Genomic DNA, 144,179 nt, shown 5'->3' with positions numbered 1-144,179 from the left:
GATGCTGTTTGGGGGTGGATTTCAGCATCATAGCAGCCACCAATGGGGTGTGTGTGTGTGCAAACCTCAGGTTTTGCACCAGGCTCCATTTTCCCTAGCTACCCCTCTTCCTGGAGGGGAGGGAGAAGGGACTGCCACTACCAGCTGGGAGCCCAGCCGGTGTGGGCGAGCGGGGCGGGGCGGGGCGGGGCAGGGCAGGCAGGGCAGGGGAGTCTGCCATCTCTGGCCTCAGATAGCTGCTTTTATAAGCTCTGAGGCCAGGGGCGGGGCTTGGGGAGGTGTGGTCACGCCCCAGGAGTGGGTGGGGGCGTGGCCTTGCCCCCCCGAACCCCCCTATAAAAAATCTATACCTACGTCACTGATCCCATGGATCCTTTTTTGTACATTTCAGGCCCAGCCATAGAGACACAAAATCCCACTGAGAATTTACACCCCTCCCCGCAGTTTCCAAGTTCTGCTGAAAAACTAAAATGTTCAAATCAGATATAAGTAAGAAAACTGGAAACACTGAATATATGCCAGGAGTAACATCCATAATATTCTATAGTTGATCTGAAAAATAGCTTCGACTGACCCTTTTCTTGGCCTTTCTCCTGTGTGTTTAACTTCAGCCTTGGGTGTAGAAATTAAGCAAATAGGGTTACCAACTTGCGGGTGGGAGTGGACATCCTATAGAATTAATACTGATCTCCAGATGACAGAGGCCCTTTCCGCATAACACAAATAAAACATCGTGAGTCTGGAATATAAAACATTTAATGCAAAAAATTCCGCATAGCTTTTCAGCCAAAACTTTTTCTTTCAGCCCAAAATGGTTTTATTTGGAAATACTAAACTAGCAATCTTTTTTCCTGAAATATTTTCAAAATGTTTCCTGCTTGCAGTGTGCAGATCAGGAAATGTTTTACTTCTCCCTCTCTGTTTTGAAGCTTCCACTTTCATTTCTCTACCACCTGCCATTTTCTGCCCTTAGTGATTCTCCGCCCTATCTGCCATTTGCAGAAGTTTCCTACGGACATTTCATCATCTAGTATTGCAGCTGCCCTCCATTTCCATCATTGCTGTGCACTAATAAACCCAGTATGGCCTGCCAGTTATGCCAAATGTTGTTTTTCCTTTTTTTGTTTTGTTTTGTGTGAGGTTGATTCAAAGCTACATAGAAACGAAGTCCAAACTGGCAAAGCTTTGGATTTCAAGTCTCAGTATCTTTGAAGATACAACAGCTTTTGTTTTTTAAAGGAAAGAATAATTTTCTCTAGAAATACTTTTTTGTGTGCTGTGCAGACAAAAGACCCAAAAATGGGTCTTATCAAAATATTTGCAAAACATTTTAAATGATCTGTGTGGAAAAAAACAGAAATCAATCCCTCTGGAGAAATTGGGTGCTTTGGCAGACAATATGGCATTATGCCCTCTTGAAGCCTGTGGCAGGACTGGGTGCTTCTCAGGTGACCTGTGCTACTGTAGCCCATAGTCAGCTGGGTAAGGGTGTAGAGTCTCTTGGGTCCCTTCCACACATGTAGAACAATGCACTTTCAATCCACTTTGAAGCTGCATTTTTACTGTGTGGAATAGCAAGATCCACTTTCAAACAATTGTGAAAGTGGATTAAATGTGTGTTATTCTGCATGTGCGGAAGGTGCCTTGGATAGATTTCTACAGTTGCCAGCCTCCAGGTGGTGACTGGAGGTCTCTCAGTGGCATCTACCTCACAAGGTGTCTATTGTGGGGAGGGGAAGGGAGGACTATGGTAAACCACTTTGAAACTCCTTGAAGGTAGAGAAAAGCAGGGTTCAAGCCCCACTCAGCCAGGAGGTCTACTATCTTGGGCCAATCACTTGCTTCTCTACCTCAGAGGGTTGTTGGGAGGACAGAATGAGGAAGAGCCCTGTGTGCTATTTCAGTCAGTGTCTGATACCTTTTTAAACCTGTCCTTTAAACCTATCCTTCAAACCAAGTCCAGATTGGGAAACTCCTAGGATGACGCCTTGGGAAGGTGGGGTTGGGACCTCAGCAGGGTATAATGTTAGCGTCCACACTTCAGGGGGACTGATCTCTTCTGTCTGGAAATCAGTTCTAATTCTGGGAGATGGCCATGCTCCTCCTGCAGGTTGGCAACCCAGCCTTTTACCAAGGAACTCAAGGCTGCACACCAGATTCCTTTTACCTTCACAGTTGGGTGATATGAATGGTCTAACCCCAAGCAGGGGAAAAGGATGACGATTTGTCCATAGTAGATACAAGTGGATATTTGTGGGTAAAAGTGGTGGTGGGGTGGGGAGAGATATTTGGTCTGAGATGAGCTGGAGAAACTCAAAGGATATTTGAATCACCCTGATGGTCCAAACAGATTTAAAACATGTTATTGGAGGGGTGGGAGGGCGGGGTGGGGAGATATCATCAGATAACACTTGATAGGCCATTAGATTCAGAACAGGTGAGACAACGGAAGCACACCTTTGCACAAAGCAGAATGAACATACAGAGTGCACTGCCATTGTGGCTTTTAAAGAAGATGAGACCAATTCAGGGAGCTATGACAGCTAAATAAAACTTTCACATTTGGAGATGTGTATCTGTCCATAATAACTGAGGGGGACAATAGGGGCAGGGTGTTATTTTCTAGCGGGCTTCCCAGAAGCTTCTAGGTGACTGTAAAATCTGAACCTCTGTTGGGATCCAAAGAACTTTATTTGTATTATCTTTTTTAGCATTGAAGGTCAGGGGCAAGAACTGAAATTGTGTGTGCAACTCCCCCCCCCCCCCCCCGCCCCACACACACACGCAAGCATCCCACACCCATCAGTTTCCCATTTAGAGTCACAACCTTCACCAGGCCATTAAGAGGACAGATCTGGAGGACAAAGAATATGACTTCAAAGGTAATCACATAGCTACACTCCCCCCAACCCTCATGGTGCTACAATCTAATCCAATGTGCTCCAGATCACTGAACCTATAAGGGCTGGGAGTGCGAGGGATGGCAGGGCACAGCAGTGAGCCTTGCTGCTGCTGCAGATTTTAGCAATTAGGCCAGAGGCGTGCCTCTGAGCATACTGTCCACACATCTTCCCCTGCTTAGATTTCTGCTGCTGCTGCCTGCCTACTTGCCTCTCCATTGAACTTGGAGGCTGGGCATACAGGTGAGGCCAGGATGCAGTAATGAATTGGGCTGCTGCTGCTGTGGACCTTAACAGCTAGGCAGGGGCACAGAGTGCCTCTCAGGGAAGAACTGACTGACTGGCAGAGGCAAGTGGCAGGTTGACAGAAGCATGAGGTGATGGGCGGCAGAGGCTCAGACTGGTAAATGGAAAAGAGGCAGATGGGCAGCTGACAGTGGCTAGCAGAGGCAGGCAGTAGGGCAGCAGAAAGTCAGGGTCTTTCCTGGAGTACCTTCCCTATGAGGAGAGGCTGCAGCGTTTGGGACTCTTTAGTTTGGAGAGGAGGCGGCTGAGGGGGGATATGATTGAAGTCTACAAAATTATGCCTGGGGTAGAAAATGTTGACAGAGAGAAATTTTTCTCTCTTTCTCACAATACTAGAACCAGGGGGCATTCATTGAAAATGCTGGGGGGAAGAATTAGGACTAATAAAAGGAAACACTTCTTCACGCAACGTGTGATTGGTGTTTGGAATATGCTGCCACAGGAGGTGGTGATGGCCACTAACCTGGATAGCTTTAAAAGGGGCTTGGACAGATTTATGGAGGAGAAGTCGATTTATGGCTACCAATCTTGATCCTCCATTATCTGAGATTGCAAATGCCTTAACAGACCAGGTGATCGGGAGCAACAGCCGCAGAAGGCCATTGCGTTCACATCCTACATGTGAGCTCCCAAAGGCACCTGGTGGGCCACTGCGAGTAGCAGAGAGCTGGACTAGATGGACTTTGGTCTGATCCAGCTGGCTTGTTCTTATGTTCTTATGTTCTTAGGGTCGTGGGCAGCGGAGGTTTAGACTGGTGGGTGAGAGCACAGGAAGAGGAGATGGCACCGGTATGGCAGTCCGTCCAATGCTGTTTCTTGCTCCTGGAGGTCGGGGAGAGTGCAGCTGAATGCAAGCCCCCCACATGTCACATGCAAGTTGTGCCTGGGGCTTCAACCCCTCTGTTCCCCCTACAAATACACCATTGTTGAAGGTGAAGACAGTGGGCAATTTTAAATGGGTACAAATGCAAAAAAAAAGAATTCAAATGGTTAGGCATTTACAGTTTTCACTAGGGAGAAACACTGAGTATCAATGAAGTAAATAAATGTGTTTTTATATTTCTTTTCTCAAAATGATTGGTAACCATGGTGGTCACGAATGCATAGTCTGCAGGGCTGCCCCAAGAGAAATGTGCCTGTTCATCAGTCTGGGGTCCAGAATATAGAATTCCATCATCAGGCAGGTGTGTTCAGGCAAGAGAGTTGCACTGTACTCAATGATTTCCAACGTTACTTGAATAAATCATTAGGGACTGAAGTCTATACTGCTGTATTTAGCTTGCTGAAACTAGAATCCCACCATGTAAATTTTGTGATGGTCAGAGCAACATTGTTTATCAAGCCTGGCTACATTGTCTATTGACAGTGGTGTGACAAATAACACTAATTATGACAACGTTGAGAGAATTTTTGAAGAAAAAAAGTAAGAAAGGTTCAGTTGTAATGTATACTCTACCACATTTCTGTTTTACTGGAATGCTGACAGCTTGAGCCTGCAAGAGCTCATTTTTCAGGACAACCACCCTTCACTTGTTCCTCTCCCTTCCAGTATTCTTGCCATGGAATGACTCTCATCATGCCTCCCAGTTCATTAATGCCTGTCTTCCTGAAATCTAGCAAGCAAGTCTGGCTGTGAACTCCCTGGGCTCCCAACACCAAATGGAATTCTTGGAGGGCAAGGTCAGTTCCCTCTGAAGGCCCCACCACCTTCACCCCATCTACTGACTCTGGCCTGTTGGTTACTATCAAGTCACCCATTCTCATGAGAGAAGTAATCCACTCCATTGTCGCCCTGGCTGGTCTCCCCAACCCTATGCAGGGTCTCATGATGGCTGTTAATAAAATTCTCTCTACCCTTGATCTCATGGAGCAATCCAGTCCTCCAGGCTCTGAACCTCTATGAACCCTATCATTGTCAGAAGTGTAATTATTCATAGAAAATAGATTAAATAATGTAAAAATGTAATTACCTATTAACAATTCATAGCGGTCAACACAATTTATTCTATTGTTTGAAAGAGTTGATTATATGTGTATATTATATACGTTGATTTTATCTATATCTATATATAATATTGGGGGCAACTTTTTGTATTTTTGCCCCCTTAATAAAAAAAGGATGACGCAGAGGGAAGTCAATCTCGATAGAACTTTGTGAAACATATATAGTTTTAATGATTTAGTTTTTGTTGTTTGTGTATTTGTATATTCTTTTTTGTATGTCAGTATTGTAGTAGGTTTCATTATTTATTTGTTAAAATTAATAAAGATTAATTTTAACCAGAAAAAAAAGTAGACCCCTGCCCTGGTGTAGCTTCCAGTAGGACCAACAGTGGTTCACTAGGGCTCTTTCTGCTCAGGAAAACAGTACAGGAAAAGAAGACTTAAGCCTGTTCTCCCTACTCCAGTGGTGGTGAACCTATGGCACGGGTGCCAGAGGTGGCACTCAGAGCCCTCTCTGTGGGCCACACAGAGGTCATCATGTGGGGGGGGGAATTGCCCCCCCCCCCACATCTAGGCTGGCCTGGGCCACTGGGCTCGATTATTAGCCTTAAACGTAAGACCTAGTTTTGGGGAAGCAGTGTAGGTAACCCTGTTAAGCGCTGTTAAACCCCACTGATTTTCATGCAAAGAACTAAAGCGCAATCCTTTACCTAGGAGTAAGCTCGGTTGCTGGCAATGGGGCTTGCTTCTGAGTAAACCCTTCTAGGGTCGTGATTCACCCGCTCAAAGAGTGGCATGGTTGCTTCAAAGCAAAGCCACCTTTTACCACCAAGCTTACTCTCGAGTAACGCACGCCTCAGAGCCAACCGTTTTGTCTAAACTAAAACCTCAGTATTCAGGTTAAATTGCCATGTTGGCACTTTGCGATAAATAAGTGGGTTTGGGGCTGCAGTTTGGGCACTTGGTCTCGAAAAGGTTCACCATCACTGCCCTACGCCATTGTCCAGAACCCAAACCAAGTCTGGAAACTGATTTCTGAGTTTGGAGCTCCAAGAGCATGACTGGTTTCCAGAACCCAGGGCAGGCATGTCAGGGAGAGGACCTTGTACCATGTGAATCAGCCCTCAGTATAACTCTTCAAATTGTAAGTTTATATAAGTAACCCATTCAAGTTGTATATACATTTGGATATAGATTAAACCCATTGCTTTTTAAATTGTTGTGTTGTATATGAAAGTGCTTTTGGTTGTGAATGACTGAAAGAATCTATTTATTTGTTTTTATGGTTTTCCTGAAAGAGTTTGTTTGCTTGAAATATGTGTATGTCAGATTCGGAGAACAATATATTTTATCCTACTTTGCTGCTGGGCAGTGTTTTCTCTCTTTGGTATACTTGCACAACCTCAAAACAATTCATTCAGTACCAGAACAAGAGAAATTCCACCTCTGACATAGTAAGAGAAGAAGCTAAGGAACAAGTAGATTGGAGAGGAAAATTTAATGGCATACTTAATAGTGGCCCACAACCAGTTGCTCTGCTACTGGACCATAGCCTCTTTCCCAGTTTTCAGTATCTCAAGCAGAAATGGCTTTGCTATCAAGATCACACAATCTGTTAGTAGGTGTGTATTTGGGAAGGGGTGAAATTGCCCATTAAGTGTGGGAAGTGTGGGAAGGGGTGAAATTGCCCATTATTCTTCTGGCAGTGGAGCTGTGCTTGCAGAAGAGGAAAGAAGGGCAATTTCACCCTTTCCTGTTCCTCACTGCATCTTCCTCAACCCGCATGGTTGTTAATGCACATGGGTCCCACACTCCCAGAAATCAACTTTCCTGTGCTCAAAAGGGACTACTACAGGAAAGGGAATGCAGCAAGCCTCCGTGCTCCTTCTTCTGACAACTCTGGCTGATTATGCACAGGCAATACTAACGGGTTAAATGATCCCATGTTGCCTGTGTCACTGTTTGCATGGCAAATGCAAAGGCCAGCTGGGATCACTGGGATCCTGGTGCCAGGAGGCAGTTTGGTTCACACGGGAAACATGGTGTTTCCCTATGAACTGTGCAACTGAGAATCCACCCCCACCCAAGAACCCCCCCCCCCACTTTACCAGCACAACATGGTGGCTGCCTAGAGAATCCACTCTAATCATGGCTGCCTGGGAAATCCACCAAAATGGTGAACAGAAGGGGATGGAAATAGAATGCTTCCTGCTTGCTGGAGTTCACAGAGGCAAGCAGGAAGCATCTGAAACCCGAGTTAAAAGAAAAAGGTCACTAATTTAATGACTTTCATTTAACCCGGGTTCAGGCAAATATAATCGGTTAGAATTGTTTGGGGTGTGGGTTCTGTGGGAACTCCCCCCCCTTCCATAATGCCCCCCAAAAGGGCCTGAACCCATTATATTTGGCCTGTGTAGGATCACCCTCTGATGGATTCATCCCTCCAATTGATGTACATATTTTACTAACTCATGTTAAGCCATTTATGGTGAAGGAGAGATTGTAGGATTTCCTTGCAATTTACAAAAGCTCCCCTGACCAGCATCCTAGAGGAGATGCAGAAGTTACCCAATGAGTGGCTATTTACACACCTGAACATATGCTCATTGCAATTTGATCAGACCAGAAGGGAAATTTATTTTTATTCAGATAAGTTGAATAGAGAGAAGTTCAGTTAGGGGTTTTTTGGTCAATAAAGGGAACCTGGCGATCCATCTTTTGTCATTGTTTATATTTGGAATGAAGTTGGCCTGATATTTAGGGTTTATACATACACATGGCTGCAACTGACAATGACTTCAGGTACCATTACCATTTTTCTGACTTTGTCTGTACATGATTTAACAATCCATAGAGCCCCCAGGCAGGAAGGAAGTGGTACAGAGAAAATGTTGAACGAGGACAAATCTGTGCCTCTCTCCCCTCTTCTCCCTCACAACCAAGGAATGAAGGGAATTCTTTACAGGCTAGAGCAGCGTTTGCAGCTAGGCAAAGTCCAACATGCAGCTGGCCGTTGAAGCTGATCTGCACCTCATCTCTCAACTGGAGCGTGAAAAGTAGGAATTATTTGATGAGCCAGCAGCTTCTTCTCAATCCCTGGTTAGGTGGAGGGGAAACCTCAGAGTTAATTGGCTTCAAAAATCTGACATGCATGAGGACACACAAGCACACCAATTGTAAAATAAAAGGTTTCTTCCAAGAAGAAGACATCAGCCAGACATACCAATTACTCCAAAAGCACACACTGCTGCCTCCGGCCCTTCAAGGCATCTTGTGACATTTGCCTCTGAAATACTTTAAGGAGATGGGACTTTATAGAAATATATATCACTGAATAGAGCATCAAACACATTGCTTTCCTTGCTAATCATAGTGCCTTGAGAGATTATCACTTAAGATAATCCATCCAGGGCCAATATTCCGCACTTTAAAAAAAATGCACCCCCATGCATGTTCTAAAGTACTGAGAAGAACATAGAAGAAATGTCTCCTGCAAGGGTCAGGGTATCTTTCCAGATAGTCTTTCCTCTCCAATCCCAATTAAATTATGTACTGGCCATACACTGCAACTGTGCATAACTGTGAATACAAATAGGGTTTTGGGAAGGAAGAAGGAAGCAAACACATTCTGTCAGATTGGCATGAGTCTTTCTTGTCAGCTAGACAAAACATTTCCCTCTTAGCAACCTGTTACTACCATGGGCTGAGCCTAGGCCATTTTTGTAATTAGCGGGCTTCAGTGCACCATTATAGTTAATGCACGTGCACCAAGTCATCACATGGCATGATAACTAGTTTTGTAATATGAAAGTATACATGGATAAACCATGAAAGTTTTGTGCTATGAATGCCAATGCAAACCCATGCACAAAATGCAGCTCCATAGACCTATGTCTCTCAGTGAGTGAACAGCTGACATCCTTCTATAGGGCATATTTGGCAACCCACTTTGAACATTTTATACAAAAGGGGACTATACATATTTTAACAAATACTTACCTAAATTTAATGAACAAAAAAATAAAAATGTATGCATTTATGTGTGTTGGTTGCCTAGATGTGGGCAAACACACACACAAGCCAAACTTCTCCATCTGTCTCACCAGACATGGTGACACATAGGATACCATATTCAACAATCTGCAGTCAGGTAAGGAAATATTTTATTAAGAGAAATGCACCCTATATATATTCAGGAACATTTTGCTTCAGACTTTAAAAATCCTTTCCCTTGATGGGAAAGAAACTCTGCATATTTTCAGAGGAGTTTAGTTTGATTTTCAACAAGGCAGTGCAAATGACATGGCCAGAAATCCAGGCTATTCCTTGATCTGAGATTGCAAATGCCTTAACAGACCAGGTGCTCAGGAGCAACAGCCGCAGAAGGCCATTGCTTTCACATCCTGCATGTGAGATCCCAAAGGCACCTGGTGGGCCACTGCGAGTAGCAGAGTGCTGGACTAGATGGACTCTGGTCTGATCCAGCTGGTTTGTTCTTATGTTCTTATGTACAGAGTCTATTGCATATGAACCAACATACCGTAGTACTCTCAACAGTTTCTGGGAGGATGGTAGTCTCATAGAAAGCAGCAATTTTTGCAGTTAACATCATTCTCTCTGTTGATACTCTGTTGATAAAAAATTACAGTTGCCAACAGCTGGGGGATGCTGTTCTATGAAAATAATATATATCTGCCACAGAAGTGAGGGAAATATTACAAGAAATATTCATCCCACTGTAAACTGATTGCTTGGCATGGCCCTATGATATCTCAGTGACCCTTAAACAACCTTGTCATATGGTGCCAAAAAATATGCACACTCCTGGTCTCAAGCCATTAGGCAAATAAAAGTTACCACCTTGACTGTTTTGATCTGCTTGTCTAAGAGGTTATCAGAATGAAAGTTGCTAAACATACAAGAAATTAGTCACCAAACTTGCCTGGATACATTTTTGTTTATTTACTGAGAATCAAAGGAGTAGCAGTGACATTCCAACACGTTACTTAAAATTGCCTTTCCCTTATAGCTGTCAGTGGTAAGTACTGAATTACAGAGATCAGTCCCTCAAGAAACGACAGCTTTGGAGGACAGCTTTGGAGGACAGACTGTATGGCATCATATCCTCGTTGAGGTTCCTCCCCTCCCCAAATTCCACCTTCCCTAAACGAGCCTACCCAAATCTTAAGATAGAATTGACAACTCTAATTTTATAAAGCAGTGGTCTTCAAACACTTTGCCTTCGCAGTATCCAGCCCACTTTGACCAACTGCCACACTGCAAGGAACATGTTACCCCAAAACATGTCCCCTCACTGTTCCTATGAGGCACCGCAATGGTCAGGCCTGTGATGCTGTACATGAATAGAGAATGCTGAGAACTAGTGAGTTCAGTTGTCCACTACTCACACTTTAAAAAAAGTTATTTACTAATGCATCTAGTACAGGGGTAGGGAACCTGCGGCTCTCCAGATGTTCAGGAACTACAATTCCCATCAGCCCCTACCAGCATGGCCAATTGTAGTTCCTGAACATCTGGAGAGCCGCAGGTTCCCTACCCCTGATCTAGTAAATTGCTGGCTATATTCATTGCTTAGAAATTACTGGGTGCCCTGAGGAGGGTGGAAGCCATTTTATCCAGTTGAAGGAGCTGGAAACATTTGAAATGTGGATTAGTTCAGGAGAAGCTGAGTCACAATCTCAGTTGTCTCTCTCTCTATAATTGTTAGGAATAGCTGCATGTGTGTCTGTAAAATACTGTCAAGTCACAGTAGACTTATAAGGGGCTTTCAGTGCACATGAGAAGCAGAGGTAGTTTGCCATTGCCTTCCTTTGCAGTCTTCTTTGGAGGTCTGCTTTCCAAGTATGGACCCTGCTCAGCTTCCAAGATCTGATGAGATTAGATTATGACATGCTGCTTTCCCTCATAACAGCTGCATAGGATCTGTTTTTTACTGCCATCTGAGTTGATCTTCCCCTTTCCATCTAGGTCCCCAAATAAATACTCAGCACTGACTGGATTTAAAACTAATAAAGAAGAAGCTTGTTAGAAGAAGCTACAATATAAATGCTCCAGTCTATGCTGTTGTGTATTTTTGTTTGTATTTATTTTTGTTTGTTTTATGCCCCACACTGTTAGGCTGGTACAGAGCAGCTTATAGTGGTGTTTCCAAATGTTTTCTGACCCCAATTTATAATAATTCAATGCAATGTAAATCTAGGGACTAGAGATCAACCCAAATGTAATGTGGGTCTCTTGACCTCTGCCCAAGAGGTAAATGACTCCTCTCCTAGGTCATGCGATGCCCTTTTGATCTTCCACCATGATTTGCCTTCAGCACCTGCTTATAGTAGAAGGCTGAAGCCTACTTTTATCTTGAAATGACATTAATATCCCAGTTCTAAATATATTTACTCAGTGGAAAAGTAAATATACCACTTACCAGGGAATCCCACTGAGCTCGGGAAATGGTCTGCAGTTTTATTGTTGAAGGTATTACTTCAGCATCTGATAAAGTAAGGTCTACCGTATGAAAGCTTATGATTCAATGAAAATATTTGTTTTAATTTTATTTATAAAAGTTTAACCCGCCTTTTTCTCCTGTAAAGGGTCTCCAAAGTGGCTGTTAGTCTTTAGGTGTCAAAAATACATTTTTCCTTTTTATTAAGCTATATAGGTATCTAAGCTATCTGAATGGGAGACCATGGCCCTTTATCCAGGCAGTACTTACCCCTAGGTTGTTTGCAAGGTGGTGGAGACTGTTTGCTCCCAGCATTTCTTAGTTTACATGTGAGGAAGTGCTCTGGTGATTCGTCTGAGCCTGGCTATCATTTTGCCTTCCCCCTGCTTCTGGGTTGAGAGGTTGTTTGCTACTTTCCTCTCTCTCTTTGGAGCCATTTTAACTACTTACCGGTATTTCTCCTGCAATAGACAGAAAGTGTTAGGGTTGTTTTTTTTTAAGAAACCCAGTGGACCTTCCGGAAATCCTAGCCAAAGAGTGGGAGGAACTGCTCCTATGTGGGTGGGGGAAGGCGTGAAGGAGGGAAATACCTGAAGGAAGGCAAATGCACACTGGTTTGCTTTGCTTTTCCTGTGCAGGCAGGGAAAAAGTCATACTTCACTCACTTTCACAAACTGTGGGAATTATCTGATCTGCAGCGCATTGAGTTGGGGAGAGGGGAAAATGTGTTGCCAACCGAAAATCTGACCCAAAGGAAATGTAGGACCACTGCGGGGCAGACCACATGTGCATAAATGACTCATATGGAAACCCACCTTGACTTAAATAGGCAGATATTCTGAAAGTGTATTTAGGATCTGATGGTAAGGATCAATAATAAACATGCCGGCCTGGAAGTATATCTAATTTAAATTATTTGATTTACTTTAAAACAAAATGCATTTTCAGAGTTTAAGGGATGATGTGTAAGGTTGCATTCTACCACCCTTTGACTGCAGATTTCACAGGCTGCAATGCAACACAGTGCAAGGGACACAAACCCATGAATTCAAATGGCTTTGAGGTCAGGTTGCCAACCAGCTGGGGATTTTTCTGGCCAGCAAAGATAATTGTATTGTTTTGCTCCAGACCACCAGTTGCCAGACCAAAGAGAGAAAAGCTGGGTTTTTTGCCCTTTTGGGTTTTCCCAATCCACTTAATTTATTTAATAAGCTTCTGCTTGCCCATGCTCAGCAACTGAGTGGTACCAATCATTCAGGCATAGTCAGCAAGTGTGTTGCAGGAAGAGCTGAGTCAGGCTTGCTCCCCTGGGATTTGTGTGTGAGGGGCCAAGGGTTTTGTTGTCCTGTGACAAGAAACTGAGCAAGAAATGTTTCCTATATGTTTGGTTCCTTGAGTGTATCTCTTATACACTCAAGTTGTATAACTTATACACTTATACACTCAGATTGTAGAACAGCCATGTTGTGAGCCGCCTCGAGCCCTTCGGGGATAAGGCGGCCTATAAGTTTAATAAATAAATAAATAAATAAATAAAAATTATGCTTGACTTATTAAGACAATGTGCTTCTCTTTCTTCCACTGACAATGTAACCTCTAACACCAGAATGAGAACTTCAACTCACTTTTTTGAAAATGTTCTCTCTTCTGTGTGTACTTTGAATGATCTCCCATAGAGTCACTTCACTGGGAACTTGTCTCAGCCTCAGCGTTCCTCACCTGTAAAATGTGCAGGCCACCCCCCAAAATTTACAATTCTGTTTCCCTCAATCATGTTTTATACCTGTAAAAGTCTTATTGTTGCCTAAAAATATGTGTGTAGTAACATATAGAGAGCATCTAGAAAATGGCGGAATTCAGCTGGCCAGATACAGACAAATGACTACCAATGACAGCTGGGAAGGCCAATTTGGCTGAACTTTCTCTCTTTTCCACTCAGTTTAGAGCAGTGACGGTGAACCCTTTTGGCTCAGCGTGTCAACATTTGGAAAATGCCCAACTTGACTCTGCTGCCATGTCACCCCTCCCCTTCAAACAAAAGAGAAACAATTTATAACATATTCATTTAAAAAATACAGTCCAATCATGTGTGGTGCTACGCATTATACAAATGAAACATCAAATTATTAAAAAATAACTCAAACTCAAATAGAGAGAATAGCTGTTGTTGGGTGTTGGTGAATGCTGGCATATTGCCCAAAACATCCTGGCATGTCACCTTTGACACATGTGTCATAGGTTTGTCATCACTGGTTTAGGAGACAGTTGGAGCCAGCCTGTTGGGATGATGCTATCTGGGCAAGTGCTCCCCCTGCCTTGCCCCCTTGTTGGCAGGAATTGTCTGGTCTTAATGGGTTTTGGCGTCCTTTTAGGCTCCAGTGCACACTCCTATTACTTCTGAGTTGTCTCATGCAAATTCCATTTAGTTATATAGCATTGTTCCCAAATAAGTTATCAGTGGGCTGCAGCCTCTGGTGCCAGAATACTTGAATTTTAACCATCTCCACAGATTTTAGTGCAACCAATTCACAGCATATGGACTTTGCAGCTGCAAAGCTCAACGGATTTTAATGGGGCACTGAAATCAATGGGGTAAGCAGACCAATTCTATGTATATTCGGCCCTGGATTTCCTCGCCGGTAAATCGTTCATAGATTACAGCCGCACTCTCAAGCAAATTTTTGCCGATGGGTTTTGACCCTTTTCTCTAGAGTAGACCCGCTGGGAGATGGCAACAGAAGAAGCAATTTCCACATATCCGTCTTGGTTTAGAGAAAGAGAAAAGCAAAACAATCTTGGCCTGGGTGGGTGGAGATTCCGAAGAGGGAGGAAAGGGGCGGATCAAATCTGATGGGAGTAGAGAGGGAAGCCAGGCGGTCGGGCGGTTTGCTAGCTGGAAGTGGCTCCGGCCTGGGAAGGGTTAACAACGGTGGCAGCAGCAGCACCAGCAGCAGCTCCTCTTCTTCGGTGCTCCCTGCAGAGCGTGTTGTGGCCTTCGAGGAGACACCGCTAATGCATCCAACAACAGCTCCCCCTCGCTCGCTTGCTGCTGCTGCTGCCGCCGCCTGCGCGACAGGCACCGAGTAGAGCACGGGAGCCCTCCTCGCCTCCTCCAGAGCGGCCGGCGGGCGCGGACCGACCGAGCCTGCCCGCCTCAGCCGCTGCCCGTTTTGCCACCTAGCCTCGCCGGCTGCTCAGGTGCTGCGCTTGGGCTTGCCGCGGAGCCTGCAGACAACAGGTACGGAGGGCTGCTGCCGCCGCCGCCGCGGCGGGGAAGGGGCGGGCTGAGCTCGCCGGCTTAATGAATGAGGCTGCGGGGGCGCGAGGAGGCGCGTGCAGGCCCCGCTGGAGCTCGAGCCCCGGATTCCACTTGGGCTGCGCTCTTGGCGGAGATGGGGGGCTGGGCGGGAATCGGGGGCGCGCGCCCAGCCGCGGGAGGCTAACCTGCCTGACACCGGGGTGCGGGGGTGGGAAGGGGACTGTGGACAAAGGAGGGGCGCTGCTGGCTCAGTGCGACCCAGAGAGTAAAGGGAGATGAAGAAAGGGCCTACAGGAGCAGAAGCCTCTTTCTCTGTGCTCCCCTCCGCCTTTCTCTTTCATTTGGGTCGTGGTCCTAGGCTGGAATTGTAAAAAAGCGGGGTGTGTAGGGGTGTGATAATAAACTAGCATACGAGGGAGCGGGAGGGGCGCCTTGGAAGCTACAGTTACTGGAGGGGATTTCGTTTTCTTTCCCTGGCCGTACCCCCTCCCCCATTCCTGAGAAGAGGCAAAACTTTTGTCTTCCGTAGTATATTGTTGGGACCCATGCGGTGAGGTGGGTGGGTGAGTAGAGGCGAAGTCCTGGAAAATTGTGCAGCCTTTATCGTTTCCTATTCCATTCCCCCCTTTCTGTTTAAAAAGCTGCCAAAGCCATGGTTGTATTCCCAGCAAGATATCCCTTCCCCTCCACCAACAGTTCCACATAAATTTTGTTTGCGTCTTTAACGAATTCTATTTCCACCAATTGCTCTGGAGACGGCCTGATAAAAAGAGCCCTTTAGCTTGCCAAGACACATCTTAAAATACGAAAATGCGGCCTCCGTAAATATCAATTTGAAATAATACTTGGCGCTTAGATTGCTTTTCATCTTCAAAGTGCTTTCACACTCATTAACTGATCCTCTCAGCATTCCTTGGATGGCAGCTTAACCTGGAATGATTTATGCAGAATATCAAAGGGGGCTCTTCCTAATGCTGTCTTCTGTTCAGGAGTGTTGCTTTGTTCTTCTCTGGTAAGCTCATGCCTGAAGCTGCAATTTTTTAATGCCAGTGGAGGCTGTGTACCCCCAGTGCTGAAGATTAGAGAGAGATGGCAAAGAGGCTATGCAGACAGGTGATGCAATATTGCCAGGAATGTTCTGCTAAACTTCATGCCTTCAGATCACAGATGTTTTTAGCTCTGATGTCAAAAGGCAGGAATTGTTATCCATAAGGCAAAACTACTTCCATTCCTCTTAAAGGCCAATAGGTAAACCATAAACTTTCTTTTGTACTTGTTCAAAAAAATTGAACTATTTGATTGTGTAAGCTCACATCTATCTACAGAGAAAAGGTGGTTACTTTCTAGAGAAAAGCTAGTATGCTGCTGTGTACACAATCTTCGGTTATACTAACACCTGAGTGGCTTCACTGGGCATAGTGTTGCTATTGGAACAACAGTATATGTGTCTCACCTTCATAGGCTGTTCAGGCATTTTTATTGTTGAAGTGTAAAGTGTAACTCCAGTTGAAAACTAAATACGACTGGTGGTGAGAACTGGAGTGATCAGCTTGCTGACCCCATGGCTGAAGTAGGCCCATTAAAATTTAGCTGCAAACAACAATACATAATATTTGAGAAATATGTTACTGATGAAAGCTCCAAGTAAAAAATACTGTTGTTCTTATTCAGAACAACTGTGAAGAATCAAGCCCTAAAGTAGAAACGAAATTAAAAGTATGAAAAGTTGCTATACAATAACTGGGAGTAATTAAAAAGAGACTTTGCCTCTTAAACCAGCATGTTGTAGTGGTTAAAATGTCAGGCTAGGATCTGGGAAACTCAGGTCTGAATCCCCATTGTGACATGAAAGCTTGCTGGGTGATCTTGGGCTAGTCTCACACTCTCAAAATGACCAGTCTGACAAGGGAGAGTTGTTGTGAGGATAAAAAGGATGAAATGTCTAGTTCATACTCTGTTGGAGTTTGAGTGAAATTAACAACAATAAGATACTATTTACCATAGAACTACTGCAAAGAATCTCACTTGTATGAACCGGGCATTTCATTCAGCTAAAAGCTGTCTCTCTCTGATTGTCTAGGCTACATCTGTATGCCTCTTAAGACTGTTATTATGTTATATCAGTATAACTTTTTGAGTATGGGTTCCTAGGTCATGACCATGTGTTTTCTGATAATTTTAAAATAATTTTCCTTGGTGGTTTGAAAAGGAGGTGATCAGAAATTAGCAGCTGCTGTCATGCATTTTAGTTTTCTTTTCAGATAACATACGCAGAACTAAGAGTTTCTTCAAAAGAGGGCATCTGTTGCATTCTCTCTGTGCTGGCATTTGAGCCTGGGAGCAAGAGCTGTGCCAAAGAACCTCCCGCTGCTGCTCTTGAATTACTCTGGGTATCCCAGAGATTCTTGGCTGAAGCTGAGGGGGTTGGATGGCTGCTGGATGGTTCAGTTCTCCTAGAAAGAGACATTATTTTGTAGAAAGCAGGAAGCAAGGCCAGTGGGCATGACTAGGACTGCTGAATTTTGTGCTGTCTTGCACTCTGCTACTGCTGATTGTCTGGCACATACTAGGAGATGCACAATTCCTTGAACAGACTGAAGCCTGAAAGGCCTTTGCCTCCATGATTTAGAAGGATGAAAAGCTTCCTTAAGAGATATCTGCTAGCTCCACAAAGTCATAATCCCATTGTGCTTTTCAGTTCTTCCATTTTCAAAGGGGTTTTCCAAGGATTTATGGGAACGAAGAAGTATAGTATATGCAGGCATAAAATGTGAAATATGTTTAACATCGCAGATTGCTGCATCAGTAGAGCTAGTACCTTCCCTCTGCCATTGATCAGAGCCTTCAGGTATCTGCCACAAAGCGAATAAATAAGCTCCCTTTCAAGAAACTGTGGCATGCTGTTCCAGCAATATGCTGACGGAAAGACCTATGGATAAGATCTGCTTCAAATGTTGTTGTTGGAAGGGGGGGGGGAACTGTTAATTAAAAAGAAAAAAAATCAGCAAATTGCAGAAGTGAATTGGCTTAACATTCCATACCACCTACAATTGCCAGCCTTTGTATTGCTCTGTCTTGAACTACTTCATAATCCCAGCTGGGAGGCCTTTCCTAGTTTCTGAATTACAGTGTAGCTATAGTTTTTAGCCACTGATGGTACTTTTTGTTCAAAATAAAACAAAACTGTACATTTCTGTTTCCCTGCTCCACCAAAAGCAAGGTCTTAAGCTTTTTCCCTTGGTCACAATTCTTGACTAAGAATTTAGGCTCATTTTTTTTAACTCACACCACCAAGTTTGGGTATATTATCACCACCAATATTTATTTGGAAGATTAGGCAAGGATAATTGTTGCTGAATACACATCCAATGGCCATCCTTGTCTTACCCTTCAGATACATATCGGAGGGTATCATATATCCAAACAAGGTTGTTGAGCACTAAAAGAGAACAAACTGATTTCTAGAACTGTAACACCAATGTTCATTACAAGGATGAAAATTCATAAATGTTCATTTTTTTAAATGCAGATCCTGATCTGAAGTTGATGAAGAAGCATTTGATAGTTGTTCGGCAGTTGGAGGGATGGGCTGCTCTAGGAAATGTGAAAAAAATCTTGTTGGACATTAGAACCTGTATAGTCTTTTTTTTGGCTTGCAATCCATTGATAAAGGCTACCTGTACACTTTCAAGCCTTCTAGCATAACCTTGAACCCTAGAAATGGGTTCCTGTTTTAAAATCAAAGATAAGTTTTACCGGGTCCTTTTAGACCAAGTGTTTTAGTGTTGCTTTATTGATAGGCAGATTTCTTGCGTTCTATTTCAATGTTATGTGGTCCACTGTATTAGAGTTGGTCTAGAAAATTTGGGTTGAACTCCTTTTGTACACCATGGATAGTAAAATAGGAGCAATAGTCAGTGAGTTATATAAGCATTTAGGTATTATTAATGTACTATTACAAAGAAAAGCCTAGTATTAGTATGTTTGCTTTTTTTTGTCTAGATGAATACACAGGCTACATATTAGTTTCTTTCCAAATAAACATGCACGTTAAAAATGCTAACAGTTATATACTTTATACCACCCAAATGAGAATTCAAGGATTTAAAAATTAACTAAATTAAAAAAGCCAAACCCATTTCATCTGCTTTAGTGATAATTGAAATGCAACAGAATAAACTCTTGTAGTAGTATGATTTCAGTCCCCTACCTTCTAAAATCAGAAGGCATGACAGGTCTCTGTATATATATATATATACAACATTATATATATATTAGTGCTGTCTGGTTAAAGTATTGAAATTGCCTAGTTGATTTTGCATTGACACTATACCTACTGAATTTCTAAGGACAAGTTTGTGCTATTACTATGTAACCCAGTTCTTTCATTGTAAATGTGTAAAAACAGGAATTTTATGTCTCCTTTATGGAAGAACAATTGCACCTATGACAGGCTACTGGTTGTGAGCAAATCCAACAAAGATTAAAACTAGGTTTTCACAGACTCAGTTTTCCTGTTTTCTTGTATTAGTGTGGGCAGCCAGTAGACCTAAAACATTCAGAAGCTATGATGAAGCTAAATTTGAGGCCCCCCCCCCCCCGCTTTAGTGATAGCATTGAAACTGTTCTCCTGTTCTTGTCAAATTGTTTAAAAAACATAGGTCTGGTTCAGACGACACTGTAAAAATCATGATTGTAATTGGTGATCAGATGTATCCTGCCTCTCTTATGTGTTTCTCTCTGTGTGTAAATGTGATTATATCATTGCTGGCTAGAGAAGGAAGTTGGGAGAGGGGGAGTCATGCTATCTCCAAGGAAAAAGAAGAAAGTGTGTGCAGACCAGAGAACGTGCCTCTGTGCTGATAATCACCGGTCTGTGATTTGGTGATTGGCAGCGTAGTATCTGAACCAGGACCTAGTGCCCTTTGTGATCTGTAGTTCATGTATAAGATTGTAATGGTTATAACATTGAGGGAGGAGAGGTGATGTGATGTGACAATCTAAGGAGGCGCATTATATGTCTGTGGAACATACCATTTGTGACCATATGGGGATGGTTCGGTTGTCTCTGTTTTGTTATAGGAGGTAACAGAAATAAAGTGAATTCTAACAGTTACCAGTAATAATTTTTACTGGTGTCCCACCATTTTCATATCAGAATTCAGATTTTGATGGCAAGTCTCTGTGAATTGTACAAAAAAAAATCTAACAGTGAATGGCAAATATAAGCCTGATGACATAGTTAAGAGCAGTGGCGGGATTCAGCAGGTTCGCACCACTTTGGCAGAACTGGTTGTTAAAATGGTGCTTGTAAACAACCAGTTGTTAAATTATTTGAATCCCAACACTGGTTATGAGGAATATAATTCCTGTTGTTTCAAGCAAAAAAATGTTCCATGAGCTTTACTGACTCTTCAGAGGCTGCATCACAAACATGAAAACCAACAATGCTATCTTTGTGTATTTCAGAAGCCTGGAAAACCAGCCATTGTTTTTCAGATTATTCTTTATTTCTTTTTTTCCCCCTTCCCAAAGAAGGAGTATTCAACAGTCACAATAAGCTCGTTGCTGCTGAATGAACACTGGAAGGGCTGTACAAGAAGGGAATTAAACCTAAGGAAGTATGTGTATGTCTATTCTCTAGAAGAAACACATTCAGTGTACTGAATAACAGTGTAATTTGTTACAACTTTCTTAGAACCAGGAGGATGCGGGCATGCTTTAGCATTTCTGTCACCAACTTGCATTGTTTGCAGAAGATTAGAGTATGTTTGCAACGTGGTTTGCTTGTTAAAGTGGGTATGTTAATGATCCAGTAAAATGTTTTACTTTTGGCACTTACTCTGAGCAATTTTTATTGCGCTTTTCAAAATCTATATTGGTGTCAGTATTTAGTAGTGAGGTCCTTTCTTAGAAATATTGCCTTTTACTATAGAACAGCTATTAACTGGAAATAAACTTCTAAAGCTGCAGTAATCTGGGATGCCTGTTGTCATACACAACAAATGGAATTCCTTTTGCCTGTCATGCTTTGTTGAACAAGTGGTCCATTTAGCTCTAAATAATTTCTCTTTTTCTGATTGTTGGCCAAGATGATATAATTTTAATGGAAAGAATAGAAGCGCATTGTTCATTCCTTTCCTAGCAATCAAAAATAATATTTGGAGCTCAACTAAATCCAAGACCAGTTAAGCTAGTATTCCTGGCCTTAAGCCAACCCAGGAATACTTACCTACTTTAGTTTAAATCCTGGTAGACTTATTCATCATCAACTGCACTCTTTAAAGAACAAGGATACATTTCTGACTAGATTGGCTAACTAGTGTATAATATATACAAAGTATTATTCTTGGTGTGTTTGCTTACCCAGAATAAGAATTGTAAGAAGCTTCAATTCTGTTTATTTTCTAAAGCAATTTAGTGCAAGTTTTTAATTTTTTCCAAGCCTAGTACCCATCTTGTAACCCAGCCTTGTGGGACATTCTTAATTCTTCACCATATGTGTTTTATGTTTTCTCCTCCTATTCTGTCTACCTGTATTATTATCTGGAACTAGGAAAAAAGGGGTTGTGATAGGAGTGTTGTTGGTGCAATCCACTGTATTCTCTGTCTCACAGAAAGATAAAAGTGTGGTCGTTAGTGGTATGGTGGAAGTGTGTGCTTCTGTAGTAGAAAGTAGTCCCGAAGAACTATGAGGAGACAAGCAAGTGACTGGTGAGTTGGTGGAGAAGAGTCAGGCGGGCCTGGTTTGGTGTTTGGGCCTGGTGGAGGGTTGGGGGGGATGGGGAGATGTTGCCAGGCTGGTGGGAGAGTGGTGGCTTGCCACTGCTGTCCCACTGGGCCTGGCTTGGTGTTTGGGTCATGGGGGACACTAGGCACTAGGTCCCAATGGTAGCATTCTACAAGGAAGGAGGTCCAGGAAGTGGCGGTGAATGAATTTTAAAAATTGTCTGAGATCTTTTGGTGAGACAGGTTCAGTCCTGTGGTACAGTAACCCACTATTTAAAGGATAGTGTACAAGTGAGATGGTGTTAGTTTTTCTCTGTTGATTTTTTTTGTAGGACTCCTGTAGTCTTACCAACGATTGTCATAATTAAAAGTTAGAAAACAAAAGTACAGTCTTGGGATATCTTGAAACGAATCAAAATGATTCTTATGTGTGTTTAAGAATTGTTCTCAAGGAAAAAGCAATTTTCCCCCTCCATCCCCCCACTCAAAATGTAGTCTTCACTGCCAAATATGGATACCAGTAACAATTTTAAAAACTGTAGTTAAGTTGTTGCATAGAAGGTATGGAAGACAAAACCTTTTAAGGACCGATGTCATTGCCATGTTGATGAGCTAAGGGAACAATACTTGCAAACACATTTTACTTTCTTAAATTTGAGACTAATAGCCATTTCACAGCTTTCTCCTTTTAATTAATTAATCTATCTTCTCCTTTTAATTAATTAGATTTGGTATACCGCCCACTACTGGAGGGCTTTTGCATTTTTTGTGTTTTTTTTTAAAAGTCACCATAGGGCTAGAAAACCATTCTTGTTACAATGTATTGTTGAAGGCTTTCACGGCCAGAATCACTTGGGTGCTGTGTGGTTTCCGGGCTGTATGGCCGTGTTCTAGCAGCATTCTCTCCTGACGTTTCGCCTGCGTCTGTGGCTGGCATCTTCAGAGGATCTGATGTTGGGAAAGCAAGTGGAGTATATATCTGTTGGAGTGTCCAGGGTGGGTGGGGAAACCTTGTCTGCTTGATAGCGGCTGACAACCAGGTCAATAGTTGGGGGCATCTGAATAGAAGTATAGTGTAATGAGACTATAGCCTGGGAGTAACCCTGTAGATAGCAAGGTCACTGGTGGGATAGAAGTATCCTGGCCTTTGTTTCTTTAAGTCTATCGTCATCCTGTGTTTGTGTGGAGACTGAGTTTGACACAGTCTGACCCTATAGTATTTTTCAACACACAGCAGCCAAGTTCTGAACCGTTTCCCTTAGTTTATTCCTTCCTGTTAAAATTGTCCATGTGCTTATGGATTTCAAATGCTTCTCTGTGTAGTCTGGCAGTATTAGTGGCTTTCCAGAGTGGTCCAGAATTTTCCTGTTTTTCAAATAATATTCTATGTCGCAGGTTGGTTTATCAGAGGGTGATTTCCTTGCTATTGCTGAGTTTTCCTGGCTGAAATAGTCTGCAGTGCCTTTTGTGTTCTTTGATACGTGTCTGTTTGATACGTACCAAACGCATGGCCTTACAGACATCAACGCATCAAAGGAACGCGAAGTGGCACACAGACTATTTCAGCCAGAAAAAAAGATCAGCAATAGCAGAACACACATGATAAAACCAACCTGGACATAGAATATTATTTGGAAAAACAGAAATTCTGGACCACTCCCAGAAAGCCACTGCGTCAGACTACACAGAGAAGCAATTGAAATCCATAAGCACATGGACCAATTTTGGCAACGGGAAGGGAAAGAAGCTATGAAAATGAACGGGACTTGGCTACCAGTGTTGAAAATGCTAAGATCTGGAATTTGTGTCAAACCAACTCCACACAAACACAGAGATGACTTTGACTCGAACAAAAGAAACAAGGCCAGGATACTTCTATTCGAGCTCTTCCCACCAGTGACCTTTGCTTATCTACAGGGTTACTCCCAGGCTATAGTCTTCACTGTTACTCATACACTATTCAGATGCCCCTCAACTATTGACCTGGTTACCGCTGCTGACACTCTGAACAAGGTTTCCCCACCCACCCTGGACACTCCAATGGATATATCTACTCCACTCTGCTTTCCCAACATCAGATCCTCTGGCTCTAATTTGCCACAGACGAGCCAACACGTCGGGAGATAGAATGCTGCTTTAAGTCTGTTCCCTTCAGCCCGGAAAACTATTCAGTACCCACATTCTTGTTACCATCAGCCTGTCTCTAAAATGGAAGAGCTTTGGTTATTTTTGGGCTCCTTCTGTCCAGTCAAGCAAGACTATTTTTCCTTGATGAAACTGAAAATTGTGCATGAGCAGAGATCTGTCTACATGCCAGTCAAAATAATAGCTTCTAGAGGAAATGAGCTGCTGATGCTTCTTTTTACTAGAGTCCCAGCAACCGGCAGGTGCTAGAGGATCTGTTACAACCTTGGTAATGATCTCCTGGCTAACCACAGAGTATCTTCTGCCCACCCTTTTCTAGTGTATCTGATCTCTATAGCAGGCGGCTATAAAGGTCTTGCTAATCTTGAAATGACTGGATCTGGAACAGCTACAGTTCTACAGGAAACTGTCCAGTAACCCAATCTGTAATATTGGTGCCAGGAGTTTTTCTACTTCTACCGTAATTGCTGATTCATCATGCTTTCCCCCATAGACCATCTGAGGCTATATTAAGGCTTAACAGGAAGTGATCTAATAAATATTCTGACTACCTAATTGCTTTGCTTGTTATCTAGAGTTGCTGATTGCTTCTAGTTTGCACCTTGTAGGTTTGCATTGCTCTTCTCGCTTATCTTGTATTTTTCTCATTTCTGATCTGTGCACTCTTGGTCTTACTGGGGCCATTTGGCTTCCTCTTGCATTATTCTACATCCTGGTAGAAACTGCTTGGTTTCTTATCTGTGGATAAGGTTCTGGCTCAGTTCTCCCAACAAACTGGACAGTGGTTCAGGCATTTGTGATCTCCAGTCCTTTTGCATACCGCTTTCCACTTTAAGACTGTAAGGACAGCAGCCACCAAGTGTTAATTGTAGAACTGCAGAAAATAGATTGAGATTGAATTTTTAAGGTCACTGTAAAATAAATTTTTCATGGCAGAAGTTGCTGCCACAAAAGAAACTGGTGTCAAGAGCTCCTCTTGGGGAGAGTTGGCTAGAAGCTACTAGCCCATTTGTAGCCTAATGCCAAAATGTTTAGGTGTTTTAGCCAGGATGGCTAACTTGTGGTCTGTACTTTATATGGACTTTTGGCTGCTGGATTTATTAAAGTTCTATGGAAATTGATTTCTTAACGTTCTATGGAAATGTGGAGGGACTTGCTTAGGAAGACTATGTACGTCCTTTCAAATGTGGCTGACTTCTAGTGGCTGGAAAGACACTAATGATAACCTTGATTTAACACTATGTCTGATGGTTGTATTGAAGTGTTGCCTTCTGCTTCCTCACATTAGGACTCTGCTTATGGCGGTTATTATGCCTTTTGACTGCCACATGACATATCCTGTTCAGCTTTTATTGATTCAACACATAATGCACCACTTGACATTAGTGTTCAGTTTAGTTTATATAAAGATTCTGATACTTTTCTTCTGCTCTTTGCAGAATCCATGTGTTCTGATTACTGTTGGGGTCAGATTTGAATTACTGCTGATTTTTATTTTTTCAGAGGGAGAGCTGCCATTCGGTTTACATCCCCGTAATCTTGGTACAACTCAATATCTTCATTTTTTGCATTAAACATGTCTTAAGTCATTCTTACATTCCCTGTGCTCCATTTAAAAACTGTTGCCATATGCAAATGAATGTGTTTTTCTGCCATGCCCAACAGTGTTGTTCAGTTTAAAGGGGGTTTAGTTTAAAGTTGTTGTTCAGTTTAAAGGGTGGGATGGGGATGGGGGAGGGGGGGAAGAACCATCTAGAGTGAAAAAGAATTCTTGGAAACTCATAACATAATACCATTTTAATGCGTTCTGATAAATGGTAATATCCTTCGATTACATTAGTACTGTATTTTAATTTTTCCTTCTATTGACAAGGTATGACTGAAATTTTTAGAAAAATGCCAGAAATTCTCAAAAGCAAAAGGCTACAGAAGGTGAGCTCTTTGAACAACTTCTGGACATGACTAATCACAAGGATGTATATTTTGTAAGTGGTTTCTACTAGTTTATTTAGAATATCTGTTCCCTTATGTAGAATGTCTGTGCCCTGTGTATGTTAAGATGAAAACACTAAGAAGTGAACTTTTAGGCTTGGAAGGGAAGGAAACATCTGGCTTGTGATATTCTTACTATTTTAACATATGGAAAGTAGGAAGAATTGCTGCCTTATGTGCTTCTTGGGTTGTCAATATTTTGATATGAAAGCTAAATCTCCATGTAACTTGGCAGTAAGTATTTTACAGTGCAGTGCATGTATGCTTGCTTTTCTTCTGTTAAGAATATGGTTCTTAACTTGTATTGGATGAAGTAGACATTCAGAATAGGTTGGGGGGAAAAACTATTTGAAGTTTCTTTAAAGGGACAGTGTTGCTTAATCCAAATAGTATATTGCAGTATGGATGGTTGGTAAAAGTCAGTTTTAGAGAACAATCAAAATCAGATCTTTTATTGTCTGGGGCTTGCTCCAGGAAAAGTCTTCTTGAGATTGTAGCCTTAGATAGCTAGTATCAGTTTTGATCAGTGCATTGATCAGTACAATAGTTAAGGGACTTCTATTAATCCTGACATGGTATATTGAGTGCAGCATCTTGAGATTCGACATTGAATCCAACAGTAGGCCAGATTTTTATGAATTTTCTGCTATTCTGTGATATGAATTAAAATCTATTTATTTTGTGGCTAGGTTTTTAAAAATTCTGCTGCTCCATATCTTGATGGGTCCTGTTTGTGTGTGTTCTTTCTTGGCTTTTATTATTGTTACATATACTTTTTTAGCTTCTGCGTTAAGACTGCTTAAACAAAAAAAGTGGGATGTATGCTTTCTGAAATAAGTAGTCTTTTGTAACAGAGAACTTTTAAGAATTTGACTCTTTGTGTAAACTGTAATACAGATCAATTGAGAATTACTTAGAAGTCTGGCCCCTAAACAAACAGATAATATGTACTTTGGGACTTCCAAAGCGTTCCCATCCCCCCTATTAATGACTGTAGATATGCTGTTTTTGTCCTTGTTGAATTTCAACTTGTTTCCATCTGCCCATTTTTCCAGTGCATCCAGTGTATTCTATCTTTATCATCCAGATTTGGTGTAATCTTTTACCTTTTTACAAATTTAACAAGTAGACCCTCCACCCCCTTATCCAGTTTATTTATAAAAATATTGAAAAGTATCAGGCCGGGAACTGTACTTTGCTCTGTCTCTTGACATAAAGCTACACATTAGTCTCCAATGGCATCCTCGCAGTGATACATAGAAAATGGTACATATAGATATTAACGCTCATTTGAGGTATTAATGTTGAGATAATTGATCAGGACATGGTAAGTAGTACTCAGGTTGTTCATAAACATGATTCAAGGTAGAAAGCTGTCTGCAGGAGAAATATGACTTATGTGTTGATCTTTTGGTGTGAACTCTTCTCCCAAAAGACTTAAAAGATTGTTCATGAGAATATAGCAAGGCTGTTGCAAATGAGAGGCAACCATGTAAAGAGAAGAGAGAGAAGGCTGTAAGCCTGTGGAGGTAATTAAAAAAACTTTAACTCCCCCCACCCCCAGCCTTGTTCTGCTTGCTTGCTCTCTTGCCTACTCTTCATTGCAGAACAGTTGGGAAGCATCTATGAGTTTAATGTATCATGATACAGAAAGAGTTTGTGAGAGGAAGACAGAGCAGCTCTTCTGAACTGTGATGTTCTTCTGGTAAAATCCGCAGTCATTCATGACAGAATCTGTAGGGCATGGATCGATAGAATGATGTGTCCAGTGTGTCATGGTGTCATTATGGGGCCGTTGGGGGGTGGGGGGGGTGGGGAAGTCACTCTCGCTTTTGCAGGTTCTGTGTTATCACTTCTAGCTGTGTCCTTGGAGTTCTGTGACTCCAGGCTGAACAATATGAACTGTCTGCTTCTACTGGATGTGGGAGGCATCTTGAATGGGTGTTTCCCAACCGGATCTCAGGGAGGCAGGACTTAACCAAAGTTGTCACTTCCTGTGGTCCGGAGTGGAAATCTGCCTAACTTCCCTCAGTAATTTTCCCTGCCTAACAGGGCGCAGCACTCTTTAGAGCTCCCTGCCTCACCTCTCAAACCTTTTTTTCTTTTCTCTACCTTTGTCCAGTCTTTATTCTTGTCTTAGCTTTTGTCTTTGTCTGGGAGGGCTGGGCTACCTGAGACTTCTTCCTCCTTCCAAGGCAGGAAACTTCCCCCCCTTCCCTCCCTCTGTCTTCCTCAATGGCGCATGATGGGCAGCGCAACCCGTTTCTCTCCCAGGGAGAGACCTTTTCAGAGTCCCTCGTGGAAGGGACTAGAGCAGGCCTACACAAGGCTTCGGCTCCCATAGCCTGGGAAGAGAGCCAGCTGACCCCATGGCTGACGAAGATCAAAGAGCTGTGTCAGCCTTGAAGTCAGCCGCTGCCAAGAGGCAGCTTCTAAAGACGCAGTGGGAAGAAAAGGCAAATAAAGACGGCGCTCACGCCAGCTTAATGGCTGACCTCACAGCTGACAGAGCAACCCACTTGAACCTCACAGAGCTAGCTAGAGGAGACCAGGAATGGCTCCTCCTGAAGCCCAGTCCCTTGGCCAGAAAGAGGGACTGAGGGGAAGACCTCAGAGCCCTGGCTGCTTTGGGCCGCCCGGCATCAGCTGACCCGGAGAGGGTCAGCCATGGACGATGCCTTAGTAGGAGGAGGAACTAGCCGGATGGCAACAGCAGGGGGCTTCCCAGCCCCACAGGCAAAGAAAACCGTGTGGCCTTGAGGAAGGGGGCAATCTCAGGCACCCACCTACCAGGGGGGGGTTGGCAGCAGGCATCTGCCAAAAAAAGGCTGGTAGATCTCTTCAAAAGTCTATGAGGGAAGAGAGATCAAGTCCTACTAAGGCACTTCCATAGGAAGGACAGGTGGTCCTTCCCTCATCTTCCCCCTCCCCACCATCCAGGCTGTCCCTCAGAGCCAGCACCCATGGCGGGACTCCACTCTCCTTTGGGAGAGGGGAAGGGGTTAGTGAAGGGGAATGCATAGTGAATCAGACCACTTCTCAGAACCTGAAGAGGCCACACACCTGAGGTGGGAGAAGTAGCTCAAAATTTTTTTCAAAAACAGAGGATATCTCACTTACTCATTTCAAAAGCAATCTCAGCGTTAGATTTTGAAGGATTCTGAGGGGCCTTGGTCGACCTCCCTCCTCATCCCTCCACCCCTCCAAGCCCATTAAGAGTCCCTAAAAGGGGATAAAAAATTCTTCCCTTGCAGGGGAACCCGCTTAAGGAGATTTCCTCTTCCCATTCGGAATGCTTTGGAAAAACGCGTGCCAGGAAGGTGGGCCAACCCTTCCGCTTATGTAAAGTTTTCCATCTTAGCTTCTAAAGTTACTCGCCTCTCAGAATATATCCAAAGCCTGATAGCAAAACCCTCTAGTAGATACCCCCATAGCTTAGCACTCAATCCAGGAGCAAGGTCTCTTCGTCTCCCAGGATGCATGCGATAGCACCATAAGAGGCATGTAGACAAAGCGTGAGATTAGCGTGGGTCTCTAAGAGACTTCAGGAGGTCTTGTAGCCATAGCCTCTCAAGCATCCCTAGCATCTTCGACCCACCATGGGCTACAGAAGCGGGCATAGTCACAAGCTTCGCATAAACTCCTTCTTTGACATGATTCCAACCTCCCACAACAAGGAGTTAGAGAGGGGTGTAGAGCGTATTTTATTGCTGGCAGTATCCTTCCTAGCTGATTCTAACCCGATGCCTTCCCATTCCATTAAGCTTCCGCCACATGGGCCATGGCCAGCCTCCAGTTCCTAGGAGGCTTGCCTCTGGTCTCCAGCTCTGGCATGGACCAACCCATTCCAAACAACTGGGTATCCGGATTTGCATTTCCAGAGGCGGCACTCTTTTGGTCCAGGCCTTAGAGGGATCCTCGTGGAGACCAAAAGGACAAGAAAGAAGGCCATGCAAATAGCCACAGATCAGAGTCCAACACCTTAGGGCCGGCTCCACCTTCCCGGTCCTATTACAGAATCTCCTCGCCAGAACTCCCAGAGATGGCAGGCGGCTGGCAACCTCAACAGGGGATTGCATAAGAGGCCCCCGCAGGGCAACTTCAATCAGTCCTTTTCGTCCGCCAAGCCAGATCAGGCAAGGAACTTCGGTAGCGCACAGAAATCCTTTCCAACACCAATAGCAAACCCTGACTCACGCGCCACTTACCCCTGTAGGGCGTGGCCGCTTCAGACTCTTCCAGGGACCAGTGGATGGGGCGGAATACGCGGGCAGCACCCTTGGACTGCAAGGGTCATCAATCGGAGTTACTCACTTAGGAATTCAATCAAATTCCTCCGCAGCGTTCCACGCCTTCCTCCACTCAACTCAGAACTTGGACTCAAAGCCCAAAAGGACTCAAGCGGCCATTCAGCACCCCTCCCAACCATAAGAGCTATCCGAAATGCGGTAACCTCATGCAGAGAGGCTCTGGGAGTGTTCTCTCACTTCTTTTACCGTTCAAAAAGAAAGCGGAGGAACTGGAGGGGCCATTCTAAATCTTGATCTCGTAATCGTCACATCAAACTGCAAACACTTCCAGGATGAAACCCTCAGCTCAATGGTGAGAACACCTTCAGACCAGGGGACTACTCTAACCTCCCTGGATCTAACCGAGGCTTACTCTTCATCATCCCATAAAACCCTCACATCGCCAGTGGTTCCTTACGCTTCGCAGAAAGTGGGAGAACAACAATTCAGTTCAAGGCTCTTTCCCTTGGACTCTCCACAGCCCAAGGAGTTTCTCAAGGTACTCCTGGCTCCCTTCGTCTCCTCCAGCCGACGAAACAGACCATCCACGCGTCCACCCGTGCCCGGGCCGAGCATCCTCGTAAGGGTCCACCTCCCAGCAACAAGCTGATGAGGGACGTCGCCACCAGACTCGAACCCGTTCTCCGCCCGCACGCAGTTCCCACAATCAGCGTTCCCAAAAGTTACACACCACCCCATCCCAAAGGATGGGAAACAATCCGCAAGGAGCCATCATCGACCGATGCACCGTAAACACTCTCTTCATCCCACCAGAAAGATCAACAAAATAAAGGGTTGATTGATCTAATCCCTTGCTTGCCAGAAGATCATCCCTTCTACACCTAGCCAGCTGTCCACCGGCACCATGGTCTCAGTGTTTGACGGCATGCTTCAGTGGGGCAGACTCCATGCGCGCGCCCACTGCAAGGTCTTCCTCAGCCCCTTTCAATACCAAATAATGAAGAAGCTGAAGGCCGATACCTGGCACTTCCTCACCATCTCAAAGCCAGCCTCAGAGTGGTGGATTACACGGTGAAGCTAATTCCAATCTCCAGAGGGAAGGTCTACCTTCACCAGAGGCAGCATAGAGATTTTCACAGGCCGAGCCTACTCGGTTTAAGGGGAGCCGCAACGCCAACGACCAGTTCATCCAAGGTCACTGGTCCCATCAACAATCAAACTACCAATCAACCTGCTGGAAACCAGGCGATGTACCACCAAACTTGGAACTTCCCTCCCCTGATCAAAGACTTGCTCGCGTGCTGATCCGTGACGTGACAATGTATCAGCCGAAGCATATCTATGTGAACAATCAGGGCGTCCAGGTCCTCCTTCTCCGCAGGAGGCGACAAAGATCCTGCGCCATGGTGAACTACATCTACTTTCAATCACAGCAGAACACATACAAGGCAACCTCAACGTCTCAAGCGATCACTGGCTGGAGCATAAATCATCCAGGAGGCCTAGATGGCAACTCAACCCAGCCATTTTCCAGAGGATGATCGCGTAACGCTTCGGCCAGCCTCAGCTGGACCTTGTTAGCTTCCAAAAAAACAACAGACAAATTCCAGCCTTCATGTCCAGATTCCTACCATCCAGAAGCTGTGGGGATAGATGCTTTGACTGGAACTCCTGGCCCAAATCTCACTTCTGTATGCCTTTCCGCCAACGCAACTTTCCTTTGGGTAACTCGAAAAATCATCTCGGAAAAACTTCCATTGATCCTGGTAGCACCAGTACTGGCTACGAAGCGTCCGCGTGGCTATCCTCCATTCTGGACCTCTCAGTAACTCGGAGGGCTATCTCTCCCGACCCGCCCGGACGCGTACTGATGGAAGGCCCCATCTACCACCCCAAACCTCAGTGGTTCCAGGCGGCCGCATGGTTGTTGAGCGGAGACTGCTAACAGAGGGCTACTCCGTCCGAATTTAGCCAACACACTCTTGGCAGCGTGCTTGGCTCACAAAATGGGATCTACAACTCCTCATGGAAGATCTTGCCAGATGGTGCAGAAGATAGCCCTAGAAAACCCAGCATTCCCCAAAATCCTCTGGTTTTGGGAGGGTTCGAACAAGACCTACGAAGCCACCCTCGCGAGGAACAGGTCGCTGACCTAACCACCGTTTGCCACACAGTCCGGGGGGTTGCCCTTAGCCCGACACTTGACGTCATCGTTCTAGGGGTGACCCAACTCCAACCACCTACAGTACACCGATTTCCAACCGTGACTACACCTGGTTCTTTCAGCCCTTACCAAATGCGCCATTCCCGAGGCGGTTCCAGTCCCGATCCACCTCAGAGTGGCTGCAGCGAAAACCTTGTTTCTCATAGCCATCACCTCAATGAGCGTGTTTGAGACTCCATGCTCTATCTGTGGACAAAGAGACCATACCTTTTCACAGGGACCGGTGGTCCTCAAACCAGACCCACATTTTGTGCCTAAAGTAAAACTCACAATTCCATGTCTCTGGGACATGTGAGTCCCAAACTTCTGTCCCAACCCGTCACATCCTAAAAAAAGGGCTATGGCACAACTCGGCGGTCGCCAGAACAAAGGCCTTCTTGATACGAACTGAGCCCATCACAAGTCCAACTCCTATGTTCATCAGCGTGTCCACTCCAAACCTGGAGCCTCAGGTAATAAGGCAGCCATCAGCCCGCACCATCAGGGCCTGCATAATAGAGAGGCATACAAAGCCTCGGCCAGCCAGTCCCCTCGGGATAGTGGCCTCACCGCGCGGTGCAGCGATAGCATGACCCTTAGAACTCAGTCATCGGTTCCAGACATTTGCAGGCTGACCCACCTGGTCCTCTGTCTCTTCTTTGTAAGACACTATAAAATACACTCCGGCGGCTTCAGAGCTGTTTTGGCAGGAGAGTCATTTGGAGCACATCATTGGAGACTGATCTGACCACTTACGTTTTAGGACACTGCTCTGGGGAGGGTCCCATTTCAAGATGCCTCCCACATCCAGAGTAGAGGCGACCCATTGGTTTACTCACGAGAGGGTCTTCTGCTGGATAGAGGCATCTTAACTTCCACCGAAATCGTCCATTAGTCTCCAATTCTCCGCTCTCCCTGTCCTTCCAGGTTATGCCACGTTGGCTACACTACACCAACATTCCTGAAGTTCTGTTAGTTCAGTTTTTGGGTTCTTCTAGTTACCCTGTTTCCAGTTATCTGTTTGTTGTTACTTCCTTGTGCACCAATTCTACCTATTTCTCCGAGGAAAGCTCCACTGCTTGGACAGGTGTCTACTGAGGAAGAAGGTGGCGCCCTTTCGGACCACGGGAAGTGACAACTTTGGATGAATCCTGCCTCCCTGAGATCTGGTTGGAAACACCCATTCAAGATGCCTCCCTCTATCAGCGAGACTCTTCGGTGAGTAACCAAGATTAGTTCTCATGTGTAGGTGGGGATCTTACACTCGAAATATCATTAGAGACTTTTAGCGCGTTTTTTTCACCAGAACTCTCTATATTCCTGACATGTCTGCAATAAAAACCTTGAACCAAGTGAATTATTGTCTGAATGGGGAACCTGACATATGGGTGGCTTGCTCTCAACTCATGCAATTTCGCTTTTTCCTTTGAGAAGTGAAGACCATGTGCAATACTCAAGAATTCCTGGAAGCTTGTAACTTAATTATTCTTTTATCCTTTTCCCTGTTTCTACTACTTTATAAAAACTACAGCTGCACATGTATTACATGTCCCAGTAGCAATGGTTGATTATGGACAAGGTGGTTGCTGCGTGATGGGAGTGAATGTCAGTTGTAGCAAGTTTTCTTGCATTTCTTGGAGCACTGCTTTCACTTTCCATTCTTTCTGTGGCAAGCAAGATCACTTCTAGTGCAACTTTTAATATCCTTTGCTGCCAGGGCAGGCAGATTTGCCAGTGAGTATAGGTTTGTCCTGGATATCTTCTCTCCTCACTTTGTCCCCCCTCCATGTTGTTGGCTCCTTACTGCCAATCTATCACAATAGATTGATATCACAATATAATAACAACAGAGAAGTTTTTTCTAAAGCCCAGATAAGCAGTGTCTTTTTTTTTACTCTACCTCCCCCGCTCTACCTCCGCCCTGCCCGTTGATCGGGAGGGCTTTTCAAACTTTAATTTACACAAGCCTCCATTTTATACCAAGCCTCTCTCGACTCCTGTGGTGGAGAGAGAATGAAAGTGCGGGGGTGGAGAGGGAGATAATATCAGCTGTATCACATAGTCCCCCTCTTCAGCACAGCATGGTCCAGGGACTTGCTTGGCCTCTTTCATTTGGGGCAGGGAATTATTTTTGGGAGGGCTACAATATTGATATAACTGTAATAACACATATCCATTTATTATTATTATTACTATTATTATTATTACTATTACTATTATTATTAATTTGATTTAATAGACCGCTCTATCCCCAAATAGCAATTTAAAGGACTTTAACGAAGACTGCAGTATTGAGATCTGTGCCCTTAAGGCTAACTTGGAGGGTAGAGTTAAGAGAACCAGGGAAAGGAGAGGCCTGGCAGACTTCAGCAAACTGCTGTGAGGCAGGCACTGGGCTGCCTCCTCTTGAGTAAACAGAGAAACACAAGGAGACCACACTACAGCCCCACTGTGCACCTAAGAGCCCCAAAGTCAGCATTCCATATATCAGTGATGGCGAACCTTTTCGAGTGCCCAAATTGCAACCCAAAACCCACTTATTTATCGCAAAGTGCCAACACGGCAATTTAACTTGAATACTGAGGTTTTCGTTTAGAAAAAATGGTTGGCTCTGAGGCGCATGTTACTCAGGAGTAAGCTTGGTGAAGCAACTGTGCGATGCTTTGAATGGGTGAATCACGACCCTAGGAGGGTTTACTCAGAAACAAGTCCCATTGCCAGCAACCGAGCTTACTCCCAGGTAAAGGATCGTGCCCAGGCTAGCCCTAATGAATGTAGTAGTAGCCAATGACGGAGTGATTTTCCCCACATGATGAACTCTGTGTACGTGTGCCCACAGAAAGGGCTCTGAGTGCCACCTCTGGCACTCATGTCATAGGTTCGCCACCACTGTCATGTATAATGGGCCAGTGATTGACTCTTGTAATTTACATGCTTATTCCATCTCCATTTCAATCTTTTCCTAGCCCCTTCAAGGAAATTTACCTGTTGTTTTTTTTTGCAATTAAATTACGTTATCATTGTTACAAAGTACTGTTCATGAGTCTTTTAAGTACCTTTATTGGCATAAATTATAAACTTAAGAAAAGAAAGAATAAAAGTCCCATTTTAGCATCACACAGGGAAGAGGAATCCATCAGAGTATTTAACCTCATGCTACCGAATCCTCATAGCAAAGGTACCTTGCTATTAAACAGGCTGTAAGGGTGCTGGTCCAATAGCAGATGTAAGGGTGCTGGTCCAATAACAGATGTAAAACAAACTTATCAGAATTCCCATGACAATTGTACAAAAGGGGATTTATTAAAGAATTCTGCAATTTAACATGGAAGTCACAATAAAATGAAACATGGATAAAGATTCAAGATTTCTAAGCCTGCATGGACAGAGTCTTTCATGATAAGGAATGTTTGCAAATCTTCCAGAAAGAACAATATTAAATCTTGTGAGCATAAAAGCTCAATGTAATTGAGATGTTAAATTTGAAAAATAGGATGCTAGAATCCCATGATCAGGTTTGCTAAAGAGCAGAGAGTTTGTTTTTTAATATCCAGAAATCTCTGAATCAGTTATCTAAATCTTTTGATGCTTCTAACGTAAGGAGAGAATTAAGAGCGGTACCAATAGGATGTATTTTTTAACAAAATTAAATGTGACCAATTATTTTGGGAAGAATTCGAAAGCATGTATAGCACATAGCCAGGGGATTCTGCCATATAATGGAGGCATAGCCAATTTTTCAGGATTAGGAGCCAAGTTCTGGTCTGTAAAAGACTCTGCACTGTTTCCAAGCACATAGAGACATAGCTTACACAGTTTGGCATCCCCCTTTCCCCAAATAGTGCAAAAGCATCCCCTGAATTTGCTCAACACATAGATTGAAAGTCTAATCCAAATGGGAATCCTGTAAAGGTACTGGGATATCTGTTTAGCATTTAAAATATGGATGATCATAAGTACATACTGGCTACCCTTCACATAAAAAAATGCCACTACAGATGTACTGCACTTGGCCAAGTTAATTGCTTGTTTCCACTGTACTGTCCAACTATTATTAAACTGAAAATAAACTCCCAAATATTTTAAGTATTTAACTTGTTCAATGTCATTACCTTTAACTTTCCTGTTAAAACATCTCTAAGACCTTGAGAAAACAATGATTTTTGATTTCTCAAAATTAACGGATAATAGGTTGGTCTCACAGTAGGATACAAATGGAAGTAAGAGGTGCTTAAGACTCATTTCCTGTGTCATCCATGTATAGTAGTAAAGGGACAGAATGAAGGCCAAGTTTAAGTGGTTTTGCTAACTTCATGAGTGAATGGGTAACATGAATCTGACAGGAAAATATTTGTGGGGATGGTATGAGGGAGTTATGATAGTTATGGGAATTGTGTGGGTAGTCCTTCCATTCCTCTCCTTAGTTACTGGGATTTGTTCTTAGAGAGCACAGAGTGACAGGATTCTCTTTAATCCCCTCTTTTTAATGTATGCTTCCTCGATCAAATGGTAACCACAGGATGTGAAATTAGCATCTTCTATATTAGTCCCTCCTACAACACGTATTCAGACTGCACAGTTTAAAAATCATAGATAAATGTTCTGGGGTTGATGTAATTTTAAAACAATGAATTTTTATTGGCAACCTTTCTTTAATTCCTGACAATGGCAGCCCTTCCTTTTTGAAGCATTTCTAAATTGTACATCTCATATCTGCCCATCTTGCTTTTTTATCTTCAGGGAAAAGCCTGCAGTTTAACTAGAATTTCTTTGTATGATCAAAAATTATTTTAATTCTCCTGGGGAAGGTGTGTAGGAGAAGCAGCTACCCCTGTTTGCTTGGAGCATATTATAGATATGTAGTGGCTGTTCTATTATCTGTTTTTGAATCTGACAGAAACGGAATTGCTCTGATTAATTTTGTTGGAAAAGCTCTGAATTCTTCTCTGTATCCAAGCTATCTTGTAATATTTGGCTACCCTGCTTTAGAACAGCTTTGCATATATTTATACCTTTAATGTTCGTTGTTTTGTCTCCCCTCTTGTTCAGTGAGACTGTAAAAGAAGAAAATAAATGCTGAGATGTGAGTTGCCACAAAGGAGGTGGCGTTGTCAAATATTCTGAGTACTAAAATAAGATCAGAAGTTCTTCAAATGTTAGTTCTTTTCTATATTTAATTCCATATGGTGATATAGTTAGGTGTCTGGTCAAAGGCAAATTTCGAATCTAAATTGGTATACAGAGCTTGGATAGCATTCCAATATACCCTTGATGGAGTACCGCAGCATTCTCAAGTGTTTCATAATAAATTCATCCTGAGATGAACGAATGTTAAAGTTTATCCAGATATCATAAATAGTCAGAAAGCCTAAATTTTGTTGCTTTCTCAAATGAATTTTGAGAGCCAAGTCACATTATGGAATCATAGAATCATAAAGTTGAAAGAGACCCCAAGGGCCATCAAGTCCAACCCGCTGCAATGCAGGAACACACATTATTAGGTAATTAACATTAATCATCCATTTTGGCATTCCAAAACTCTAATTGGCTTCCATAGTCTTTCCAAATTAGTGTTTATTCTTTCTTTCCTTGGGTTGACTTGAAAGCAACATTGTTATAGTGACCTTTCATTTGTTTGTAGTCTAACTGCTAGTATTCATATACTTTTCCAATTCCAAGTGCTCAAAATTTATGTTGGGGTTTTTTTGTATATAAAAGAAGAAAAGTGCCATCAAGTCAGAGCAAATGTATGGTGACCCCTTCCACAGGGTGTTGCAAGCAGGAGACTAGAGGCGATTTGTCATTTCCTTCCTCTGTATAGCAACCCCAATCTTCCTTGGTGGTCTCCCATCCAAGTATTGACTGTATCCAACCCTGCTGATCTCCCAAGGCCTCACAAGCTTGGGCCGACCTCGGCTAAGAGGAGGTGGATAACCTCCAGAGTAAATATAGTAATTTTGAGGAAAAGCCAACTTTTTGGTATTAAGATGATGTACACATGTGGCAACAGACACCATAATAGAAAACTTATTCCTCCTTGTGTGTAAGAAGAGCAAATGTCTTACATCATGATTTCTGGAAGTTCTTGTACCAAAAATGTTTTAAAATCTGCTTTCTAATGAATTGAATGCTTCTTTTAAAATTGAAATAACATTAACCAGTAAATGTCAATCTCAGTAACTTTTCTTTTCTCAGTAACCTTTTCTCAGTAACCTTTGTAATTTCTAATCAAAACAAGTTAATGTATTTATTTAAACTATTAAAATGTGTGTGTATTTTAATGCTTCTTATAACATAGTTCTCAAGGGCTGCCCCCACCAATTACTCAATAAAATACAATTGAATCAGCTGTCCTAAATTTATTCATCTGCAACAGAAACTTTGTTCAGTAGCAACAAAAGGTTTAAACAGGTGGAGGGAAGTTTTAAAAAATTTAATCTATTTTCTTCTAATTATGGAAGGCTTGAGAAAATGGAAGCATATTCACCTACTGCTGCAAACTCTGTTGATGAACAACTGCAAGGAAAGAGTAGCGTAGGCGAGACACTGCAACTGAAACAGTGCTGTCTGTGGTAGCTGTCCATCTCACTTCAAAAATGGTACTTGCAGAGCAGAGCTTTTAGTCAAGACTAGCATGGCATTTAGTAATGAAGTTTATGTAGGGGTCTGAGATCACGAGGAGGGAGACTGTTTCAGATATAGAAAGTATATACCTTTTTTTCACTTGTATGAAACTTAGACTCTTTTAATACATTGTACAGTTCTCTGTAATGTTTTAGTGTCAAAGATAACCTGTAGTAATGGAAGGTATAATATTGTTCTGTTATTTCTATGTTCTATAAACTTATATCTGTTTGCCATTTGCTGTAATGCTGAATAAAACCATTATAGACAATAGATTAGCAACCCACAAACCATTTCTCAAGCTGTAACTGTCTCAAATTAGGACACATTGCTTTACATTCCCCAATATTTTGAAATAAAGAGTCTTGAAAATACTGAAATAAGTACGTATTCTTGCCATTAATTTTCCCTGATAGTTATTATATAGATAAAACATTGCAGTTAAATTTTACTTTTGTATTACACCTGTCCAATCTTACCTAAATTTAATCTGTCACATTTTCTTTACCTGAAAAGATCCCCCCCCCTCCCAATACTCCATTTCTAGTTGAGATTTCAGAAAAGTTGCGAATTTGTGTAGTCATCTTCTCTGATTTACTTTTGCAACTGCAGCTCCTTGTGTTGTGTTTGGAGAGTTCCTTGAGCTTTGGGAATGCTTTCTCACAAATAAAGAATGGGATTACTATGTGTTGAGAAGCTTCCCTGCCTCCTCTCCAGTCCTTCGGGTCCCATATATTCTGTGTATTTTATCATTCTGTGAACTTTGACAACTGGGCATGGCAACCCAGTTTTGTGATTACTGAGTTGGAAGGGGCTGACTCATTCAAGAACTATAGGATCGCATCCTGAGAAATGTGTGTGGTCAATGGTCAATTTGTAATCTTTGTCTGCTGATATAGCTGCTGTCAGAAACTTAAGCCATTTTAAAATTATTCCTGCTCTATCTACATTTTATTATTTTTCCTATTTATGCCCTTGCCATCTGAATCATTTCACTGGCATGATTGTGGGAGAGATCTTTGGATGAGGTGGAGGAAAAGAGAGTAAATAACCTGTCTTTGTCATGGACTGTTACTTGGTGGATCATTCCTTTCTTTTCTGTTACAGCAAGTTGGTCCTGAACTTGGTTCTTGACTTGAAACGTTGAGTGCCACCAATCAGGTAGACATTAACAGGGAAACAATCACTTATGCTTGGAGGGTTTTTGATATGGGACAACAAATGTAGTGCATAACAGACAAGGAACTGGAAAGTCAGCAATCAATATTCCCAGTTAAACAACAGTTCTGTGCTTTTGCTTCTGGATACCCCTGTATGTTGGGTGTAATATTTACTATTCTTTACTGGCTACAAGGTTGAAGCTATTGTCCCTTGCTAGCTTAAGAGAAGGGTTTTAGTGGACTGCTGTAAAAGGAAAAAAGCAAGTAGAAATTAGTACTGTGGCTCTTGTAGAGCTGTGGTGTTGAGGCTGACACCACTGAAATTAACAGGGCTATTAATAGCAGCAAGTCGAATGGGACACTGTAGCAGGCTGGTATCTGGGGAGTGCGGGATTCTAGCTGAATTCCTGTTCACTTTTCCCCTGCAGGGGTTCAAGCATTAACATGATGTGGAAGCAAATCAATCTGTTAGGTTTAAAACATTCTTCTCTCTTCCTCTCACTGAAAACCACTCTGTCTGGAGTTCATATGTATGTTTTGAATTGGCTTGCTTTCCTGTTTATAAAAGCTTATTTTGCAAATGTTTGTTGGTAGGGTCAAATTAGCTTCTCCACATCCTCTTACAAAAGAATTAATGACGTCCCTTTGCTTCATGGATATATCATAGCCTCACACTGAGCCTGCTCCCATGTTGATCTGCTATTATTCTAATCTATGAAATTGTAAAGAAGGGTATGGGAGAGAATACCTTGGTTATTCCTTGACATGATCAACTGCGACTTTTAATATGCCCCCCCCCCCCCAAACACACACATAATGAGAAACTGTCAAAGGAAGTGAAGTATAGGGAAAGCTGTTTGTGAATTCCTTGTGCCTTCTGTCTGGTTACAGTGCTTGTCAGTCAAGTAGTAGAATTTTGCATTGTTTTAATAGCTTTAATGCTGCTTTCACTGCTGATAAGGTTCAAGGATGTTAAGGTAGTTTGCAGAAGTCTTGATGAATGAAGGTCTGCAATGAGGAGATGGCTTCTTTATTGTCTGGGTATTATTAATGGGTTCTTTTGCTCTTTGAGACTGGATTTATCTCTTTCCTTGTTTTTCCTTTGACTAGAAAAAAGGCTTCGTTTATTTAAAAATACAGGCCACCTGTTCACCTTGTGAAAAAAGTGAATGACTGACAAGTTACTATGTTTTTTTTCTTTTTGATGAAAAAAAATGTTAAAACTGAGAGATGGAAATCATTCACTCTTTCACGTTTTATATTTGGATACGGATGCCTGAGCACAAAAAGCACATGTGGGGGGTCAATCCTGAACATACAGATATGCTGTTTGTCTTTCTCTGTAATACATGCATGGTAGCCCAGACCGCTTATTTATTCCTGATCTTCACTTCCATCGACATTGAAAAGCTGTCACTGAAGTGCTTGTGTCCAATTCACCATAAAGCTCAGAGATCACTCTTAATTGAAAGTTCGCTTCTGTTTTGCCCAAGAAATTGTTTGAGGAGGAGAAAGCAAAATGGTACTGCTCATATTGTGCAGCGCAGAAGAAAATAGATAAATTTCCAACTGTATCATTAAACAGGATGTCTGCATACATTCAAGATGTATTTCAGTTAGTAAATGTGTTTTTTAAAAGGTTTGTCGTTAATCTTATTGGGCCACTTAAGTGGCTTATCCTGCTTACTGAGTGCTTGTATTTGTGATGTTGCGTGAGATGGACAAATGATTTTCTACTTATAGTATAAAAAGGTGATGAGAGTGTTCTCTTGAATGGAAGCGATCAGTATTATTTTTTGCCAAGTTCACCGAATAATTTATGTAAGAAACTGACTTACTCTTGCTCTAGAGGTTTGCACATTCTAGGCACTTGCTCGACTTAAAAATGTAAGATTTTGATTGAGTATGAATATTACTCTGGGAGCCTTGGGTATTTTTATACACTTAAATTTTAAAGGAAGGTTTTGTCCGTGGGTATGTGTAACCTCTTATGTGCGTTCTTCCGTAATGATGTTATGCTGATACAGAATCTTGTTTAGTTGAGTAGGCCAACAAACTTCACACAGAGACCAAGGCATTTCCCAGATGGCTCCTACTAGTGCTGATATTCAGAAGTTTACCGCCTCTGGTTGTGGAGATTCCTGGCTGGTAGCTGTTGATAGACTTATTCTTTAGAGATCTGTCTAAATCTCTCTTTAAAACCATCTATAGCCAACATGCCATCCATCCTTGTATCTACTGGCAGTGAATTCCACAACAATCAGTAATTGAAGAAAGAAGCATTTCATTTTGTCTCTTCTGAATCCACCGCCCATCCATTTTGTTGGATGCCTCTTAAAAAGCATTTTAAAAAGGAGGGAAGTCCTCTCTATCCACTTTCTCTATGCCATACTTAATTTGTAAACCACTGCCATGTTATTCCCTTAGTAGTCTTTCATTCTAAACTGAAAAGTTTCAGACTATTTAACAATTCCTCATAGGAAAACTATTTCAACCTCCTATTGCCTTGAGTTGCTTCTGCATAGGGATTTTGCCCCATCTTCCCTCTACAATGATATTTATGCATGTATGCATGCCTCTTTGCTCTGTCTCAAAGGGAAAATGCTTAGCCAGTCCAAGGAGGTGAGTGTTCAAAATGCTAGCGCTCGGCTCCAATTCCACCATCCCCCCCACCCCAGTAACAACCAGAAGTTGTTGAAAAGGTTTGAGGCTCTAGATATATTATGGAAATAATTTAGAGAAAAATGCAGAACACAAGGCAAGCCATCTGCTGCAAAGTGCTTTTCTACAGTTGTGCAGACTGTGGCATTTTGATAAGATTTGATGCAGCAGCAGTATCAAGTCACATGAGTCATCTTATTAAAGTAGTAATGAATATTTCCTGGATGTGATTTTTAACAAATAAGATCTGACATTCAAATGAAGAGACAAGGGTCAACTGCAGATTTAAAGCTCTCAAGACATATCTGGCTAGAAGTCCCCAGTGAATGACACTGAAGAGTGGAGTATGCGCGTGACGGATCATGTGACAATTTCACATTCTATATCCTTCCCTGGAATTTACAACTTTGAGGGTCCAATACAATAATACATACATTTTGATGAGATTTGATCGAGGTGATCGAGATAGTTTCAGAACCATCTTGCTTAGAATTACTACTAATGATGTAAATAATTCTAAACAGATATATAAATGCTACATATCATTTGTTCATATTTCATGCATTATTTTGACATTCCAAAATAAAGTGCATCACTGTTATATATGGCAAGGACAGGGACAGAAAAAATAGCTTGCCTTTTTCCATCTAGCGATCTCATGGTTAAGTTTAGATTTGAACTGGAGATTACCCTGCCCATTCTTAACACTATGCTGAGTGACCTAAAAAGGTTACTTTTTCCCAAGTATGCTTCCTTTATAGAGGTGCTTTGCAGACAATGGCAGCATTAATTCTCCCCTGATCTGTAGAACATCTTGTGGGTGTTCCCCACCATCCAATCATGAGGCAGGAAATTATTTTTTATTTTCTTCCTGTTTCTGTTGGAGTGGGAATGCCTACTTCCTCAGTTCTATTTCTGCCTCAAGGGGAGAAGCACGTAACTAGGTGACCTGTACTAGTTCTTTACCTCTTTCAGCTCTTATTCCCATCTCTTGCTATCTTTTTCCTCGTTTTAAATCTCTATCCCCTCTCTGTCCTTCTCTGACTACCATGCTCCTCCTTCCTTTCCATCTCCCATTGGGAGACTGTTTTATAGACTGCTCTCAGCCACCCCTGTAGGAGATGCTTATCCAGCTGGCGTGAGCAGCATTCAATGAGGATCTGAGCTGCTCTCAGAAGGCAACGTGGACTTTACCTTAGAAGCTGGGACCATCTTTGATGCTGTGGGCACACCATCAGTGGCTGTCCCATTGACCTCTGATGGTGTGGAGGCCAATTTGGCACCCAAAGCAAAAAAGCACACAAAGGAGCAGATGTGCTACAAAATGGCTGCCACAACTGTTGCCACCAACACATACCTGAACCACTAAGGGGGGTCCCAATTGTCGGCTCTGCACTGGGAAGCGGCCAAACTCTTTGCTGTTGCTCCCCTATCATTGCAAGCAGAACACATCAAGGGAGTAGCAAACCTTCAAGCAGACTGGCTCAGCCACCAGGAGATTCAGAGGGTGAGTGGAGTCTAAAAATGAATTGTTCAACTGGATGACTCAATGCCTGGGCATCCTGGAGGTGGACCTATTTGCCTCTCTGGACAACACTCAGATCCCACTCTTCTTCACCCGGGGCTTCTGCAGGGAGGTGGAAGCGATGTATGTATTGACCTCCCCCTGGCCCAACACTCTCCTGTATTCCTTTCCTCCTCTCCCCGTCCTTCCAAGGCTCCCACAGAAAGTAGCCATTTTGCAAGCAGAAGTTATAATCTTGGCCCAGATGGCGGAGAAGTCCTTGGTACTCAACACTTCAACAGCTGGCAATTCTGCCTCCCATTGGACCTTCCGACCACTTGGGACATGCCACAGCAAGTACCAGTTTATCATCTGGACCCAGAAAAATGGAGACTAACCATCTTGTAGTTGAAAGGAACTCACTTCTAGCCGACAAATTCTCTGACAAAGTCACGCAAACCATGCTGGCTTCGAGGAGAAGCTCCATCAACCGTATCTATGATGTCACCTGGAAAACCTTTGTTTACAGGAGCAAAAGGAAGAAAATAGATCCTATTAATCCTGGGGTGGCATCTCTCCTGAGGTTTCTGCAAGATGGGCTGGACACTAGGCTCCACTCCTCTACCCTGAGGCTACAGATTGTTGCGTTGTCCATGGTAATTCTACTGTTGGGAAAATGGCAGACCAACAGACATCCATACAACGCTTGGTTCCCCTAAAGGGCACATAGACCAGTGATAAACCCCAAGTGTATCGCATTCCTACTTGGAGGCTGAACACAGTTTTAAATGCCCTTAAGAAGCCGCCCTTTGAACCAGTCAGACAGTTTCTCCTCAAATATCTCAGACTGAAAGCCACCTTTCTGGTAGCTATAACATCTGCTTGATGCATCCCTGAACTCGCAACCTTATCGATTTATCCAGACTTGTGTATTTTGCACAAGATCATCCCAAGACCGGACCTGATGTTCAGATCAAAGATAGATGCAGGTTTCATACAGTCCAAGAACTCTGCTTACCCTTGTTCACACCCAATCTCAAACACCACAGGAAAAGTTCTTTTGCAAAACCTGGACATCAGAAGGTCCATAAAAGCCTACATCACCAGAATACAGCCCTTTCGCAAGTCTGGATGCAACGTTTGGAGTGGGAGTAGCACAGGGGCCGTGCGGCCAGGAGTTACATGATCAGGGGTCAGTGGCAGAAACCCCTCCCCCCCTTTTCACGTGGATGCTAGCCGAGAGGCTCCGTGGACAGATAACTCTGGTCTCGGTTGTGATGGCTCGGAAGCCCGCCAGAGGAGCTCGAGGGGCAATCAACCCGGCGGAGACCATGCCCACAACACGACGCACCACTTTGCGACGTTTCGCTTCTACACCCCCACATCGTTTACATCTTTTACGTCTGCTTGAAGGGGAGCTTCGAAGCGGCGGAGGAGCCAGGAAGCCTGAAGCCCCTAACAAGGGCAGCCAGTGGAACTTGCCCGAAGGGCCATCTACACAGTGGGAAGCCGTTAAGGCATCAACATTTGAAGGAACATCGTCACTCAGCCTGGCCAGCCAGCCCGATGCATTGAGAGGGCCGAGCAGGATAAGCTCCAAGAAGCAGCCCCTGGACCTGGGACCCCTAAGCTTTGAGATCAATTAGGGTGACTAGGGTGACTATCGGTGGATTTCAGTCTCAGATTGCAGAGCTCTGTGGGTTTCTCTTTAACTCCTGCTTGGCTCATTAGAGGTGAAGGTGGCTTGGGTGGTGTGAGCCCCTAAGCCCTCCTCCCTCGTTGTAGCAACGGCCACCATCTCTTGTATTCATCATCACTTCCACAGAGTCTATTGGAAACCTCAACAGCAGAGGGATTTGGTGGCAGCAACCCCCTTTAGCGATTTATCTAGTGTGCCTTCAACTTCCTGAACCACAAGATCCCCCCATCTTCTCTATGGCCATTTCTCTTGCTTAAAGGATTGTTGTTATAAGTGGAATGTATTTGCTTAATCATCATTTGATATTATAATTACTATTGTAGTATTTTAGGCATTAGTTGTAGAAGTAGTTAGTTTGTTAGCCTGAAATTGCTGGGGCCAGATAGAGCTAAGACCCGATAGGCTGTAGATAGAGGGAAGTGGCATAACTATGGGGGCACCAACTTTGGGGCTGGGGATCCCTGTGGTAATGGGGCGAGGGTAGATACTGCGGTAGGCGGTGACCATATGATAGAAGAGCGTCACGGGAATATGGCTATGCTCGCATGGCCTTCCGGGCCTCCGACCCTATCTTAGGAAGGCTTACGATGAATTGGTTGGGATCCGAGGACACTCTCGCTTCGTCCTTGGTGTTAATTAATGCGGAGTCCATCAATAATAAGACCATGGTGCTCCGAGAGTTTCTCGGTGCCCAGCAGATGAACCTGGCGGAGGCATTACCGAGACCTGGATGCACGAAGGTGAGACCGTGCGCCTTGGGCGTAGTCAGCCCCCGGGTTTATTGCCTTCACCAATCGTGAACGCTGGGCCGGCGGGGTGGGGTGGCATTGCTTTCGATCCGTGAGTCTATTCCCTTTAGGGCAGTCCCCGTTCCGGAGATCACTGGCATAGAGTGGTAATGTCGGCCTAAATTGGTTGACCTTGGAGAGGGTGGCTGTTCTTCTGAATGTACCCGATTAAGCCTGGCGCACCCGAGGGACAACCTAATGCGGCTGCTGGAGGTGGTGTCGAACTGGGCATTCGCGGTTCCCCAGACTTATTGTCTTAGCAAGGGGACTTCAAGGTCCATGTCGACGCCTTGCATCATGTATAGCGGACGCGGACCTAGTGTCATCCATGGCGGCGCTAGGCCTCTCCGTAATAAACTTTGGCCCCACTCGCGAGGCCGGGCACATGCTGGACTTAGTCTTCGGGTCGGGGATAAACTTGGTAAAATTATCCTCTACTGATAGAGTGCCATGATTGCGACCATTATGCCTTGAAGGTCCGGATGGACCTGCCACAACACCCCGGTCTAAGCGACGGGCTGATTTACCCCTTCGCCAGCGGAGACTCATATGGATCCACTTGGTTTCCTGAATGCTCGCCGGGACCACTGGACCGGCTGAAGCGCGCGCGATGAGCAGGTGGAGGACTGGAGTAAACGGCTCTCAAGATGCCATGCGATCTGTTGTTGCTCCCCGAAACGTCCTCGTACGCCCCCGCTCTCGACGCAGCTCCGTGGTACCGCAACGGAGGAGATTCGTCAGATGAAAGCGGGAGTCTTAAGAAGCGACTAGAGCGAGCATGGAGGAAATCTCCTTGCAATGAAGCTGCGCGAACATCTTATAGGACGCCTATGAAAGCCTATGAGATGGCGTAGCGAAGGAAGCCGAAGAGGGTTTTCTTCTCCTCCTCCCTCGCGTCCGCTAGCTCCCGCCCGGCTCAACTGTTCATTATGAATTCGGTCACTGACCTCCCTGTCAGAGAGATCCGCCGTCCTCAATTGGATATTAGCGCTGGTAAGGCTTTTATAGGCTTTTTTGCGGATAAGGTTAAATGCGTCGCTCGCCCGCGACCTTCCACCTACGTTGGAGACAATTAGTAGACAGAGACTCCCTTGCCGTCTTCAGGCCCTTGTTTATTGATTTTCCCTGCTCCGTGAAGCCGCTGTCGACAGGACCTTGGCTGCTGTTAGACTTACTACCTGTCCTCTGGAGCCGTGCCTGTCTTGGCTTGTGAAAGCCTGCCGAGCGGAATTTATGGCTACCCATCTCGTGAGCATCATCATAGAAACTCCCTTGAACGAGGAGTTTTCCCGGATGGAGGCTGAAGGAGGCAGTGGTCCACCCACTCTTAAAAAGACCATCATTAGATCCTGGAGATCTGGCCAGTTTTAGCCCCGTCTCGAATCTTTGGTTTCTACAGGGAAGGTAATTGAAATTGATGTCCTGGAGCAGCTTCAAACTTCCTGGACGGCGCATCGACTTTCGACCCCTTCCAGTCCGGCTTCCGTGCACAGGCATGGGGCGGAGACTGTCACCGTCGCCGTCACAGACACACTCCATTATGCAACTTGACCAGAAGCGGATGGGAATTGCTGCTGGTATTGCTAGATCTTACCGCGGCGTTTGATGTGGTCGACCATGACAACACAGCCCGCCTGGCTGCCTCTGGGAGTCGCGGGGCACTGTCCTTCGATGGATGGTCTCGTTTTTCGGGGGGCGAAATCAGCAAGTGAGTCGCGGAGATAGAGGCCTCCTGGAAGTGCCCGCTTTATTAGGCGCACCCCAGAGAACATTATTGTCCCCGCTGTTATTTAACTTTTATCTACATGCGACCCCTTGCTCAGCTGAATGCGGAGTTTTAGGCTTATGTATCATCAGTATGCTTGGATGACACTCAGCTCTATTCTGTTGATGGAGGGGGGAGCAACGCCGCCCCTGCAGCTCTACAGCATTGTTTGGAGGCGGTTGCTGAGGTTAGTTCGCGACAGAGCAGGAAGGTTTAAACTGAACTATTCGAAAACGGAGATCCTCTGGCTTTGGGCCGCGAGGGGGAGAGGGGGATGTTTCAGACGCCCGTGTGGGAGGAGGTCACATTGGCACCGGTATCGTCCGCCGCAACCTGGAGGTCCACCTGGATGCGTCTCTATCAATGGGGACCAAGATTGGCCCATATTACCCAGGTTGCTTTTTCCCTGCTTACCGAGCCCGGCCCGGTTGGCCCCCTTCCTCTCCCAGACCGACCTGGCCACAGCGATCCATGCAACGGTCATCTCCATATTAGACTGTTGTAACTCGCTCTACGCGGGCCTTCCCTTGCGTTTGATTTGGAAGTTAAAGCTGGTCCAAAATGCAGCTGCGCGTTTGCTCACAGGTAATGCCACCTGGGATCATATCCAACCTGTGCTACGCCAGCTGCATTGGCTCCCAGTGGAGTTCCGAATCATCTTCAAGGTGCTGGTGTTGACTGTACTAAGGCCTTCACGGCGGCCTGGGACCTTCATTATCTTCGGGGACGCATCACCCCACATGTCCCAATATGATATCTTCATTTGCCTTGAGGCCAATTTACTGGTGAGTCCCTGGCCCCTCGGTGATCTGACTGGCCTCCGCAGCGGGCCAGAGCCTTTACAGCCCTGGCCCCAGCCTGGTGGAACGCTCTTCCACCAGCTGTCCGGGCCCTGCAGGACCTTACAGAATTCCGCAGGGCCTGTAAGATGGAGCTGTTCCGCCGGGCCTTTGGAGGTACCAGCCATTGATGGTGCCCCCCCCCTCCCGTGGCCTTTACATCTGTGCCTTTGCCATCTCGGGATTTGCTGAAAGAGGGTGAAATTAGATTGTTGGACGCCATCTTACGAATTAATTTAATTATTCTTTTTAGTCCTTTATCTACTGCTGCTTTTAAAGGTTTTAACTGTTTTTATCTGTATACAATGGTTATCGTGTTGTACACCGCCCAGAGCCCCTAGGGGATGGGGCGGTCTAAAAATCTGAAAAATAAATAAATAAATAACCTAGGTAAAGCGGTCTTCTAGGTAAAGCTCATAACCTAGGTAAAGCAACTAGACGTATACATTGATAAACAATTTGTTACACCTTCAGATTTGGGCTTCGGTGGGCCTTATTTCCAGGTAGCACATTACTGTGTCAAATTCAAATCCACGTTGTTTCAGAGTTAGGGTCCATTATTTTAAGTAGATAGCATTCATATAGCATGCCAATGCTTAAAATTGTGCATTATCAAGGCTTACCGGTTCAGAAGTTGGAGCCCCCTTCAGGTATAACTGTCCAATCAGTAAGAAGCATAGTCACAAACTTCATTTTCCACGAATGCATTAGTGGAGGAGGTGTGCATCGCCACCACATAGTGATCAATATCAACATTCTTCAGATTCTGTAAAATAAACCTGTACAACTCTGGAGATGCAGCCTTCAGGTGCAAAGTTCTACAACACATTCTGTCTCTTCAAGATGATGACCCCTCCTCTTAAGGGGATAGTCCTCTGGAGGTCCCACAAGATGTTCTCCAGGTCAGGGGAGAATGACCTTGGGTAATTATCTGTGAAGGGTCCTTCTCCTCTGAGCGGAAGGAGGATGTCTTTCCCTCCCTTCTGTCATCGTCTTACTAACACATTCTGTTTCATATCAATTTCTATTCTTTGCTAACGCACTCTCTTGCATGTTTCCTAACATTATTGTTATTGTTATGAATACTTATTTTCCTCCCCCCCTTCCCTTTTTTGCCAAGTTTCAAGGCGTATCATACGGTTTTGAGATGTTGCTGGTCTACTGCCTTTGGAGTCCTGACCTGAGGAAGAAAAGAAAAAAAATCATTTCCTGCCTCCCTGACTAAATGGTGGGAAACACCTACAAGTCAGTACTTCATGGGTCAGTGCCCATGGTCATTCTCTATCTCCAATAGAGGCTGAACAGCTAAGAGCTAAAACCAAGAGTGGACCTAGGGAAATGCTTTGCCAAATAAACTCCGTTATGCTTAAGGTAATAAATTCTGCAGTTTGTCTGACTGCTTTGCTAGGTTTTTAATGATTTTTGCAATTTTCAGGTAGTTCTTTCGATGCAAGTAGTTCATAACTTTCCCATTCAGTGGGTTGAAAAACTGGAATTCATGGGAAGAGAGATGAAATTGAACTATTGTAGGTGCAGCTGGTGCACAGAAAATTCCTAAATGCCATGAGCACTGGAAAATACCAAGTTGAATATGTCCAGTAGCTGGGTCTGAAAACAAAAGCTGTGTAATACTTTTTTGAAGATTGAACAGTGCAATAGACGGTGCAGTACTGTTTTGCGGTTAACAGAAAGTATTACTCAACTTATTTTTGCACTTTGCTGTGGACCAACTTAGTGATCTATGTCTTTTGATTGCTGTGGTCAGTGCTGTAATGATTTCATTGCCTGTGCCTTTGTTCCCAAACAATTGCTCCTTTAATTCTGTTGTTTGCCCTTTTCGACATCTTTATTAAGCTCGTTGCAGGGTGGGGGTAAAAAGACTTGGATATCTTTATTAAAACACACAAATTGCCACCCTGCCCCCTTTTTCAGTCTGGATGTTTGTTTTATCCCCTGAACCCTGTAACTACTGTTTGCTAAGCACTTAAGCAGGCGGTGTAATCTGTGCCTAAGATGTTCCTTATCTGCCCCTTATAAAACTGCTCTGACAGACTGCCGGAAGCATTCTTATTGCCTGTGAGAAAAGTGAGGGTGCTAGTCAAGATAGCAGCAGTGTGTGTATGTGTTCATGGACACTCATGCTACCATTAGGATTGCCAGTATTTTGAGAAATTGTCTGCTGACTCATTATCTGTTTAAAAATTGTTGTGATTATACTTGCAGTTAAAAAGGCTGCACAAATATTGGGTATAGGTAGGTAAGTGGCGGTGGAGGTTAAACCTCGTGTATCTAATCTGGAGGAACCAGGTTTGATTCCCAGCTCTGCAGCCTGAGCTGTGGAGGCTTATCTGGGGAATTCAGATTAGCCTGTACACTCCCACACATGCCAGCTGGATGACCTTGGGCTAGTCACAGCTTCTCGGAGCTCTCTCAGCCCCACCTACCTCACAGGGTGTTTGTTGTGAGGGGGGAAGGGCAAGGAAGTTATGGAAACTGACACGAGATCTCCTGCAGGAGAGAAAGGGGGGATATAAATCCAAACTCTTCTTCTTCTTCTAAGTGAGAATTACCTACCCTTGCCTGATATTTTGAAGTCTACCTCAAAAGTGTTAACTCAGTTTAGCAATGAGTAGTTCCTTTCCTTCACTATGGAAACGTGTCTCAAGACTGAACCTGAAGTCTGGGTTGAATCGCTATACTGTAACATGAGCTTCTCTCACTTTTTTAAACATTTTTTTTAAAAAAGCATTTAAAAGAAGATGTAGAAACAGCCTATCAGCTATGTATGGATATCCAAAGTCAGAATGCTGTAAGAAGAAAGCTTTCACATTCTTTCTTGGTTCTTTTCGTTGTATTTCCCTATTGGGCAGTGTATTTATTGGTTAAACAGGTTTGTTCTTCTTGATTAAGAAAATACATCATCTGTTCTTTCAGAGTGTGCTGACATTGATCTTCTGTCTATTATCCATCCACTTTTTCTCCCCAAAGGCACCTGTGTGTGTGTGAGCTGCCTTGATGGCCCTATGAGGGCAGACAGGCAGGGTAAAAAGGCTTGTTCATTAAAAATGTAACTAAACCAAGCTAGTAAACTGACAGTGTTTTCGAATGGTCCTGGATTCGAGGGCTGGTCCTGGATCCCAAAAGATCCACAACCCTTTGGCTTGCACCTTACTGGGACGGGAAGTGAAAAACAAACGTTCAGCAAGATGTCATGGTGATGAGAGATGAAGTTCTAGGCCTAGTGGAGAAATTAAAAACCAGCAAATTTTCAGGTTCTGATGGCATATACCTGCGGGATTTTAAGGAAATCAGATGTGAGATTATTGATCTACTAACCAGTATTTGTAAGTTGCCGCTAAAATCAGCCACAGTGACAGAAGATTGGAGAGTAGCAAGCGTTACACCAATTTTAAAAAAGGGTTCCAGTGGGAACCAGGATATTATAAACCAGTTAGCCTAATGTCTGTTCCAGGTAATTTAGTAGAAAATGTAATCAAATAGATTATTAGGTATGTAGCCTGCTGAGGGAAAATCAGCATGGCTTCTGCAAAGGAAAAGTCTTGCCTCACCAACTTTTTGGAATTTGTAGAGAAAATGAACAAATATGTAGATAAGAATGATTCACTGGACATCGTATACTTTGACTTTCAAAGACAATTTAACAAGGTACCTCAGCAAAGGTTAGTAGTTATGGGATAAGAGGATGGAAAGGATTCAAAATAAAACTACTAATATAGTCATGCCCATATGAAGTGTCCTTATTTGGAATACTGGAAAAAGTTCTGGTCCCTGTATCTAATGAAGGACTTTGCAGAGCCAGGAAATGGTCTGAAGAGGGCAACCAAGATGATTAAGGTACTGAAATACCTTTTCTATAATGAAACTTTGAGCATTCTGAGACTTTCCAGTTTAGAGGCTGAGCAGTAGATTCAGAATGAACAAAAGGAAAAACTTCTTTACTCAGTGATTCAGTTATGGTGTTCACTGCCTGGAGATTTAATGATAGCCAAAGCCTTTAAAAGGGGATTAGACAGACTGATGGAAGATAAGTCTATCAGTGGCTACTAGTCATACTGACTAAAGGGAATCTCTACATTCAGAACTTATGAATATAAGTATCAAGAAACGACATCGGGGAAGATCCCGGCCTCTGTCCTTTTGTTGGCCTGCCAGAATAATTGGTTGGCTACTATGTGAGACAGGATCCTGGACAATAAGGACTACTGGTTTGATCCAGCAGAGTAGTTCTTATGTTGCATTTGGCAAACTTCTCCATTTTGCCGTTCTCAACTGCGTTTCTGAAATCCATAATGTGCGCGGCTGTAGGGATAGCATTGAGATGTCATCTTGCCGTATCGGGAACCACATTTTGAGGGAATTTAATTTCTTGATTGTTTGAGGAACTGAAAGTCATGTTTGAAATCTTTCTTTTCTGCTGTAACAATGTTGTACAAGGAAATCAGGTTATTAAAGATAATATCTTTATGCCACATCTACGCCTTTGTGTCGCTGAGGAAGAGAAGCAGCTTAAGAATCAAAAGGTTAATTGTTTTGATCTATCCATGCTGACTTGACATGACATCAGTTGACACATGATCTATTTGGCCTTCTGGAAAGAAAAGTACATTCTGAAATTTCACATATTTCACATATATCTTCTCAGCAGCTACAACCATCCAGTTTTGTTACCCTGATCTAAAAAAAACCCCAAAACACCCCCACCCCCTACGAACCACCACCATTGCTTTCTTATCTTTTGGCTTCCCTGGTCATCTTGAGGCTGTGTAATTTGGCTTTCTGTTGATGCTAGGCAGCTGCATTCCTCTGCAACCAGGATGTGAAATACAGTCAGCAGCCAGAAGAGAGGGGGTAGATCTGAATTATTTATTAAGAACAACTTACAGTCTTGTGGCCTAACTGTTAACGATCAGCAGAGAGAGCTCAGAACATGGATGGGTTGGGGGGTCTCTATCTCTTGCTCTGTCTGAAAGGAAGTTCTTGTCTTTCATAGATCAGTGGCAATGGGAACGTTGTAAAGTGCTTATTCGGAATTTTCTGAAATTGTATCTTTCTAGGGTCAAAGCTGCTTTATGCTGAGGGATGTGATATTGTCTGTTGTAGCTTTTCTTTTCTTTGTCCTGGATTTACTTTTGCTCCTAGTGGTCTGAAGAATGATGCACAACTTCTGCATTTTCAAAATTCAAATTAATGAGTTGTATAGTATAAGGGAGCCACACAGATGTTCACAATAAGTAGCAAAATGTCCTGCCAAAATACAGAGAGCATTCTATTGGAAGCTGAGCTTGTCATCTGTCTGAATAGAATACTTCTGCTTTTTGTGTTTGGGAATATTTTTGAGCTTGGCAACAATAGATCTTAGGGAAAGGGAAAGGCTACTTCTGAATGGCCAGTCTTTGGAGATTTGTATACCCCAGTCCTGAACGGTTTCTATATAGATATATTGTACTGGCTTCAGTGGGGCTTCTGTTTGAGTAAGAGGACCCAGGGCTAGCATTATAGCATCTGGTGTCTGATATGATGTGTGAATGACTGCAGTGGCTTGGATCCAAAAAAGTGAATCAAGAGAAAGCATTGCTGCACATGTGGAAATCTGTGGAAACACTGTGTCCACAATTGACAGTAATCCAGTGTGACAATTTATGTGAATCCAGGGGGCTTTCCCCACTCACCTTCTGCTGCGCGCCGCTCTCGCGCCCCCTCAGTGTGCGTCATTCCTGGCGCGCTCTCGGGGTTCCCCACGACCCCGGCACCTTTTCTTCAGCGCCAGGAATGACGCACGCTGAGGTGGTGCAAAAGCGGCAGCGTCGGGGCGGCTGCGTGGTTGCCGCCCTTGCAAGTGAAGAGCGCCGCTGGACCCCGCGCTACTTTCCCGGAGTAGCGCGCAGCAGAAGGTAAGTGGGGAAAGCCCCAAAGTTGGAGTGTGTAGAATTGTACTGGGTTAGGGTAGAGGACAGTTGTTCAGCTCCTGTTGATAAAAGGGGAGCATGTGAGTTATGAGTTCAAAAGCTCTATTGTGGAGGGAATAATCTAGAAACCATGATGTACATGCATAGAATGTATGCGTGCGCATCAGGACTGTTGTCCAGGTGTGTCACTCTAGTTAAACATTGACAAATTCTGGTTAAACAAATCTGTACAATTTCACTATGTGGTTGGGTAGAAGTTGGCTTATGATATGAATAATCTGTTCCTTTTGCTCACTACTCTTATCTTTGTCTCACCTAACAATCGGAAGTGCTAGAAAGACTGAATTACTGTTGGACTGTTTTCTGAACATAGAAAACCCCACTCTCTATATATACATACCATCATTATCCATTTATTTGCATGATTTTTGCAGTCTCTTGGGTTTTATGTTAACATTAAACGTTTGCTTAGTCTCTTCTATTTTCAGAAGTTGACTAGAAATGCAACTCTTCTTATTTTTATTTCTCCCATTATATAAGGGCAGCAGGGAACTGTTAGATTCTAAGAACATGTGGTGCCAGGAATGGGTCACACACTTCCTCCGCACATCTGTATTTCATTTGCACTTTGTAATGGTTTGTCCCTTTTAAATGCTAGTGTTCTTACAATGTGTTTCCAGTTGCTGCTCTAATTGCGCCCTTCTTCTGAGGGAGGAGATTTCAGTTCCATGCATAATTTACTTTTTATACTTCTCTTTGAATCTTGTTTCTTTTCTCAATCTTAAATTTGCATTTTTTTAGACCATTGAGAAGATCTTTTCACATCTTTGATGCTACTAGCTACATTTTTACAACTTGTAGGGAACATGCCTACCCTTTCTGCCTAGATGTATCTCCTGAGTTCCTTTTATGTGCCTTATCCTCTTCTCTGCCTTATTTTTGTCTGATGGGATGCACCAGAGGAGCCTTTAAAATTCTTGGCAATAGAATAGAGTTGTATTCTTCCAGCAGCAAGAGAATCTTTATGGCATTTCAACTCTTTTCCACTGACATTCCATTTTTAGAAATGATGCCACAAGTTGATTTTAGCTGTTCATCACTTCAGAATCAGTTCAGGTTGAACAGCTTAAATATCTCCAAAGTCAGATTGGCAACTATTGATAAGACATTTTGAATTATTTAAGTAGACAGTTGTCTTCTGCTAACAGTATTCTCGAAGAAAATGTGCTTGTAGAATGAGGCAGCCGTAGCGTTGAGAAGGAGGAACAAACTTGGTGTAGGTTTGTTATGGATGTCAGTCCAACAGGCTCTTGGGGTGCAGGAAGGAATCAGCGTTCCTCCCATTTTGGGTGTGTGTGTGGGTGGATAGCTCTTGCTGCTTCACCTTGGAAGCATTGGCATTATTATACTACCTTTCAGTGTGATTTGTATCAAGCATATAAATAACGTTTGTCCTTGGTGGACTCTTCCCTTCTGAGGTAGCAAGTGGCCCTCTCATCTCCAGAGGGTAACATGCATTTAGAAGGAGTTATTGTGACCAAGAGATTCATGCACAGAGTATGCCAGAAATTTTGAGCAGAAACTATTTGCTCACTCTTCTGCCCTGAGTAGGATCCCTGGCTTCTGCATCTAGGAGACAAACTGGGGATGGGCATTAGGTGGGCTCTTCCACTACAAGACTAAGACCTTCATCTTTATCATAAATGCACCCTATAGTCTCACCTTCTCTCCCTTTGACCTTTCCAGTCAGAATGCAGGTCACTGTTGAAATCACTGTTGAGTGATAGTTTGTAAATCCAAAGAATGTGAATTTGTACAATATTTGGGAAATAGAACACACTGGTGATTTTTGGAAAGGGACGGGTGACAACTATGATAATCATGAATGCTTGAGGGACAAGAAGGACTCTTGGGAAAGATAGCTTTGAAAATGTTGGCAAGGCTATATATATTTTGAGAAGGGGGATCAGTTACTATGTGCTATGTACGAAATAGATATGAATGCTTATCCTACTAGTCATGGGAAAAGCCATGGGGCTGTGCAGGGTGCCAAAACTTCTCCTGTCTTCTGAGATTGCTTCCAGGTATAATGCCCTCAAGTCTGTGATTGGGAGTTAGAATCTGCCTTTTAGTACACTGAAGTGGGAAGCATTGACTCTGATACTTGCTGCCATATTGATGCTTAGAATACAGTAATCTCTGGATATTTGCAACCTCTTTCTGTAAACTTCATGTCACACAAAAGGAAGCTGTTAAAATGTTTGGTTTATCTGTTGGAGTAGTTTAATTGCCTCTTTCTGGAAATAATTCTGTATGCTGAGTTTGCCAAATTGGTATTCATTGTGTAACCATTGAAAAAACTAAATTAAAAAGAGAAGACGAATGGTGTCGAAGGTGTTGCTGGCATGTATTATTTTGCTTCTGCAGAGTTTCCCTTCTTATGTGGGCATATGTTGACCCTCGGTGAACTAGTGGTTCTGCTTTCAAGCACAGGATTTGGCTTTTCTCTCTGCTGGTGGAGGAAACTAGATCTTGCCAATAGATGCTGAAAGCCAAATCCTACATGGCAGCAAGTGAACAACAGTTACCCACCCACCTTGGGTGGACTTGGAGTGGACTAGGGTGGACTTGAACTCGGAGACCAACATAATGTAGGCATTTAATTGAGACTCTGGTGATGGGCAGGAAATAAATGTGAGTAAATAAACAAACAAATATTTCTTCCAAATGACTTGAAGTCCTTCCTTGTGAATGAGACCCAGTGTGGTATAGTGGGCAAGAATGTTGGAGTAATATCTTGGGAGACCCAGGTTCAAATCCCCATTTGTGCCATGGAACTCTGGGTGGTCTTGAGGCAGTCACATTCTCTCAGCAAAACCTCTCTCACAAGGTTACTGTGAGGTTAAAATGAAGGGGAAGAGAACACTGTAGGCTGCTTTGGGTAGGGATCTAAATGAATGAATGATGTAAAATGGCTGTTCGATTCTGCTACTACTATTGTCAAGTTCGAAAGTTTGCTTCTGAAATAGTTATTCAGGAAAGGAGGTGTTGTTTGAAAAGCTAAGGTTTTGTTGTGGGGGAAGGGAAGTCAGCAAGGAAGTTGTAAGAACACCGTCTTTCCCTTTTGTTTTTTGCTCTCTATCTTCTGAAAGCCCGGTGTATTAGAAGTCAGCCCAGCAGCATCCTTGTTTGCAGCTCTATGTGTTTGAAGAAACTGGCAGTGTGCTGCCTTTTTCTAATCTAATTTCTTCATCTCTGCAAAGGACCTGATCTTCATCATGTCTGTGAGAAACCAGTCCCAGGTGTCCAATTACTGTTGCTGAGCCTCTTCTTCTGGCACATCTGTTTGGTATAAGCTACCTGGGTGTAGAGAAAGTGGTCCAATCTACCTGTGTGGGGCCTTCCTTTGGGATTTGGCTGAACTGGAATTAAGTTTGCACTTGTAAAAAATGGCTTTACTTCTTGTGGCTTCTTTTGACAAATGGTCAACTGATGTGCTGGAGCAAAAGGGGGAGTGGTGTTGCTTGGCTGTTGCCAACAGCTGTGTTATTAGGTTATTTTTAGTGAAGCCATTTTTTAACCCAGCAAATGACAGAGCCTCTGTTGTGTTGGAACATTTTTTTTAAGTTGGTAGCACTAAAGAGTTCCTGGGGAAAACAGGTTACCTGCATTAGGTTGTCCAACTGCCAAGCCAAAGGCTACATGTGGTTTTGCTCTCTAATACTTGCTTGGAAGCTCGTTCTCCACCTTTCTGTTCTCTGCAACCAGTTTCTTTGTCACTTGCAAGTTAGAAGAAAATAAAAGGGCTTCACCAGTCACTAAGAGATAAAAACAAGGCCAAGGGCAACAGTGCAAGTAAAGTAAAAATATATATTTTATTTCTCAGTTAAAATCCCCTATGTGTTCTGCCAACAGTCTTCTTCAGAGCAATATGTAATATATAATATGAAAATACATTACTGAGTTGTCATAAATGGCAATAGTCGTTTAGTTAATAAGTGTACTCAATAAAGCATTGTGTTAACAAATTTGTACAGTATAATATAAACACAGTCCCTCATGTGTGCAATCTGTCATCAGTCCCCTCTTCTAAAAATATTGGCAGTTGCAATACTTTTTTGACTCATTCTGCAACTTCTGGATTTGACACTTAACAAAATTAACAGGAGCTGACTTTCAAATAAGGCTACAAATCTTGTTAGCTCACAATCCCTTTTTCACTCGGCTGCTTGCCCGTACATCACTTAGTTAGCCACTTGAAGCACACAAATGGTCTGAAAGGGAATGAAACTGCTCCCATTTTGCAGAAACTTCGCTGCCAAATCATTTGAAGGCAATATCACTTGCAAATCGGTTGAGTAGCTTTTTAGTATGGCTTCTCTTCTCTGTTCTTCATCCAGCTTAATATCCTTCTTGAGACATGGTAAGAAAAACTGTCTATTGTGTTCTAAAAGAACGTGCACCGTAGATTCATACGAAGGCATTGCGATGCTGGCCTTCTTGTTTTCAGCCCCTTCCTTAATCATCCCTAACACACAATTTCCTTTTTCCATGTTTGCTTCACACTGAGCTGCCCTCTTCATCAAGCTGTCCACCTTGATCCTAAACTCTCTTTTCTGGTCAGTTAATGTCAAGTTCAAAAGGCTATTGGAAGCTCAAGTATGTGGCATCTACTCACTGGGTTGTTTTTAGCTACATATTTGTCAAATTCTCTTGAACTCAGAACAGTTAATGGAACAGAAAACCTTCAAGGATATCCTCTCTTCTCTGCCCCATCCTTAACTCAGGAGCAGGTGGCGTAGATTGTAAAGGAAAGGAGTAACTGCATTTGGAGTAAATGTTTCATGAAGCCTAGGGTGGGGGAAGGGCAGGGATTGTTTTCCTGTAAAGCTGGGTTGATGGTAATGCTGTTTGTCAGGGATCTCAGATTAGGAGCGCCTGCATTAAATACAGAAAAGCCTTCAGGGGACTGAGTTGGGGCACTGTTCGCAGGTGAGCTGCTTTTGTCTTCATGTCAAGCATCCTCCCAATTATCTGCCCCATCTCATCAGCATTTTGTTCCAGGTTGTGAAACAAAAGGACCCTTGCTTGGGTTTTTAAAAGATTTACCTGAGTTTGCAGCTGTAAAGACAAGCTATTTAATGTCTTAATATAAGGTGGATTTTGTAAATTTACAATTGGTCCAGTTCCAAGCATAAAGGGTGGGCATAGACAAAAGATGCTTAGGTTGATACAAAAGACATCAAAGGAAGGACTGGATTCTCATTGGATTTTGAGGCCCAAACAGGCATAGGAAAGCGAACATCCTTAATATAGTAACAATTTGAATCTAACTCCTCGGGTATGCATTAAATATACGTTATGTTACAAGAAAGCTGAATTAAATTTAGATGAAAATGGAGTGAAAACGGGAGGGGGAGAGGAACATTAACAATTTGAGATGCCAATGATACTGCATTACTGGCAGAAACACAGCAAAGATTTGAAATGACTACTCGTGAAAGTGAAGCTGAACGTGCCAAGCGGAACTGTAGCTGAAAAAGGAGACAAAATTAATGGCTACTAGGGAATTACTCAACTTTAAGGTGGACAATATGAAAAAACCAAAATTGTTCCAGACTTCCTTGATTCCCTCAGCAACTAAAAGGGAAATCAGAAGGAGATTGAGATTGGGAAGGACAGCCATGAAGGAGCTAGAGAAGATTTACTGAGGCCGTCGTCACACAAGAATCTCTGGAAATGTTGAAGGCAGCAGGGAAAGAGGAAGACCAAATGTGAGATGGATTGACTGTAGAAAACAGAGGTGTCTAACTCTGGCGCTTCAGATGTTCATGGACTATAATTCCCACCATGCCAGCAGGGGCTGATGGGAATTGTAGTCCATGAACATCTGAAGCGCCAGAGTTGGACACCTCTGGTATAAAAGAACCCTTAGCCATCTGTTTGCAAGCTCTGTTAAAGATAGGAGATTTGGGAGGATATTGATTCATATGGTTACTGTGAGCTGAAAGTGACTTGTAGTGTTGTTTGTGAAATGTGCTCCCTTTGAATGGAATTCACTTGCACACAATGCAACACTGCGCAAATTTTTTTTTTCAAAAAAAGGAAAATTATTGTTTCGTCTTAACTAGCTATTTAAAAGATATTGACTAATCCAGTTCTAAAATGAATGTTTAAAATAGACTTTCCCCTAGCGTTTTGAAATAAGCCTTCTAATTTTGTCACTCATGATGTGTAGCCTTTCCAAGTGGATTATTCTTCTGATTTAGCTTGGGGATCATAAGTGAGGCGGAGTTAGGATTTGTTAATGAAGTGCTGTTTTCATTACACATAATTTTCTGTTCTGACACCCAAGCAGAAAAGAGATCATCCAGCAGGAATTGCCACTCAAGGTATGAGTGGGAGGACTGCTCGGAGTCATAACCGTGACACTTCAGGTGGAGTGAGTTTGCTGTAAGATAGCAGGAGGGGCCCGCTAGCAAACTGTGCTCTAGTAGTCAATTAGGAAGCTGTCTGGCTGGCTGTTCTTGCATGGAAATGTTGGCAGAGGCTTCCAGGAACAAGGTCGACTCACCTGATCGTGTTTGCAACCTAAGCATTGCTATCACACACACACACACACACCCCGCACGCGCGCGCACACACACACATATACACAGTTTTTCTGGTAGCTGTGGCCTTGAGCTGCAAGATAGTCAGGTTGCTCTCTGGCAGTTCATGCTGCTATTCAAGAACTCTTGTTGGATGAAAAGAAGACTTGTGACGGGACCTGTCTGCCCACCCTCTCCCCCATCATTACTGGTGCATGTATTAGTCCATGTACAATCGTTTGTATTTAAGCTGCGGCGTTCTTAATTTAACTTCTTGTGAGAATAGTTAAGCTGTGTAAGGCATTCCTGGAGTTGCATTTTAAATACCTTGTCTTATTTTTCTGTTGCCCTTTGTTCAAGAAGATTAAGATCAGAACTGAAATACGTGTGAAGAGCAACAGAAATGATTACAATGGTGGATAAATGCCCACAGCCAAGATGAAACTGTTGGGACTTCAGAGATTTACAGTTCCATCCTAAGAAGTAAATGGGCTTAGAAGGGCGTAACTATGTTTAGGATTGCACCGTTAAAGGCTCAACATAACCCAGGTCTATTGTATCTTTGTCTTTTCTGTCATAAGCCTTCTTTCCATAACCCAGCCCTTTGTAATAACAGGTAAACTATTTTTGTTTGGAGGAAGTCATGTGCGTTCCTTGTCTTCTTCCTGGGTGAGAGGGCTCTTCCTCCTCTGAAATCAAATAATGTTGGCAAACTGTGAAGCTTATGGGAAAGGTTTTCTGGGGATGCACAGTTAAAGAAACAATCTTAAGTAAGCAGTTCATTATAATATATGGGGAAAAGATTCATAATGGACTTTTTAAAAATTAATGTTTCCATCACTAATCCTTATGACTGTGAGATGCTCTATGTTCATGTCAGTTGTGAAAGACAACTTCCTAGTTTCAAAGATGCTGTCAGCTTTTCTGAGCACAGGCTTGCTTTTGAATAGCAGGGCGAGCATCAGCATACCCCAAGGTGGGGCAACTTCCATCGGCTGGGGTTCTAACAGTGCGCATGGCTGCCATTCCCGCTTGAACCTCCCCACTGCCCTTCCCTTTAAAAACTATCTCCATCCCCCCTGCTAAAGATACATAATCATCCATCCCCCATAAAAACCACCCAAGACATTTCAGAAATTGGGCTGGGACTGCGGCTGGTACATGTGAGTTAAGGGGGGAAGGAGGAGGGAAAGTCACTGTCCAGAAGGGATCACCCATATGTCCAGGTACAGAGAGTAGTCTTGGCCAGGCACCTAAACTCTTGTAGAGTTGACACCTGACAGGCCTCCAAGGGAGAGTCCTTCCAAATGCCAGGGCCACCACGGAAAAGGCCCACTGGGCAGCCCCTAACCCCTGAATCTTGGAAGGTGATGGAGCTTCCAGGAAGCCCCCCACCCCGACTTCAGCACCCAGGAAGGTCTATATAGGAGAAGGCATTCTTCAGCTATGCAGGGCCCAGATCATGTAGGGCTTTGTATGTCAGTACCAGCACCTTGAATTGGACCTGGTAGCAAATAGGAGCAAGTTCAGTTTTCCCAGGACAGCTGTTATGTGATGATGTCCTGGGATATCTGCTAGCAGTCAAGCTGTTGTGTTCTGCACATGCTCCAGCTTGCAGACCATCTTCAAGGGCAGCCCCACATAGAGCACATTACAAAGTCTAACTGGAAGGTTACCAGCGCATAGATGACTGTGGCCAGGTCACCTCAGTCCAAGTAAGGGTAGATCTGGCGAACCACCTGGAGAACTTGATAGGTCCTCTTTGCCACTACTGCCACAGGGGATTCCAGTGACAGTGATGGATCAAGAATAACTCTCAGGTTCCTCATCCTATCTTTCTGGGATAAAGCCATCCCGTTCAGTATCTTAATCTCCCAGACCTTGGAGACACACAACTTTTCCATCTTGTTAGGATTCAGTTTCAGTTTATTTGCCCTCATCCAGTCCATGATAAACTCCAGATATCTGCCTAGCACTGGCAACTCCACCTGATGCAGGTGGAACCAAAAGGTATAGCTGGGGTGTCATCAGTATACCAGTGATAACCCATCCCAAGCCCTCTGATGACCTCTCCAAGTGGTTTCAGGTAGGTGTTAAACAACATAGGGGATGGCACTTAGTGCTGGGGAACTACTGCTCTTTGCTGTACGTGTTTCTCAGAGCCCTCAGATTAAGGGCAGTTCTGTGGTCCATAAGCCTGAGAGGGCTTGCAAATAAGCAAGCTGGCAGGAAAAGATGCCCAAGTGCCCAACTAGGGAGAGGTATATGAGTGATACAAGCAGAAGGCACAATGGCAGGAAAGGGAGGGAGACTGAGCACTCTGAGGCTCCCCAACCCTGTAGCCACCTCAGTTAGCAAATGTGTATGTGGGAAGGGATGATTAGGCAGTGGCAATGAGTAGAAGACATTTCAGTGAGAGAGTTTCTTTAGTCAAATTAATTTGTATATTAACAGATCTCTGCTGGAGTTGGAGCGACAACTTAAAATCAATGGCAGCGAATGTATAAAAGTGCTATTTAAAATATTCACCAGGCACTCTTTCCATCAGCTGATTTTTTTCTGTAACTGTTCCATTTCAGAAGCCATGTGGATATTGCATATTAAAAAAAGGTAAAGTTTCCCCTTCAGTTGTGTTAGACCCTGGGGTACCACTGCAAGCAGTGATTTCATAGGCAAGCTGTTTTTTGTGGGGTAGTTTGCCATTGCTTTACCCCCTAGCTATGTGCTAAATACTCATTTACCAACCAAGGAATGGATGGATGGCTGAGTTGACCATGATCCAGCTGCCAGGATATCTGACCCACAGGGGGCTCGAACTCCTGACCGTGTGAGTGGCAGTGCAAGCACTTAACCACTACACCACATGGCTCCTGCCCTCATATAGAGATCATCAAACACAATTTCCATATTAGGAAGCTGATTTCTTTTAGATCCTCTTTGAGCATTATTCTGCTCAAAAGGACATTTTGAAATTTTTGGCATGAAAGGAGAGTACTTTCTTAGCTAATGTTCAACTGAAGCATTTCCCAGTTGTGAGTGGGGATGAAGAGAATTTGGTCTTAAACCTTTTAAAAAGAAATTTGAGAAGGATTAGGGTGGTTCTCCAAATAAATGATGAAGCATTCGTAACTTGCCTGTTCAAATAATTGTTTTCATTTGAGAATTCTTTGTTCCCCTAATTCTTTGGGAGGAGCACTTTTCTTCTTGCTGTAGATCAAGTTAGGCGTAGACCATTGAATGGAGAGAGCTTTCAATTGGGTAATGTGTGTGAGGTATGAATTCCACTGAACATATGCTGTATTGGGGATATGGAGGCTCCTCCACCGTAGCAGTCTGACTAGTCAGCTGCAGTGGGTATTGTTGTGGAGTGTGGTTCACCTGCATAAATCTTCAGAGCTATGTGTTTTGCCAACCTAGTGTGATACTTTTCTTATAGCACTGCATGATGCAATCTGGATTATGTGGATTGCTTTGTAGCCTCTTAAATTTTCTGACAGAGAAACTGTAGTGATTGTCAGTACCCAAGCTGTGATTTGGAATGTGGAGCATAATCAACCAACACAGGTGTTTGCTGCTCGTGCTGAGAGTTGTTCGAGTCCATTACACCTGTTACAGTTTTGCATGCTGTAGGATGTGTTTTATAGGACTCCGTGGGATGGAATTGGCCTGTTCTTGAGGAAATGGAGCATGGACTAATAGTGGTGTGTCTGCAGACAGAAAAGCACAGCCGCTTGTTTTCTGTCAGGCATGTGAACTGAATTTTGTTCTGTGCAGCACTGCTGAATTGAAGTATGCGTGGCAGGCGAGGCTACACTAAGGCCAAAAGCTAAATATGAGTTGCTGTTTTAGCAAGAATCCATAGCTCTAATGTTGCAAGTAGAACTAATGTCTACAAAAGCAAGATTGCCTGAACGTAGGAACAGTTTTCTTCTCTCTGCTTCCCCCATCAATTTTTCTGTTTTTATAGACGTATAACTGGACTGGGGAATTATTGTAATTGTGATCAATCAATATCCAAAATAATTGACACCAACTTTAACCTTGCCATTCTGCTTGTTTTCCTTTAATGTTCACTGGAATCCATGTTAATGTGCCTGCGTCTGAGGTTTTAATGATATTTAAATGCCTTTCAAGGGGAAATTCCTGCACTGAAGAACAGGATTCTGCCTGGCTGAGGCTGGACACACAGAGTGCACGAATCTCAATTAATAGCACAAATCTGCTGACTAGTTTGGAGTGCAGGCTTTTAAAGTACGCCAGCTCTTATAGCTGCATAAAATATGCTTAAAAGCTTGGAAAGTAGAAGGTATCTGAATGGATGGTTTTGTAATTTTACGTGAGGTCTGTGCTAAGCCATGCAATTCAGCAAAGCAGAGTTCACAATTCTGTATTTTTATGTTTCTTTTTTCTTTCTGCCAGAGGAGAGGAGAAATGAAGGACACGGTGCAGAAATTAGAGCAAAAGGCTAATAGGGCCAGTAGAAAAGTGTGTTCCCAGTTTCTGTAACTGAGGCATACTATTTCATTTTATTTTCCTGAATATAAATCAGAGAGAAATGCACTTTTGATGCTGAAAGGGTTGATTTGCTGGAGAATCACCCATCCTTATAGAAGCCCATCCTGTGTGTTTCTGTATGACCTGCTGATCTTGGGGGTACTTAGGATGGGCAATTGGACTATTCTAGTGTTACTCAATGAAAAGGTTTTGGCATTTTTGTTAGCATCCAGTTTAACATGCAAGTGTTACACTGTGCAATTGTGATGCTCCCTAAAGCCCTTCTCTCTCAAATATGACGGGGCACTGACTTCTCTGTAGGAATGTCGCCTGGAGGCTTACTTATGTATTTATTGATGTCATGCTATGGGACGGTATTTTGTGGCTCACCTTACACTAGTACTATGCTGGATTCTACAAAAAAGCCAGTTTTTGAATATAGTAGGTGTGAGCTTACAGGAGAATACTGTCAAGTGTGGAGATACAGACATCTTCAGCTCCAACATAGCAGCAAAAACAAAGGAGGCTTGCAGCCCTTTGCCTGGTTGTGAATTGCTAGACTAGGGGTGTCAAACATGTGACCCAGGGGCTGGATCTGGCCCTTGAGGGAGCTTACCAGGCCCATGAGCCCCCCCCTTCTCTATCTGGCCTGGCAAACTATTAGACAATTGTTTTTCATATTCTTTTTAAACTTTTAGACCGCCCTCCCCCGAAGGGCTCACTAATTTGATTATGCAACTTCAGTGGTGCATACATATGCTAAAATGCGTGGATTCCATTTAACACATGCAAATTACACTTGCAAATTGCACCCTGAATACTTTTAACCAATGCAAATAGTTCTTTCTCCCACCCTGGACATTCTACTGGTATATATGCCCCACTTGCTTTACTACCATCACATCCTCTGAATATGTCAGCCACAGATCCAGGCAAAACATCAGGAGAAAATGCTACTGGAACGCAGCCATACAACCTGGAAAACCCACTACACCTGAGTGATTCCGGCCGTGAAAGCCTTCGACAATATATAGCAAAATGATTCTGTAGGGTGTTACTTTTAATAAAAGGAACAGGACTGTGCATAGTATGTATTACCTGTTTGCTGTATGTATTCTGCTACTGGCAGTGCTTGGTTTTTATACCTTTTTAATACCATTTTCTGCATTGTTTACCGCATCATGTCTAATACTTATACTTTGTTTCAGAGTCCGGTGATCCTGGTCTTATTATATTGCTTATTAGATGTCTCATCCTATTGGTTGCATTGATTTAAATTGCCTTGAGTCTTGGTGAGAAAGATGGGCTATAGGAAAGGAAATAAAATAAAATTGAACGCTTGAAGCAATGCATACAGGTTGATGAGTCAGGGACTTACCTCTTTTTGCAAAGTTTTATACAGCATTTTTGTCTCTTAACTTCCAACTTCACACCTTTGCATGTATGGAAGATTGGTCTTTGGCCTTGGAGCCTTCTGTTGCTGACCCTTAGTAAGCTCAAGTCTTGGAGCACTCTTACATGGACAGTAATATGTCTTTTTCCCTACAAAAAAATTAATGATAACTTATATGACAGCATCTTGTTACCCCAGAAGTTGTTCTGAATACTAGCTCTTCTACACACACCCCACTCCCAATCAACAACCCTTTCTTGTTGCTGATTAAAGATGAATGCATAATCTTTTCCTGTCAGTAACTGTCTCCCATTCTGCTTCTTCATGCATTGACATTAAATCTGCTGGTTGTCAGTTCTCAATGTGTAGCCATGGGAACTCTGATGTCACTAACAAGAGTTTGTGACTTTTATGCAGTGCAGGAAGGATGACTAGTGAAGATGGGCGGCTGGTTGGTGGGATATTAATTATGATAAATCCCAGAAATAGGGGAACAGAGAACCATCTGGTGGCTCTGATGCACGATTCTTGATAAAGATATTTTGTTTCTTTCCATCCCCAGTACATGTTATAAGCATACATATTTCCCATGGAAGAAAAATGCTGGGGTGTGCTTTCTTTGTTGGGAGGAAAAGGGGAGTGTAATGGTTAATGTTTAGTAAGCTCTTTGAGAGATTAAAATAGCTATTTATTTATTAAAATAGCTATTTATTCTTGTGGTTCCAGTAGAGGAACTTGCTGAAACGTGGCAGAGCTCCTGTCACTCAAAGTGATTGCCTTTGGGGAAACTTCTGATTGACAAATGAAGGTGCTGTGCTGGTTTTAGGGGCACAAAAATATTGTTTAGGGTCACAAAATGCTGTTCCAGAGGTGAATATGCAAGAAAATAGCTTTCTGGAGAACTTTTAAATTCTTGATCTTCTGAAAATTCTAACCTCTGGAGACTGGCTTTGTCTGCAAAGTTGTGTCTGTTGGGAACAGGAATGTAAACTGTAGTCCTGTGCAAAATGATGGTTCTAAAATTCTGTATCTTTTCTATGTCAACAGTGTTCTTGTCTGAAATTTTCTTTTGTGAATTACACGATACCAGAATGGCTTTCTTCCATCTTTGCCAGGTTTGGCAATTGGTCCCCTTCCCATCTCACCCTGACTTAGCACTGTGATCCACCTCCAGATTAGACTGCTGCAACACACTGAATGCGGGGCTATCCTGGAGGCGGTTCCGGAAACTTCCAACTGATCCAGAATGTGACAGTCCAGGTTGTCACGCTGTGGGATCTCACACCTCCCCTATACCCACAGGCAGGAATTCTCCCTAATTCTTCTATAATTCACTTCTTCTTATCTCTCTGGTCAGCTTTACTGGATAACTTCTCGGGTTTTTTTGTTCAATTGCCCTACCTTGTACCTCACTAGAGTAAATGTGTAACTGAACCAGCATAAGGAACTGAGGTGATCCCCCTCATTTTCTCTCTTATTCTTGGTCTCAGATATTAATCCACTAGAGCATTTTGAAGTTCAACCATAAAACATTAGAATTTTCTTAAACTCCTCAGAGGAATAGGATAAGTGTGGAGAGAAATTTGGTGAGAAGGAAAGAAGCAGTTATACAGTCATTTGGTGAGAAGGAAAGAAGCAGTCATACACAAATATTCAGATTCATACACAAATATTCACAAATATTGGCTATTTGGCAAGATTTCAGCTTGTTACAAATTTCTGAATTCTTTGAAATAAGATAGACTTCCTTGTTGTTATACAGTTTTGACTCAGCCTTGTACTCAGAGGTTGATATGTAAACTCTAGTGGCCAAAATCTAGAAGGAATGGAGTATTCACCCAACTCCCCTTTTCCATTCCAACTTCCCCAAACTGCAGGATCACTTCAGAGGTTTTGACATAAATCTGCCTCTTGGCTAGAGATTGGTTCCTCTCTGACCCCATCTCTGTCTCTCAGCCAGCTCCCTCTGTTCTACACACAAAGTTTAGGAGATGAACTTGCTTTGTTTTTAGAACCTAGGCTAGGAATTCTTCTTTCCCTAGAAGTTTATTCCTCTCTTTGACTAAAGTAGGGCTGCCCCCCCCCCAAAAAAAAAAACATATATTTTCACATACACTAGACACATCTGAACCCACCAGTTGCAAGAATTTCAATCCAATAAACTTTTCAGCAGCTCTAAGTTCTGAATTCTACTCTCTCCCAGCGTGGGTAGTTATTGAGGAGTTTAAATAGCTAAATGTGTCATTTTAACTTTTGTGAAGACTGTTTGTAGGCTTGATCAGGAAGGGTGGGTTTAAATAAATAAATACTCTTAAATGCCTCTTTCCAAGCCATGTTGAATAGAAACACATGATTATCAAGTTCACAATATTGCTGCAGCATTAAGAACCGTGAAGCCAAGACGCCTTGTGGTGATCTGTCTCTCCTGTACAAAATTATTGTGTGCTTTTGGGGGCTGTAGTTGCCCTTCATAGCATGCTGTGTGGATGGAGCAAAATATACCATTGAATATAACTCTGAAATTTCAATAACTTGTCTGGTGCTTATGGTCTTTTCTGAAATCCTTTGCTGGAAAAACCTGAAATGCATATCCGAAGCTAGCTTCGCATATAAAAGTTCCTCTTCTCCGATTTGCCAATTGTAAAATTTCAACGAACAGGCTAGCTTTTCAACTTCATGTACTGTAAATTCACAAATCTGTTATCTGTATATTGCTGTATGAATTTTAAACTGGATTCTACATCAATAGATTTATTAAATGTATCAAAGCAAACTATTGCATTCCATTTGCCTGTAATTAGTCATACTTAAAGTTCGTGAAAGCTGCATGGAGATGTTTTTATGAATTCATTTGAATAAAAAAATTTTTTGATGTACAGTTTGGTGACCAATATAGTCTGTTCCCTAAATAAAGTTTGTTTTTAATATGAAGCTGACTTGGTCCTTGAGAGTGAAAGCAGAAACCTGTGTTATAGTACCCCAGAGCTAAGACCTTCCTTGCAGTCTTGTTATCACAGAGTTTGAACAAAGCTCTCTAGAAGCAAGGAGGTTGTAATTTTTGTTTTTGGACACCTTGTGGTGTGATTTGTGTTTGTCTCTGGAGGAAAAGGGAAGAAGGAACAGTCTTATTTTTCCTGGTTTCTGTATGTTGCCAGGATACTCATTCTGTGGCTTGGGAGTCACCTGGGACTCTTCTGAGTCCTGTTTCCCAGTGTGGCATTCGCCCCATGTTATTGGGAAATGGCAAGGCCACACCCTAATAGTATTTACATTTGACAGCTAGTTCACATCTTGAAACTACTGTCACCCACGGAGGTGGAGGCTGAGTAAGCTAGGAGCCTCCCGGAGCTGTGGGTCTTGTTCCAAGGATAGAAGTAAAGGCCCACTGCTTCCAGCAATCCTCCACCCTTCTTTGCAGATTGTGCATGTAGCACCCACACAGATGCTGGAAGGAGAGCAAGCTGTCCCTAGGGGGGTAGTGTTTGTTTTATACCCCTTTCCGCTCATTTATGAAGCAGACAAATGTAAAACACATATTTTGGAGTGGGTGTTTTAATTAGATGAAACTTCCAACTTTAGTGCAAAAAGCCTGGGAAAATCCTGATAACCAATGGTGTAAGCCAGTTCTGTACACTGGACTGACTTGGATGGCAAGGTGAAGTGTTTACTGCAAAGCAAAGAGTTTATCAGTATGACAGACTATGAATGGCCCTGAAGCTACTTTCTGATGGGTACACACTTCTTCCTCCTCCTCCCGCTCTTTCTGTTTGTCCTATTTTTTTTCCAATCCAGAATTCCTGTTTTTGTTTCTTGGTCTTGTTGGCAGAGAAGTTGCCAGTGGTTGCTGTGATGTCACACAAGTCAAGGTCACCTGATCACATGGGCATTTCACTTCAAAGGGATGAGTGATTCTTGCTGCTTACATTTAAAAATGGTTGGATTAAGCCAGGCATAATCCAGGTTACTTCTCAACAGGTATACTTTAATCCCATTGCTTTTTCTTGATACGATGTTGTTTCTTGAGGAGGCATTGCCTTTGATTCCTTAGCCTTCTCTTTGAGGTATCTTGTGCTACAGGCACTTTAAGAGTTGCCACTTCATCCTTTACTGCACAGATGGATAAGGGAGCAAACTGTCCCTCAGCATGACTGCAAATATGTTAGCATGCTGGCATAATAGTCAGAGTCAGCCCTAGCTAACCGCCTCAGAGCTATGATTTAGTAGGGCACCCAAGGGCTTGTTGCAGCTGGGAAATTCTGTTGTGGCCTTTAGAAAATCCCTTGCGGAATTGTTAGTGATTCATGCCAGAGTCTATTAATAGTTGTGCTCCACCTGTTAAGGTGTGAAAGTCAAAAGCACTAAGCTATTGGCGGCTGCTGTGCTTCAGTGCAGAGGGTGCTGCTGGTGACCTAGATGTGTGTCCTTCCAGCTGTCACTGGGCAACTTTTGATTTGCGCCCAGCAGAATGGGGTTTGAAGCAAGGAGAGTAGAAGAGCTTTCCGGGGTAGGGGCTTGCAATTAGTACGAGAATGGTATTTTGCAGTGCATACAGTTAGTAAACTATGTCAGACAGTCTGTTTTTGCCAAATCATTGGGGTTTGTAGATGTGTCTAACTGTTAGTAAAGGACTTCTTTCAAAATAGAAATCTAGGAAGCAAAGTTTGAAAGGATTGGTTCTTGGAGATCTTTTGTAGAATATCTTGGAGATCTTTGGTGGAGGATCAGTGTTTAGTTCATGTAAGTTCCCTAAATTCCAGGCCAGCTGTCTTCAAAACAAACAGATGGTCTTTGGTCTTCTTACTTTGCATGGTTGTTTACAATCTCAGTGGCTTTCTGTGAGGAGGGGAGTCTGGATGACGGAAAACTGGAACTTCATGATTTTAAACAGCTCTGTCTTCACCATTGTGCCACAAATGGTCTGCTAGTTGACTTACATCACTCTCTGTTTTGTCTTGCACATTTAGAGTTGTTTACTGTGAGAACATTTGGACATTGTATTTATTTACTGTATTTATAGTCGGTTCTGGGAAGACTCAAGGCAGTTTACGGGATATAAACAGTGCAATCAGATAGCACAAGACAGCCAATGAACAATGCAATAGGACTAGGATCAGAGAACTGCAGAGCAGTGCAAACAAAACAAAAGATCTAAGACAAAGTATTCTATAAGCAATTAAGAAAATGGTTTACAAAGTAAAGACAATTAAAAGCTGGTGCTGACTTTAGTAGTTATTGTAGCTTGCAATCCTATCCCATTATAAAAGTGCCCTTCTAGGGTTTTAATTCTACTGCTGTTCTTATCTCCCTCTCTGTCTTTTAAATATCCTACTGAATATAACAGATTAGCATACCTTTTTTAGTTTGGGGTCCTCTTGGACCCAGTCCTACTGCTGGGTAAACAGGTAGCAGCTGTGCCCAGGAGTGCCTTTTACTAGCTTTGACTGCTACTTTTTGGGGGCAGAAAAGATCTGGCCACTGTGGCACATGCCCTAGATTAGATTTCTGCACTGTATGTGGGGCTGTCCTTTGAAAGTGCTGGGAAACTTTAGTTGGTGCATAATGCTGCAAATGGATTGTTGACTGGAGTGGGTCATAGGAACCATATCAGTCCTGTCTTGGCCCACCTACATTGGCTTCTGATCTGTTTCCAGGCCCAATTCAAAGTGCTAGTGTTGGCATTTAATACCCTACATGGCTTGGGACCTGCATACCTGAAGGGCTTCTCACTCTTATAAGCTTACCCGACTTCTAATATCATCTTCTGAGGCCCTGCTTTGGGTGCCCCTGCTTTCTAAACTCGGTTCAGAGGTAACCCAGGAGAGTTGGTCATGGCACCAAAACTCTGGAACAGTCACCCCTTCTATCTTCTTCCAGTAAATGAAGCCTTTTTTTGTCTTGTTTGGTGTTCTCTCAGCGATAACTCCCTCCTACCCTGTTAAACTGAGTATGGTCAGATGGCTACAGCTCTTACAGTGGGGCATATTGGGAGAGATGGTCCTGTAGATATGTAGATCCTAGTCCATTAAGGTCTTTGTAGGGGTTAGCTAACACTTTGAATTGAATTTAGTTGATAATTGGTAACCAATGGAGTATCTTTAGAATGGGGATGACATTTATGTGTCATCTGCCGCCTGGTGGTAACTGGGCTGGAGTGTTCCATACCAACTGGAGTTTCAGGGTTGCCTTTAAGAGCAGACTGTGAGGCCCTTGGGCATCTGTGGGGATCTGTATTGGTAGCCAACCATTTGTTCTACTAGCCTATAAGTATCTTCTATTTTGCTTTCTGCTCTATAGAGATAAAGTATGTCCCTCCCACATATATAGAAACAAAGGAACTTTACGGAGGAGAAGTGGGCGGGATATGTGTGTTTTGTTTGTAACCCTTCCGACCCAAGATACTAATGTTATGTCCTGTAACAAGTTACAAGCAACAGCTATTTTTAAAGAAAGTCAAACTGGTTGCTTGTATTAATTTTTTAAAATGCTTTTCCAAAGTACACTAGAGGACTTCTCCGCAGGTTGATGAAACCCAAGTCTCCATTAGTGACTTGGCAGCCATATTGGTAGACCTCCTAGATATGTCTGTGCTAGAAGGAGTAATTAGGGAGTCTACAGTTTTGCTGTGGAGGCACAGTGTATGTATAATGCATTCTACAGACTTGGAAGCTCCCTGCAAGAAGACCTGCCAGAAGTCCTTCAGGATCTTTCCCTGCTGACTGCAGCTGGCTACCTCAGTTGGCAATATTTGGGCTGAGGCCAGCCAGCTACATAATCAGCACGAGGGCCCTTGGGGGCTGGTTGAGAGCAGGGCCAGACCAGGCTGTTTTTTAAACAGTTATATTTGGGTTTTAGCGTGGTTAGAGAGTGTTTGGGGGAGAGGGGTGGTGAGTAGGAGACTCCTTTGGGCCTGTCCTTGATCCCCTGGTCTGGTCTGGCTATTGGGCCTGTGGGATGCAAAAACTAGGTCAGGGTGGGAGGCTGACTGGGAGTGACCGGGCTGAGTGGGAGACGGTTCCAGTTCCCCGTTCCTGATAGCATCAGGGAGCCTCACATACCTGGATGAGAGCCAGGTATTCTGCACCCCCAGGGCACTGGTGAGTGGCTGGTACAGTGGGGCCCAGAGATGGGTGGTGGTTAGGTGGTGGCTGTTTGCCTGTGGGAGAGGGTTTGTCCCTGGATCCAGAAGATCTTAGCAATTATCGCTCTGTAGCCAATATCCCCTTTCTTAGTAAGGTCTTGGAGCATGTGGTGGTGGCAGAACTGTAGGTACACTTGGATGAAACTAATTTTCTAGATGTGTGTCAATCGGATTTCAGGCAGGGATTCATAATAGAGATGAACTTAGTTGCCCTGATCGATGACCTCCTCAAGGAAAGGACAGGGATAAGTTTGTCCCTGTTGGTACTTCTTGATCTTTCTGGAACAACTGCAGGAATTGGGACTGGGGTCCACTGTAATGCAGTGGTTCTCGTCCTACCTCAATGACCAGGAAGATTCATCAACATTTCCAGCTGGTATGCCAGCCACCTTTTCTTGGACTGGGATGACCTGACCACAGTCATCCATGGTCTGGTAACCACCAGATTAGATTGTTGTAATATGTTATACATGGGGTTGCCTTTGATGATGGTCTGGGAGCTTGAGCTGGGACAAAATACGGCAACTTGTCTGCTGACCAGTGCCTCATACTGGGACCACATTACCCCAATTTTGAGGAATCTGCACTGGTTTCTGATGCACTACTGGACTCAGTTCAAAGTGGTGGTACTAATCTATAAAGCCCTAACTGGCTTCGGTTACTTAAGAGAGTATATCTGTGCATATATTCCTGCCTGGACACTGAGGTCACAGGGGGAGGCCCATCTGGCTGTCCCGCCCCCTTCAGAGGTAAGGGGGCAGCCTGGAAGCCTTCTCAATAGTGGCCCCTGCATTGTGGAATGCCCTCCCACCAGAGGCTTCCAGTTGCCTACTGTCTTGGAGTTTCGGCACATGGCAAAGACCGACCTCTTCATCCAGGCGTTTGGCTGATTCCTCCGCCCCCATTGGAATGGCGGGGGCCTTGAGGTGTCCTGTATATTCCTCCCACTTTTAGGGGTGGTTGGGGTGGGGGTTTTAGAGTTTGGAATGTTTTATGGTTTTAGGATTGGTTTTATAATGGTTTTACTGTCGTATGGGATGTTATTATGCCTTTTGCCTGAGACTATTGTGAAGGACGGGAAATATATCTAAATAATAATAATTCTCTGTGTAACAGAGCATATTCTAAGATTTATATTGTGGTGGCTTCAGGTTTAACTTGAAGCATAAAGACGACTTCTGACTTTTAAAAATATGCTTTTAAAAGCAGAGAAGCAGACTGAAAGAGACAGTCTAGCAATTCAGTGCTCAGTGCAGGTCCAAACCTGCTCAGAGCAGCCTTTTGGAAGCTTTGCAGATTCTTGTCTCCTGCTTGCATTGCTGTAATTTTCTGATGCTTCTGCATCGGTGATTTAAAAGTAGGAAAAAGTAGCGGCATAACTGTTGAACTTGGGTTTTAGTGATAAAAGGCAAATTCATTTGAAATAAAATATATTAATCACTTTCAGATTTAATACAGTGCAGAACCTGGCATGGAATTACTCCTTTAAACAAATGCATAAACTGATTGTAAAGTGTGAATGCCTGTTGCAGCTGGGTGGTGGAAGGTCAACAGGTCTATGCTGTCATGCTGGCCACTGCCACATTTATAGAAACAGGAGTGTCCAAACTCCATTTGCGTATGGATAATCCATGCTGATAAGCAGACTATGTCCTCTACAATCAGCCCCACCTTCAAGGCAGGTAGTTTGAAGGTGTGTGCAGGGTGGAGCGCAGTCATTGGGTATTGGATCCTTCTACAACAAAGAACTGTGTCCTTAGTGTCAGACCCAACAGTGCCTGCTGAATGACATTGCCTTGAGGATCTAGGAGGGGTAAAATCTTCCTAGCTTGTATTGCAGCCAGAGTGGATTTGATTTAAACCAAATCGATTTAAATCATAATTTAAATCACTAGTCAGAAAGACTTGATTTAAACCATGGTTTTCTACATAAAGGCTCATTCTTGGTAGTATCATCTTAATATTTACAATCAGATAAGCTGTCATTTTTTAGAATAATAATTTATCAGATTAGTTTTACAGTTGTATCAAAAATACTGATTTGGCTTTACTATTAGAAATAAATAGTTCACCTCACATTAATTTTATAATTAACCAACTCCAGTTTCATTTGGGCCACAAGGCTGCGCATTTCTTTGTTTCAATGTTTGTATTTTGCGCGTCTACCTGACTTACTCAAGGCAGAGGAACCTTCATTAAAATATTCCTGAATTGGGTCTCTTGTATGGCCTGGTTCCATTATAGATTTTTTGTTCCAGGGAGAGAATAAAATGACGAGCCTCAGGCAGTACATACAGTGCTCCCAAGATTTTTGGAATATTCTATTCTGTTCATTTTTACTGCTTGCCCCTCCCTCCTCACACTTAGTTCCTTGTGCAGATCTATTCCACTCCAAACAATCTTCAATTCATTGAAATTTTTGAAACTTAGCGAGGTATTGGGTTGATTATGTATACATAGATGTGCAAAAGAACCATGGGATTAAGGTCTTTTTTCTCAAGTCTGTATGTTTATTTTATAACATTTTTGTCATGAAGAAAAGGCATATTAAATCTGCAGACATAAATTCACAGTTTTGAGAACTGCAAAACCAAGCATTTGTGATAATAACTTGGAAAAATTGCTCAAAATAATCTTATATAGACCTCTGGAAGAGCATGACATTATGAATGGATTAATTGAAGGCATTTACCAAAGAATTTAAAAATTGCATGAATACAGTCTCATGCCACATAATTAAAAACTTATTTCATGATGTATAACCTTTGGACTATAATATATCTTCAACAGAAAACTTTAAAAAACATTTTTAGATAAGATTTTTCTCAAAAAGCATTTTATTACAAAACTGATTAAAATCAAAAACTTTTTTATATGATAAAAATCTGATTTTTAATTTTTAAAATATAATTGATTTTTTCCCACCTTAGTAGCTGTGTGGTTGGGAGCGGCTGGTAGTCTGAGGGGCTCTCTTGTTATTCTAAAGACAGAGGCAAAATTGGTTACAAGCTTTCCTGGGGTGTCTTTTACTGTCCCTTTTTGAGGGCAGCTTCTCTGACCTGGGGCCTGAGAGGCGTTGCAGGAGAAAGGTGCCTAGGAACAGAGTAGGCCACTTTCATTTGGAGGATTTCCTCCCTTCGGCTATAACTTTTGGGATACGCCTGTGTCAGCAGCCCCATCGACAGTATAAACAAAAATGACTGTTATGTGGTTTTGTTTTATGGCCAATTGTTTCCTTCTGTCTTTTTCATGGGAGAAAAAGGGAGAGCTGTATTCATACAGTCCTTTGTGCCATCAAAGGGTTTCAGTATTAAAAGGTTTCTTGTGGCATATTGGGCAAATGATTGACGCTAAGTCGAAGCAGGTGCAGGGACTGTGGCGGCTTCCTCAAAGCTATGTTGGGATGGAGCAACTAAACTGGAAAAACAAACTGCAGGCCTACCCTTTGCCTGCTGCACGTTTAGCTCTTTGGACTGCATCCCAGCTGGTCCTTTGGCTGGCCCACCAGCGTTGAGCTGTAGACCTGCAACCTAAATTTCTGGTTTTCCCTGAATGCAAATTAGTGGGAGGGTTGAAGCCCGTCTGTCACGGGCAGTCTGCCTTCTGTAGACTGAGGCTACAGCCTTAGGAAGATCCAGCGAGGTATATTTGCATGTAAAGTAGGGATATGTGCTCATTTGAAAAGGCACATGTAGTTCTTTACATGCATTAGAACAATGAAACTGAATGGGAATATTGACAAAGATACTCTTTGCTTCTGAGCCATTAACAGTTCCTATCATTGCTGCCTCAGCAAGGATAATTCGGAGGTTGCTGTGGACAGAGGGACAAGGAGAGACTGGGGCCTTGGTGCTGTGGCACTTAGCCGCTGAGCGGCTAGCATTGTCCAGGTCTGTGCCAGGCACTGCTAGCCATTCAACAACACTGAGGTACCACCCCAATGCTTTTGCTGCCACCTTCTGCTGCTGCTGCTGCAGTGCTTTTCAGTTCAGTTAAAATCAATGGGAATGAGTGCAAATTCAGTTACAAATACCTGTGGTAACAAGTCTAATGAAAATGCATGGTTCTTCTAACATACATACACAATTGCACATCTTGAATTTCCTTGCTTCTTTTTCTAGCTTCCTTGTCTCGTGCATGAGTACCAAAAGAAGGGTACTACAATGGCAGTGTGGTGTAGTGGTTAAGAGAACTGGGTTTGATCCTCTACTCCTCCACATGAATGGCAGACTCTTATCTGGTGAACCAGATGTGTTTCTGCACTCCTACATTCTGCTGGGTAACCTTGAGCTAGTTCTTCAAAACTCAGTCCCACCTCCCTCACAAGGTGTCTGTTTTGAGGAAGGGAAGGAGTTTGTAAGCCACCTTGAGTTTCCTTCCAGGAGTTAAAAGTGGGGTATAAATCCACCTCATCTTCTACTACTTCTTTTTCTTCATCATCATTATTATTGTGGAATTTTATGTTTGACCTGAAAATGTTCAAATATCCCAAAGTGGCCCCCAAAATAACCTTCTGTCACATTTGATTTTTTGTCTCTCCCTTTCTCCCTTCAGATCATTAGTGTAAATGTAGTTCCTGCTGTGTCAAAATGAGAGCAAATTACACTGACATTTGTGTACATGAAGAATTTAAAAAAGAGGGAATAACATCTGAGCATGTGCAAAGCTAATTTTCCTTTAGCACTCAGAGTGCGTGTCTGGAGTGGAGCCACGAAGTTCACTCTCTCCATAATGAGGAAAAGGATATTGCATTAGCATTTGTGTATTGGTTACAAATGTGTATTGGGGAGGGAGACGTTGCTCAAACATCTCCTGATCTGGCTTCTTCCTGCAGCAGCCTGGCTTATTCTTCCTTTGCCTTTGTTTGTTTTGCAGAACCGTGCCTCTGACCCCACAGCCAAGGGGACAGCCATGCATCCCTACTTGTTGAGGGATGTTCCAGACACTCCAGACTGCCAAATGTGCTTCCCAGTGAGACAGTGATGATGGGATGCTGCTGGTATTTTTGCCTTGGAGAGGAACTCTGAATGGATTTGCCATGGTGACATGAAAAAAAGACCAGGATGAATAATGGACTGCCAGAGGGGCAATCCAGCCTACAAGTTGCCTCTTAGTGAAATTATCCTCAGCCTTTCCTGTGTCAAGACCTGGAAGGAGGAGGGCAGGGAGGGTGGGGGGGAAGGAATCTGAACTCTCTCTCAAAGCAAGGATGACTTTGTTGGTAAGGATCCGGAGGAGTTTCCGCCAGGTATCTCCTCAGCTGGTGCTGTTCCTGCTGTTTGCCTTCTGCCTGCTCAGTGTTTTTATCTCAGCATATTATTTATATGGGTGGAAGAGGGGACTGGAGCCCTCTGGGGACATCCCCAGCCCAGACTGTGATGAACCGAAGATTGCTCCGTCACGCTTGCTTCCACTAAAGCCCATCAAAGTGGTAGATTCTTCTCGTACGGATCCTTTGGTTCTAGTGTTTGTGGAAAGCCTTTACTCTCAGCTGGGCCAGGAGATTGTGGCCATCTTGGAATCCAGCCGTTTCAAATACCTGACAGAGATCGCTCCTGGGAAGGGGGACATGCCCACGCTGACAGACAAGGACCGAGGGCGCTTTGCACTGATCATCTATGAGAACATTCTGAAGTACGTGAATCTGGATGCTTGGAACCGTGAGCTCCTGGACAAGTACTGCGTAGAGTATGGTGTTGGAATCATTGGCTTTTTCAAGGTATTTATGTTTGAGTTGATGGGAAGCATTTGCATAGTCTGTTGACTGTGGGTATTGGGTGCATTCAGCTGTGGAAAGCAAGACTTTTTCTGTTTGTAGGAAGTGTGTTAAGGGGAAAGCATTAAACATCACTGGTCTCATCTTTATTCTGGTCCTACCATCCTATCATTCTGGTTTCTCAATTCCACTTTATTTTAATGCCCGCCCAAGGACTGATGGAGGGCTTCTGTGAATGGAACTTGATCTTGGCTCCAATACGAAGAGGCGATGCCAAAAGCGCTGTGTCCATCTGTCTCTTAGAAGTCAGAAACCTCTAGAAACTGGTCAGACTGTTCATATGCTAATTTTGTATCTGAATATGGTATTATAAAGACCATTTAGGATGTGATTAAGAAAAGTATTGCTTAACTAGTCCAAAGTCACAAACTAATGAACTGGGCAGTACAGTGCATCTTTTGTTACCAATAGCTCTACAAAAATGTTTAGTTTTTCCTACCCTGTTCCAGCAGTCAGCTCTTTTACAGTTGGTTTTTCAACAAAGTCTTTTCTGCCAGAGATTTTAACTTATCTATTGGAAAAACCGCCGGGTCTTGTTTCTTCTCTCCGCTCATCTATCGTAGTGAGAACGAATGGAACTGTGAAGGCTTAGTCTGATAGGATGTTGCTGGCATTCCATGCCATTTACTTCAATGGGCTCTACCTAATCTGTCTATTTTCCAGGACCTTGTGACATGTATTTGTACAAAGGGGTCCTAGTTTTGCTCAAGTTTAAAATTTAGGCCCAGGAAGATCAGTGCTCTGCAAAATGTCAGCCTTCCTTAGACACCTCCTCATAGTCACTCCCAGCTATTGAATGGTTTGATATCTCACTGCACCAAGCTGATAAGTAGAAGTGTTGTGTTTTTAACTGATGCCAGGAACGGATTTACAAATCTTCGCCTTTTCAGATGAGGCTTGCAAGCAAGGGAAATCAGAAGTGGAAAAATATCCCTGTGCAGAAGAGTCTGTTAAAACAGCATCTGCCGAGCCAAGTAATTCTGCTGGTGACAGTGCAAAGATGATAACGATGGCCTTTTGGGGAATTGGTTAATGTGTGAGAACAAGCTTTAGCAGAAAGGTGTGTGCATGCAAACATCATGGTGTCTTTGCTCAGCATTTGATACTTTGCCCTATTCTGCCTTTTCTTGGTGGTTTTTAAAAGAATCCAAGACTATTTTGACTTTCTGCATGGTGGAGGTCAAGGCAGTTCTCACTAGTTTCCTGAGTCTACTTCAGTTTTCTGCTTAAAAGCATTAGCCAAGCAGGTTAAGAATCAAGGGGAGAAATTACGCATTTTAAATGGTGCTTCATTATGAAATTTGGTGCTGTCCTGCTGTTTTAACAGACTCTTCTGCACAGGGATATTTTTCCACTTCTGATTTCCCTTGCTTGCTTGACTCATGCCTATGAAAGCTATTGCTATAATAAACCAGCTAAGTCTTTTAAAATGCCACAGCAAAATTTCTCTTGCTTCCTGTCTTCCCATGTTCCAGTCTACTGATATACATGATATCTTTGGTAGAAGTATGGTTGAATGCTTAGTAATATTGGTATGGTGTGTTTTCATCCCTTTCCAGATGTATGAAAACATAGCTGCTTAGAGCTGGCTGTTGTAAAGCATTAATTCATCTTACAAAACAGTCTCAGTCTCAGAACTCAGTCCTATTAGAAAGTACATGGACCACCCAATGAGCATATTGTAAAAATAGAACAATTTTATGCACGGTCCCTCTTTCCCTTGGCATAAGTGTGGGAAGGAGACGGTATGCAAGGGCTGCCAGTAGAATCAAGCTTTCATTGTATGTAGCCTGAAGATCCCATCACCTGTGAAACTGATAGGCTTAATATAAGGCTGGTTCTGCATGGGCCAAAAACAGTGGTGTGAAAATGGTGTAAAAATTTTTTTTTATTTATTTATACTTTGGGCTTCTAGACCGCCCCATCCCCGAGGGGCTCTGGGCGGTGTACAGCAGATAATAAATACAATTTTAAAACATCATAAATAGGCTAAAACTTATAAAAGCAGCGAAAACTAGCTAAACATTAGCATTTAAATGTAAAATAAATATAGGCATAGGTGTAGGTGGCGCCCGGTGCCTAATATTAAATTCTTCCACCCCCAGGGAGAACGGTAGGTCTAGATAGATGTTATAGGCCCAGATGTAGAGGCCGGCGGAAGGGCCAGCGAAAGGGGCCAGCGGAAGGGGGCCAGCGGAAGGGGGCCAGCGGAAGGGGGCACCATCAGCGGCTGGACTCTCCAAAGGCCCGGCGGAACAGCTCCGTCTTGCAGGCCCTGCGGAACTCACCAAGGTCCCGCAGGGCCCGAACAGCTGGTGGGAGAGCGTTCCACCAGGCCGGGGCCAGGGCTGTAAAGGCCCTGGCCCGTGTGGAGGCCAGCCGCATCATCGAGGGGCCGGGGACCACCAGTAGATTGGCCTCTACCGAACGAAGAGGCCGTGTGGGAACATATGGGGTGATGCGGTCTCGAAGATACGAGGGGTGTGCTGGATTTGAAACTAAGGGGTGTGCTGGATTTGAAACTCCCGTTCAAACTGAAATCGGTGAATCACTCCAAGGGTGTCTTTTGGCCAAGCCTGTTTCATATTAATAGCAGGGACTGTTAATTACCTGCTTCACAGAGATCACTGTGTGGAAGGATGCTTAGAAAAAAGTGCCACAAAAAAAATCAAAGGGATTGGTTTGAAATACACATCTTGTGTAGGACATTCAATGACATGGTCCAGCCAAAATAGCTGGGCAGAATCTGTCACACCAATAAAGAGGATATGTAAATCAATGCAAACAAGAGACGTATATGTACTGCAGCCCTTTCAGCTGGGATGTTCCCTGGTGTGGAGAAATGGCTCCTCCCCCCCCCTTTCGTTTCCTTTTTCTTCCATCCTCTCCTTCCCCAACCAGGTACCAGAGATTTGGAGGACTCAGAAATCCCAGAGAAACATCAGGAAATGCTACCTGACCTAGGGGGAAATGATATCTTGACCCAGCCTGACCTAGACAAAGGAGGGTGGGGTCTGGGATCTGATAAATTGAGGGGAAGAGAAGGGCGAGGTCTCTTGGCTCAGGTCTCTCTGGAGGGGAGCAGAGCTCTTGCCTGAACTGGGAAGGCGGCATCCATTTTCTGGACCATGTGCTCAGCCAGGTAATGTGAGCTCTTTGCCAATGGCAACATTTTAAGCTCTAAGGACCTACCCTGCTTTCTACCATCTTTAGCCAGGGTATGTATTAGTGATAGGAAAAGAGGATTTGCGTTTTATCTCCTTTTATTTTGTAACCCTTGCTAAATCTGGTGTGTGCTAAAACATATGGTAATCATTTTCCTTTTAATAAATACTTTTAAAACCTTAGCTGTGGAGGAAAGTTCTCTGTACCACTTATGCCCTACTGTCTTGGACACGCTATGTAACCAGGAGGTAGAGGAAGGCTGAGCAGCTTTTCCTCCAGGATCTCCAGTCTACCCTGTGGAACCCAGGAGAGGGGAACCAAGGGGAAACTGAGGCAGGGGCCTCGTGCAGTGGGAAAGGAAGCTGGGAAATCCTGATCTTCCCCAGCAGGCAGTCCTCAACTGATCAGGTGGTGGCAGCATACCCAAAGAGAAAATTAGCCCTCCCCAGGAAAAGTCAGTAACTCCTGGGGGTGTGCAGAGTGCGAAATAGGGCCTGCCAGCCAAAAGCAAGCCCGTTTCGCCACAATTTGGTGGCAGCGGTGGGATGAGAACAAACAGAGAACTGGTGATTTAAAAACAAACAGGGAACTTGGAATTGGGCAAACGCACACACAGAGAGAGCAACGGAAGTTTTGTGTTTTTTCCGGGTCAACTGGAGTAGGGTCAGAACAGCTTAGCTAGGATGGAGCTAGAGGAGCATGTGAGAATTCTAAAAATGACCAAGCAACAGCTTCAGGAGGAATGCCAGAAGCAGAATATATCCTGTGAGAACAAGTCTGTAGATGAGATGAAGGCTCTCCTGCTAAGTAAGTTGATGGCAGCAGGGGCAGCTTCAGCTCTCACTACCCAAACAAGCCCCAGCCCAAACGATGCAGTCCGGATCCAGGAGTTAGAACTGGAAAAGTTGAGGCTGCAGGCAGAGAAAGAGATAGAACTCCAGAGGCTGAGAATCCAGGAGGAGCAACGCAAAGAGGTGCAAAGACAGGAAGACAGAGAAGCCCGCAGGAGAGAGCGCGAGTGGGAGGAAAAGATGCTGGAGAGAAAGGAGAAGATGCAGCAGGAACAGAGGAAGCATGACCTCGAGATGTTGCGTCTGCAGGAAGAAAGCAGCAGGAAATATTAAATGTTACCCCCCAAAGACTTTGCACAATACAGGGAGGGGGAGGACCCCTCCATATATCTTGCAAATTTTGAAAAGGCAGCTATGCAGTGGGGAATTGCAGAGGCCCAGTACATGTCCTACCTCTGTAGCATTCTTACTGGGGAGCTGGCTGCCATCTATCATAGCATGCCAAGGGCGGATGGGGGAGTAACTTTTAAAGATTTCAAAGCTACTGTGCTTAAAAGGTTCAAACTGGGGGCTGACCACTTTCGAAAGCAATTTCGGGTCTTATCCCCCCAGCAATGCAAAACGTATTCTGAATATGTGGTGAAAATGAGTGAGATGGGGAGGAGATGGGTGGAAGAAGCCAAAGCAGGGGACTTTGAATCATTATTCCAGTTTACTGGTGCTAGACCAACTCTATTCCAAACTCCCCAAGGAGCTGAAATGTCCTGGTAAAGGACAAGAGGCCCAAAATGCTACTGAGGCCTCAGAAATTGCAGATGAGTTGGTGCTGAACAGGGAGGGGTTGGACTGGAGGACTTCCCAGTTGGGAAGGGAAGGGAAAGGGTTCCAGAGGGGTGGGAAGGCAGAGTCTCAACCAAAGCGGGAAGGGGCTGCTGCTCCGGCAGAGGTTAAGAAAGCCCCAGATTCGGCTAATGGAACCGGCCTCAGGTTAGGAAATGCTTTATCTGTGAGGGCACCGACCATTTACGGGCGGCGTGCCCACAGTTGCAAGTAAAGACCTCCAAACCGCCTCCAAAAGCACCAACCAGCCCAAAGGTAAGGAGCGGGTGGCTGTGGTGAACCATGAGTGCCTCTTTAACCACAATGGAGCCTGCAGAAGCCTGGGGTGACTATGTGGAGCCAGTGCAGCTGAGGGACCAGCTGGTTCTGGGATATGCTGACACAGGTTCCTCTGTTACCCTAGTGCAAGCTGATCTGGTGTCAGAGTCTGATATTCTGCCCAACACATCATTTCAAATCCAGGGGATTGGTGGGAGCCCCCTGACTGTTCCTGTGGCACGGATGCCTGTGGAATGGAGAGGGTTGGTGGGCCTCACGAAAATGGGGGTTATGAAGGACCAGCCCTACCCTGTGTTGATTGGCCGGGACCTTCTGGGAGGCCAGTACTCAGTAAATGTGGTAACCCGCAGCCAGACCCTGAGTGGGTGGGGGGGGGAAAGGGTCTCTGAGGAGACCAGGACTCCACCTGCTAGGGGGGAGGTTGGGGCCCCAGGTACTACAGGGGAAGGGGGAGCCCAGATAACCCAGGAAGGGGAGGGCAAACCCATCTCAGAAACTGAGGGTGGGGTGTCACAAAAAGCAGTGAGAGGGGGCAGTTCTCCCCCAGGTGCAGCAGGAAGCTGAGGGTTTCGAGGAGGCAGAACTAGAGGGCGCTGAGGCTGGCTTTGGCTCAGAGGAGCAGATAGCGGAATGTTTGGGTGCACCAGAAGGGTTTCTGAAAGAGGTTCAGTGTGATCCTAGTCTGGAACAACTTCGCCAAGTGGCTATAGATCAAGAGGTGGAATTCTCTGAGGCCCTGTCTGAGCAAGTTGTCTGGAAGCAGGGAAGGTTGTATAGACTTTGGTTGCCACAGGGCAGACAGGTAACCGGGGATGCCATCAGGCAGCTGGTAGTGCCAAGGAAGTATAGGAGGAGACTTATGGAGTTGGCACATGACATCCCATGTGCAGGGCATCTAGGTATCAACAAGACTAGACAGAGGCTTCTGTTGAACTTCTACTGGCCTAAGTTGGCACAGGATGTGAGGGCATATTGTAACTCCTGTCCAATCTGTCAGAGAGTGGGCAAGAGTGGGTGCAAGGCAAAGGCACCGTTACAGCCCCTCCCTATCATGGGAGAGGCATTCCAGAGGGTAGGCATTGACATAGTTGGGCCTTTCCCAAAACCTACCCAGAGAGGGAAGAGGTTCATTCTAACTTTGGTGGACCATGCAACTAGGTACCCTGAGGCAGTACCACTGGCATCCACAGATGCCCCAGCAGTGGCGGAAGCTCTAGTTAAGGTCTTCTGTCAGTTAGGGTTCCCTACAGAGATCTTGACAGACAGGGGGTGCAATTTCCTGTCGGAATTGATGGAATGTCTGTGGAAGTGTTGTGGGGTGAAACATCTTAAGACTACAGCTTGCCACCCCCAGTCGAATGGACTCACAGAGAGATTTAATGGGACCCTGAAAGGGATGCTGAGGACATATGTTGATTCTCACCCCCAGGACTGGGATGAGAAGTAGCCACAGTTGTTGATTGCCTACAGGGAGGTTCCACAAGAGTCTACTGGTTTCTCCCCTTTTGAACTCATGTTTGGAAGAAGGGTCAGAGGGCCGCTAGATCTGGTAAAGGAAAGGTGGGAGGAGAAGATTCCTAAGGCAAAGAAGTCAGTGGTTGATTATGTCCTGTCATTCAGAGAACGGCTTAAAGATATGATGAGTGTTGTTCAGGAGAACCTAGCCAAGGCCCAAGCCACACAGAGCAGTTGGTATGATAAGACAGCAAGGTCTCGTACTTTTGAGTTAGGGGACAAAGTGATGGTTTTTCTGCCTCTTCGCTCAGACAAGCTGAAGGCGGCATGGGAAGGACCGCATGTGATTGTGGATAGGCTGGATGATGTTACTTATGCAGTGGCATTGGAAAGGTCTGGGGAAAAGACCAAGGTTGTACATGTTAATATGCTGAAGCCATATCTTGAGAGGAGGATGGTGTTGAATGTGACTAGGAGAGAGGAGGGAGACGAGGAACCAGATGACACCTTAGTGGATGTTTTGGCCCACTTCTCTGAATCTGCTCAGTGGGAGGAGCTGGTGTGGCCTGCAAGTGTACCGGTAATAGACAAGGAAAGAATCCTGTCAGTGTTGCACAGGTTTGAGGATGTTTTTAGGAAAGAACCAGGGAGGACGACCTTGGCTAAGCATGGAATAGATACAGGGACCCATGGACCTATCCAGTGCCCCCCTTACCGGGTGAATGGGCGAGTGCTGGCAGATGTCCGGAGGGAGGTAGAAGAGATATTGGGACTGGGAGTGACCCCTCGGGAGAAAAACTTGTCTTCAGTGCAAAAAGAATGTTTGGCAATTGTATGGGCACTGGACAAACTGCGACCTTACTTGTGGGGGCAAGAATTTACCCTCTTGACAGACCATTCATCCCTCCAATGGCTGCAGACTATGAAGAACTCAAACACTAAGCTGCAGAGGTGGTCATGGAGGATTCAGGAATTCAACATGAAGATTGAACACATTGCTGGACGTAACAATGTGGTGGCAGATTTCCTGTCCAGGAAGGACATGGACTCATGAAGCGAATGTCTGTATGTTTCCTAATGTGTATCTAGCTGCAAATGACATTGCTTGGATTTGCTGCAGAGCGCCCTTCTGTAAAAGGGTGCTCCTCCGCTTGAATCTTAGGAGGGGGAGATGTGGAGAAATGGCTCCTCCCCCCCCTTTCGTTTCCTTTTTCTTCCATCCTCTCCTTCCCCAACCAGGTACCAGAGATTTGGAGGACTTAGAAATCCCAGAGAAACATCAGGAAATGCTACCTGACCTAGGGGGAAATGATATCTTGACCCAGCCTGACCTAGACAAAGGAGGGTGGGGTCTGGGATCTGATAAATTGAGGGGAAGAGAAGGGCGAGGTCTCTTGGCTCAGGTCTCTCTGGAGGGGAGCAGAGCTCTTGCCTGAACTGGGAAGGCGGCATCCATTTTCTGGACCATGTGCTCAGCCAGGTAATGTGAGCTCTTTGCCAATGGCAACATTTTAAGCTCTAAGGACCTACCCTGCTTTCTACCATCTTTAGCCAGGGTATGTATTAGTGATAGGAAAAGAGGATTTGCGTTTTATCACCTTTTATTTTGTAACCCTTGCTAAATCTGGTGTGTGCTAAAACATATGGTAATCATTTTCCTTTTAATAAATACTTTTAAAACCTTAGCTGTGGAGGAAAGTTCTCTGTACCACTTATGCCCTACTGTCTTGGACACGCTATGTAACCAGGAGGTAGAGGAAGGCTGAGCAGCTTTTCCTCCAGGATCTCCAGTCTACCCTGTGGAACCCAGGAGAGGGGAACCAAGGGGAAACTGAGGCAGGGGCCTCGTGCAGTGGGAAAGGAAGCTGGGAAATCCTGATCTTCCCCAGCAGGCAGTCCTCAACTGATCAGGTGGTGGCAGCATACCCAAAGAGAAAATTAGCCCTCCCCAGGAAAAGTCAGTAACTCCTGGGGGTGTGCAGAGTGTGAAATAGGGCCTGCCAGCCAAAAGCAAGCCCGTTTCGCCACACCTGGACACCTCAACAAGAAGGAGAGGAGCTTGGATTTATACCCCCTCCTTTCCTTTATTGTAGGGAGACTCAAAGGGGCTCCTTCTTCTCCCCACAACAGACAACTTGCGAGGAAGATGGGGCTGAGAGAGTGTGGAGAGAACTGTGACTACCCAAGGTCACCTTGCAGGCTTTGTGTGTACGAGCAGTGAAACAAATCCAGTTCACCAGATAAGAGTCCGCTGCTCATGTGAAGGAGTGGGAGGAATCAAACCCTGTTCTCCAGATTAGACTCCACCTGCTGTTAACCACTACACCACAAGGTAGTCCACTTGTGTTTTAAAGAACTTTCTATATGGGCAGATGGGGCCATGCCTGTTTTTATCAGTTTATTTACCTGTTTCATTTATACCTCCTCCTTCCTCCACAGTGGGCACCCAAGGTGACCAATGTCGGTTTCCTCTCCTCCATTTTATCCTTACAACAATCCTGTGAGGTGGGTGAGGGTCAAGAATCTGCAACTGGGTCCAAGGCCACCCAGCAAGCTTCCATGACAGAACTAGGATTCAAACCAGTCTCCTGGATCATAGTCCGACACTCTAATTCAGGGGTCCTCATGGCACCTACCCACATCTTTCCTGGAGCCTACCAAATGTTTATATAAAGTGGGTGGGTCCAGGTGGAGTTTTTGTCCAGCAGGGCTTTTGAGTGGCCTCTGGAGATTTGATTGGCAGTGAAGATTTTTAAAAATACTGCTCTGACAGCAGCTGCCGCCACAGCACAACGATCTTTACTGCGTGACTGAAAGTAATCTGTGGACGCTGCTTTGTGGCAGGCTCCGCCTCATATGGCTGCCATTTTTGTGGCTGCACCCACTACATGGTATCAGCACTCCAAAGGTGCCTGCAGGTTCAAACACTGGACGACAACGGCCCATCCACCAGACCATCTTACCGAGTAGAGACAAGATACAAGGCCGGATTAGGGACGCACGGCAGGTTGGCCACGGTCACGGTGTCAGCTACATCCTCAAAGCGGTGACCCAGGTTGGACCCCATCACTGTGAGAGATGTGCCTCCCTCGAAGGGTCCAGTGAGGGGACTGATCTGGAAAAGGGGAATAGAGTGTCAAGCAAACCGGAACTTCCCGCTCCGAATTTAAATAAAATGACAGAGGACTGGCAGTTGGGCCTTGCTGCGAAGTGCTGAGACACACGAGTTTGTCTCACATGCAACACAAGAACTTGGGAAGATAGTATACAGACATCAGGGAATAACTAAAGACTTGGTGCTCACTGAGGTAACCAAGCCGGATCAAGACGCTGCACTTTTTCAGACTGGTGTTTGTATGATTAGGATTATCATAGAGCCCACTTACCCAGATTTCATCCATTTCAGCCATTAGCTGGTCTGTTCTTAGTTTTCATGCAAAAAAACCACACCACAACGGGAAGCAATTTAGGGGAGAGGAGTTCATGACAGCTGAGCACAGCCATGCCACTTTGAAAGGGGTCTCGGGCAGTTTAGGAGCCAAGAAAAACAGCTGGAATCCCCAGCCACTATGAAACTCCTTTATCCAGTGTAATAGGCTGCGTCACACTTTTAGCGGGCATAAGTCTATGCCAGCCAAAGAGGGGCGTTCCTGGGCCATAAGGGCACAGGAAGCCAACTAAAACCAGCTCCATCCCCGGAAATGCCCCCAAACACTCCCAGCACCAGCACCAGTGCCGGCTCCTGTGGTGGAAGAGGCTGGTGTTGGGGGGGGGGGGAGCAGTTTCCTTGTTTGGATGCCGCCAGCATTAATGTCCCTTGCACTGGCATATGGAGCACTTGGGCCAGTGTGTCATCATGCATTTTGTTAAGATGGTTGCTGCCAATTGCTTCGTTCTTAGCAGTCCCTCCTTAGAGTCAATCCTAACTTTTTCCTTGTACTCTTCTTTGAGGTACAGGAGAATTCAGTTGGACAAATGCCTTCAAGAAGAGCAGACACTAAAGATTGGTCTTGACTCTTTTAAAGGAGGTGTGTCCAAGTTATAAACAAGCATGATTTACAAGATGAGGGAATTTGGAAACTATTTCTTTGCTCTTATGCGAAAAAAGAAAAAAAGCTAGGATGGAAAATGTAACAGTTATCAGAGATAATCCTGATCTACCATACCCAAACCATTTGCATAATTATTTGATGACAATCTAGTGTTCCCTGAGGGATTATTTTAACATTGTAAGTCATGAATTTAGCTAATAGATTAAAAAAGCGTTAGTGCTTTTCAAAAAGAGGAACTGCTGAGGTACAACTCAGGGAAACCTTTTGGCTACATAAAGAAACATCTTCAATTAGGGTTTTAAAAGTAGAATTGAGTCCAGGGTGTTTGCCACCATCCATCCTTAGAGAGAAAAGGAAGCGAAAGCATAAAAATAGTGATGAGTTTTCTTCTGTTATCTTAGAGGAGCATGGCATTCCACTGACATGGGCTATGCTGTGGCACCATCATTCAGGAGTGTACCCGGTCCCGCGTTACAGCTATATGGCGTGGAAGCAGGTGTGGGGGATGCGGAGTCCGCGAGCACGAAGAGTATGCTCACCTCAAAGCCAGCCATGCTCGGCGATGGCTTCATCCATAATGGAATCATGGTAGTAGAAAGGTATCAACTTTGTGGCCCGCATCATTCAAATCTGCTAATATATAAGCTTGGAGGAGGATAACCTGTAGCCCCATGATGTGGTTTAAACTCTGGTTACCAGGGCTAAAATGCAAGCTTCTGGATGCCCAATAGAAGTTTAATCTCTGATTCTGCTCCAGAACAATATTGTGTCACTTAAGATGTAGGCAAATGTTAGGGACTGCTGTTGTATGGTGTTGCCTCTACCTTTCGGTGGGGCGGGGTAGACTTCTTTGCTCTTTGAAGGGAAAGAAATTGAACACAATTACTACCTACACACAATTATCTGCTCGATATAAAATCTATCAGTGCGTTTTCTGCTGACAGGTATCTCCCATACTACTGGACCCGATTGCTTTGAAATTTTCACACAGCGTCGCATTTGTGTGCGGCCAGGTTTTTTCCATACTGTTTCCACACCTCCTGTTATTATTACGTGTCACAACTGTGCCAGTTATTATTGTACATGCCACACCTGTGGCAGTTGGAACCAGTTCTGTTCTAACAGCACCATCTGCTGCCGATCAAAGCAACACCCTCTGATACAAGGAAACAACCATGCCTTCGCGAAACTGCTGCCATCTGCGGTGAGGGATGGGGTCCCTGCATCTGGACGGCCCACCCACCCTAGTGGAGAAGGAGGTGAGGGAGGTCGGGGTTTGCTGGACCAAGCGGCTCTGAAATTTGAACACAGCGTTACTTCATGCCTCCCGCGTGTTTTCCAGTTGGTAATTAAGCCTGCAAGGGAAGGGAATTGAAAGGGGCAGGGTCCGCCACCTGGACATGGCACACCCACTCTAACCCGGAAGGGAATTAGCGTTAAGGGAGGCCGGAGATGCCATGCAAGGGGAGCGAGGGAGAGGGAGGTGGGGGGCCTTAGCGCCGCTCCCCTTGCAAACGTGATGCAATGACACATTATACTTTCGAACCGTTAAGCTTCCCCTTTCTTTCTTTTCTACTTCACCAGACTGAGCCACAGCAGCAGCGTGGCGAGACCCATAGTAGTACTCTAAATTCATTAATATTTGTACTCAATCCTTGTTCAAAGGACAACACATGTTATGTTAGCCTCAAAGTCTCTGGGGCGGGCTAGGAAAGGTGGTGCCTACATTCAGATGCAATGATAAACAGTCTGCAGATAAACCATGATTTAACTGTGATGTCTGAATGCATCCTTGACGCAAACCAGAATTTCAGATTAGATTTTAATTGTTATGTTAACCACAGTTTGTATTAATTGCTGCATGTTATTACATGTTTGAATTCACAAATTACAGTTTGGTAACAACTACAATTCCCATCAGCCCCTACCAGCATGGCCAATTGGCCATGCTGACAGAGGCTGATGGGAATTGTAGTTCCTGAACATCTGGAGAGCCGCAGGTTCCCTACCCCTGGTCTACACCCACTCTGCTGAAATAATTTTGTCTCTTGACAGGATGTCATACACATGCCCCTCATGAAGAAAGCTCTGGCATATGAAACCTGATACCTAATTAATGTATTGATCTTAAGGTGATATAGTATAGTTTTGAGAGCAATATTTAACATAATTACAACTCTGCCGCTTATTTTGTCCAATTTAGTTATGTTCTCAGTACAATAATGAACCTGGGATCTTGGAGGCAAATTTGTTCATTATTTTCTACCCCCACCTCTCCCACAAACTGCCACTTTCCACTATATGGTAATAACTTCATCATTGTCTCTCTCCTCAAAAATTGAGATTTTTTTCTGTTGTCATTCCCAACATAAACTGACTTACTATTTGGTACTCGCAGGTAATCCTCTAAGTATTGGCAGCCTCCAGTTAACCATCCAAAACCTAGTTCCCTGCTCAGGGATGTTGGCCTGGATCCTGCTTTCACTGGCACTGTGTTCTCTTCTGTATTGTGGAAGTAGGCCTTCATGGCAGAATACATTATTTGGGGGGCAGGGCTTCTGCTCAAACACTCTGAAAAGCACCGAGTGGTGGAGGAACATGTTCCACAGTGGAAGGCTGCCTCTGCCAGATTGAAGCCTCTGTTATTGAATAAAAGTTGAGCATAAAACTTTTTTAGAAGGACTGCAGTGGCTGCACAGGTAGTCTAGGACTGTGAAACCAGAGGTTGCCTTGAGTGTGCCATTCCCTCTAGGGTCACACAGAGTAAAAACATGTTTTGCAGAGGATGTTGTGTTGGTTCTGGGCTGTTTGGCCGTGTTCTAGCAGCATTTTCTCCTGATTTTTCACCTGCATCTGTGGCTGGCATCTTCAGAGGATCTTCAGAGTATTTGCAGAGATCTAGGACATCACCATGCCACTTGACTTTATACTCTTAGTATTCAAGAAAACTAAGGATTTCTATCTCCTGTTGTTTGTGCCAGTTATTTCCAGCTTTTCTGTTAGAGCACTAAACTCTTTTGCCTGAGTTTTTTAAATACTTAGTTTCACAATATCTTTGCGCTTAGTCATGTTATGTTTTTTTCAGAGTGCTTACTACTAAAAGTCTTGAATTCAATGACTTTGACAATTAGCCCCCAGTCCCTTTCAGTCTAGTTCTTCTTACAGCTTTTGTTAAGATGGTTGCTGCCAGACAGCTCGTTCTTAACGGAGTCCTCCTTGGGAAGTCAATCTAACTTTTCCTTGTACTCTTCTTTAAGTACAGGAGAGATTCAGTTTGGACAAATGCCTTCAGAAGAGCAGACACTAAAGATTAGTGCTTGACTCTTTTAAAGGAATTGTGTCAAAGTTATAAACAAGCATGATTTACAAGATGAGGGAATTTGGAAACTATTTCTTTGCTCTTATGAGAAAAAGAAAAAAATCTAGGATGGAAAATGTAACAGTTATCAGAAGATAATCCTGATCCCCCACCCATACCCAAACCATTTGCATAATTATTTGATGACAATCTGTGTTCCACAGGGATTATTTTTAACATTGTAAGTCATGAATTTAGCTAATAGATTAAAAAACGTTGGCGTGCTTTTCCAAAGAAGAGCTGCTGAGGTACAACTCAGAGAGCCTTTTGGCTACATAAAACATCTTCAGTGGGTTTTTAAAAAGTAAATTGAGTCCAGGGTGTTTGCCACCATCCATCCTTAGAGAAAAGGCAGCATAAAAATAGTGATGAGTTTTCTTCTGTTATCTTAGGAGCATGGCATTCCCACTGACATGGGCTATGCTGTGGCACCCCATCATTCAGGAGTGTACCCGGTCCACGTGCAGCTATATGAAGCGTGGAAGCAGGTGTGGGGGATCAGAGTCACGAGCACCGAAGAGTATCCTCACCTCAAGCCAGCCCGCTATCGACGTGGCTTCATCCATAATGGAATCATGGTAAGTAGAAAAGGTATCAACTTATTGTACATCATTCAAATCTGCTAATATATAAGCTTGGAGGATAACCTGTAGCCCCATGATGTGGTTTAAACTCTGGTTACCAGGGCTAAAATGCAAGCTTCTCTGGATGCCCAATAGAAGTTTAATCTCTGATTTAATTACTCCAGAACAATATTGTGTCACTTAAATACAGATGTAGGCAAATGTTAGGGACTGCTGTTGTATGGTGTGCCTCTACCTTTCAGTGAGACGGGGTAGACTTCTTTGCTCTTTGAAGGAAAAGAAATTGAACACAATTGCTACCCCCCCCCACACACACACACAATTATCTATCGATATAAAAATCTATCAGTGCGTTTTTCTGCTGACAGGTAATCTCCCATACTACTGGACCGATTGCTTTGAAATTTTCACACAACGTCGCATTTGTGTGCGGCCAGGTTTCCATACTGTTTCCACACCTCCTGTTGTGTACGTGTCACAACTGTGCCAGTTATTGTGTACATGCCACACCTGTGGCAGTTGGAACCACAGTTCTGTTCCACAACAGCACCATCTGCTGCCCGTCAAAGCAACACCCTCTGATACAAGGGAAACAACCATGCCTTCCTTGAAAACTGCTGCCATCTGCAGTGAAAGGGATGGGGTCCACCATCTGGACATGGCCCACCCACCCTAGTGGAGGAAAGGGAAGGTGAGGGAGGGTCCGGGGGTTTGCTGGACCAAACGCTCTGAAATTTGAACACAACGTACTTCATGCCTCCCAGCGTGTTTTCAGATTGGTAATTCGCCTGCAAGGGAAGGGAGTGAAAGAGACAGGGTCCGCCACCTGGACATGGCACACCCACTCTAGCAGAGGAAGGGGGAGGTAGCGTTAAGGGGAGGGAATGAGCCGGGGATGCCACATGCAAGGCAGGGGGGGGGGGGGGGGGGGGGGGAGGGGAGTGAGGGGCTCCTTGCCCCTTCGCTCCCTTGCAAGCATTGTGCAATGACACATGCTCGAACCGTTCGCTTCCCCTTTTCTTTCTTTTCTACTTCACCAGACTGAGCCACAGCAACGCGTGGCCGGGCCCACTAGTAGTACTCTAAATTCATTAATATTTGTACTCAATCCTTGTTCAAAGGATTTCTTACATGTTATGTTAGCCTCAAAAGTCTCTGAGGCAGGCTAAGAGGAAAGGTGGTGCCTGCATTCAGATGCAATGATAAACCTTGGTCTGCAGATAAACCACGGTTAACTGTGATGTCTGAATGCATCCTTTGACACCAAACCAGAATTTCAGATTAAGATTTGTAATTGTTATGTTAACCACAGTTTGTATTAATTGCTGCATGTTATTACATGTTTGAATTCACAAATTACAGTTTGAGTAACAGCCCCTTAAGACTATCTAGCCATAGAGGTAGGCAGTGTAAGGAAGATGTCCTTTTTCCTGAGAGTTAGAGAAGGAGTGGTAACCCGGGTTATGTGCAGCCTGGAATTTGTTCTTTATGTGTAGGTAGATTAATCAAAATTTGCTGTGCCTTTATCTCAGTTTCTCACAATATATGAATGCCTCTAGTGACTTTCCGAATGCATTTGTAGCTAAAGCAGAGACAGGAGTGTAGGTTTTATAGATTCTCACCACTGCAACACCACAGGCTTGTAATGTGAACAAGGAGCAGATCAAGATTTCCTCTGAGGCTGAATCTAACTAGATGTTTATGCTGGTTCCTCGACTAGGTCAGGGAAAAGAACTGAACTGTGTTTTAGGCTGTATCAATAATTTAGCAGTATAAAAATTAACCAGACTAGGAATGGAGGAGAAGTGTCAGTTGTAGAATCTGATTGAGAAGTATGTGTGCAATGAAAAAAGCAACAAAAACCTTTTATAACTGAGAATGTCAGCAGAAGCAAGAAAGGGACTTCAGGGGAAAATGAGCCTTCGGGTTCTCAGACAGGTGTCTGAAAAGACCAGTGGAAGCTTATTTACTCTCAAATGTTTAACCTGCTCACTCAGTTTCAAAGGTCTCCAGGCAACCCCACTGTTTGTTTTAAAAATCATTCTACAGCTTGTTTTTAAAAACAAAAATCAATCAATAAAACACAGTTTAAAAAGGTATGTGCATCAGAAGCACCACAGCACTGCCTTGCAAACGCCTAGCAGGGGTAGTCAGTGTTTTTTCAGATTTTCTCAAAACTCTGATTTTAAAAGTCGGTTTGATGGAAACTGTTGCCTATGTCATGTATTGGAATCCCCTGATCTGTGCACTCTTGCAAAAGAGTTGTTGATGACGGCTGTGCAGTCAACATTCAGTGTCAAACAGCTACTGAAGGACTTGGTGTGTACTTGTCAAACAACCCTGCATGTGAATGAATCCCTTAGAATGCTGATAACTTGGCAGACATGCCCAGGACTTGTAAGAAGAACAGGAACGGGCCAATCTCTTCTCTCTTAGATCTCTTTACTGTATAATGTGTTTCCTGTCCCTTTTTTTTTGGCAGGTTCTCCCACGACAGACATGTGGCTTATTCACACACACCATATTCTACAATGAATATCCTGGTGGCTCCAGTGAACTGGATAAAATTATCAACGGAGGCGAGCTTTTCCTGACTGTGCTACTTAACCCCGTGAGTGCTGCCTGGAGGATAAATGGGAGGCCCCATTTCAACGTGTAGAGCCATCCTCCTTTATGGCCTTGGAAAGGCATGTGACTGATGGCTTGATATGGGCAGAAATGTTACTGACAGGGCTGGTTTTCAAACTCTTCATTCAGAAAGGGAACAAATTCCCAGTCCTGGCTCCTTTTCAAGGTTTTTAGTCCTTCTTTTCTTCCTGTTGGCTTTAGCTTGCTTAGGGTCTGTGTTCAGTTTCTTGCCAAGTTGTTATGACTTGAGATAGGATGTTGAATGGAAGAGAAGTGATTTGTATTTTAACTTGGGTCCCTTTTAGCTACATCCATATCCTCTGGTAATCCTGTATAACCTGACATCTTTTACCCCAACAACATGACACAAGCAGAGAGGAAAAATAAATACAGAGTATCACAACAGAGACTTACCTGAGACTTGAAGAGAAGTTTATCAAAACAGGCCACCTGAACTGTTCAAAACAGGAGACTGACTTTACTGTGTAACAAAAATACTTCTGCATCCTTTGCCAATCTGGTAGCTGTCAAAATAATTTTAAAGCTAAATTTGGCTAATCATCTCATTCATAGAGCCTCTCTCTAAGAGAATGGGCAGGGTTTTCAAAGTAGTTTCCATTTTTAGTTTAGAAAAAAACTAGTAAGGAGAAATAAGAGACTGATAAAACTGTAAGTACTGTGAAGTAGAATTTGGATGTGGGCACCTCCAGTGATATCTGATTTGGCAGCAAATTTAGGGCACATGGTGAGAAGTTCTATGGTAGAAAGTGCTTAATTAACTTACAGAATAAAATGCCATAACTTGTATGGATTTACCACCTTAGATCGTAAATCTATCTAAGGTTTTAGAGTATGATACCACTCATCTGTGTCATTCTTATGCTTTGACTCAGAAAAAGATGTTGGTATGGTCAGTCGGGGTGCAGTGGTCAAGAAAATTGTATGCTTCCATGTTAGAAATAGTCCTGAACGAATATGAGAATTATCATTCATTTTTACATGCTCCCTTTGTCAAAACTATTGTTTTGTTAATGATTGAACATGGTACCTTAATACAAAAGCACTTATAGCTATGTATTTTTACTTTCAAACTTTCAGATGGATGGTGGGGGGAAGCAGGGATAGGTAGGCACTAGGACTGAGGCAGAGCATTCTGCAATGAAAAAGGTCTGTCGTGTTGTTCTGTGGCAGTAGAGTACAACTCTACTAACCTGTTTTTCTGCATAAAGGAAAAATAGAATATGGATGGTAAGTATGTAAATAATGGAAGATGGCAAACAAATGTAATCTTCACATTGAGAGATAATTAACCTTTATTAGAGACAAATGGGGGGTATGACCCTTTTCACCACACCCGGTTTTGTGAGTTAGCTTATACAGGGGTCTGCAACCTGCGGCTCTCCAGATGTTCATGGACTACAATTCCCATCAGCCCCTGCACCATGGCTAATTTGCCATAATGGCAGGGGCTGATGGGAACTGTAGTCCATGAACATCTGGAGAGCTGCAGGTTGCAGACCTCTGCCTTAGAACATGATGTCTGCCAGTGATGGCTGTGAGTGGGACCTTCATCAAACAACACAGGACTTGTGCCTTTGAACTGTGCATCAGGGCAAAGTCTTCAGTCCCAATCTTCCCACAGTCCCTCCTCTGATTCAGTGTTATAATTCAACTTTGCTAGAGCATATTAATAGGAATAATCAGTGTTGTGGTACTATTTTGACTCCATGCACCAGTCAATGCTATTTTTGCCATCCCCTCTTTTTCTCCCCCCCCCCCCCAGATCAGTATCTTCATGACTCACCTTTCCAATTACGGCAATGACCGCCTGGGTTTGTACACCTTTAGACACCTGGTTCGTTTCCTCAACTCCTGGACTAACTTGAAATTTCAGACGCTGCCGCCTGTGCAACTGGCACAGAAGTATTTCCAGATATTCTCAGAGGAGAAAGACCCACTATGGCAGGTAGGTTTGCACAGCCAAATGACTCAAGTGTATGCCCACTGTGTTATTCTACTGGGATTTTTAACAGTTATTTTGAAAACCAAAAACCACATAGCTGTGTTCTATATAGAGGTCCATCAGAATATGAATTTACAGCACCCAAAGTGCATGATAAAAGTGAGCAATCTCTAAAAGTGAATGGTAGCAAACATGAACAACAGGAAAGGCTTCACAGAGTGTAATGGTGCCAGACATGCCTGTATTGGCTCCTTTCTGTTTCCCCTAGTTGCAGCTGACACCAACATCTGCTGCGTGTCAAATCTGATTATTGGTTACAGTTGTAACTCAGAAAGCTGTGTAGGAATCTCACTATATGATCGAGCAACATATTCTTGATGACAAACCAGAAAAAGTGAGGGCTGCTGGGAAGTGGAGTCCTTGGCAATCCTGGAGGCCCAGATTCTAGCTCTTCCTGGAGGGGCAAGGACTACACTTCCCGGCAGCCTTTACTGTAGAAAGCCTTACTCCCTCCTCCTCCACCCAGTGTGCTTCTCCCTACCAGAACTAGGTCCCTGTGGTGAACTTTGAAGAACTTCCTACCTGGGAACATGGGACAAATTCTGTCAAACAGTAGCTCAGCTAGAAGAGTCTGTTTGCAAAGTTAGGGAGCCTGTGCATGTGTGGGGAAATCTGTAAGGAAGCTTTTAAAAAATTGAATAATTAGGCTTGGTTTTTGTTATCTGTGGTAAATTGTGGGGCCAAGTAGGGAGGAAAGGCAGGAGGGGTTGACCCCCTTGGTGGGCACCATTAACCCACCACCCGTTTTCTAGAGCCCATTGTATTTGTGCGCACAATAGGCTTTACTGCTAGACATTTATAATGGTTAAATTTCTGTACAGTTCTCTGCTTTCTTCTGGAGAACGCAGGGGACTGCAATAAACCTTGGGATGTGTGTTTTCTCTCCACTTTTAAGATGGGGAATCTAAGTCATTTAGAGTGGAATATGTACAGCAGGCACAAAATACTTGCATAAAGGACGAGGCTCTTCTCTGAGGTTCTTCTTGACAATCTAGATGTAGGTTCTGGCTTTTATATGATCTATTGAGTAAGAACAGAGTTTTCAGTTTGTGATCTAAAATCTAAAATTCCCCTCACCTTTCATGGTGTGTTTGATAACATCCCTTTCATTTTTCAGGATCCTTGTGAGGACAAACGTCACAAGGACATATGGTCCAAAGAGAAGACCTGTGATCGGTTCCCCAAGCTGCTAATCATTGGTCCTCAGAAGACAGGTATGTTGTAGTCCATGGATTGTTCTGTGTTTTTGAAACATTTCATACCATCAGCATGCCTGTTTCATCTTGAGCTTGTTGTTGTGTATGAAAGGAAATTCTGTCTTTCTCTCTGTTTAAGAGTGTGTGCTGGTTTGAATAGTGGCTGTTGTTTCATCGTGCTTTTTAAAGTCTTTAAATAATTCATTAGCCACATCCTGTATCCACTAAGAAGAAGCCATTATTCAATCTAGGAAGTTGAACCCAGTTGAAATCTAGGAAGTCACTACCCCAGCTATTTATGGTTAAGTAACAGTAGCAATAGAGGCAAATTCTGAAACCGTGAATATAAATTGGTCTATTGATAACTGACTGAAGCATTTAGTTGGCCTGAGAGAACTATGTTAAGCTCAATCAGAGGATCAGATTTTTGTAGATGAAACACTGTGGGTGGAAAAGGGGCAAGCCCTCAGAGAGGCCGTGTATACCAGATGCTGGGATGAATTGCTGCCATATATTGCAAATGAAGGAGGAAGAATGTCTTTAAAGCACATAAATGATTTAAGGATTCCTGGCTGCCTTTCAGGGATGAATATGCAAAGTTTGAAATGCCTTAATTCTCTGAGTTCTTGAAAGATCATAGAGGCTGGCAGAAGTGTGGCAGACAAAAGGAAAAATCCATCCTCAGTTTGATGTTCCCTTCACCCTTTCCCCCCTTCCACATAAAGGTACCACGGCCCTCTATCTGTTCCTGGGGATGCATCCTGACCTGAGCAGTAACTATCCCAGCTCAGAGACCTTTGAGGAGATCCAGTTCTTCAATGGGCATAATTACCACAAGGGCATTGACTGGTAGGCTTTATTTGGTTTCTTAATGTACGCAGGTCCTGCTGCTAGGAGGGTGAGAAGCAGCATGTGCTCAGAGTATGCCATTTGGGTCTTGCGACTGAACTTAGAATTAATTGGCAATGGCCCTGTATCAAAAGTGGTTTTGCAACTGGAAAATGTTTCAGTGTAGTTAGCTGTTGGAATCTGGAAATGTAAGAAAAGCCAGGCGTGGGGAAGGATGTTTCTTTCTGCTGTGACAGCGATACTGAGCCGGGCTAGACCTGCTGCTCCCACTGCTTTGTCTTCTGAACACATCAAGAAAGAAGTGTGACACACAGAACTGGTTGGACGTGTTTTATCTGATGCTGTAATTTCAGCATACCTTCTTTTAATGTGCTTCAACATGAGAAAATAATGCATATGTATTGTGTCCAGTAAATATGACTAACAAGAGCAAACCGTTTGCTGTTTATTGGTTCCTGTCTATTTGCTGCATTGCTAGGACAGTAACTGCCTCCCCCCCCCCCGCCCCCCCACACCTTTCCAGTAGGTTAAGGTACAATTTTGATTTGTTATTTTCATCATTTTTTCCCACTGGGACCTAAAGCAGCTTGTGTCATTCTCCCATCCTCCATTTTATCACTGCTACAGCCCCTGTGAGGTAGGTTGAGCTGAGAGAATGCGACTGGCTCCAGGCCACTTAGCACACTTCTGTGGCTGAGCAGGGGCGTGAACGAGGGGCTCCCAGGTCGCAGCCCAACACTCTGGTCACTACACCGCACTGGTAACCACTGATCTTCTCACTTCATATGATAAATCACAGTCTGCGATTTAGAAAGAAAGAATAGTATCTATTCAAAATAATTAATTCGAAATATTTTATTCTATGTTAAGCGATGCTACTTATGAAAAAAACAACTAGCAACAATTTTTTTTAAAAAAATACAAGTTAAAAACACAATAAGAACACATGTGAACTACTAAGCTGAAATAAAAGCGAAGCACCATAAACCAGTAGCAAATCCAGTTGGCCAAAATTATGGATGTGCACTAAAAACAGTTTAACCACAATAAAAGTAGTCCTGTGGGGTCAAAATGTTTCTAATGGAAGCAGCATGGGTTGAGGATTCCAGAGAGATGGCATCACAACCAAGAAGTCTGTTTTTCTGGTCGCTACCTGGTTCAGCTCAAGAGGAGGTTGGGATCCTGTGGAAGGCCTCTAAGACAGCCTCAATTAATGTTCAGACAGTTCTGTACTAACCATTCTGGTTAGTTCTGTATTAACGTAGTACATATACACCTGTGTTTTGAAAGAGTTTTTTTTTTAAATCTAGCAAACTGCTAATATAGGAGCAGTTTAGGATTTCCTGAACCACTGATGTATCAAATCCAACCACAGGAGTATAAATATTAAATTAAACATTGCAGAAATAGTCGAAATGGCTTCATTACTTCCTTCACCCACCCTTCTCTTCTGTTGCTGGCATCTATTCAGGTATATGGAGTTCTTTCCCATCCCTTCCAACACCACTTCTGACTTCTATTTTGAGAAGAGTGCCAATTACTTTGACTCAGAAGTAGCACCAAGGCGGGCTGCCGCACTGCTTTCCAAGGCTAAAATAATCACCATTCTCATCAACCCGGCAGATCGGGCTTACTCCTGGTATCAGGTAAGTCTTCCTGTAGTATGGTTTTGAAGTCTGAGCCTTTAGATTTTGCCTGTGGAACAGTAGATCTAGAACTAAGATACTTCTAATTGGCAGGAAACATTTAAGAAGCAGCTTCCTGTTAGTTTCTTTCCCTAGTTAATAGTCTCTAAACTGCTATCTCAACAGCACCAGCGAGCACATGACGACCCAGTTGCCCTGAAGTACACTTTCCATGAGGTGATCACAGCAGGAACTGAGTCCTCACAGAAGCTCCGTACCTTACAGAACCGCTGTCTAGTACCAGGCTGGTATGCAACCCACATTGAACGCTGGTTGAATAATTTCCATGCCAACCAGGTAGGAAGAACAAAAGTATCTGCATGACCTTTCATGAAATAAACATAAGAGGGTTTGCTTATTAGAGAGGCATGGGTGGCCAGTGTCCTGAAGGATCTGTAGGTCTTAGGGATGACTTACTGGAGTCATGTTTGAACAGTATTTCTCTACAACTGGATTCCGTGCTGTCCTAGTTATGGGTTGCATTCCAATGATCGTTTCTGTACAAGAAGGCACTCATGTTAGTGGCATGGAACTGCCCCCCCCCCCCCCCCAATTCTGCAGCCCAGTGATCTCCTTGAGGTGTCGCAGGAACATCATGAAGGGCAAATTGGTGGTCTGCAGTCTGTGTGTTGGAGGGGGGGGGGGGGAGGAGGTATCCAACAAAATAATCTCCCCAGTCACCTACTCTCTTCAGTTCCTCTTTTGGTGTTTACAGGAGTGATTAAAAAATCTAGCCATTCCTTCCACTCTGCTGGTCTACGTGCTGTCTTCCAAGGAGCACAGGCAGCACACGTGGTTCTCCCATCCTCTATTTTACCCCTGCATTTTACCCTGTGAGGTAGTTCAGACTGAGAGAGGAACCCTGGCCCAGTAAGCTTTGATGGCAATTGGGAATCTGAAGCCGATTCTTCCCAGTCCTACTCCAGTTCTCTAACAATTGTACTGTATTATCTCTGCTACTGCACATTGTACTTATATTGAATTCTAATTGAGGGGAAATGCTGATTGTTCCCAATGACCTTTGCTTTGCCTTTTATTGGCCTGCAGAAAGGAATCCTTTTGCTCAGTGTGCTGCACTTCAAGCTGCAAAATGGGTACACACTTCTGATACTTTCAGCTGAACTGTTGATGTATCTATGAAAGTTGGGATTTTGTATAGCGAGGTTGGCATCTTGGTGGCCTCAGACATAAGCTTAAGGCATACCACTCTTCTCTACGGGAAGAATTTCCCAGCCTCTTTAAAGTAATTGTAACATAACAAACATTTTATATAGTGAAAAAAACCCAAACAAATAAGGCTCAAAACACACTTGTTCTAAAAACTTGCATTGTGATCTGTATTTGCAGGTTTTATTCTATAGGTGCAATTTGACCTGCTCAACATATTGAATACATGAAGCTGCTGAATACTAAATCAAATTGTTGGTCCATCAAAGTCAGTATTGTCCCCTCAGCTTGGCAGCAGCCCTTCAACATATCATGTAGAGAAAGGTCTTTCAGTGTATTGTCAAAGGTTTTCACAGACAGAATCAACTGGATGGTGTGGGTTTTCTGGGCTGTGTAGCCATGGATGCGAACGAAACATTAGGAGCAAAAACTACCAGACCATGGCCACACAGCCCAGAAAACCCACAACAGTCAAAGGTCTTCCACGTCAGTGAGTACTGGTCCTTTTAACTGGAAATGCTGGGGATTGATCCTGTGACCATCTTCATGCAAAGCAGATGCTGAACCACTGAGTCATCGCCCCTTCATGGATGCATGCTGTAGAAATGAAAGTGACTTCTCTCTGTAGAGTATGGGATTGCAACCACCATATGTTTATTTGGAAGTTAGCCTCATTGTCCTCCAGGAGACTTGTATCTATGTTAGCAGAATCTGGTGTGTGCTGTAGGCAGACTTCATACAAGGACTTCATACAGGGACTTCATACAAACCCCCCTTCCCCCCACCCCCTACTGGTAAACATTTTTTTTGCAAGTTCCCTAGCCCCTCTCATCCATCATCATGTTTTGTTTGTTTGGGGCTGTATTCCGCAGTGAAGATGAAGTAATTTATATGCTCTAGTGCAGTAAAAGCTTTGTTACATGGCACTTGATTATCCAGAAAGCTCCCCCCACTTGATGGCCTGTGTCTCTGGGCACACGCACAGCACTCCCACCTCTCCCACCGGTGGACTTGATGCCTCCAGCCACTGCTGGGCTTCTGACAGTGGGGGCTGTCCTCACACATTGTCCTCAGGTGTCTCCTTCCTGCAACCTCCCATGAGCTATTGGAAGCCAGTTTTGCCGGAGGGTTCCTGGGCCGCTGGCCTGCTTGACTGCCTGCTGTAAGGGATGGTTCTGTAGGTGGGCAGGGCAGGGCAAGGCAGGGAGGGAGGGAGGTTGTTATTGCCAAGAATGGGGGCTATAGCTATGGTATTTCTAGCGGGGTGGGTTTGGTTGCTGTGGATTCCTTTTGGTGTAGGAGTCAGGGCAGAGTCGTAACCTTGACTATCTGGCACATTTGTTTCCCCATGAGTGCTGATAACAGAGCTTTTATTTTATGTATGTAAAAACTCATAGGGTTTTTTTTTACTACTTGATTTGTTTGAAAAGGCAATTGTAGAAAATTAAATAAATGATGTACTGAGCCTTGATAATGCCTCTTCTGTCAGGCCCCAGTGAGGGGTGGGGGGGAGCAGTAGAAAGTTGGGTTATCAACAGCTTCTGCTTCACTATAGTACTGAAGGGATGGCTGTCAGTGGGTACTTTGTCCTTGTGACTATGTTAAGCTTTAAATCAAAGATGAATTTAGGAGGCCAACTTCATTGGGTTTTTGTTTCTATGTTTGTGTGTTTGTGCTTCTCCTTTCAGATTCTTGTCCTGGATGGCAAGCTGCTACGCACAGAACCAGCCAAAGTGATGGAAACTGTCCAGAAATTTCTTGGGGTAACAAACATCATAGACTACCACAAAACTCTGGCGTGAGTCTCTCTATCCTTTTCTCCTTGAGTTACTTGAGCCCTTTAATGCCATTCTTGTGTCTTTTCATGTTGACAGGCTTCATCTCTCTTTTCTCTACCCTTCTGAAATACCTCTTCATGGTGAGAGTGTGCCCCTGAGTGACTGTTCGGCTTTGCATTTAATACCTTGTTTGGCCTTAGAATCCATTGATTCTTCCTTCTTTCCTTTATATGTGGAAGTGTGGACTTGACTTCTGAATAAAGAGTATGATTGATGGAAAAAAAATGTGGGTGGGTGTTGATTGCCAGTGCTCTCTCTGAATGGTGGCAATCACACATTTTGCAGCCTGCTGCAAAATGTCTCTCCCCCACCCCCACACACACACACTTTCTTTTTACGAATGTCAACTAAGTTCATCAGTTAACTTTGGACAATACGATGTATAACAATGTCACTTTAAGAATAGCTGATGTCTGGCTTGACAAGAAGATGTGCAGTACTTGTAAATCAAGTGGTGTTGAGTGCCTCAGAAGAAATACTTAAAAGGCATTAATTAAGCTTTCGTAACTTTTCAAAATAAAAGCTGATTACAGTGTGTGTTTCAATTTGGGGGGAAAGCCTCTAGATTAAGAACAAGAAGCAATTTAACAGCCGCTGCTTTTGGTCTCAGCACTTTGAAGAATCTCTGAGACGATAAAATTAGTCGGACAATTCAGAAAGACAAATGTTAAAGCAAGAAAAGCATCTTTCCTGCCACATCAAATGAACCTCCAGCCCCCAGAATAAGGCTGTAGCTTGTGATGTGGTTTTCTTTCATTCTTTCTAATGCCTTTATACTTCTGATTTGATTGAGTTGATTTATAGGTCGCCGTTTCCTGTCAACAAACTCAAGGTGGCTCACAACATTACAAAATATAACAATAAAATAAATCATAACATTTGTCAGGCTGAACCAGTAGAGGCAAATGATGGTGGGACACATTTCTCATCTCTGTTTGGTAAAATGGTGCTGCTATTTTGTGCTGTGTGTTGATTGTCCATGTTGCACAGGGTTATTTCCACATCTCACAGTCCAGGATAGCGTAAATTTCTGCATTTGTTATATAACAGCAATTGCCCTATTTATTTTGCAAAAGTCCCAAAGGGCAAGTGACGTTTGGGTAGCATTGCCTGCTCATTCTTCTATGGGATTTGTCATTGCAGGTTTGATCCAAAGAAAGGATTCTGGTGCCAACTACTGGAGGGAGGGAAAACTAAGTGCTTGGGGAAAAGTAAAGGAAGGAAATATCCAGAGATGGATTTAGATGTAAGTAGATGAAAATTTGCCGTTCCAAGACGTCTTTCTGTTCATGCCTTTTTGCAGATGTGACATTTGATTTGCTTGGGTAATTACTGAATGTCTGATTTCTGGAGTTCTGCACAAAGAAGCACTCCAGTCACAATTTACATGACCACTGCAGGAACTGTTTTCCAAAGGCAAAATCTCATATTCTGTGTAGAAAGGAGAAATATGGAAACCTTGTAGGCGATTGGGAGGGGCTATGTGAGCCATTCTCACCTGTGTCCTCAACATGGATCTGCAACACGAGAAGCATGCAGAGCTTTCCTCCTAACCTCTGACTTTAGATCCAGAAATCTTGTTGAGCTGTTACTGCTTGAGGTTCAATCTGCCAGAATAACTGAAATGTTTGCAATCAAACTAGCTCAAATGCTGATCTGGTTATTGTATCAGCTTTGTGTATGTCCTGTAGTAGTTTGAGTATAGGTTTGTCAAATCCTGGTGTGTTATTAAAAAATACATGTGATAGGACTCCTGTACAGGAAACTGAGTATATAGAAGTTCTAGGAGACAGATGTTTAGGTTTGTGTCTAGAAAAGACAGACCGGTGAACTTGAATTTCTAGACTTTTAAATGCTAGTTAATATACGTTTCCATCACACTCACACAATTGGTTCCTGATTGCACAAATCCTTCCTGAACGGTTGATCAGATTAGATGGTTCAAAACACAAGACTGAGTCTGAAACACTTGATCTATCGTGGTCAGTACTATCTACTCTGACTGGCAACAGCTGTCTAAGCTCTTGGGCAGATGCCTTCTGCATCTCTTACTATCTTATTCTTTCAGCTGGAGATACCAGAGATAAAATCTGGGACCTTCTGACATAAAGCAGATGTTTTGCCACTGAGCCAGAGAACCCCTCTCTATTCCAATATACATCCCAGGATTTTGAAAGTCTTGCTAAGATGCCTCCACCTACTTATTCAGTTTTTTAGAATGCCGTGAAAATCTTTCACGCACCACAGGGTTGTGACTCCTGTGTTTCTAGGAATAACTGTGAATGGGCTCAGCATTGGAAGATGGGTTGAATCGGTCTGAAACATTTCTTTTTTCTGCTTACCCTTTCAGAAGAAAAGTTGCACTAACTGTTCTGTGAGATTTACTATTTTAGGGCCACTTCGCACATTATTTTTTTAAGCTGTTACCTTAAAGATGTAAAGTGTGAATGTTACAAATGTTCATTAGGGAACTATGATTGGCTGATAATGCTAGTTGAGCAGTCACTTGGTAATAAACCTAGAACTGCTCTGTGTAATGTGTGAAGTGGTCCTTGTAACTGTGGCATTAAGTTGTTCTGATGTCTTCTTTTTCCTCCCCTCCTCTTGCAGTCAAGAGCGTTCCTAAGGGACTATTACCGGGACCACAACATAGAGCTATCCAAGCTACTGTACAAAATGGGCCAGACACTGCCAACTTGGCTGCGGGAGGAACTTCAGAACACTAGATAGCCACTTCATATTTCCTGTATTGAGCAATAGTAGAATGAGTCCACGGGGAGAATCTCAAACCTGAATGTCGAGTCGAAGTGACATGGTCGGGTGTGAGATGTACAACCCGGGAACAAGAATTTTGAGCAATATCCATTCAAGGTCTTCAGGGGAAATGGGAAAAGGCCCATACAGTTGAGATTCTGGCTGTGCCCCTGAGATCCCTTCCGGTTTCCCCAGGAGCTACACTTTACGGATGGTGTCAAGGTTGCCTCCCAGTTTGTGTTACCACATCCTGCTGAAGAGGATTCCCAGAGGATCTGCTATCTCCTCCCCATTTCCCCAGTTCCCTCTTCTGAAATAGTATTACAGCAAGTGACTCCACTCATCGGATGGTGGAAAACGAGGGAACAAAGAACTCACCGGGGGCCAGTTTGGAATTAGCTGCTGTGCCTTGTGAGTTAAGAGGAGAGCGACGACGTGCGTTGGATGACGTCTGAGCCAGATGAGGACCCTGCTTCAAATAAGGACCCAGCTATGCAGTTTGGGCTCAGACCCAGACTGGACTGAGGCAGTATAATAACTGAGTAGAATTCTTAGCTGAAAGAGGTGTCTTTTGTTTTATACAAGATGATATTGAAAGACGTTGGCGCTGGCAATATTTAGGTTATCCCAGATGGATTTGTTCTTTTCCATCTTTTTATTTTGGGGTTGGGTGGGGATGGAGATCAGGAATAACGATGAGGAACGCACACTCACCTGACAGACTATGTGGCAAGAGGCTTGTCTGTCCCACCAACCACTCCTGCCTGCAGTCACAGTTTTTTTTTAAAAAATGTGAGTGGTATTTTCTGTGGTAAAAGACTGAGGCCCATCCAGTATTTTTGCTGCCTTTTAGCATATGACCTCAAAAAAGCAACGTAATCAGGGTGGCAGCGGCAGTGGGTGGGGGAGATGTGTAGGCATTGGACTAATGGCTGCCAAAAGGTTAAGAACACTGAACCTCTTGAGAACGAAAAGATATACAGTATTTTAATACTTTCCTTTGTGATCGCTTTTTTGGATGCCCATAGTTTGTATTTCGGATTCTGGGGTTTGGTTTTGTCCCTTTTGGTGTTGGAGGCGGGTGGGGAGGGGTAAGATGGCCTATAGATTTTGGTGGTCTCCCTGATATTTGCATTTTAAAAGAACTTTTAAAGGATTGATATGTTGTTGCCCCAGTTCCATGGACTTTGCTTTTTTGGTATTTTCCATCAGGGCCCCTTCTTGACTGAATGACAAGCTCTGCTAACTAGTTGGCCTTTTCAGTTTGCCAAGTATGTGCATATATAACAAATTGGCAGACAGGCTGCTGTTGGTAAGTTGTCCAGCTATATTTGCAGTTGGCCCATTTCCTCTCTCTGCCTCATTTTGGCCAAAGTGACATTTAAAGCAAAATCACAAGGGATTTTGTCACTTGGCTTATCCTGTCTAATACAGTTATTTGTTGGAGGCATTTATAAAGAAGGAATGAAAGACTTGCAGTTCAAACAAAGCTGAGAAAGTTGCATTAGGAAAGAAAGGAGAGGATTGACTTTTTTAAAACACAGTTCATAGGTTGGCTTAAAGAACTAGAAATGTAGGTACTCTGTCATCCGTCAGATCCAATCCCAGCCAATTCTGGCAAATAATAGCAGCCACCTTGGTCATGAAGCCCAATAGAAGGAGCTTATAGACCAGGCAGTTTTCGTGCCCCTGGACAGTTCAATAGCGAGACTCTGAGTTCAGATGGTTTCTTTATTATGAAACAGCTTCAGAAATACGCATTTAGACTTCTATTGCCAGAACTAAAGCATAAGCAACAAAGTGCCCTCCATTATATCCCATGTCACACCCACCCCCCACCCCCATGCCTGCCTACCAGTTTCCAAGGCGGGATGGCACCCAACCAATCCCATGTTGCAGAGATAATGTAGCCTTCCCCGGGGTCGAAACCTACATTCCACAGTACTCCCAAGAACTGCAAGTGTCCAGTGAGCTGCTAAGGCATTGCCTGGGAAGCAAAAGTGCAGGGAGTGAGAAAGTACAACCACAGTAACGAAGAGGGAGGGGAAAAAGAGGAATTCAGAAGATTCCACATTTTGACCGGAAGGCACTGCAGGACCAAAATTAAAATGGGCTGATCATGACATACTGCTTCCCTAATGATAACCTAGGAGCCAACAGGACGGTGAGGATATTTACAGTGGAACTCAGACATCAAACGAGGGGCTTGAACTTTAGCAGCATCAACCCACTCATTCAAAACAATCAAATACTGCAAGTGGCTGCGATACAAACATGAGTCCACCATGAGGATAACCTCATGGTGCTCCTGCTGATCAACAAGTAGAGGAGGATCCACATCCACTTCTGGGTGCCACCAGTTGGCAGGAGATGCCTATTTCAGGAGGCTGGAATGAAACACAGGGTGCATACTCCTATACGTTTTAGGCAATGTCACATCTACAGTCACCTCATTAATGACACCCACAATTTTGAAAGGTCCCAAATATCGATGACCCAGCTTGTGGCTGGATTGAACACAACATAGATTCCTAGTGAAGATATACACAGAATCCCCCACCTCAAAACGTACATCTTTGCATTTCTCATCAGCCTGGCATTTATATGTCTCTAGCTTTACTCAAGGCTTTATGGATGTGGGCCCATGATCCCTGAATATTCCCCAACCAGACCAGAAGGTTCTTTGGGCCCTCCCCCTCCATGAAAGGCAATGGCTTTCCCTCATGTCCATAGACCACTTAGAAAGATGATTGGCCAGTACTTTGATGAACAGCAATACTGTAAGCATATTCAGTAAATGGAGGAAGTCATCCAGTTGTCCTGATGGTAGTTGATGTAACAGTGTAAGTACTGCTTAAGTACCTGGTTCACTCTCTCTGACTGCCCATCACTATCTGGATAACGGCTGTTCTACCCCCCAATAATTTGAAAATGCAATGTCAAAATTTAGTCATCAGCTGAGCCCCTGTGTCTGAGATTATTTTGTTTGGGGCTGAATGTAATCTGTAAATATATCTCACAAATAACTTGGCCAGTCTTTCTGCATGGGAAGTTGTTTGGAAATGGTATCCAGATTCCTGACTTCCTGTGGCTAGGAGGAAGATCCGTAATGAAATCCATAGCAATTACTGCCCAAGGTCTCTGAGGAGCCTCCAACGGTTTGAGCAGCCCCTGGGATTTCCCCTGCATACGCTTCACCATTGCACAGAAAGGATACCCCCAAACATAAGCCTCAGCATCTTTTCAAAGAGATTTCCACCCAGACTGTCTGCGGATCAAATGCTAACTTTTAACAAATCCAGATTGTCCAGCAGATTTTGAGTCATGCCAAACCTAAACCACCTGTTTGAGGAGGGTTTCAGGAACATAGATGCAGAACTCCAACCACAACAGACCATCCTTCTCAACCAGTCATGCCTTGAACAATTCAGCCTCCTTATTACCCTGGAGAGCGTCATGAATTAGTTGGAGCAGGGGTCCATCAACCTCAACCATCTGTTGGAAGACGATTGGATGCTTCAAATTCAGCAGCTGCAACCCCAGTCCAGCAGCTACTGCCAGGTTAATCAGACAGTGCCCACACCCAGACTCTACTGTGGCCTGCAGAATCACACAAGTCTCTTTGTAAACTCCGTAAGTTTAACTTGAACAATAAGGGTCCATTCACCTGTGCTCCAGCACTGTGCTTTCTGACCTGGCCTCCAGTGCCATCTAGGCAAGATTGGTCCCATTTCCCTATAACCATGAGGCAGTGGCCTCTTCATCTGTCAGATCCTTGGCTGAGGTCTCACTCTGCAGTGCGGAGTCGGGTGCAGCAGTTCCCAGGCCTGGCTGAGATGCAAGTATATAACTTTGATTGGTTGACTTGGGCGGCTTTTTCTTCTTTCTCACCCCATTGCTGGTCAGCACCAAGGGCCAGGACCCAAGCTGGGGACAGAAAGCAATACTATGTCCTCCCCCCCCCCCCCCCGTAGACACAACCCCAGGTAGTGGCAGTCATGCTGTGTCTCCTCTCTGGCCTTTGCATCTCTCACCTTCCCTTTCACTGGGATCCCTACGCAGCTATAGCAGTTAGGGGTCCCTTGACAGTGATTGGATTGCTGCATAACCCTAACTCTTCCCCATCAACCACCAGGTAGATCCATCCCATGATCGTCCTGGGGTTCCCCTGCACCAGTGACAATTGCACTGTTGCTTCCAGCCCGTCCATAAAGAGATTCACTAAGGTAGCTTCAGGCCATATATGGATATGAATGGCCAAATGCCAGAACTCAGAGGCATACTCAACAACGGATCAGGTCCTTTGTTACAGGCGCTGCAGCTGTGCACAGGCTTTATCCTCCTGGAATGAATCCTCAAAATTATCATGCAGGGGGAGCATAGAAAGATCAGAGTGCTCCAACTTGGCTGCACCTACCTCAAAAAGCTCCACAAACCATGCAGCAGCTTCTTCCATCAGGGTGCATACATAGTGCATGTAACTTTCCTTCAGTGGCTCCGTTGAAGGAGGCTTTTGAGACCACCCCCACTGAGACCACCCCCATTGCTCTGCTACTGGAGCTGGGGGTGGTCTCACAGGTGGAGCAGGAACTGACGGCACAGGGACTCCAGGCAGCAGACCAGAAACTGGTTGCACAGGTGACCTGGGCCAACCTCCTGGAGGGCCTGGTGTGAGGGGTTGAACCTGCAGAACTTCCAACTGCTGGCCCATCTCTCTGAAACCTCGCTGCATTTTGGCCATCTCCTTTCTGAGGATCTCATTTTTCAGCCTCTAAATGGCAGAGATCCTGATCTAAAACAGTTGACTGGTGGGACTCTGAACTTAGTGACAGAGGTGTAGCTATGAGGGGAAGGGGTGTGCGTCACACACTGGGTACGCGCCATTGGGGGCGGGAAATTGCCCTGCCCCCTTCTCCCCGCCTCGCCAGGCCTGGCCCCGCCCCACCAGCCTTGCCCGTTTTCAGCAGGCAGAAAAATGTATGTGGGGGTGGGGCTTGGGTGCCATTTTGCCCCAGGCACCATTCCCCCCCCCTATGGCCCTGCTCAGTGAGTTCAGCTTCATTCCATGATGTGCCCTCCTGATAGTGCCTCGATGGAGCATGCAGCCACAAGGCCCATGCTGGGTTGGATGGCATTACAAAAATGCTGAGCCATGGATGATGGCTCAGATCCACATCGCCAGGTCTTGTGGAGGGTAGGGACCACCCTTGTCTCCATTCCGGCATCTGGTTTGGAAAGATTGGAAGATTTCCCTCCCTCCGCATCCTGGGGCTGCTTGGCCTGCTCTTCTGTTGGTAGTGGAGTGGTTCCCCCATCTGCAGTGGGACTGCTGGCCATGGCTGTCACCCAGACCATGTACTCTTGCAGGATGGGCTCTGAGCAGTTTGATCCTGCCAGGAGACATAGCAGGATCAAACTCAAAATGGGCTGCTCATGCCAGCCCTGACAACTTCAACACAGTAAGCTTTTCCCAGTGCCTTGTTTGGTAATTGAAGGCCACCAATCATCTCATCAGGTTGTTTTCATGCCTTGCTTGTGGGCACTCTGGAGGCCTTGGTGAACATTTGGACTTATCCCACAGCGGTCTTCAGAAGCAAGAATTTTTCAAAGTAGCAGTTGTTTTGTAAGCCACCCAACAGTCTCCCATATGAACACAAGCCTCGCCCTAAACTCAGAGTCTTGTCTTGAAATAATTGCAGGTTCTCTTTATGAGTTCCATATTCTTATCTTGCCTTCTTCCCTCAGTTCACTTAATGCCCTTAATTCAGTTTTTGTCAACCATCTCCAGTCAGTTTGGTTCACATAAGTATCTTTCACATAAGTATCTTCCTCCTAGAATGTTCTCCAGGTCACAAAACATATGCTGTGGTAAATACGTTCGTCTTTAAGTTGCCACAAGATTCCATTTTGTGTTTGTTTAAACTAACAGGACTTAGTGGAACTATTAGGGCTCGACATTTTCTTCCCCTTGACACCATGCATGTGTTCCACCTAGTGGTTCAATCTAGAGTTGCAGATTTCCTTTCATTAGTATTCTCCTTATTTAAACATGTTCAAATAAACATTGCCCATAAAGAGTAGGATATAATATGGTAGAAAAGTTAATGTGAATTGAAAGGTGGTGGTGGGGCAATACCTTCTAAAATAAATTAAATACAGTGTTTGCATGCAGCTTTCCGTAGCAGTAAGTTCTCAGTAATTGGAAGAAAATAATCAGTCAGTGAAGAAATCCGCCCTTCCCAGGTAATCTTGCCTAGACTCGTATATCTCCTTTCAGATGGGAGCAGCCCAGAAGAAAATGCAGACTGTGGTCTATTACACAGTGTGCTTCCTGCGTGATGGGGACAAATGCCCGTCATGGCAAGGTTTCTTGTATGGATCTGTTTCCCCACTTTCACTGTCCATTCTCTCCATGGAAAACAAGACCATTTTTAGGATTATTTTTAATTTGCTTCTTAGCTAGATTAGGGAGTGAATACAACTTTGCCCCAGAGATCTTCCCTTCTCCCACAGCCAGACTTCCCTCTTCCTCGTGTCACTTTGCACACTTCCCCCCTCACCTCCCTTCCTTGTTGCTGACTGCCTCAACAGAAAAGAAGCTCACTCATACAACACCGACCTCTAATTCTCTTGATATTTCAAGATACTGATGTAAAGAGAGTTTGGAAATAACAAGACTCTGCCTCTGGTGTCAGCAGCACCAGCTGCAGGAAGTGTTGTATGGAAGGGAGGGGGAGAGTGTATCTGCTCTAGGACAGCCCCCTTCTTTATCAGCCTGTGGTCCAAGGAATTGCTTTGCCACTTTCATTGGGGGGGGGGGATTACTTTTGGAACAGTAATATTAAGTGCAGCTTAAAGGGCTAAGTCAGCAGTCTTGACTACTGGATGTAATGAGGTCTGTGCCTAAGAATCATTTGATGGGTGGAGTTAAGAGAACCAGGCCTGGAGAGCTTTCTGCAGAAAAACTCCAGGGAAAGGAGGGAGTGCCTCCTTGTGTATAAACAGAGAAACATGAGGAGAGACCTCTGCAAGCCCACTGCACAGAGAAGAGTTCTGAGATAAGCTTTCCACGTGTAATGGGCCACTGTGTCATTATAACGTAAGTCCCTTGTGCATTGTCCATTTCTTCTCTCCCTACCCTTGTTCAAGAAAGCTCCTTCCTTCTTGATACCATCTGCTAGAATACAGGCATTAGAGAAAAGAACCCTCTAACTTGCTCATAGCTTACCTCCTTACTGTGTTGTTCCTGCAGTCACTGTTCTGGTTTTGGAGCTCAACAGAAACATGAGGGTAGGAGCACAGCATTTTGGAGGGGTGGTTCTGCATTTCTCACTTGTACACTCGTTTTGCTGCTTAATAATACATACACAGAGATTTATTCTACTTGTTTGAAGTGGCTCCATGTTTAAATATGCACATTTGTCACAGTCATGTCTAGTTGACTCTTGAGCACCTGTATGCATTCTAAGAACTGAAGTGTTGCAGAAACACAGTGATTTTGTGTTCACATTAGAAACAGATCTGGCAGTTGGAATTATGCAATTAGAGCAACCATGTAAGCATTTTGAATGGGCTCATTTTTTGACTTCTTTGCTGCTTTGAAAATGGATTCCAGCAGTTGTCTTCCTTGCTCTATTACAGGTTAGTGATTCTGGGAGTACCAATTCTAGCAAGCCATGACTTTAAAGGTATGACAAGACTGAGCAAGTCAGCTGGTCAAATGGGGACAGGGCTTGTAACCCTCAAAGAAATAGGGTCTTGGCTTCTGAGGGGTGGCTGGTTTGGTGTAACTCAGTATTGATTTTTCTTTGGATTTGGGGCAAAATTAATACAGATGAATACAAATGGGATCATAGCTTTTCATAGTCTTTGTAATGCCATGAAGGGAGCTGACAGCTATCCTCACAAAAGAGACTTGCTGGGCATTTTTGTCCTCCACCAATTAGGCGTTGGTTAATTGCTGCTCTTAGTCACTAAGAAAAATCGATAAGTTACAGAAACAAGAGTTGGCTGTTAAAATACAGTTGTAGGAAACACTCACCAGCCAACCTCCAAAGAGACAGTGTCAACAAAGAGAGTACAAGCACTGGTACAGAAAAAAAAATTAGTTTGAAGATAATCTGTTGGGAGGGGTTTTTTCCTGCAGTAATTGTAAATCTATGCTTTTTGTTTCTTCAGAAATATGGCACTGTTGGTCATATTTTGCTTCAGAACCAGTGCTGAATAGAGGAAAAAAAATATGAATATACTCTCTGTCATTCTCATACGTGCTTAGTCCATTTACAGACTAAGCCAGCTTCCAGGGTGGTTTAGAATAAGAACCCCCCCCCCCGCCCCCATGAAGTTAATGAAGTTAATGAGTTGTGCTAGGAGGAGGGAAGTGTTGGGATGATGCTGCACGGGTTGACAATTTTCCTTGGCTTTACTTCTAACCCTATGAAGAGGGACAGTGTAGTGGCCAGCATGTTTAGATGGCTGGAGTGGAGGACTACTAGGCCATCAGCACCTCCCCCAATACATCTGCAATGGCTACACAGAAAGTGGGCTGTGTTATTATAGTTGAGCAAGAAGAAGTTGCGCTCCCTGAAAAAACAAGTCTGATGCCACATGACTGTGATGCTGTAGTTGGAACATCCAGAGGGCTTGGGAGAAGGTGGTCTATTATAAAAATATAACAAATAAAGCAAGCAATTTTAGGGCGGTGATGCATGTGGAATATTTTCCCTGACTTTGTCGATGGAGTGTTCTTTGCATCTTAAGAATAGGAGGCTTCAAACACTGACGTCCCATTCCTGACCTCGATGTCTCCATGTGTGCATTTTTCCCCTCTACTTTCACCAATGTCAGGCCACCGGTTTAGATGCTAAACGACAAGAAAATCATGGCCTCCTTTATGTAAGTGGAAAATGCATGTGGTGCTCCTCAAGGGACACTTTGGCAGATGGATAATGTTTGGAGGGTATTGCAGCCAGCATACAACAGGTCAATCATTGTGAACTACTTTCTGTGAGTTCTAACTAGTAAACTGGGATAGAAGGTTCTTATAAATGAGTAACATATGCTTGCATTTACATCCGATTGGTAACCATCTCCATCTCATTAGGTTCTGGCATTTACACTGCTAAAGCAACCCATGCAAAAGATCTAATCTTGGGCATCTTTTGGATTTTTAAAAAAGTAAATAACGGTGTGATTTTTGCCTGGACTTGGTCTTTCTACTTATGTGTTTGGTCATGGGTAGAGTCATGCTGAATTATTCTTTTTGGGTGAGCAAATCTTGATGAGAGTTTATCAAGTTCTGTACTTTAAAAAGAAACACAACACTTGTCCTGGGGTGAGGGGTTCTTAACAAAAGGAGGAGCCTGCTGTTGGTTCCCATTCTTATTTTTGCATGAGATTTTGTATGGTTTCCCAAGGGGAAAAGGAATATTTTCTTGGTGGGAGGGAGGACTGGGAAGGGACTATTTTAAGAAACTTTATTCCCCCCCTCCCTTATTTTTAATCTGTACTTGAACTTCCTTTTGGGTTCTGAAAACTGTGTCACTAATGTTAAGTCTTATTGAACTAACTGCTAATAAAATGGGGTTATCTGTTTTTAAATATTTGTGTGGACTGCTTATAATTTCATTCCAATTTTGGCACTGAATTTGACATAGAAAGCACAGCACAACTTGGTTAACTGACCTCTGTGGAACATTCCACGGTTAACAAAAAGCCTGCTTTTGCCTTGAACAAGAACTTGTTTAGAATGCACCTTCTGACACCCCAAATGAGGGGCAATACTGAAGAGGTGTGTGGTGTGTTCAAAATTGTACTTATTTAAAATGCCAATGTTGCTTAATTTCTTTTTCTGTGATGTTGAGTTACATAGCATAAAGCAAACATGAGAATCCAAATTAAGAAGTAATTGATTTTCTGTGGACATGGCTTAATGCTAGAGAGTCTAGGGAAAATTCCTCTCCCATCCTCCAATGTATGATATGCAGGAATTCAAATTATCATATGGCTGTGAATCCAGTAATGGAGGCCTGTAAAGACACTGGTTATTTGCATTTATGTCCATATTTAGCATAACATCTAAAATCATATTTTAAAATTAGATTAGAAAGATTAGCAAAGATTAGAAACTTATTTTTAAATCTTCTGCTGATTCTGATATCTGTGTTTTGTTTTCATTTGGAGTATGATAACTGAGAGAGGATTGGGATTTTCTCAAAAATTGCAAAAGTTACTGGTGTGAATGGAAGCATTTTCACAACTGGATTGGCAAGGATTCCCCACCAGATGGCAGCATCAGCCTAGAAAAATGCATGTACTATGTTAAAGTTTATAAGAAAGTTATATCTGAAGTCTATCAGCAGTGCTGGATTAATTTACCCTGTTCCCCTGAAAATAAGACCTATCCCAAAAATAAGCCCTAGCATGATTTTTCAGGATTTTTGAAGGATGCTTGAAATATAAGCCCTACTCCAAAAATAAGCCCTAGTTACAGCACAGCTGATCTAGTCACAAGGGAGGGGGGCACAAAATCATGGGGGGGAAGTAAGATCCCCTGAAAATAAGCCCCAACACATCTTTTGGAGCAAAAATTAATATAAGACCCTGTCTTATTTTTGGGGAAACACGGTAGTAGCAAAAGTAGCATATGCTATGAGCCCCGCATTTTTGAGAGCCCCACACAAAATGTTTGCAAGCTGTCTGGTGAAATCACCATCTCACTGTATTCTCACAATCTGGCAACACTTTTGTTTGCATGTCGGGGGAGCTGCATGCTGCATGGTACATGTTGTAGGATCTGTGTGCATGTAGGCATGTGTTAGCTCCTTCATGTGCTGTGTGCACAGGCATGGTGTCCTTTGTGCTATCTCCCACACTCCTGAGCCACTGTAATGTGTGCTGTTGTGCTGCTGGAGGGTACATCTGTGCCCCCATGATGAGCCTGCAACACATAGTAAACGGCTTATGCAGAAAAGCCCCCAGTCTCGGGAAAGGGATGATATCCATTCCATATCCTTGTTAGCACACAGAAATAACTTGCTACCACAACCAGTACAAACATCTTGTTGAAGCAGCAAGAGGATGATTATTGTCTACAGAAGATGTGGGAATTGCAGGGAAACGGAATCCACTCTTTGAATCTGTATTGGCTGTGGAAGAAATGGGGTAGCTACATCCCACAACTAAGGTGTCTGAAGCACTATGTCAAATAGACAACAGATGGAGTTTGAGGGCCAATCAACTAATTAAAAGCTAATATGTCACTAAGTCCAGAAAATTAAAGTTGGCTGTGGGGGACTCCAAAGGGACACTCTGCACAAGTGTGTGTGTGTGTGTGTGTGTGTGTGTGTGTGTGTGTGTGTGTGTGTGTAGGAACAAGCAATCAGAATGATCAAGAGGGTTGGAATGTCTTCCCTACAAGGAAAAGACTAAAACACTCATTTTAGAAACAAGACTGTTAATGGTTTATATACAGAGGTTTATAAAATCACGCATGGGATGGAGAAAGTGGTTGGAGAGGACTTTTGTCCTGATCCCAATATGCTAGGTCTAGGAGGTGCTCAATGAAGGTGATGAGCAATACATTCTGGACAGACAAAAGGAAATGCTACTTTGCTCAATGTATAATTAAATTGTGGAAATCGCTAACAGTGGACTTATTTATATAACAACCAAGAAGACCACCTTGCAATTTGCCACCCATCTCAGAAGGCAGGGATACCGGAATCACAGCCCTGGAAGATAACCGCAACGTAGCATTCAGGTAAGTTCATAATGGACAAGGCTATCTTTCAGGTACATTGGTCCCAAACAATACAGGGCATTTTATGCACATTTGCAATCTTACCTTATCAGAGTGGTTGCATGTTGCAGTAATCTAATTTAGATGTGGTTAAGACATATAGCGATGGCCATGAGTACAAATGGTTTCAAAAGGGTATTAGAAAAATTCCTGAAGTACGGGTCCATCAAAGGCTACTAGCCATGATGGCTAACTGGGATTTCCACCTTCAGAGGAAACAACCCTCTGAATATCAGTGCCAGACAGTACTAGCTAGGATGGTGTCTCTGTGGGCCATCCAGGGTTATCTAGTCTGTCACTTTGGGTAACAGGATACCAAACCAGATAGGCCATGGTAGGGAGAGGTGCCACTGCTGCCATCCAAAACCAGAGAGTGATTTCTTGTTTCTTATGTCCACCTTTCCATCGGAGTTGTTGGCATGTGCATTCATGGATCCTGGCAGGGTGACCTTCAGTATTAGCTTATGTTGTTTCAGCTGTGCTAGTTTGTTGTTTAATCGCAATGTTGGCAGACTTCCTAACAGTTTTTTTCCCCTCTGGTTACTTAGCAGGCTCCCACTCTTCCACCAACACAGTGGTTTGTTCTTTAGATCCCATAGTGTGGGAGTTTAAAATAGTATTGCCATGCCTATAGAAAACAAAATTACTTGGTAATATGGGCGTGGGGTGTGTGGGACCATTTATTGCTTTTGAGCGTTAATTTCTATATAGTGTGGGAAAAGCTGCTTTTTGTTTGCTGGCATAAGTCACACCTGGCTTATGGAGCCATCTGGTGGGGTTTTCAAGGCAAGAGATGTTCAGAGGTGGTTTGCCATCGCCTGCCTCTGGGTTCCACCCATGGTATTCCTTGGAGGTCTCCCATCCAAATACTTGTCAGGATTGAGGCTGAGAGTGTTTGACTGGCCCAGGGTCACCATTGCAAGTTTCCATGACAGAGTAAGGATTCAAACCTGGGTCTCCCAGATTCTAGTTCAATACTTTAACCACTACAATATGTGGAAGAAATTGCTACTGTTGTAAAAACTTTCCTTAGTTTGGGTGCTGTGTGGTTTCCGGGCTGTATGGCCGTGTTCTAGCAGCATTCTCTCCTGACGTTTCGCCTGCATCTGTGGCTGGCATCTTCAGAGGATCCACGGCCATACAGCCCGGAAACCACACAGCACCCAAGTGATTCCGGCCGTGAAAGCCTTCGACAATACTTTCCTTAGTTGTTGCTGGTCACATTTGCCACTTTTATATTTTCTTCAACAAGGGCATTCTTCATTCAAGAATTTGCCTGTGAACCATTCGCAGTACCTCTCTGAGGAGTGCTACAGTTTTGGATGGCAGAGCTGGCTACTTTGCAGCCTAGCTGCTATTGCTGTTGCTACACTCTTGACCAGAAGGGCACGGGAGCTTGTCAGAACATCACAGTTTGTAGCTTTTATACCAGCCGCTTTCTCTTCGCTGCTGGATTGCTTTTGCAATAACCCTTTTGTGTGATCTTTCTTTTAGAACAGCCCTGCGTTTGGGTCCTTCATATTAGACACACTCTAGTGACGCAAGCCAATATGTGCCTCTCCTCTCCCACCCCTGTCCAGGCTCCCTGCAGTTACATTGATTAAGTGATGCAAAAGAATTTGTCCTGAGACAAGGTCTCTTGTGTCTTGCTAGTACTCTAAGTGTTCTGTCTGTTTCTGTCTTTAAAAATGGGTGTGTTCACAATCATAATTCATAAATGGGGTATGCCAGCTAATTGGTTAAAAGGAATTACAGGTCTTGTATACAACACCACTCTTCACATAGATGCCACCATGAGGTGTTTTTGCTTTGCTTTTAAAAAAAATCTCAGTCTTATGATGATAAGATCTGATATTTGGACTTGATATATTCACCTGATATTTGGGTAAATTTCTGATCCAATATTTGGGGAAGGGTGTGCTTGGTTCTCCAAGTACAGCTAAGATCATGAGCTGACTTGACCTCAAATGTTCAAACACCACGCTGTTCTTTTCATCCAGAAGCTATAAACCTGTGTGTACATTTTTGCTAACAAAAGCTGTTAAAACTGAAAAGAATATAGTTATCTATCCTGTATCTTTTGTTCTCTATAATATAGAGGAAATATACAAAGCCATGCTGGGTATCCTACTGCAACATTCAATTGTGCACATTGTGTCCAGCTGAGGGCACTAGAGCAGATGTTAGAATCGTATCTTTGCTTCCAGAGCTGTGGAAATCTCAACCTTGCAGCACACTGATGGCTGATGTTCACTCGGTGGACAATCAGCCTTCAAGCTCATTGAACTTCTAGAGCCTGATACTAAAAGCCTTCTAGAATTTGTTTGAAGAAATGATTTTCTATAAGCAGAGATTTCCTACGAAGCCAATAGATTTCCTTCAGAGGAGGGAATCTCAAGTGGACAAAATCTCAGAAACACAGGTGAAAGCATATTGTCATGTCTAATCCATTTCCCCAATGGATCTCCTGAAGATTTTTAGGAGAAGGAAGAATTGTGGCAAGGTGGTGGTGAAGCATGCAGTCCATCTTCACATGGAAGGAGCCTTTTGCCAGCACATGATGGAATGTTTCAGTAAAGCAAAATCTCTGAACAGTTTTGTGTGCTCCCTTGTAATGCATGGGTGATCTGAGTAGAAAAGGTTGGCCTGAGGTGGGGTGAGGGTCAATGGGTCACCCAGACTTCTTAATGCCCCTCCAATGTCTAATTCTGTGATATTTAATCAGAGGACTGAAAGGGAAACTGAGCCTCATTATTATATATTTGTAGTGCTGCTCTGGACAGCTGGTTTAGACAGTAATTCAACCTAGTAAGCATGATAGGAAAATTTTGCTGATGTCAGTTGATCATGGGGTGAGGCAAATTCTAAATACTGTTCATCACAGCTCAGTGCGCCAGCGCTGAGCCCTGTAAATTTCACTTCCCTTGGTAAAATTGGCAAAGCAAAGTGCCAGATATTACCAGCCTCCCTTGTCCATTGAGTACTGGATATAATCTATATATATAAAAATCTAACAGTGTGTTTGTCCCTGATGGAGTCCCTCAGAAGCTGCTGGACGGATTGCCCCCAAATTTTCACAGGACATCCCTCCCTGTTGCTGGCAGGTACTCGGACCTTCAAACCGCCAAAAGTCCATACCTGAGCCAGGTAAAACGTCTTTTTCCTGGCGCACCAGGCCATGAGGCTACCTCTGTTTAACTGTCACCCTTAGAATGTCCGTGCAGCCTGTCTGTCTGTGGCCTGAGGGCTTGGAATGTTCGTTCAGATGGGCAGAGATGAGCAGTGAAAACAGTAAATAGGTAATACTGGTAGGTAGTATGAGTGGAAGTGAAACACATACATACTTTGCCATGTGAGACGTCAGGTGGGGTTCCCCCCCTCACACGCAGGTAACTTTCACTCTCTGTGCCTCATCCACTGCTACCACACAACACACATACTCTCATACACATCCAGCTCATCCTCACACACCTCACTCTGCCCTCCCTCACATCCAACCACCACTTACTCACTTCCTCACCCATATTCGCCACAGCTCTCTTTTACTAAAAGCTTGCTGGAGTTTGCCTTTTTCTTCTAAGAAAATCCACGGGGTGGGGGCGAACCAACACTACTGGCTCCGCTTCTTTTGCACATGGCCCTTTAAGAACCCAGGGATCTGGCCTCGATCTGAACGCCTCACCACCCTGCCTCTGCTGCCTGACTGGGATAGCCTCCTTGCCCCAGTTCTGCCTTACCCAAGCCTGGACTTTGCGTGTCAACCAGCCTCATGGACAGCGGGATTCGCACTCTGGACAGTTCTGTTGTGGAATGGGAAGGGTTACCTTATACTAAAAAAACACGACAGCACCATATAACGATGTGCATTGAAAAGGGAAAGAGGGATTCCATTTGACCACCCCAAAAGGCTATGCTGCGGATCATTGGACCTGCATGGACATCTGTGTGGGTTGCGGACTATGATGAGAAGGACAATTGCCACAGCAACGCGTGGCTGGGCCTGCTAGTTCTATATATAGAACTTGTAGGAGGAATTATAGCAAAGAAGAATATGGCTGGGTCAAACATTGCAGAGTTGTGCAGATATGAAGTAGGCCACGAGTCCCAAACATTTTGAGCCTGTGGGCACTTTTGGAATTCTGGCAGTGTAGTGGGTACAGCCTCAAAATGGCTACCACAAAATAGCTATTGCAGGAGGCAGAGTCAGCCATAAGATGGCTGCTACAACTTACCTTCAATCACACAGTGAAGATTTGGTGCTGTGAGGGCAGTTGCTGTCAAAATAACGTCTTTAAAACTCTGCACTGCCAATCAAATCTTTGTTTATCAAAAAAAAAAAAACATTCCCAGGCAAAAGCCCCAGCCATCACCCCTCATACAGTTCAGGGGGATCTGTAGTCTATTTGTGTTGAGCATTTCAAATAACCATGTCCTCCATTTTACTAGCTCAGCAATGAGAACAGTATATTTAAAGAGGAAATGGAATTGGATGCAGAGGGAATCCCCTTCTTCCCTCCAGTTCTACAGCAACAGAATGGAAAACCACAGAGCCAGTTTTTTCTTTCTTTTGTCTTCCTCAGCAGCTGGTCTTGGTTCCTAGGCTTTTTTCCTGTAGCAATTGTAGAAGCAGTTTGTACTGTGAAGAACTTGGGGGTTTGTGGGTTGTTGTTTCCCTGCTGGAATGCTCTTTTAGGAGTTCAGATGACAAGGAGATAAATACATTTCCCAGACCCTGGTCAGGGGATGTGGTTTCAGCTAATGTGCTTTTGGGGCTTTCTGGCCTTGTTTGTTATGTAATGTATCTGTTTCTTCTGAGACCTCAGAGTTTTGTCAACAAGACAGTGGTACAACTAAACAGGTTGGCTGCTTAATTTGTATTTCTCCCCTTCTCTTGTGAATAGTCTCCAAATGAGATTGTTTCTATCATGACAGTGGGTAAGTTACTGTATTTACTCAAAAGGAAGGTGACCAAAAGAAAGGTATTTACTCAAAAGAAAGGTGCACTTCCCCATGTAATGTAATATATATATTAGAAAAACATTTTTACTGGATCTAACTGAACCCTGTATGTGATGCGGCACCCTCTTTTCCATGGCATATTTTTTGGGGAAAGCACCTAGTCCTTTACTGGAATAAGACTGTAGTTTCAGATCTGCTGGTGTGGCAGCCCCCTATCCCCACCCCCGGTCACTCTACACCTTATTATCACTGTAAGGCAGATTTTCCTGCATTTTGCCTCCTTGGCAGAGGCAGATCTTGTGGGGAGGAAGCTCTCTCTCTCCCCAGGCACCATTCACCTTGGTCACATGGGGGGGGGCACATTTAGCCACTTGTCCCCCTTCTCCCCTCCCAGCCAGGAGGGCAGCCTAAGTATGGCCTTAGGTGGTGGACAAACCAGCGAAGCTGAAGCACCCCCCCCGGAGTTTAGTGCCAGCCAGTGGAGGCTGAATATTGGCAGCCTGATTAAGTGGAAGTGGCAAGAAAAGCCAAAGAGGCAGAGGCGTGTGTGTGCTTGTAATGCCTGAGGAGAACCTGAGAGGACCTTTGAGCAGCAGCATGCTCTGCCCTGCCAACTTGGACTGAGGTGGGATGAGAAGCCACTGCTCCAGGGAACTGGGAGGTAAGCAGTGGCACCCCTGCCACAGCTCTTCTGGGCCCTCTGGCCCGCCTTCCACAGCAGGTGAGGGGAGCAGTGGATTTGGAGCCCCACCAGGCCTGGTGCCCCTGGCTGCCTGTTCTGGTGCCCCTGGCTGCCTCTACTTGAGGTGGGCTTCTGCTGCCCGAGAAAGGGGGGTCAAGAAGGCAGGCAGTTGGTGGAGGCGCTGCCTGCCCCTAGGCTCAATGGCATCTTGCTGGTGGTGGAGAGAATTGTTTTCCTTGTACAGTTTTATTTCAGAACTAGTGATGGCGAAGGGCAAAAAGGCACTGTTGGCCATTTTACTTTTGGTTGCGAGGATATCACAAACTGTTGTTGAAGGTTTTCATGGCTGGAACCATATTCAAGCAAATTCTTCAGCACTGATCACTAATCTTGTAGGTTTAAAACATTTTTAAAGGAGTGAGGAGGCCCCAGGTGGAGAGGAAAGGGGAAGGCAGGAGGGGATGTGGAATCAATTGTGGAGATTGGGTGTGGGTGGGCATCAGTGGCCATCAGGAAAAAAAAACCAAATTGACCATTTCTCCACATGGAATGAAGCCAACTCAGAACTGGCTTGAGGAAAAAAACCTTGCAATAAAAGTGCTCCTTAAACAGCTGGAGAAAAGATGAAAAAAAGCTGCTACTTTAGGGGGCAAAACAAGCATGGAAAAGAATTTTTTTAAAGTAGTTCGGAGCCAAGACTGACAAAAACCACATGTGTGGAATAGGTCCAAGTTTTTATGCTGAACATAAACCAGTGTAATATCGGATCAACCATTAGAGGGAGCAAATCACATGGAGCACAGAAAAATCCTGAAGCAACAGGAACACAAGCAAGGAAAATGAGAAAGCAGAAGAGTCCCTAGTCTTGCCCTCTGGCTCAGCAAAGAACACAATGTATGCTCTCCATGTGAAAACTCTTCAGGAATTTGAGAAGTGTGATTATGTTTCTACTTGTTCTTTTCTAGACTAAACATTCCCAGTTTGTTCAACCTTTCCTTGTTGTATTGGATATCCAGGTCCCTGATCATCTTTGTTGCCCTGGCCTTTTCTAAACACATTCCAGATTGCCTACATCTTCCCTGAAATGCCCTTCCCAGAACTGGACCAGTAGTCCTCATGAGATCTGACTAGTGTGGAGCAGAATGAAAGTAGCGCAGTGGGGGAAGCTGCAAGGCCTGATTTTTATCAGTGTGATTTCCACATGCTCAGAGGAACTCTCTTTTGTTATTTCACCTATTGTAGGGCTAAGCTTGGCATTGAAAATGTATATTCATAACAACTCAATCAGAAAATGCTGGAATTACTAAAATCAGTTTAGTAGGGGCATCTGCTTGGCATGCCAAAGGTTCCAGGCCAGTATCTGCAGCCATCAGGTGACGTGGAAAGCTGGAGAGTCACTGCCCATTTGACCAGGGAATATTGATTCTAATGGACCCTCGTTCTGATTCACTATAATGTAATTTCTATTTGTTTTTACTAGCAGTTCAAATGTGGGGGTGGGTTTTGTTGCCATCTGATTTTGTCTAAGCTATTGGAACTGTTTTATTGAATTGAATTTCATATATTGGTGTTGTTTTACATTGTTGTTGTACGCTGCCTTGAGCCCTTCAGAGGAGGGTGGGTTACAAGTGTGATGAAACAAACAAACAAACAAACAATGCCTCCCCTTCAAAGTCAACCTTGAAAAACTCACCTTTTTATTAACTTGGGTACTTGGGAAAAGTTCCCAAGCTTTTAGTTTCGATTTTGAGCCAGTCTTTTACTCACAAACTTTTTCTTGCCAGGCTGAGGATAAAAATTTCAGTAGATACCTGAAATGCTCCCTGGCCCTGTCTGGCAAGCCCTTAAGATATGGTGTAAATGGGCCATTGCCCAGGGCTGTGTGTGCAAATATAAGCCATGCTACTGAACACACTGGGTGAGACGGGGAAAGGGAGTTCTGAAGAGAGTCCAAGCATCAAAGGTCATAGCAAGTTTTCATGGGGTAGGACTTCATCACTTCTTGCAGCCTCAGAATCAAATTGGTTGAACTGTGTGTGAGTTTTGCCTGCCCTGTGTGGTCTTACATCCTAATAAACACATTTAAATTTAACTACACTAAACACAGCACTTTCCATGCAATTAATCATGCTTTAAGTGTACACTGAAGTGTTTAATTACAGCTCGCCAGCGCCTCTGCAGTTGGTGCTTGTGCCCTGGGAAGAGATGGAAGAGCAGAGAATCGCTGGCTAGCACAAAACTGAATCAGAGCCTTGAAAAGCAGGATTCCTGATTGCTTTGCAAAGCAGCCTTCTCCTCTGCTGAAGCATCTAGTTGTCAAGAGAAGGCCAGAAACCAGGCAGGATTTAGCTCATGCCCATCCACTATGATGGGCTACTGACCTCTAGATGTTGTAGCTTTCCTGAAAGTGCATGAAATTATTTCAGGCACGATTTTCAAGACCACATAGAAATGTTGCATATCTGATTACTATATACTGGTAGTTGCACCTGTCTCCTGACAAAAAATCAACTTCAGAAGACCATGATGCAGTTTTAAGCAAGAATACAGAATAATTGGGTTGACTTCTAAATATTCTGGCTAAATCTGAGTGAATGATTCCAGCACTTACCTGTGTTAATTCCATAAATATAGCTGTCATACCTCTGGCATGTGGCACCTTGATCTTTCATTCTTAATTGGTTATCTGGGAGACCATGCTCTTTTTCAAGGCTGGTACAGACGGTGTCAGTGGTACAAAGGGAATCAGTTTTGCTATTAAAAGTATGGTGGCGTTTGGTCTGATTCTGCCTCACTAACTTGAAAATTAAAGGTATGTAATGTATGATTTAAACTGTAAGGTTTGTATCAGTATTACAGGTGTGACTATAAGTAGGAGGGGGAGCCCATTTTCCTCATGTGGTTGAAAAAAGAGGGTCACTTTAGTGCTGCATACTAGACAAATAATTTTTAAACAATATGGGACTGCTGTTTTTTAATTAATTAAATTTATTTTATTGAATGTCAGCCAGGGCGGCTTACAATATAAAATGCATTCAAACATATACTTCTGGTCCTATAAACAATAAAAATCCACCAATTTAAATTACCCCCAAGCACATATAGTTATAACATTATAACCTCCTGGACTGGGCAATCCAGAAGGAGGAATTTAGCAGCATAAAACCCACCCAACCTAACCAGATCACATAGTAGTAGTAAACAATAACAGATAAGGGGTAAGGTAAAGTGTGGAGGCCAGAATTGGTGTAAATGATATATTGTTAAATAACAATAAATACAATAAGTGTATTACAGTCAGTGTATTTCAAGTCAGATCCACTCCCTGACTGAAATCTCCTCAGAGTAGATGTTGAACACCTGCAGTTAAGGGACTTGATGTTAACTTGCAGGATTCCAAATCCAAAAAGCTCACAACATTTTTCATCTCAGAGAGATACCTCCTCTTCCTCTGAGTCAGCTGGTTGCTCCACCATTCAGAGCTTACCAATCAGGGTGCTTTCCTATTCCAAGAAAGTTTTTCTCCATGGTGTTGTGATAGCACCTTGTTCCATTGATTGACTTGCACTTTTAAACCTCTATTTTACAGTGCAGTCTGTCACAGTTTCTTTTTTTCTTCAGACTCTGGGGGAGCAGTGAAGGCTTTAATTGGGTTCTGCATTAAGACTATAAACTACATTTAGATAGCACAGAGATTCAGCTGGTTGGGAATGTTTCAAACAGGGAGGTTAATTTTTGACCTTTGGCGGGTGGGATTGTACTGCCCCTAATTTTTTTAAACTCATTGCTTGGAGGTGCTTTTAAATTTGTCCTTGTCCATTGACCAGGGTGCTCTCAAGCCTCTAGCTTTATACTGTGGACTTCGCCTCCCAAGCTCCACCCCCAGTCAGGTTATAGATTGATCCAAGCCTGGCTGAGGCAAGGCTCAATGGGCCCTGCCGCCCCCCCCTCCATATTGGGGTGGGGGTGGGGCTAGCAATCTTGCAATAGTGTGATTTAGTTGATGGGTGGAGTTAAGAGAACCAGGAAAAGATGCAGAGGCCTGGGAGAGTTCAGCGGGCAAGCTGTGCAGTAGCAATGGAGTGCCTCCTCACATGTAAGCAGAGAAAGGAGACCCCCACTACAATTCCATTGCACAGCAGAGAGCCCCGAGGTAAGCATTCCATGCATAATGGGCTGATAATTCAGATGTGTTCACAATGCCCATCATGTCCACTTAGCAGTCAAAGCAAGACAGCTCTCTCATCTAGGATCAAATCTCAGATGACAGCTTTTCTCCATGGATTGACCTGGCTTTAGCAACAACACCCAGAAACTTGATTTGGCATTGACAAAATGACTCGGGTATCCATTGTTGGCAGGTAGTCTGGAAGAAGGTGAGGGCAGGCAGTACCTATGACAGTCAGACAGGGAAAAGCTATTTGGAGGAGTAATCTGTAGGTGAGAAACAGTGGGCAAGGAAGTGGTTAAGCGGTCATTTCTCTACTCTCAATCACTCACTTCAATGTCAATTTTCTTTTTTTTAAATGTTGTAGCTCTCACATGTTGGACACAACACATATTTATTCCTAACTCAATCTAACATATCTTTATAAATTAGCAAAAGGAGATTCACTTTACTATACTACACCTCTTACATAGGCTCATTCACACTGATAGATGCCTAGAGAAGTAACTGTTCTTTCTGCTCCTCCACAAACAGCAGGATATGAAAACTCTAGCTCCAGACTTACTCCCTCCTCTCTGCCCCCAAGTTTGGAGCCCCAGCTAAACTGCACTTCATTTTTCACTTGGACAGGTTAAAATAAACCTTGCTCATACCCAAGTCTGGCATTCATTAGACTTATTCTTAATTTCCTCAAGTATTTTCCATCAGGCTGGGAGGCAGGAGGAGGGAGCGGGGGGAGCTGGTCTCATTTCACTCTTTCATCTAAACAGGGACCCCAGTTTGAATGCATCATCACAACATTCCCAAACTTGGGCTCAGTTTACACTGCAGTGGCCACATCACACGAGAAACTTTGCAGTCCTCTGTTGTCCAATGGAAAACTTAGTGGCCAGCAAGCAAAGATGGGCAGACATAAACTTCCCCACTCATCGACGCTAGAAAACAGATAACAAGATTCACCCAGTGTTTCCTGGTCTGTAAACGTTGTTGCATATATTATGCAGAGTCAAACCACAATTTTCGATATATTTACAGACATGATTGCTCTATTCCCTGTATTCAGCGTACACAGCTTTGATTCATACCTACATATACAATAATATACAGTTAAATAAGCTCTAGCAAGAGATAGTCACTTTTCAGAAGCCGCTGCAATAATTTTTTTTGCATTTGAGATACAGCTGAATGATCCTGTCGGTATCATGAAATAGAAGCAAACTCAGCAGCTGCTTTGTTGAAGGCTTTCACGGCCGGATTCAACTGATTGTGGTGGGTTTTCCGGGCTGTGTGGCCGTGGTCTGGTAGATCTTGTTTCTAACTTTTCGCCTGCATCTGTGGCTGGCATCTTCAGAGGTGAATCACAGAGGGAAGTCTGTTACACACTGTGTCTCCCTAGTGGTGGAAGGCATGTTAAGAAAACAGATTTCCTGTGGCTTTCCTAGGAATTATTATAAACAGTCATGGGCAGGGGATTCGATTTAAACAATTATGAGGACAACATTGGCTGCATTCCTTTCTAATCAGAAACTTGTTCCAGGGCATCAGACAGCAGTTGCTAGAAAGGAGACGCCTCTGTCCACACAGTTAATTGGAAGTATTTCTAATCTCCAGCCATCGGCTCTCAGATGCCGGGGCAGCGGATGCAGATTAAAAGAGTCAGGACTGATTTATACATGCAGGTCTGTACAATTTGCCCCTGTGATTAAATCAGTACAGGAGGTGAAGGCGGTGAGCTTCTGTCCCCGTATGGAGGGATCCACACAAGAATGGTCTTGCATTGCTGCAGACTGAGGGGCATTCTTCTGATGTTTCAAAAATAGCACAGTGAGCATAAACCGGCAAAAAACAACAACCCTGGTCTGCTTGATCCTACCTCACGTTGGCAGGCAAGAAGGAAATATCTGTAGTTGTGACCTGGTTGAACAATCATTCTCTCTCATCTAGGAACTGTAACTCTGAAAAATAACTTTATGGAGCTTTACCATGCAATCCTAAACAGAGTTAAACCCGTCTAAATCAGTGTGTTTCGACAGATGCAGCTCTGCTTTGTATCATTCTGCAATGTCCTCTCAGCATCCACAATATTCACAACCAACTAGAGTGGTCAGCATTCTTTGGGGGTAGGACATAATAATAATGGTTTGGGATACACTTACCAAGGAGAGGATAAACAATGGGATAGATAACAGCTTTGTCAGGCTGTTAACCATTACCCACATCTCCTCACCTGTCCAGATGAGCCAAAGAGCGAGCAAAATAGATGAGCATCCAAAAGCTTCTATATCACTTCATGAGACATTCAGAAGAAGGTGTATATCTTTGGAAGTTAGCAGAAAGAATGCTTCTGCAGTGGACATGTATGTTGGTATTGCAACACTGATGGAATTGTCCATCAGAATTTGTGTCTAACTCATGTAGCTGCTGCAGGAGTCACATGGTAATCCAAAAACCAAGGATGATGTGCTACTTTCTTTTTTTCTTCAGACTCTGAGGGAGCAGTGAAGGCTTTAATTGGGTTCTGCATTAAGACTATAAACTACATTTAGATAGCACAGAGATTCAGCTGGTTGGGAATGTTTCAAACAGGGAGGTTAATTTTTGACCTTTGGCGGGTGGGATGATGTGCTACTTGAGGATTCTGCACAGATAAGGTTCCTAAATACATTGTAGAACATGGTTGCGTGATCACAGGATGCACTTGGTCAGCAGTCTGGCAAGGTGAGGCTGCAAATGTGCATGAATGCAGGAATACCTGTAGGTTTAGAGGCACTCAGTGTGTATGCCTGCACAATCTGTGACAAGTTGAACGTAGTCCACCCCCTCCTTTTTTCTTCAGACTACACCAAAAGTTCACAGTATACATTTTCAGCTAAAGAGAGTGAGTCCTTAAATATTGCAGTGCAGAACACAGGAACAGTTGGCTGAAAGGAATTCACCTGGTCAATTTCCCTTTTACCACAGATGGTTTGTCATGTAGGGACAAGTTGTATCAGTAATGCTCCCATTAAAAAAAAATCACCTTAGTACTCAGGTCTGCCAAGAAATTACACTCTTCACACCTGGAAGCTTTTGTTCCCCAGTTTTGGCCTAGCCATCTCCCTGGCATGCTTGTTTTCTACACAGGAAAGAGTCTTTTTGTTTGGAACATTCAATTGTGTAAACTCCACCTGCAGTCTTAAATGATGCAGCTACAAGTCACTTTACTCCCATAGTTGTTTGTGAGACCTAGGCCTTAAGCTGAGTTAGGTTGTAGGCTATATGATGTACCATAGAGACTGTCCTCCAAAATTGCCATTTTCTTTAGGGAAACTGATCTCTGTTTTCTGGGGAATAGTTATAATTCTGGAACAACACCATGTCACACCTGCAGAATGGTAACTGTTATGTCTCAAAGAATCAGGAGTCGGAGGAACAAAACATGGTGCTTTATTTCAAAGCTGCTACTCACACATAGCCTAAAATCACTCTGCAGCTGTGCTCAATATAACACACCTACTGATTACCAATTCCAGTGCAACAGCTGCAGACTCTTAAAACAATACAGTACCTCACAATCAATACAATACATTACAGTAACCCTATCAGTATATTGGAAAAACCAGATCTAGGGTTTTAGGAGTGCTTAAGAATCCTCAAGAATGGGTGTGAAAGCTGGACTACAAAGAAAGCCAGCAGAAGAAGAATAGACACTTTCGAGCTGTGGTGTTGGGGAAAGCTACTGCACATACCACGGACAGCTAGGGTGACAAACGCAGAAGTCTTGAGTCGCATAAAACCAGACACATCACTAGAAGGGAAAATAACTAGGCTCAGACTTATATACTTTGGTCATGGGATGCATTCAAATTTGCTAGAAAAATCTATGATGCTCGGACTTGTCAGTGGCGGGAGAAGACCTGGACGCCAAAGAATACAATGGCTAGATACCATAAAAGCTGATACAGGCATGAGCATCAACCAGCTGAAGGAAGCAGTAATTAATTGAAAAATGTGGAAAGAGCTTGCATATCGGGTCACCAAGGGTCGAGAATGACTGAATGGATAACATCATCATCATCATCAAGAATCCTTTAAAAATTATGCATAACCTCCTACCCAACAACAATGGCTCATTGTTTCAAAAACATTTTGGAAACAAACTATGTCAGACATGGATGCCTGGCTGTAGACAATATGATAAATTTTGTTGATGCATAATTATATCATGTTACATTTGATATTTTAAAATCCAGGTCTTTTTTATCCCAGTTTCTCCCTTTGCATGGGGGCCCATTTCTGTGAAGGAATCGAGTTAAGACTGAGAGGAAATCCTCCCATTTCTTTTGCATAAGCCCGACCTTTTTTGTTTTTACAATGCAGATGCAGCACATATGCTTGAACATCCCCAGTGTGCTGCATTCTGATTGGCTCCTTCCCCCAAAGGCAATGCTTCTGATTGGTGGATCCACAGCAATCGCAGGAAAACCAAGTAGGACCCCCCTCCCCCACAATTTTATCCAGCTTTGGAAAGGAACCGGTGCAGGGAACAACATGACAAGCACGTTGTGCTATACAAAGTAAAAAACTTTTGACCAATACTGGGCACAGCACTATGTCCCATCCACATTTAAAGGTGTGCAAGAAACCACAGCACAAGACACTCACCCCCACCCCCTGATCTACCAAATAACATGTGACTGGCCTTTGGGGCTCACTTGCCTGACTCCCAGAAGAGTTTCCCGCCCACCCGCCCGGGATCCTGTTGGATGTTACAAATACCATGTCACATTCAGTATTTTAAAATCCGGGTCTATTTTATCCTGGTTTTGACCTTTGCATGGGAGAAGGAATTGTGAAGGAACTGAGTTAAGACTGGGAGGAAATCTTCCGATTTCCTTCGCATGAGCCCGGTCTTTTTTGTTTTACAATGCAGATGCAGCACACATGCTTGAACATCCCCAGTGCTGCATTCTGATTAGCATGTGAGTCTGGAGCTGCAGCACTGGGCTGGCCAGGTTGCATCTCGGCTAGCAAGCAGCACTTGGTGAGAGCAAGCTGGAATGGGGCAAACGCTTGTGCTTTCCTGTATGGGGTCTCTTGCCCGGCTCCCAGAAAAGCTGTCAAAGGGCAGAAAACTTGCTTGGGGAACATTTCGGAAAGGGTGGACTGGAACTCAGCAGAAATGAAGCTGGCATGATATAAGGCAGGAAGATCAGGCGGCGGGGTATGGAAAATAAATCAGTTTTGCTCCTGTAGCGTTTGCACAGAAGCCATTAAACATGGCATTTGGGGAAAAGATCAACATTTTAGCAGTTTTGGAAAAACCCGAAATGAGGGAAATATCGCGGGACAAACACACTTCAGGATTGGGAACCATGCGAACTTCTTGACCAAACTGGGATATTTCCCTTGCTCAGCCTGGGTATTTGGACCCTGCAGAATCGACTAAAGATGAGATGAGGAGTTTTAAAGTACATCAGTCCTTTGCAGAATGGTGGACATATTCCATTGTATAATACCGTATATACTTGTGTATAAGTCGACCCGCATATCAGTCGAGGCACCTAATTTTACCACAAAAAACTTGGAAAACGTATTGACTCGTGTATAAGTCGAGGGTGGAAAATGCAGCAGCTACTGGTAAATTTCATAAATAAAAATAGATACCAATAAAATTACATTAATTGAGGCATCAGTAGGTTAAATGTTTTCAAATATTTATTTCAAAGAAAAACAGTAAACTAGCTCTGTAAGTGGAAAAGAGGGTCAACAAAAACAATATGGTCTCAATAATAACTTTAAAAGTACAAAAACCTTCGCTCCATCAGCAACCAAGTTAAAACACAAGAGTTAAAAACCTTCAAAACTGGATTTTTGGTCAGGGGAGAAATGTTTATGTTAGCAGTACCAACATTTCAGAGTATCTTTAGGAGACCCTCCTGATGATACCACCCAGGTTTGGTGAAGTTTGGTTCAGGAGGTCCAAAGTTATGGACCCTCAAAAGGGTAGCCCCATCTACAATTAGCTTCCACTGGAAACAATAGGAGATGGGAGCACCCATTTTGGAGATCCATAACTTGACTGGTATCAGCATGAGATTATCCTGATGATACCACCCATGTTTGGTGAAGTTTGGTTCAAGGGGTCCAAAGTTACAGACCCTCAAAATGTAGCCCCATCTACTATTAGCTCCCATTGGAAACAATGGGGGATGGGGGCACCCCCAAAGTTATGGACCCCCTGAACCAAACTTTACCAAACCTGGCTGGTATCATCAGGAGTGTCACCTGATGGTAGCGTGAAATTTTGGTGCCACTAACCTAAAAACTGCGCCCCCTGGCAGCTGACAAAGTAAAACCCTAAAATATTTTTTAAAATACATCTCACTCGCGTATAGGTCGAGGGGGGCTTTTTCAGCACAAAAATGTGCTGAAAAATTCGACTTATATACGAGCATATACGGTAGATTGTTTTCTTGAGGAATATGTTAGAAAGGATGTGCTTGCTGCATGATGGGGAGTGAATGTCCATTGTTATTAAGCTATGTTCCGGGACACCTCCACCTTGGGAGTGAGACAGATATTAATCAAGCACTGGGCTTTTCAGTATTATCCTTGGACTCCTTTCTTCTAGAAGACTGCTTGGCATCTTTACTGTTGACTTTTAACCAACACAGACTTTTTTTCTTTTGGGTTTCCTGTGATTAACTTTGATTTCTAGCTTGCTATCATATGTCCTGGCCTCTGTAATTTGCCTAATGAGGCTGTATTTGATTAATTTATATGCTGTAGATTTTGGTTCCTTTTCATGTTTTGTGAAATTAGGTGACCTACTTTGGAGGGTAATTTCTCGAAGAGTGTTGTAATTTACGGTGTGGCTATATTTTTGATTTGAGCAACTTCCTCCCTCCCAGGCTGCAGTCACGAGTGCCAGAGAACATTCATCCTGTTGAGACTGAGAAGCGGCAGATAGTCATGGCCCAGATAGTCATGGCCCAGTGAGGCTGAACCCAAGCACATCCTTCCAGCTCTCTGCTGCTGTCTGTCAGTCGCCTGTTAACGCTGTACAGAAAGAATACAACTCCTTGCATGTAAAATACTTGGTGGGCTATTTCCTTGGAGAAACCTTTTATACTTCTGGAGTCTTGGCTAGCCTGGATGCTTGATCCTATATATGGGGTGCTTGTTCGTGCATGCTCATGCGTACACATGTGCTGGTTGAAAGATTGACTCCTCTTTGTACTAATTATGCTTTGCAGAACTAGAGTTACTAGATGAGGGAAGGAGAGAGTTTCCAGAACTGATTTTCCATTTGCATTTCCTATAAATGTTTTCACAGTAGTCAGGGGCAGTCCAAGTCACCTAACGTTGTGACCGCTGGAGGCAGTCACCTTCCCTCTTGCACAATTTCCTGTCAGCTGAGAGCCAAGGAGCAGCTTGAAGTTCAGGGAAGGAAGCTCCCAGGTGGCTACGCGTGCACACGTGAAGTGCCAGCAAGACTGAGAACCAAAGTCCAGTGTATTCTCCTGCAAGGGATTTGGGTTTGCCTAATGCCACATTAACTGTTGTCACATTCAGGAAGTATTCAGAATGCATTTCCACATGGGATGATGATTTCATTTGCATTCTCCCAGTTCAGCTAATGAAACCCTCGTTGCTTTTTTGTGGGCTTTTCCTGAAATGGGAGAGAAGGAAAAGGAACAGCTGGAAAAGAAGAGTGTCATTTTAAATGGTATGAGAAAAGAATTGGAGCCCTGTGCAAACTGAATGGAGCCAGAGCAGTCTCTGTTACCAGCATTTTAGGTTTGGAGGGTCCAAAGGGGATCTGCAGGGACAGGCAGCCAACTGGGTGTGGAGGGTGGCTTTGAAAAGCCAGGAGCGGAACCATCCCAACAGCCCAGCCAAAGACATTTTTTCCTTCGTTTCTGCCTCTGTGGAAAATCCGCAAAGTAGGCAAAACACAGCTGGCTAAGGGCCGGGCCTTGGAACAACGGAAGAAGCCATTGATTTCCAACAGGAAAAAAGCCAGCATTCTTGCTCTTGGTCCATTAACTCTTCTGCTACTGTCAAATCTCCAGCCCTTGGCCCTAAGGGAGTCTTCTTTAGTTTATTGGATCTTCAACCCACCTTTCTTCCAAGAAACTCAGAGTGGCATACAAAGCTCCTTTCCCCCTCCATTTATCTTCACAGCAATCCTATGAGGTGACTTACACTGACAGATTGTGACAGGGCTAAGATCACCCATTGACCTTCTTGGCAGAGAGGATTTTAACCCTTGTCTCCCCAGTCATAGATTGACACTTTTAAGTACTATGCCATTCTGATTAATTTAACACTTGTGAATGGGCCTGACCTCAAAAAATAAGATTTATCTGCAGTGCTTATTTTGTGGTATCTGTCACTGAGCATTAAGCTTTGGCTGTTAATAATTTTTTTAAAAAAACAATAACCTATTAAATTGCAAGCATTCCTCTTGGTACCTGCAAAGGAGACAAACAGTTTCTCACCCCAGGCCAAGTGCTGGCACATTCTTTTTTAAACCAAGCACCATCTCATGAATTCTTTATTCTGAAGAACTGATTCAAAGAACTGATTTCATCTCAGATCTTAATTCATAAGATTCGAGTCTTATTTTTTTAAGGCATTTTAATAATTTAGGCCTTTATTGGCATTCCATATTACAATAAAACAATTGTCCATAAAAAACAGATAAATACATCAAACATATACACATAGTGATAGTCCCGTGTGTAACATTTGCAGTTCAGACTCTTATCAATAGTATAGTCCAAACGGACTCATCAAAGGTGCCATTCCTACATACTTCTTTGCAGACCAGACAGAAGACTTATTGACAGAGCCTAGATATCATAATAACATACAATATTAAAAGTTTTACTATAAAACACAGGAATTGCTGAGGTGACATCAGGTAAAAGGTAAAGGGGACAAGGAAATGGATGGATAGTTAGTCTGGCTCTAATAGGTTGCCACTGCATTCAATTATTATACCAACTGGCAACCAATAGTAGAACTATGACATTTTTCTATAAGTCACCCACAGGTTGTTTGACTTTGGATGACTGTAAACCTATAAGATACTGGCAGGGGTAGGCATTGATTAGGTTGTGGTTTGGAATTCATTTGCAAGAGGTAAACTATAAAGATGGTGCCTTTCTCAAGATTCTGTTTTTTTCTATTTGTTTACATTTATTACCCATCCTTTAACACAGTTCTTTATCACAGATGATAAATTGTGTAGAAGATTTGTAGGTTTTCACATCTCCCTTCCTCTGCCCAGTTTTTCAGTGTCAATCTAGAGACTGTTTGGGTCTGAATAGAAAGGGCATGTGTGACACCCACTTCCTCCTCCTCTTTCTCCTGTTACATAGGATTAATGGAGGCAGGCAACCAGTGATGTAGGTATAGATTTTTAATGGGGTGGGCTTGGGGTGTGTGGCCATACCCCCATCAGCCCCTGGGGGCATGGCCACACCTCCCCAAGCCCCGCCCCTGGCCCCAGTGCTTATAAAAGCAGCTCTCCAAGGCCAGGGATGACAGACTCCCCTGCTCCCCTGCCTTGCTCCCCTCATTAGTTGGGCTCGCAGCCGGCAGCCCCTTCTGCCCTCCCCTCCAGGCAGAGGCGTAGCTAGGGAAAATGGAGTCTGATGCAAAATCTGAGTTTTGCATTCCATCCACCCCCACCCCCCACCCCCCCACAGGCAGCCACTGTGGTGCTGGAATCCACTCCCAAACAGCATCACTTTCAATGGTGTTTAAACTAGGGAGCCCAGATTCTCCTTTTAAATCCACCTTAAAGGGAGAATCTGGGGTCCCCAGTTAAAACAACATTGAAAGTGTTGCTGTTTTGGGGTGGATTATCCTCTACCCTGAAACAGCATCACTTTTAATGTTTAACTGGGGACCTCAGATTCTCCCTTTAAATCCATGCCGAAGGGGGTGGATTTAAAAGGAGAATCTGGGGAAATTGGGGGGGGGTGCCTGCTGTCAGGGGTGCAATTGTTAAGCTAGCAGCACCAAACTTTCAGGGATTTGTTGGGAGACTCTCCTGATGATACCATCCAGGTTTGGTGAAGTTTAGTTCAGGGGGTCCAAAGTTATGGACCCTCAAAGGCACAGCCCCCATCTTCTATTAGCTCCCATTGGAAACAATGGGGGATGGGGGCACCCCCTTTGAAAGTCCATAACTGAACCAAACCCCCTGAACCAAACCTCACCAAACCTGAGTGGTGTCATCAGGAGAGTCTCCCAACAAATCCCTGACATTTTGGTGCTGCTAGCCCAGGGGTCTGCAACCTGCGTCTCTCCAGATGTTCGTAGACTACAAATCCCATCAGCCCCTGCCAGCATAGCCAATTGGCTGCAAGGGTATACTTGGTGACAAACCTGGTTGTACCTTTTCATAAATCCCCCCACCCCCACCCCCACCCCCCACTTCCAGCCCAAGCCCCACCCTGGGTCTGGACTCTTCTTCCCAAGGCTCTGGCTGGAGCCGCTACTTAGTATGTGTCATAACACCTTTTTATGCGCTTGCTCCCCACAACTGTAGAACCTGACTATGCCCCTAACTGTGTAGTGTGGGAAATGGCCATGTCTTCCACAGTTAGCATATCTCCACAAAAAAGGAAGGAACATTGAGCAGGGAGAAGCTATATTTGCCCACAGGCATACCTGTTAAGAGGAAGTTGCAGATTTGTCCTGCCAGGTGCTGAGGCTTGGCTTGCAACATACTGAGAGGGTGGTACAGAGTGCTTTTTGTGAGAGCCAAGAACGTTCAGTTTTAATGAGCTCCAACGTCCAACCCAGCCTGGGAGGAAAAGAGGATGCCCAGGTGCTGAGCTCTTGAGTGAAACGGCTACTATTGTTAAACCCACTTTTTCTACTGCAGGGCCTCTGGAACAGGTGAAAGCATGGTAGGGCTGCTTCCCTCTTGATTCTGGTCCTGTCTTAGTGTCAATATGAGTGCAGTGTTCATTCATCCCTTTCCCCTGGGTAATTTGTCCTTGAAAATTGTCTTTCTTGCTCTTTTTTTCTTACCCGCTCCGTGTTCTTGTTCAGGTATGTTTTTTCATTTTAAAGGCTGCACACTCCCTTCCTTTCCCTCCCTCCCTCCCTCCCTCTTTTTAAATCCACTCCTATGTCAGTTGCAGTATTAGATAGTGACGTGCATGGGTATAAAGGCTCCTGTTTGCTTGGTCCCACTGAAATTTGTTTCCATGAAACCTGCTCCTTTTCTTCTTCTTCTTGCCCCACCAACTACAAATATTGGCCTTTTCTGCATACACAGCTTACCACATATGTTCCCAGTGGTCAGACCTTGTGTCTTGGAAATATTTTCTGTGAAATTATTTCACATACCTCCTTTCTCCCTCTCATTTTGTTTTTTCTTCCCCTTGTCCCTTCAGTTTCATTTATTCCACACACTACTGCTGAAAATGTATTATTCCTGATGCTGGTGTGATGTCAACCATGATGCAAAAGAACAGCCTCCCCCCACTTTTTTCTTTTGCGCAGGTGCTCTAGTGCTACTGGGCAGTTACATTTTGAAATGGAAATCCATTTCTACTATTGAGAACTACGAACCCCAAAAGAAAACCAAAACAACTCCTGAAGGAACAAAAACATGTTGTCCCGTCCCCACATAAAGAACAACATTTTTGGCCACATTAGAGCTGTAGTACAGTGGCGTAGTGTTCATGGGACAGACGGGTGCAACATCCCAGGCAGAGCAGAGGCGGAGGTGTGGCTGAGTTGTCAAGGCAGCATGGCGGAGGTGTTCCAGGGGGTTCTGGGGTGGGGCGAGGGTGGGAGTGGGCGATGCTGCGGCAGGGGCAAAGGGCGCACGCACGCCCCAGGCGTAGTTTCCCCTTGCTCCACTTCTGCTGTAGTAATACACTATCTTTACTGCAGCAGTCCCCTATTACATACAGTGATTACTCCAAGTAATCTTTTCAATTGCCCCAGCATCAAAATCACGCTCTGCCCTAATGCTGCATTGATAGTTCAGTATGAAATTGACAAAGTTGATTCAAATGACCATGCTAGTTTGTATCTCACCTGAACATTAAGATTGCAAGTTATATGTTAAACTACCAAAGCTGATCCAATTGACCTTGCTAGTTTGTACTTTAGCTTCAATATTGCAAGTTTGATATGCAAAGAGAAAAAACATTAAAGCATCTTTTGAAAAAGTAGCAGAAGAGAAGAAAATGACTGAAGGGGAAGTTAAGTGACTATACGGAGCATGGATAAGAGCCAGGTGTTTGCACAAAGTGGAGCCCCTAAAAAAATATTGGAGTAGGGGCCATTAACCCCCTCCTTCCACAAAGAACCACATTTTCCAGCAAAATTAGATCTGCAGTAACACACAATCATTACTGTGACAGTTCCTTGTCAATTTCCTCCTGCAAAAAAAATCAACTTTCCTTCTCAATTTCACTCCTAACTGGGGACATAATGTATCATCACCTTAATGTTACATCACTAATTCAAGATTAAATTGACAAAAGTGATGCAGTCAATCTGGCAATCTGTGCCCTAATATTTATGTGACATGACACAGATAATTTTTTTAAAAAAATCCTTTTGAAAAAAATGGAGGATGAAGGGGAGGAGAAAATAGCTGAAGGAGAGGTTGGGCAACTACATAGGGGCATGGATAAGGGTCAAGTGTCTGGTGCAGTGGATAAATGGTGAAGATTGTTTCAACATGGTCCAAAACTGCATGGAAGCTGGCTTGGAAATGGATTAAAATAATTGTGATAAAGGTGCTCAGGAAAACAATGGAGAAAAGAATGGAGGGGAAATGTTTTGGATCCCAACAGCGGGGGAAAGTGCTGAGTTAAAAGAAAAAATGTAGCATTTGGCAGCAGGGTACACTGTAAAACAAACTTATGTGGAAATGGCCATTGAATGGAAAAAAGAAATGGACATTAAACATGGCCTTGAGTGTAGGGTGGGAAGCTGATGGAAGATGAGGGGCAGATTTATGTTCTATTTGGTTGATCTCTGCCTGCCTGGAAGGGAGTGCTAACAGAAGGACCTTGTGCTGTGCAGAAGACAGTAGGGTAATGGAGGAGACACATGGCACTCACAGAGTCAAAGACAGCTATTCTCTGGCTGAGAATGCCACAGGGAAGGGGTGTATGGAAAAGTCAACATTCTACTGAGAGCAGCTTTTCTCATATGTGAGAACTCTGTACAGGAACCATGTTTGCTTTGGAAAGCTAGCTATATAAACACAGTTGCTGTAGGGGGCTGCTTATGGAAATCCCTGCCAGGAGAGGGAACTGAAGTAGGGCTGTATTGATGGATCCAGATAAAGAAGATGTGCTTCTCTGTGCATATACTGACCAGGGCT

The 144,179-nt window shown here is 43.8% G+C and overlaps 1 protein-coding gene across 1 annotated transcript; it reads left to right on the top strand.

The window, feature by feature from the left end:
• Window positions 1-79,951: 79,951 nt before the first annotated feature.
• Window positions 79,952-118,810, top strand: NDST1 (N-deacetylase and N-sulfotransferase 1). The gene is made up of 16 exons (XM_048487369.1): window positions 79,952-80,489; window positions 84,374-84,803; window positions 85,746-85,960; window positions 86,169-86,389; window positions 87,242-88,080; window positions 91,530-91,657; window positions 94,879-95,064; window positions 97,553-97,681; window positions 99,482-99,664; window positions 100,839-100,935; window positions 101,643-101,766; window positions 103,238-103,412; window positions 103,578-103,748; window positions 106,307-106,416; window positions 107,600-107,702; window positions 109,067-118,810. Exons 1-16 carry the CDS (start codon window positions 79,980-79,982, stop codon window positions 109,184-109,186), a joined length of 3,741 nt encoding a protein of 1,246 aa, XP_048343326.1. The 5' UTR covers window positions 79,952-79,979; the 3' UTR covers window positions 109,187-118,810.
• The last annotated feature ends 25,369 nt before the right edge of the window (window positions 118,811-144,179 follow it).

This window comes from Sphaerodactylus townsendi, linkage group LG03, assembly GCF_021028975.2.
Source record: "Sphaerodactylus townsendi isolate TG3544 linkage group LG03, MPM_Stown_v2.3, whole genome shotgun sequence".
Classification (NCBI taxonomy): Eukaryota; Metazoa; Chordata; class Lepidosauria; order Squamata; family Sphaerodactylidae; genus Sphaerodactylus; species Sphaerodactylus townsendi.
This window is presented reverse-complemented; position numbering and strand designations above follow the sequence as displayed.

Bases quoted from the DNA above. Each gene is read 5' to 3' on its own strand.
- NDST1 (XM_048487369.1), top strand. From the start codon at position 79,980: ATGACTTTGTTGGTAAGGATCCGGAGGAGTTTCCGCCAGGTATCTCCT. The intron at 99,665-100,838 runs GTAGGTTTGCAC...TTCATTTTTCAG, and splicing joins AGAAAGACCCACTATGGCAG to GATCCTTGTGAGGACAAACG. The intron at 107,703-109,066 runs GTAAGTAGATGA...CTCCTCTTGCAG, and splicing joins ATCCAGAGATGGATTTAGAT to TCAAGAGCGTTCCTAAGGGA.